Below are 144,179 nucleotides of genomic sequence, written 5' to 3'. Positions count from 1 at the left end.
GAACTCAGAGAGGTTACTACTTCTAAAAGTTACCCTTTAATTCTTAATCATAAAAATTTTCAGAACTAAGAAGGGCTTAAGGGTTTCCCTTTAATGATTTCACCACCATCTCATCAAAAAGTAAAAAATTAACCAAGAATTTTCTTTATATTTTATTAAAATAAATCCCAGGCAGAATTCAACTATGATTTTTTTTCTGTTAAAAAGCAATGAAATCTGGACTTGTGTTCCCAGTAAGCAAACCTGTAGAGCTGTGAAACTGTGAAAATCAAAGTTTGAATTACAATTGTCACATCTTCATGATTCAACAAAGCTTTCAATCTGTTCCTCAGACACTAATTATAGGGTAATTAGTTAATCCTTGAATGGGTCCTATTGCAGGACACCAGATTCTGGCCTGCAAAATGAGTATCATTTCATTACTGCAACACACATGGAGATAGGCACAGCATTAAGTTACATTTCTAAATGCTTTATTAGATGCTGTTTAGCTGTCATTTCCTAAATTATATACTAAGTGTTGAATTCTTTTCTGAAAACATTGCATTTTGGGACATTTCCTAGACATATGGTGTTAGCTTTCCTGACAGGAAACCAGAAACCACTGTCGAGAATTTCTTGGCTGCTGTGCAGTGTCAGAGTTCCAGTAACACAAAGATCAATCAGCCTATTCAGCACATTATAGAAGACAAACAGAAATTCACTCTTTAGCAAGGGTCAATATTTGTTGTTGCCTAAGTTTATAAAATAATATAATGTCATAGGGTCTGAACAGAAGGGAATAACCTTTAAAAATAAAAAGAGGGAAGGAGCAAAATTAATAATCTTCATTACAGAATGCTCCCCAGTGAGAAAGAACAAAACCTATGATAAAGACTACACATTTTAGGAAGAGAAAATGAAAAAAAAAAGGTATTGTGGAGCAAAATGAAGGTGGATTCTGAAATAGAATCCTGTTAACATACTGCTGTATTTTCCATCAGAGTTAAAAAGAGCATTTACCCACAAAGATAAATATGATACCCAGCTTTCAATCTGTGGAAAGAGACTGTGTTCTTAGACTGAAATATTGCATAAGTACACAACCAGCAAAAATATAGAAAATAAAGCCCTCTTTTTACTGGAGAGCTGAAAATAGAATAAAGGAGGTAGAAGTACCTCATTTCTCCAGGATGCTAAAGCTAAAGCTAGAAATTATTTAGTAGTGAATAATCAATGTGAAACCAGCAGTCTGTCTCCATTACCTTACGCCATGTAGGTCAACAGGAGAGACAAAGAGAGAGAGAAGTATTGAATTTAAAGATTATTTTCATTCAGCTTGCATAAATGCAAATCATATATATGTTATTTGCCTCTTCCATGAACAGGGAAATGAAGTTTCACATTTCTCAGTTTAGAACCTTGAAATATTTGAAATATCTAACTTAGAATGAATAAGTAGTTTTCAAAAAATATTTTGGAGTTTTTTCTCTCTCTGTCTTTCTGCACACTGCAAAGCCCAGACAACTATTGAAACATTAGGAATTTAATTGTATCGTCAGGGTTTGAGATTTTTACATCTGAAATTTTTACTTTTCTAATAAATAGCCAGAGAATATTAGACCGTTCTGAAAGATGAAGGTAAGGATGAAAGGAAACTAAAATTGGCCAAAATAACTTTTATGTGTAATAGTTGGCAATGGCTGCACAATGACTGAAGTTCATTGTAAAGCAAATCCTATCAATAGAATGAGGATTTTCTTTCACAGCATCTTCTTCTGATCCCACATCTCCATTGTTTACTTTCAGATGGCATTTGCCACCTATTCCCATACTGCAGAATCGTCTCTAAAAGCATGTTTTATTTGCCATGTGTATTTGGTTCCATTTCAATTTAATCTCCCAGAGATCCTGTGAAAGAACATTGAGCTCGTTGTCATAGGTCACTCTTCACAGCCTGAACACACTCTTTAATAAACTACAAGGTGACTAAAGCATAAAAAACACACTTAGAGCACTCTATGGCAGTTATTTGCAGCAAGCCTCAGTTGTTAATGACTCAACACAAAATGTAATTTTGATTCCACGTATTAATGAACTATTGTAACCTAGGTAACTCATTTTAATTACTTTTGCTAGAACAGAAATTTCAGCCTTTAACTAGAAAAGTGGTGTTATGAGTAATAAACCAACGTAAAAATTAACTATTAATTCCAATAACAGATAACTGACCTAAAGGTTTGGACCATCTACTTTAGTTGTATGTCAAATATCCTCTTGTAATCTGTCCTTATTATAATCCATAGAAAAAAAAAAATACCCCAAAGGAAAATTATTAAGAGATAATGGATACATCATTGGTTAAAATTTCATTTTCTTATATTATTAAACAAGATATAGGCCAGATTTTTTTCTTTAAAAATCTCAAATACACGGTTCATATGGTTAGAGTCCTTTGAAATATTGTAATTTATTATGACAGTAGGAAAAGATGTCATTTGAATTCAATTACAAAAGAATGATGCATGTTTACCTTGTAGGCTGACTGAAAAATTATACCTCATATATACTTATTAGAATTATGTTGCTAATCCTAACTCCATGTATCCTTATGCAACTTTTAGAACACTTACCTTATTTGCCACTGGGTTGTCATTGCATTAAAACGTGCTTCTATATCCACCTACATGTATATTTGTTTTTAGCAAAAATCAAGAAAGTAACTGGAGATACTGTGTACACTGAGAAGTAAGCAAGTGATAAAATTCCTAGGTTAGCCCCAAATCTACAAGTCTGGTTTTTTGTACTTCACAATGTTAAGAAAGTAAAAGACCAATTTCTCAGGCTTATCATATTTATTACATTATTATTAAAAGGAAATTGAATTCTCATTGCAATAGTCATTTTCATATGCAATACAGGAAATAGAATTTCTCTTGAAGAAACTTTTGTGTAATGTGAAGGACCTTATTGATGCCTTTCAGTGTCAAAAGGAAGTTAAATAAGTCCCAAATATTGTAACCTTCTTTTTCCTTTCAGAAAAGAATGATACAATACCGTACTGAGTTTTCTCTTGTCTATCTTAATTTTGAAAAATAAAACCTTTTCCGCACCTTTCAGAGGTAGGAAAATCTCCCAAAAATTGTTCAGCAAAATCTTGTCATGAAGAAAATACCGTTGTAAACAGCTGAAAAAACAAAGCTATGTTATTTTTATTTTACAAATATAAAAGGCAGAACAGATCAGAAATATATGAAGAATTCAAAAAGAAGCTCACACATAAGTTCTTTCTTCCTTTTTGTTGCTTTGAAAAAATGCTACCAACTGACAAAGGATATTGTTCTCAGTGCCTGTACAATTCCCTTTCCAAATAATTGGGGCTTGCTCCTATTTCCTAAAAAAACAGATTGGAGGAAATTCCCTAAATACAAATAGTTTGGTTATCCAGTATTTTATTTTTGGATTTGATTGTTCCAAAACAAAGATGTTCCATGTTGTGTGTAAGCTCTTTAAATATAAAAGCAATAGTACTAAAAATGAATTCCCTACTTTTCAGGTAATTGTACTTTCCTGAAAGGTGAGACTTTTTTTTAAATTTTCTGCATGCTTGAGTTTGATAAGGATTGAATTTATCTCAGCTTCAAAGAGGAGACAGTAAACTTTTAATTTAAAAGTAAGTAAGGTGTATGCCCAAATGTGGAAAGTGTGGCAAAAAGCCCTGGACCCTTTCCTTGGCAGGTGAATTCCTGTGAAAAACCTCACATGACATTGTGGCACTGGGACTACAGATGGAGAAAAGCACTGATTCAAGTAGGTGCAACTTTTTTTCAGACTTTTGTTGTTAAATGAAGCTCTTGAAAGATAGTGAGGGTGCAGTGTTTAACCTGAGCCCCAGCACTACTGAAGTGTGTAACACAACAGGTAAAAGAGAAGAGATTTCAAAATGGCACATAAACTTTGACAGCCAAGGTAATGAACAGCAAAAACACTGGTTATTATATGAAAGTGGAATGTGTAATTAATGTTCCAGTGGCAATTCCAGTAATTGAGAAAATCCCTTTGAGATTTTAAGACGTGGTGCCAAATGTACTAATACCTTTCTTGTCTAGGAAGTTAGCTGGGATGTTGCCTGCATGTTGTCCAAAACTTGGCTACTGGGCACTGCAAAGCTTCTGATTTAGGCTACCTGGGTTCCCTGGATTCAAAATTTAGAGTGTTGGTTTTTTTGAAGGTGTAAAATTTGTGAGGAGCCAACAGTCGTCCAAAACAAGCCATAAACTCCTTTAGGTACAAGGTCCCCAGTACTGTCCCAGGCAACGGGGTGGGTGAGTCTGTGAATAGTTCAGAAGATCACTGAAGTCATAAACCTGTTTTTCACTCAATTTAACCAGTTATTCAGATTAACCCTGTAACAAAAATGTAACTCTAGCATTTCTAGCATGTTCCAGCTATGAAAGTGATCAGATAATTCTTCTCGAATCATCCATGGAAACTCTGAGAGCAGCAATACCACTTCACAATTACATATGTTTAATTTGGTTACATTTTCTGCAAATTCAGGAAGAACAAAAAAATTATTCTGCCTGCTTAGAAGACTTGTCATTACTTGCAAATGGACTTGTGAGCCACTCGTTCAAAACATTTTTACAAAAGTATTGCACATAGCAGAAGATTACACACTGGTTACACAACCGGGGCATTAGGAAAATTAGGGGCTTTTAACATGCTTACTTGAGGGTATTTTCAAATTAATGAAATAGATACAGAATTAAGTTTCATAAAAAGATATATTCCTACTCTTCTGTAATTTCCAAGTGTCAATCAGCAAAAGGAACAGCAGAGAAGTAATAATAACGTCCTCTGAGTGAAGTGGATACATTTAACTTCTGAAGCAAAGTCCCTTTCAGCTGATTTTGGGAAGGGAACCAGATTCTGTTACCCTGCTTGCACAATCTTATTGCTGTCTTCAGTCAGTGGCCAGTGAGCAATTAGTCCACACGTGGAATAAAGAGGAAGTATTGCACATGCTGATTTGCATAAGGAAAAACACACCCCCATGTATTAGGAAGAGGAAACTCAATTCACATCAAAGACTGATCAAATGCAGCCTTGAAATAAAACAGAAAATTAAGTTTTTTAACTGTCAAATTTTATAAGATATATTTTAAGACAGTCAGTGCAAGCCCTTAAACATAAATGTATATGCTCATCTTCTTATAGGGAACTTAAAACTTCAGTGTCTTCTGAGCTTGAACAGTCACTCAGGAGTAGTATATCTCATAGTAATCAACCCTCAATGTGTATGAGACAAAAAATGAACTTCAGCTACAGCTGCCCATCTGGAACAAGAGTTGTTCCTCAGGATTATCTCTTAGAGTAGTACAGCAGTTCACTACAGAGAAAATTTTCTATAAAAATCAATTCCAACTAAACAAAATTTTTGATTTTGCATGTTTTTCTGCATCATTCTAGGTATATATGACTTCTCTTACCATCTCAGCACTACTCCAGCAATTAAATCAAATTAGCACAGGGCACTTATTTTACTACAAGCGAGGCAGACAGAAAAGCACCACTTTCTAGAAAAGTGGTGTGTTTTTGCAAAAGCTGCTTTTCTTCATTCAGCTACTTCACCTTGTTCTCAGCCTCATCTTTTTCAAGGTTTTATATTTCTTTTGAGGAGGAAAGGGGTAGCCAGGTCTATTTTTAGAAGCACTGATTCACAGTCTTTTGTGTTTCCCTATTCCCATCAGGCTGAGTGCTGGTTATTAGTGGAGTACAATGTCTGGCATACACCACAACGTTCAGACTTTCAGCATCACCTGAAATTTCCCTAGAAATTTTCTAGAACAAAAAGACACATGTTTTTATTTAGAATATTGTAGTTTCTTTTTAAAGAAATTTGATCTTATTTTAAATAAGCATTTAGTATGTTCTTTTCCTCCAGGTTACAGATATTACAATTTGTGTGTGAAAAGACTCTCCTGATCACTTGCATGGAGGAGGAGATCATATGAGTTAGATTTCTCAATAACCTCAATCAGTGTGAAAACAGCAGAAGAGGAAAGAAAGAGGCACTGAAGCAGAACTTATTTCTTGGTCTGCAGTATTCATTAATAATTTGATTCATTTTTGTTCTCAGCCAGTCGAGTAGAATACATTTTATTTGGCTTATGGCACAAAACTCTCTCTCTCTGAATTTCACTTACACTTAATTTATAACTGCTAGGCCAGGTTCTTTCACATTCATCTTGTGCTGGGAAGCTCCATTAATTTCTATGGAATTACTTCCAATTCCAAAGAAAAGAAGAATACATCCTCCCTTCGTTTCCTCTCCATTAAAGCAGGGAGTGAGCTGGAGATGTACTCCTGCTCATGCTCTGCAGGGAAACATCTTCCAATTCCATTTGACATAGCAGGGTAGACACGAGATACCAGCAGAAGTGCAAGGCATTGCTTGCTTTACTAAAAGTGCATTTCTCTTTGCCATGGAAAGTGGCAATATTACATTTAGAACAGTTGACTCCACTTAGCAAAACAAGGGTATTTAGCCTGACCTCCATTACATCCATAGTACACAAGGGAATCAATATTTCCCAGATGAAGTTTGCTCATTTAGTATATCACCTGTCAAAGGCAGTACAGAGCTAATTCCATTATCAGATTTCAGGAAAGCTGCCAGCTCCAGTGATTCTTTTTAAGTAGCTGGCCCACAGATCTTGATTATATCTAAATGATACAACCTTGCACAAGGATTGCTCTTAGTCATTATATGGAAATAAAACACATTCAATTCCCAGTCACTTTAGATCCCACTATTTTTCAAGAAAACCACTCTGACTTAAAAATCACATATGGAGAGATGAATACACTTCATGGAGAGTGACAGGTTCTACATCTGTATTTCAATTAAGAAATGCTACAAAATGCCTAGACAGATTAAAGGAGAAAAAAAAAAGAGGAGATAAATTATACTTCTTATTTATTTATTGTACCTACAGGTATAAACACAGTGAGAAACCCTGAATTACAGTCACAGAAAATCTGTCTAAAACCATGTTTGTGCATGGATCAAGAATGGAAAACAAGAAGGATCTCTGGAATCAGCTCAACGTGGTTCTGATTACAGTATACCTGTAGTAACTGACAGATCTGCATATGCTGGCTGAAATTCATGAAGACAGATGTTTTCTAAGAACATTCAGTTACAGTATTTTTACTTGACATGGGAACTAGAAAATCACATATTACTTGCTTCAAACTGAGATGCTGAACATAAAGTACAGCCTAGCATGTGATGCTTATTACCTTCTTTCACTTTTTGTGCAAGTTTTCAAACATCTCCCACCTGAGTTAAGTTTAAAATCATTATTTAAGACAGCTGCAGCTAGGCAACTTGCCTGCCTGTAAAGCAGAATGGCTTTGCAATACTGTGTTGATGTGGAGCTGATCTTGTTCTCCTGTAAAATATGAAGAATAAGCAAATCTTTTTAACATATATAAGCCCAAGATATTAGCAATCTTTTACTTTAGTGCAATGTTCTTGAAATAAACATTTTCCATGGTCAGAAAGTAAAAATTATTCAGGTCATTAATTTCCTTTCAGCTTATTAAAAAAAAAAAAACCTAGCCATATAAGAAGACCAAAATATACAATAAAACAGTGCTTGACATGAATTGTCAGAAGAATTTCCAATAAAATCCTACACTTACTCCAGAGTTTGGTTGAAGGAAGTAAATACTCACAATGAAGTATCTGCAGGCAATTGGGACAAACCGACAAACCCACTCACTTGCTTTGCTTTTTGCGGCAGTCAAAACCCCCTAATTTTAGTTTTCTACACCCACACACAGTCTAGCTGATTTCAGCAATGCACTGCAGAGAGCAGAGACCCACACAGTATGCCAGCACTAGACTATCAACTCAGGATTTATTAACATGAACCTCCTGGATTATATTCTACTCTCTTCAGACCTCAGTAACTCAGTAATTTGTATCTGTCTGAGGAAAACAAACAAATATAAAATTAAAACAGATAAATATAGAATCTCTTCTATTATAAGTCACATTTTCATGTTTTCTAGTAACTACTCTCAGAATCCTTTTTAATAAGGATTCTTATTAAAAGTAATTCTCTATAAGTACCTGAAGGGAGTCTTTATAAGTACCTGTAGTGAGGTGGGGGTCAGCCTCTTGTCCCAAGTAGCAAGCAATAGACTGAGAGGGAATGGCCTCAGGTTGCACCATGAAAAGTTTAGAACTAGGTATTTCTTCACTGAAAGGGTGGTCAAGCATCAGAACAGGCTTCCCAGGGAAATGTTTGAGTCACCATTCCTATAGGTATTTAAAAGATGTGTGGATGTGGCACTTGGAGACGTGGTTTAGTGATGGACTTGGCAGTGCTGGGTTAGTGGTTGGACTCAATCACCTTAGAGGTCTTTTCCAACCTAAATAATCCTATAATTCTATTATTAACTCCAGCATTCTTTCTAAAGAAGGGATCATGGCTGAAATAAAGAGTCAGTTCTCTCTGGCTGCTGAAGACTTGTCAGGTTTCACAAGCTTAAAGAAAGCTTTGGTGCTGTCTGTATTCCTAATTACCCCCTGCCCATGCCTGCACCTCACCCTGTCTTGCTGCAACACCACACAGGGTTGCAGGCCCCTCTCGTGCTGCTCTCACCTAGCAAGGTGCAGCAGATGGGTGATGTCCCTGAGCAGTCCTGCTGTCAGGGGAAACAGGTCAGTGCTCTGAGTTAAGGGGGCAATGCACGCAGCTGTTGTATTGCAGGAAAGGTTTGCACTCAAAGGGGCCCTGGCACATTCCCAAGTGTGGTCTGCATTGCAGGTGTTTCCCCATCTCATTTTGATGCCATCATCACATTACTGAAATTGGGTAAAAGTCAAGTTTCTTCATGTGCTCTTGCTTGTACTGCAGAAAAAGATTTGAGGAACCAGAAAACTTCAGGGAATTTCTCTAGACACAGTAATAACACAGCACACTTTTTTGTCAATGCAGTTTCCAGGCATGGTGATTAGCCAGAGGTTAATTCCTCAAAAGACAATATACTAATTGCACACATATCCAAGTGTAATTTTTATTTAAAACATTTCTTACTGTAAAATGGAGTGTGATACACCATTGGGTTGGTTATCAGCACAATGCTGAGCCCTGCAGGGAGCTGAAGGGTCAGCCTGTCATGCAGTTAGATGGGTAGATGAGCAAAATGTTGGGGTGTTCTTTTGCCTCTGTGTTTTCATCGTGTTACTCTACTAATTTATTTGTGTTTGTTATCCAAATGAAACCTGTACAGGAGCCAACCAGTGCATACAAATACCCAGCTGAAAATGCATTTTAGAATTTGTGTAGACATATTGGCTGTTGCAGAACTGTTTGGTAAGCAATGTGTAGTAAATATTAAGAAAGGCTTTCCAAAAACTCTTGATTTCATCAGTATCCATATCATGAAGTTTTAGTATCCCCTGGGAAACATTCAATTAAATTCAGCTTTAGGTTTGCAGAATAGAAACTTATCTAGCATGTTTTCACTGAAATTTTAAGGGGTTTTCTGCCCATGCCTTTAACACAGGACACTATTTTTTCTCTGAATGCCTGTCAGATCAGACCCTTACTATCTGACACTGACATTTTCTGACCTTTTCTGTGACTGGTTCCCTTGCAAGAAATGTTCACACAAAGTGAATCAAACCAAACACTAAAATAAACACAATAACAACATACTTTCCAGGCTTCCAGTTCAAATCTCATTTTCTCTGTTCCTGCCTATTCCTTTGTAAATTCTTTGTCTCTCATACATTGCAGTGTTCAGTGCTGTCAATTAGGAAATTAATAGGGGTGAAAAAAAAATTTTGTGTCCACTGACTGTGCAGAATGCTCTCTGTCTGAAGCACATATTGTCTCCCCAGCCTTGCTGAATATAAGTGTATCCTGTTATTCAATATATTTATTCTTGGTAGGCCAAGAGTAGATGGGAATTTGATGTATAGAAGTAATAGAGGTTGGATCTGCCAAAGGAACTTAATATCATACTGTTCCAGCAGCCCTACCAGGATGTAAGCATGATGAGAATTTAGAATCTCAATTCACCCACTGCCTAACCCTAAAACAAAGTCCATAAATAACTAATTTTGCAGTATGAATGTCAATAGATGTGTAATCAAGATTTCCTGAGGATGCCCTAAATCATCCAACCCTTTCCAGTGCCAAGTTGCTAGGATCTTGACACAAAATGGGGGCCAGAAACAGAATGTTTCTCCAAGGTTTTTTTTATAGTTGTGTTCAACAAATTTCTTCCAGATAAATCTAACCAAAAAGTGTTGGAAACAGTGAGGATAGTCTTGATTTCTGAGCCACATCAGATGCAAAACTGCAGGAATTCCAGTACCAAAAAAACCTGCAGCAACTGATAATACCTCCACATCTTAAAAAAATAATAAGAGGTTGACATTTATCATAGGACAAGAGCAATGATGCATTATCAAAAGACTTCAAAGATCCAGAGCAGAACACACATTTCACCCACTAAGAAAAATCCCTGGTAAAATCTAAGTGTTATAGAGTTACCAATTTCAGGGCAAAGTACTAAACTTTAGTTGAGTTATTTTAGCAACATCACGTGCAGCAGTATAGTTAAGTGCTTCCAAGTTTGAAGTTAGAACAACATTACCTGAAATTATGATAAACTATCTGGGGAACATAAAACCAGTCCTCATGGACTTCTATTAACTTCAGCATATTTTCCTATGCATTATAAATTTATCCCCAAGACATTTTCATCATGAATGAGAATACAAGTACTCTATGAATCAGAAAACAACACCTCTTGCATATTCTTTCCCTTGTACTGTCATGAGCACCAAAATGCGTAACAGTGATCTTTAGATTATCATGACTGACATTTGTACCTCACTTATTCCAGTTCTTTACAGACTGAGACATATATATGTGTAATAATTCTATGTCAATTGCATTCTCACAGATTGTTTTGAAACACTGCAATTAGAGAGTTAACTTTCCTTTTGAAATGAAGCTTAATGTCAGAGGAAAGCTCTGGCTCTGGCAGGTGTCCTGTCCTATAAAGGAAGTATTTTCCATATTTAGGAACACTGGTCTGATGTGTATTCAGAGCAAGAAAATAATCTATTGAATGTACTCACGGCTTTCAGTGAAAAGAACACAGTTCAATGTTTTTAATGCTTAATGAAATTATATACTTAATGAAAATAATAAAAATTAACAATGAGGTTTAAAACTACTTTTAGTCTCCACTTTTAGCCACAGAAATTACTTTTTATCTCACTACCATTCCATTTGTCTAGAAAATTTCCATTTCTTAAGAGGTTGTAGTTGTAGTATTAGACATGGAATAAAAATGTTTGCATCTTCTTGGGATTGATCAAATATGTCAATATTAAATGAGCATAAGGTACGTTTTGAACTCTTTCCCTGTTGTGCTGTGCTCTGTGAGTCAGTAGCAGAACTATGTTGAATGAAAGAAGGCTGCTGATTATCATTCCAAAGGGATATTTTAGGCTTCTGCCAAACCTTTTTCACAGTGCAGGTGAATTTACATTTTTGATCAGGAACCTATTTTAAAGGGATTTTTACAAATTTTTCATTGGATTTGTTCCAGACCAAAAAAAAAAAAAAAAAAAAAAAAAAAAAAAAAATTATTTCCTGAAGAATAAATTCAGATTGAAGAGTGGGATGCAATCATAATTTTGAATTCCTAGAATCTTAGAAACATGAAGTCTTTTTATTGCTTTTCCCCCTTACATTAATGCACTGTTTGCCTTTAACCCTAATTTAACTTGGTATTCTTTCAAGTTTTACTGTCTCTGGATAGATTTACTCTTCATTATATTTATGGCTTTCATTAGGGGGCAGCAAATATAGAATCAGAATATTAAATCAATTCTTTGTTTCTATTTTTATAATTCAGCATTAAATCCTGAACTAGTCACTAGATGTCATTCTAACACACCAAATATTTTCTGTGAAATTAGGCAGTGTTCTACTACACATGTTACCTGTCTCTTGAATTTCCATTTAAAGGTGAATGCTTACTATATTGCAATCCCTATTCATTGTAGCTTCAACTCATCAATTGTTTCAATGTTCTGACCACAAAAAAAATCTGCTGGATTGTTATGTTAGAGCTAAATGATTAATATCATCAGCAATTATTACATTACATTGATTTGTCTTCTGAGACTTATTAAATAATCAGCCACTGCTGAGTGCAAAAGATTTCAAGGATTTCATTAATTCTAATATTTTTGAATGTTGTCTAAAATTCATATTCAAAATCTATTGTTCATTATCATTTCATGATATCAGCTGACCCAGGAGAGAGCAACATTATGCAGCTTTGGTGACCATTTTGCTGTTTGAGTGAGTAGTCAAGGAAACAGCCCTCTTACGCAACATTTTTCGGTGAAAATAATAATCAATCTCTTTTCAAAATATGCCTGTCAGAGGAATTAAGCATCCTTACGTTATGCTACCATTCTGTAGTAGAGGAAGACTTGCCACTGCCCGGGGCATAATAGCAAGGCATTCTGGAGCTTTAACTCACTGTATTCTACTGTGTCCTTTTGTCCTTTGATCCCTCTGATTGTTGGTATTTCTATGTGAGTGACTAAAACATGAACCTTACTGAAAGAGCTCAGTGTGTACCCAGATCCAAGACTGAAGAGAAGGAAGACAGGGACAAGGTCAGCCTGCTGTTCTAATCTTTTGCCTTTATTTCCTAATGCTCCTGCTCTTCCTTTCACTCCTCATTCACTTGAAGCCCCAGTGGTATAAGATGGCTATTTTCCAGCTAGACCAATTCTGAATGTTGATTCAATGTTGAAACATTACTGTAAGCTCCTGTATCCTGTCTGGATACTCTGGTTTACAGATCAGGAGCTTATGCATTTGCTAAAGAAATTTCCACCTTCAGCTGTTCAGTGCCCTTTATGTTAGATTACCCCTTGCTCCCCCAGCCAGTTAAAGAAAATGTGTGAAGTCCCAACCAATGCTGGCCAAAGTCAGTTGCTTTAAATCAAGTGATCAATGAAAAATTTCTATAAACCCAGGTGGTTTTGATTAAGGTAACCTAGGCTGGGTTCTTAGAAGATTTTCAATAGAGAGGTGGGGAGTAGCACAGGAACACAAAGAACAGCTGAGGGTAATAAAGGCCCCATCTAATATGGATCAAGAAGGGAACATCCACTGACAGAAAATGTAGAGTTAAAAATAAATGCTTTTAGAGAAAACTGTAATATAAAAATATTTGTTTAATTTAATTTAATTTAGAGAAATCTAGCTTGTTATATGCACAAAAAATGAACCAAATTAAACACAGTGAGAAATACACACTTTGAGAGCTTGTTTCTTTCTTCATATTTTTTTCCTGGTCAGTCTTATGACAGATTAAATCTTCCTTCTGATGATTCATGGACCACAATAGGAGAAAAGAGTAGCAAAAATATTAAGCTATAGGTAGAACCTCATGAAAAATTGTTCCTATGAAATTAATTTGTAAGGTATTATATTGCATATTGGTCTACAAATGAACATAATTTTTACCTATGGAAGACCAAAGCAATTAATTTTAAAATATATAATGAATAAGATATAATAAAGGCAAAGAAGATTATGCTTCATTAAGTTTTATTTAGTTTATTATTATATTTTATGAAGTTTATATGGTACTTCGGAATCAGTGCAATTTTTTAACTGGCAATTTAGGTAGATCTGTATATATATATATATATATATGTATATATGCAGATACATTTCATAGCACATTGCATACCTACAGTGTGACATCTGATGATTTACAGCTACCTAGAAGGTCCATTAAATTAATTTGCTGCAGAAAAATGTTTACACTGAAAGTTACTTATTTTCTTTAGTGTAAAACCTCTCAGCAAACTAAAAGCTTTGAATTTCTATCTAGCTCTTAATTTGTGCAACTAGTCCTTTCCCAGGAGAATTATATTGTTGAGAGTGTATTGTTGACACAAGATAAAGGAGAGGGAAGGCGCAAATACTTTTGCAATAAGGAAAAGTGAACTCCTAGTCTAATAATATTTTATGTGGCAACTAAACACTTGTAGTTTATTCATTATTTTTATACTAGAAATATACTTTGAGAGCACCTAACTGGTAGATATCACTGGTAGAATTGTCTCAAACCAGAGAGGTGCAATGCAATTCATGCATGCAGCTAATTCTTCATTTGAATCACTTCTGTTAAAGGTATTGTTGGAGACAGAGTTCTCCCAGACTACCTGCACAGTGTTGAAAACTGATTCTAGGATTGAAAAATGGAGTATGATGTTTCCTTTTATCTTCACTTCTGTGAATTTTCTCCAATGGATGTGGGGTAAATGCTGCAGTTTCTAATACAGCATGACAGTAATGTGTAATTCTGCTGACCCTCTGGAAGATGCATCCTTATTTTTTCCTTCTTGATGTGGCACTCAGTCCTTCTGGAAGAGGGTGTCTCCATACCCTCTGGAACAGGTCATACCTTCTTTGAGCAGGTCAAAGGGGGAGCTGGGGTTGACCTTAAAACCACATTATGATTTTTGTTGCATATGCAGAAAATAGACTGGCCAGGAATAGACCATGCCCAGTTCTGCATGAAATTGTCTTAGCTGATTCACTGAAATATTTAAGGGTCGTAACTGGAAGAGTTATAAAAAAGATATTTTGTTACATGAAAGTATTTCTCATGCTGTTTGTAAAGAGGACAGAAGAACAGAAAGTCTGAATGGAAGAACTGCAAAGAAATAAAATGAGTCCTTCAGATATGGTGAAATGTTTTTGTTTCCCTTTCAGTGAGGAAACACAAAGCCTTTGTCCTGACTTGAATGGTTCTTCCTAATACAGTTTGGAGTCATCCAGCCTGTCTTAAATTACTCTTTAAAGTTATAGCTTCTCCTTTGTATACCTTCCATAATCTCACTGAAAAAGAGACCTGGGATTAAATTATCCTCCTAGCAGCAGTTATCAGAAGCTAAACAGGAATAAAAGAGATGGATTGCCTATTTTTGCAATGAAAGATTGCAGAATTATTACATAGTTTTCCTTTTTTATTTTTTGCCCTTTGTCAATTTAATGTTGGCAGAAAAATCGTTACGCCCTGGACACTTCCATCTCAGCAATTTATAGAATGTATGTCAGAAATACTGCATGGTGAATTTACAAAACCCATCACTACAGAGAAAATAATTATTTCAAGAAATAATCATGACAGATTGTCAGAGAAAATGCTTCATTCTTTTGTGTAATTCAGCATAATTCAGGACTTGACCTAATAAATAATAATGTAGAAGCCTAAAAAATATATTTTTCTTTCCACCTACATATTGTTAAAGCTGACATATACATGAGATCCTTCAACATGTTCAGATTTCTCTGATTTGAGGCATTTTACATCCCTGTTACAGAGATGTTTGTGATTTACCTGTATCCACACAGTTGTGTTGGTAAGATGCAATATTTGTAGAAAAATAAAGATTTTTCACCCATTTAGCTCTTCTATCTCTTGAAGAACTAAAAGCAGTTACACCTTGCACTGTGCAATGTGCAAAGACAGTGACATTATTTTATGGGCCAGCTGAAAGAAGTCTGGGTTTTAGTCCAACACCACCCAATCTGAACGCTGTAGAGAGAGCGTTTCTCTCCTCTCCTGGCAAACATAGCCATGTCACCAGAGTCCTCATACTGAGAACAAAAATTCAGGCCTTTATCATAGCCAAAAGGCTTCCCATTTGTCAATGTTAGCCAGATAAATTGAATCTTTTGTTTTTGTGACGTGTGATTTAAAGTCTTGGGTCAGGGCCTGAGGAAGACTGTAGAATAAAAATCAGTTTTCACTGGTTTATCTTACATAAAGTGTATGTGAATGCATTTGTGTGAAAGCTTTAGCTTTTCCTCCTGTGCATGTGAGATCCAGTCAAGTCTCTTGAGCTACATGTATAATTGCCAAAATTATTGTTACTTATACTTAATGAGCAGCTGAAAAGATGCCTGGTTCTAATAATTCACCTCAGAGTACCCTGTGTTGTTTTTAAATTACCTTGAGCCCTGTTGTCAATGATCATTATCCAATTGTTGCAGCCCCAGGGACTGGGGTTCACTTGAGTATCAGGAATCTGAACAAGACTAAAAGTATGTCTTCATTTTATTAACTCACAGTTTTAAATATACCCTGGTTGAACATGAGAAGATTGAAAAAACAATGCTAAGAGGAAATTGCAAGATGGCCCAAGATAGCAAGGACAGGGAGGATGTTTAGCTCATACTTTGGCTTTAGCACAAAGATTTCTTCATAAAGTTTCTATCTTCCATTAAATTATTACCTAGACAGCCATTCACCTTTTTTTCTTTTATAAGAAACTGAACACTGCAGTTCAATCCATTCCTTTGTGTCCTCCTGGAAGTCTCTATTAACTTCCTTCTTCCACTCCACTCTGTTTCCTCCCTCAATTCCTGCCTCATGAAGTATGAAGAGCCTTGAGTATCCCCTGTCCCTCCATACAATTAACTCCATCCCCCAGGCTCCATCAGGTGGATATGCCCCACTACACATACATCAGACAGTGTAGCTTTCTGCAATTCTGTATTTTATTTGAGCTAGTTCTGGAGGGCAATCTATAGGTTCACCTATTTTCATTCAAGTGATTATTTGCAGCAACACAGTTAAAGAAGGCATAGAGTAACTACTCAGTGATTTTTTTTCTTTTCACAGAACAGGAGGGAAAGGTAATGTGGACTATTCCTAATGGAGATTACTGCTCAAAACTATGCAGGCATAAAGGTAGTCAGGCAGGATTGGTCAAAAGTGAGAGCAATTTTTCCACAAATAGTAGCTTTTGGTTTAAGACAAAGACCCAGTGTACTGAAAGTGCCTTCACATCACAACAGAAAAGTGGCTAGATGGTGAGGTTCACTCCAGGAGTGTGCTGGCACTGTCCTTCTGCCCTAGCACAAGCTATATGACAAATGGAGGAAGAACCATAGGGAAAAAATGCAGCCCTTGTTAGCTGGGCAAAGAAGGAAAACTTATTTAATCATTGGGAAAGTGCCTCTGAAGGCAAGTATCATCCATTTTGCTTTTTGTGTGTGTAAAAATGATCCCTATCATAACAAATAAGAAAGAACCTTCATAGTCCAGCTGCATTCCTTTGCAAAGCATTAGCCTTCTATTTTCCTAAAAACTTGCATGAGTAACTAGCCTGAGCACTGGCAGAAGGAAAAGGAGTGAAGCAATTTACCCAGTGGTAATCTTTAGCCATTTAAAGCCTTGAGCTGCTTTAATTCTGCACTAAATTGTCTCTGGCAACAGTCAGTCCTGTTTGTGTTCAAAGCTTAGCTTTCCACTGCTTCAGCTGGAGGAAAGCATTTGCTCTCTGTCACTGGGTTGTGTTGCTTCAGCTTGGTGGTGTCCACAGAGCACCAAATTTTTCAACTCTGCAAATCCAAAGTTCTTTAAACTCATCTCTTGTGTTTTGCACTGAAATTGGCTCTGGGTGCCTACACAGCCTGTTACAGCTGAAAGGCTCCTCACTGCTTTCAGCAAGGAGGTTTTCTCCAGCTAAGAGCAATACCTGAAAAAAGTGAAGACAGGCTCAGTGTGTCCAAAAAATGTATCTGGTGCATAAAGAAAACATCCCTAAAGGAAGTCTCAGCTCTCTCCCCACATCTCATGGTTCTTTGCACATTCAGGCAGAAACTCTGGCCAAAGAACAGAGCCTGCAGCACCTGAGTGCAAAGAAGGGCTTTAGGCACTGAGCCGTCTGTCTTCTGTTCTACTGAGAGTGGCAAAAAAAAGTGAAAATATACATTTATTCTGCAAAAACTGATTTAAATTTTTAAAAATCCAGAAAGCTGAAAACTGAAGTCTTCGGTTCATGGGTGTGTGACTCAAAATTAATTGCTAAATCTGCTATACAATAAGATCAGTTAATTAGGGCTCTCTGGTTCCTTGCATACTAGAGGACACGATCATCTGAGTTTGCTGTTTGTATATTGCAGTGTACTGAAAATAGAAAATAAAAGTTACACATGACAAAGTATTGATTAATTGTCTCCAAAAAGCAAAAAGACAAAACAGCATTAACCAATTATACAAATCTTTAAAAGACAAACCCGTGGAAGCAACATTTCCTTCTGTTACAGCTTCGTTTGGAACACCAGGCTGTGCTCCTGAATTAATTTTACAGCTGAGACACAGCTAATCCACAAATAAGCCTGTTACAGTTGGTGGGCATAACAAAAGAAATGCTTGCCAATAGGCACACATGACATCTGGAGCTTGAAGGCAAATTTAAGGGGAAAAGTATTTTTGGTAATACATTAAAACTTCAGAAGTATGACCTCAGAGAAAAATGTATCCACAAATATCCTTAACTACTATAGATTGTCATGAAGAGCACATGATCACAGGGCATCCTCAAATATGAGAAAAACTATTTTTAATACTCCCACTAATATAAAATCATGTATAAAAAGCGGAAATTCATACTTTTCTTATCCTTTAAATTAATTTCTTCTACAGAGAGGACTAAAATGTTAGAATAAATTTAATTTTTATATGCTATTACTGAAACCTATTTTCAAGATATTAAATATTGAAGCACAGAAGAATTTCTATTTGAACAGGATTTGGAGTAGTACGGGTGAGATCCTAGCCCTTTTGAAGCCATTAGCCTATCTCTTATGATTTCTAAGGAGACCAGAATATTATTCTGAAAATTCATATAAAATTCAAAGCTGATAAGTGTAAAAGAAATTTGCTCTAGAAGCCCTACCAATATTTTGTTTTCAAGGAATTTGTAAACTTCATGAGTTTCACTCATGAAAAAGTAGTCTCATTCACATCATCTCCCTATCCCATAGAACAGATGCTAGCCAAGAGAGTAATCTCACTTCCCATGTGTTGGCACTTAGCACACACAGGCAATGTCAGATTTATTAAACATCCATAGGCCAACACAAAGCCCAATCCTTAGGCGCAGAGATGAGGAAGAAATGAGAGGTTGGTGGGAAGGCAAACTATGTCTGTCACCCATCTAATTAAAATTACATTCAGGCAAACACTTGAGCAAGTGCTAATTTAGGTAATGACTTTAATAGAATGGTTCTCATGCTTAAATATTGTATAAATAATGACGTGCTTTAAGATGTAAATCTGTCACTTGCAGAAAAACATACAAGGGGCCTTTAAAAAGCCAGTTGATTGCATTTTCTCAAGAAAAAAAGATTTCTGTATTGATCAAACTATAGAGGATTATAGATTGGCACAAAATATACATTCTTATTATATACAACTAAATTCAATGGTTAATTATAGTCCCATTAAGACCATGTTTGAGGAAAAATATAAAAGGATACCAGTAAAATGAAATTTAATGGCAAGAAGGAAATTCCGAGTTTATATGGGAATGCATTGTTAATAAGGGCTTTAATGTGAACAAATTGATGCTTTAATGGTAATTAATTCCAGTGTGCATTGTTAAAACTTAGCTGCATGTAAAGGACAACTATAACTTAAAATGTACTGGCCTTTGCCAAGCAGTCTGGAAAATGCAGTGCATAGTCAAAGTCATGAGAAAACCGTGCAAAGTATTTTGTTATCATATCAAGATTGAACTGCATGATTGCTATTAAAACCAGTATAAGTGGCAGGGCTTGATATCCTATTTGTATTGCTTTGCCATTGCTATCCCTACAACTCACAAAAATTTTTAGCAAGCTCAAGTTTTCAAAATCCAGCCCTGAATATTTACAGAGAAGTTTGTATTATATTTGCAGATGCTCTGCCAATAGCATTTTTGCAAGAAAATATTTTAATGATGCTAACACATTTGGTCTTGGCTTAAGATATCAGCAAGTTCAATTTCAACATATTTGAGTGCTTGTTACTTCCATGGGTTTCCAATAGAGGTGATTCATCTTCTGTTTTTAGCTTCTTGAATAGCACTGGAGTGCTGTAACAGCCAGTCAATCTCTGACATATCCAATGAAAGGGTTTCTTTATCAAGATCTTGTTAAAAGAGGAGCTATAAAAATTAGGTGTGCCAGCTCTGGAAATTCCTGATGAGAAACCTGCTGTGAGTGCTTTGCAAAAAAAAAAAACTCCCATTTTTTTTATTCTGATTTCAGGTTTGAGTGTGAATGGTATAGGGCGCCAGTATTTTCTCAGGAGAGCATTAATTGTTTTCTGGGCTACATTAATTAGCTGACAATAACCATGCAGCAAGAGGGTTATAATTTTGGACAATTATAACCCAATTGGGTCTCTTCAAAGTCTTCTATCTTTTGACATTTACTTATCTCTTCCTAATGCAGAAAGTACACACAGGTAAGATGCCCTGAATTAATGGTGAGACTGGAGCAGCAACTGCATTCTGTGGCCAAGCTGAGGGGAATCCATGCTGGTAACCTATGGTGAAGCAAGAACAGGGCTGTTTCAGAAGAGATAATTTCTCAAAGTTGATGGAAATGTTTCTCCCACACTTACAATGGTCACACATTCAAGCAATAATGTGCACCACTGTGCATTTTACCCAAAGGCTGGCACCCTGTATGGTATTTAACTCCCAAAGCAGGAGAAGCTTTACGAAAAAAGAAATCTTTTAAGCAAAGAAACCCTCTCACCCTTTGTGTGCAGCTCTTCTTTTCATCCTCAAGCAGTTTCTGGGTTTAAAGTAGTTCTTTCCTCTGTTCTATCATGGATGAGAAGAGCAAGACCATGACTCCCTTTGTGAACTCTCTGTCTGCTCAGTATCAAGATGAAGAGCTCATCTGCATAATAGAAGCAGGCTTCTCAAGCTCTAGTTAGAGACAAGTTCCCAGCATGGAAGCAGCCAAAATCATGCTCCTGGGGAGAATTTTAAGATAGTCTTTGTCAGTTGATTCACAGATGCAGCCTTCAGCTATGAGAACACACAGAACAGTGCAGTGCAGTCCAGAGTGGACCTGTGCAGACCCTCACTGCAAGGTACTTTTGCTGTTGTTAGATCTCCCAGCAATCACATAACATGACCCAGCAGACCATGAAGGGTTAATATAGATACTCCATTTTAAAAGCTAGGATAGAAGGCATTCAAGTGTCTCTAATGGCCCACATATACCATAAACCAGGGTGAGCTCAGTCTGTATGGCAGCAATCATCCAGAGCAAAGAAGACAAAGAACTGTTTAGGATTCATATCTGGAGACTCACATATTTGATTTTAAAAGCACATTAACAGCATCCCAGATGTGTGTTCAATATTAGGGTGTAACAAAAGCTGGCTAATTTATAAAGACAAAATGAAAAATGAAAAAGTTGCAACATAGTCAAAATTGTGTCCATCTCTTTAAAGCTGATAATCACATTTACTCCGTATATGACTAGCCTTCTATTGAAAGACTTCACATCTATCTTTCCAAGTTGAAAAAGTCAGCACTGTTATAAAAAAATATAGATTAAATTTGATGCATTGTATCAGCAGTTTTGCTTGAGATTTTTTTATTTTTACAGAAATACTTCTTTTCAAGTAGGAGGTGCTATTGATAAACATCTCATTGAGTTCCATCTATAATATTTTTTTGAAAAAAACCTTTATGATGTTATCTGAAATCCACTTCAAGATATTTGAATCCAGGCATGCATAATAGTTACAAATTTTAAAATTTTACAGAGACATCTAGTCAATTCAATTATTTGGACAATGGGAAAACCTGGATATGAGAAGAAAAATACTGATCTCTAGGTGGTTTGGTTTTTTATTTTCATGCACTAAAATATAACAATCTTCTCTGCTCAGTGCAGCAGGATCCTCTATGTTATTGGTAAGTAAAAATTAAATTTCTGGTTAACTTACCAAACAGTTGGTGGAAACTCGAAGTAACAAATATATATATATATAAATATATATAAACATATATATATATAAACATATATATAAACATATATATATATATAAAAACATATATATATATATATATATATAATCATCTCTCTGTTCATAATCTACAAAGGACAACTCTTATACAGCACATGTAATATCTAAATGCCTCATCATAAAAAAAAAATTACTCATCCAGCTTCATTGAAACAGTGATTCTCATTCCTCCAGTTTCTTTTGCTGCACAAAATAAAAGGATTTTGCTATTCTCATTTGTTGATGATCTCTTTTTCAGAGATCAGGAGTCCTGCCTCATTTTGCTATTGTAGCAGTCTTAAATTGTGATGCTTTCAGAACTATTACAATTAATTTTTCTAACACATTAAAAACCCCACAAATTTCACTATCAGCACATAGCTAATTAAAAAAAAAAAATCTCATTTATAGAGCATTAGCCAGGTAACTGACATAAGACATTGACATGCACCTTACAATGTCTTAGCATTTAACAGCTAAATTAAACAGATTGAAGAACTCTATTAAACAGATGGCTTGTGTCACCAAAAACTCCTGGTCATCTGAGACATCAAAGTGTAGCAGAATGCCTCAAATTACTCAGGAGAGTGAAAGAAAATGGGGAGAATAGGTAAAACCTTGTGAGAAAAGCACTGCATGCAGTATTACACACTGTAATACCTTATTAGATTAATAGACCCTCTTGTGGTTATCAGCTAATTCCATTAAAAGACATTTTAAGATATAAAAAGGCATTAATATTATAATATGATATAATTAAAAATAATATTAAATAATACATAATAATAATAAAATAGTAGATGCCTCTTCTTTTTTTGTGGCTGGCCTCTTCTCCAAGCAACTCTCAGTTTGCACAAACAGCTTCAGTATCAAGGGTATCTCTGTCTTTTCTTACTTTCTAAGTGAACTGTTTGAGCTTCTGCTAATCAAAAGTGGAAAACATTGCTAGAGGTCATCGAGTTTCTCCCCTGAGGAAGTCAAGTGCTTCTGTTTCTCTTAAAGTTTTCTCAAAAAGAGAGTCTTCTACCCAGGCAAGCTGTTTCCTTAATGTATGAAGTGCCAACCCACGCCAGAGTTCAGCTTCAGAAGGCAGAAGTCTGTAGGAACTCAGAAAACTTTCTCCTTCATGGAAAGGTATTTAGGCTTCCAACATTGTTCACTACAGGAACTGCTTTCAGATTTTCAGAGCACAGAGCAGACATGAACTCCTCTGCTTACCCCTATTATAAGTAAAACACATCACAATAACCAGGCCCTCTATTTATAGCAATAAAGTTCAGTAGCATGCAAAGACTGAGGGGAAACAGAATGAAGGCTTTGTTCATCTGTTGCAGCAAGAGTGGATTTTGACATTTTTCTTAGAAGAAATGTATGGACCAAATTTCAGATAAAGACAGTAAGTACATAAATAGTGCTTTTCTGAGTCAAAACTAAGTAGCACATTCTGTTCAGTGAAGTAACTGTAGTACTATGAATGTCCCCAAAACTATAGATTTAAAGACAGAACTCTGTTGGCTATTAATTATGTTAATCCTTCAGTTTTCTTTATTGAAGTTCATTTTCTGAATCTTATGCCTTTTCATATTATTTGGGAGTTCACTCTAGGATGAAAAAAGTCAATCCATTAAAGTAATTTGCATATCAGAATAGTTGATTGAGCACAAGACTCAAACACTGAATCTTAAACTAGAGAAAATAAAATATACCAGCAGGTACTGAGCTAAATCCAAGTTTAGCTTTGGCCACCACTGAGAAATATTTATCATAAACAAATGTATTATTATTTGCCTGCAAGAACTTTTATTTCCTACTACTTGGAGCGTGGCAAGTATTCTTGAGCAAGACATTATTTTCATTTCAGAGCCTTATATTTTATTTTGTTTAGGATTATTACAGAGTTTATAATTTAATTCCATTTCTCATCACCAGCTAAAAGTAAACTGTGTAGAAGCTCTAGGAAAAAGAAAATATGTAGGATTCACATTTCACTTTCTCTTCAACCACAGTATCAATGCCTGTGTAGACACCCTCAAGGGGGATCATTCTAAGGTTTCCTTGTTTTAAATTAACTTGTGGTTGTGCATCACATTAGTTTAATTAATTAAAGTGCCAGTAAGTCAAACAGCTGTAACGGGTAATTATGCAATTATACATAATTACTTCACTGAGATGAGTTATAATGTGAGCATTCTTATGAAGATTGAAAGTCAGGAGGAAAACAGTGTGTACAAGCATTGTTCTCATAATAGCCAGCCATAAGTTGTCTCCACATCCACTGTCCATAATGTGGCACTTAGGTCAGGAGTTGCATCTGAGTTGCATTGAAGAACTTACCCTTTGGCAAGGAAGTAGATCCATATTGATTCTTGATCCATTAATGAACTGAAGCCCTACAAGGAGGCAGATACAAGAAAATGAGTATTTGTTTCATGATCCCATGTCCTAAAAAGTTCAGTGGACTTTCTAAAGAGTCATGGTAGTAATTTCAGTCTGTTACAGTAGGCATTCAGCTCCAGAGAATCAAGATCTGCACTTCTTGGATAAGAGGATATGTACAAGGATCTTTTCCCCATTCACTTTTTCCTACTGTGACATGAAAGTTGAAAAAAAATGGAATTATTTCTCTGGCACTTTTTCTAGAAGAGGGTCATTCTTGAGCTAGACAAAGTCAAAATGAAAAAAAACAAAAATAATCTCCATTTTGGTGCCTCTTTTGTTGAAAGAATGACAAGTGTAAAGAATTTATACTACCTTCTGTCAATGAAAATTCGATTAAGACTATTAGTCAAATACTGCTGAATTCAAGTATTTCTCATGTGTATACGTGTTTTGGGACTGGCATAATTGTTCTGCTCATCCCAGAAACCACTGTGGACTAATGAGAAACAGCAAAACTCTCAGCATGTTAAGAAAACGCACTGCATAAAACTCTGCCGTTAAACAGCTGATTGCAAGTCCTAAAAATATTTAGTGTTTTTGTCATTTTAATAAGGAGCTTAAGGCTGTTCCTCATAAATAAGTCCATTTCTATTCAGGAAAACCAAAACCTCTCCCTACATGGGGGACACAGAAGGTGGTTTGCAACTAAGTCAATTCTCCGAAACATGAGTTTATCACAGAAGCTCATTTTATTGGGTAACAGATTTAAAACTAACCAAAGGAAATTATTTTTTCCTCCAGGATTCCCTACTACAACATATTGCTCCTGCTGATGCAGTGTCCCAGAGGGACTGGGCAAATTCATGGAAGAAGAGTCCATCAAGAGTTGTGAAAGTTTTATATAAATCTATTATATTATCCTCTGTCATATGAAGTGCCTTAGAGAAATGGAAACAGAGTGGAAAAGCAGAAGTATGTATGGATAGATAGATAGATAGATAGATAGATAGATAGATAGATAGATGGATAGACAGAGGTATATAGATATGCCTTGCCATGTTTTTTTCAAAGTATCTTCTCCTGAACACTGTCAATAACATAGTACTTAGGTCAGGAGTTGCATCTGAGTTGCATTGAGGAACTCTTACCCTTTGGCAAGGGAGTGACTCCCTGCAGTCCCGGTGCTTTTTGCCTCTATTAAGTGCTCTAGTTTTTCTCTTTTTCTCCACTTAGTTCTAGATCACAGTGCAGTCTGAAAAGGGGAGGGGGAAAGAGGGGATGTACCATCAGACAAAACTTGAGGTGATGGCTGAAGTGAAGTTAGAAGTATCTTCCTGCTCTGACTTGATGTCAATGAGCATCTCAAGCGTGAAGAGGGAATTTGAGATCTCCACAAGTTTACGAAATACAAGTGGAAGAATGATAGTCTTCTTCCTGTGTGTGGATACTTCCTCTGCTCCCAAGCCAGAGCAGGAGGCCAGGATGTGTACATTGGTACACTGGAAGAGTGGGCTGAGCTCTACAATAAACTGTCTGTGCTACAACACTAGCTTGAGGTTGAGGAACCAGAGGACTGGTCAGCTCAAGTTACAGGTGGTAACCAAAGACAAAATATTTTGCAGTTCAGTAGAAATTCTGTGGCATGACAGGAGGGTCATGAACATTTTTCCTCACAAATTTGTTTTCCTGAGGATTACAATAGTATTTTGCATTCGTACTGTAACAACTGACAAGAAATTACCATCACAAAACAATCTCTAAATTAAATCTTGCTGTGCTGGAAAATGTATTTTTACATAGAAATCAGTTTGCCAGAGGAGAAAGAAGAAGAGTTGTGTAGGATATGCCCCCTTCCCACTGAACTCTTGAGACTGGAAGGAACCTCTGAGGTCCTAGAGCCCAATCTTCTTTCAAACAGGACCAATTTCTAAGTTGTGAGCAGGTTGTGAGCTCACACCTCATCTAGTCCAGCATTTAATGTTTACAAGGGCAGAGATTCCAGGGACCTTCCGCTCAACCTCCTTCAGTGCTGAGTCACTTTCAGAGTAATTTTATTCCTTACATCCACCAAGAATTACTCTTTTCCCTTGCTGCAATGCAAAAAAAACCCTTCTTTTTTCTAGGATGAACAACCCTGTGGCAATAGCATAGCACAGCACATCTGGAGATTATAAACCTTGCCTGGAGTTAGCAGCTCAGGCTCAGCACCAGGGTGTCACAAGCAGTGGCATTACAGCTTAGAGCTGCTCGTGGTGCAGTCTGCAGGCAGAGCAGGTTTACACCAGCCTGCAGCCTCTCAGGTCGGCAAAGCTGTAAGGATGCTACTGAGTTTCTCCCAAGTATTTAATCTGGTGGCAGCCACTAGAACAGAGCACAGTAATAACCAGCTTTATCTGCTGAGCAGCATTAGCAGGGAGTCAGAGTCTAAGCTGCTGGAACTGAGCCCAGACACTCAACTCCAGTAATGCAGCCTCAGTTTAAAAGGATCTGCCATGAATCTTCATGGCACCAGAGAGAACAAAGAATCCATTATTATTACAGATCTGTATTCCTGTAGCAGTTGGATCCCCCCATCTTATGTGAAGACCAAGCAAGCACAGAACAAAAGGTTCATCCTTTGTCAAACACCTTGCAAATACTGTATATTCTAAAAGCTATTGCTGTAACTGAGAACAAAACATAAGAATTCAAATTCCTTGAAGAGAGAGGTCAACACATCATAAAATATTGAAACAGATGTGCCAAGAGTACCTTGACAACATCACAAAATAAGTTATGATTATCAAAGAGATTAGTTATGTATTTTTATTGTTAACAAAAAAGGTTATCACTGCTGCAGGACCAAGCTGAAAGGATCCCTCTGATTTGTAATTGTTTCTAACACAACAACTAGGCAGAATATGGCATTAATCACCTTTTATGTAATGATAGACATTAGATTCTATCGAACCTTAAATTTAGCAAATAATAGCAAATTGTGTCTCTTGATTTTTCTATTGTGTCTTTAATCATATCTCTTCTGGAGGATTTTCGTGGTGTTAGAGGTGCTAGGTATAATTCTGATCACCCATTTTATGTCAAAGTACTTCACTCAGTGGAAATACTTCCATGCTGTGCTCTGGCATTCTTGATAGAATTCTGGGAACTTGAGACTTGCTAGTTTTCTAAAACTTTTGTGGTATTAAGGTAGAATTAAATTCTGAGGAATGAAGATAGGAAGATGTACTAGACTGTTGGCTTTTGTAGCTAACATTTTCCATGAAACTGTGAAAGAGAGCACACACTGATGGGGAAAAAACTCACTATTCTGAACTGAATTTCCTGTAGTAAAATGAAGTAAGGCAGCACAGTTTCTTCACCTGCCCTCTTTCTGAATCAATCACTATGCATATATTTGGTGAATGTGCCAGGCAGTTTGCTACCTAAGATAGCCCAGCTCCTCTCAAAGGAAAATCTTACAAGATTGTCTGTTGGTCAAGTATAGGCCAGGAGGAGCTCTGTGTAACCACTGGGGCATTCTGACAGGACTAACCTGACCTGCCTGAATTGTGCTTGTGCACATATTAACACTTTGGTTGGCAGCAAAGCACTATTAGGTCATTCTGTCAGCTTTAGCTGAAACAAAGACTGCAGTTTTGTCTCTGCAAGTTTAAAGATAGCATCTCAGCCTATCATCTCTTCCAGCTTCCACTTGACTGATGGTGGGATAGACTCTGTATTTCAGGATAAGTGACAGTATAGGGAGTCATTACATGCATGGGTACTTGCTCTAGGCGTTTGGTTGGAAGCTTAGTCACAGTGTGTTAATTCTGGCAGGCATGATTGTTAGCACCATTACATTTTAAGAACTGGCTTCCTAGTATAATACAGGGACAAAACCATGAAGCAGCTGTGTCACACATAGTGGTTGCACACAGATCTCAAATACTTCATCCACTCTTTAACTGCAGAGCACCAAAATCAGCAGCACATGAAAAGTACTTCACATGAAGGTGTGGACCAAACAACACCTCCATCCTGTGAACTTTCTCTCACTCATCCTTTCCCTTCTCCTTCTTGGTGATCTGAATCAATGAATTAATTTCACTTTGAAAATGCTAGAATTAAAATCTGACTTGCCATTTCAAATGCAAATGCATAGAGCTAATAGTCCAAGAATACAAGTCCAAGAGACAGAAAAGCATTTCCATCATGCTTTCAGATATCTGAACACCCATATGCATTTTATTTCTCAGAAATATATCTATGCATACATGCAAAAAAAAAAAAAATCTTCTTTCCCAGCTCTAGGATTTCTATAATTCTTATTTATTGTATTATTACTACACTGTGGCACCTGGGCTGGGCTCAGGATTTCATTGCTCAGATTTCTTTGAGAAAACATCACTTTGCAAAATTGGCATGCAGGTTTCTATCATCCTTCCATTCTCAGTACAACAGTGCATGCAGTAGTCAGCTGGAGTTCACTTCTTACTGCTCACACCTTAAGCTTCAGGCAGATGAACCACACTGGCAGAGATGCAATTTTCTCATGTTCATTGCCCCAAAATAGTAAAAAGCCATTCTTAAATGCTGTGCTCCTCTTCCTGACAATGTTGTCTGCAAAAGTAGCATCATTTGAATGTAAAACGAGAAGGAAAGAAACACTGGGAGATTAATACAATTAGAGTTGCCTAAATATTCCCCAGGCAAAGTAACCAGATTGGGTCAAATTTTTAGTAATAACTAAGAGATGCAGCCGAATATTTAAGACAAAAGGACATTATATATTCATTCTGCTGAGACAGAGTGTTCACCATAATCACTGACTTCTTTCCTCCTGGAACAGATTTCAGTGCATCTTCCCCACACTTTTAATTGAATTTCCTCCAGATGGAGGAGTAACATCTCATAGCAGCACACTGAAACCTGACAGCACTCATTGCATCAGAACCTGTACTACAGGTTCTGCTAGTACTACAAGGAAAGTACCTTAGTGCCCACTTTTTGATGCACTGAATATCCAAAAGACTGACTGAGACATGGATTCCTGTGTGGTGAAAGGACACCCCCACCCTGTTTCAGATATCAACACCTCACATGCCAGCAACCCTTCCTCTCCTTGCTCATTTCCTGCAGCCCCCAAGACCCTAGAGAGATTGGTGTTATAATAGTTGTTGTCCCTGCCTCTAGAAACAAACCTCAGACTTAAAACTTTATTAATTTGTTGATCTGCTCAAAATGTGTTCCTGTGTTTATATGCTACAGGACAGTGGGGAAATCAGTCCTAAATAATCCATTTTGCAAATATGGACAGTTTATATTATATTACTATGGAATCATATTCCAGAGTCTCTGTGTGGAGACTGGTGTCTCCCAAGCAATTCCCCTGCGGGCTCTGTCCTAAAAATGATGTTGAATATTTTTGAGTAATTTCAAGTTCTAAAGAGAATTTTAAAACTACATTTTTTGACTTCACTGTAAATGACAGTCAACACTGACAAGTGATGAAGGGATAGCAGAGTTTTGCTATAACTCTAAGAACTCCATGCCCATCTATATGATACACAGCATGACAAAGGCTATGGCAGTAAAATGAGAGTACGTCCCTAGCTCCCAGGCACACTCCATCACAACACTGGCCTGTGCATGTATAACTTCCTGCAGGTTTGTCCTTGTATCTAGGTAGATTTTCAGATTATTAATTAATTAATTACATTTGAGATATTCTCAGGCTTGAGTTTGTAGTCCAACTATTATGCTACCTATATCTACTAAAGAATGTTTAAATTGAGGAAATTTTTGTAGACTCTATATGGCAAAGTATTGAGAAGTGAAAGAGTGGTAAAAATACTGCTGATGTACTTTAACCTGATTTACAAATAGACACTTGTTGACATTAAAGAAAGGGGTCTGTTATTCCAAATCAGGAATATATTTACTCTGGGGCAACAAATAGCAGCCCAGTCATCAAAGAATCAGACAAGACAGTCTGGGAAGTTGCTACCTTAAATCTAATAAGAAAAGGGAAGCATGCTTGTGAGGAAATGTGCACAGTTTAGTCACATAATAGAATAATCACACATTAAACCTGGATTGTGCTATTCATTAAAGCAAAAGTGAGTTTGTGCAAGTCTGACAGATACACCAAATGTATACTCAAGGTTTTATTTTATAGCTGAACTAACACAGAGAATAGGTTTTGAGGGGTGGTTTAGTAAGGTTTTTTGTTTTGGTTTTTTTTTTTAATCTCTTGGGGAGTCTGATAAAAAAAAAAAAAGACAAAGGAAAAACAGGAGGAAAATCAGCTTTCCATCCTTTTTAATCTATTAACGCAACCATAAAAATGGAGTTTGGAAAATTTTACTGTGCCAAACTAGCCTTGCTCTGACCCTTCAGCCTCATAAAACATCTGAGGTGAAAAGCAGGGGGAAGAGAGTTTGTTACACTTTTCATGTCTTTTTCAGCTTGCTATAACAAAAGTAAAATCCTTTCTAGCCAAGCTTCCAGCTCTTGCTGGAATCTTCCAGCTCACTTGCAAGCACTCTGATTAGTTAGGAAAGATTTAGGTGAAGAGCTGCCTTTTATCCTCAAATGTGTTTCTGCTAAGTCACTCAACCTCATTGTAGGAGAGTTTCAGGAAGCTTAGTAAAATTTATTTTCTCATTAAATAAACAGCCTTAAATCAACCTGGAAAACTCCTTTCCTCTTCGGTACTCAGATGTTTTGACTTTGTTAATCCATGGGCAACACATATAAAAGAAATCTGCCTTGTCCCATAGAATTTACCCTCTCCTATTTCCTTACACCAGGCACCGTGGTAGACCATGCTGTTCTGCGCACATTAAAAGTTCTGGTATGGAAGCAGGACCCAGCCACCCATCTTTTAAAAATTCTCTAAAATTTATATGGGACATGGTAAAGGAAAAGAATGCACCCATATTTAGTTTGATAATTCTCTTGCCCATGAAAGGCTTTCTTTTACACCTGATTTTTAGAATTTTAGAAGTACCTGTGTACTGTGTCTGCTTACTATGCTTCCAGTAGAGTCTTACTCCTAGAATTTATCACTCCTAGAGCAGTCCAACGTAGTTTTAGGATGAACTGAATATTCACTTCAGCTTCTGTACATCAGAAGTCTCAGACAAAGGTATAGTGCAACAAATCAAATGGAAATGAAAATATTTTCTATGTTCTTTGGCAGTTGCCACTGTTTTGAAGAATTCCAACTAGATATTCTACAGGTGTATATTTCTTAAATCAAAGTACCTTACTACTATCAACTTTGATTAACTTCTAGGTTAAAAGTCAGGCAGGTTACCAGCAAAAAAGTGTTTTCCAGACATCGTACTTCACCTTCTTTCCTGCCAATGTATTTGGCAGGGTAATGAACTGCTAAAGCTGGAAGCTTTCTGATCTTTTATTTCCAAGTAAACCAACCAATGAACTGCCTTGTACCTAAAGCCATCATAATTTTCTAGTTTACAGCTCCAGGAAATATGAGCAATCTTATTTCACTGAGAATTACAGCTATTGGGAATGCATTCTGGAAAACCGACATGAAGGGTGATGAACATCCCACTTGCCCCACATCTCATTTTCATCTCCAGTATGACTTTCTGTTCCCGAATAAGCCATCTGCAGGCCTTTGCACTGGGTCTGTATGATCAGGTTTTGGAAATGAGGGAGTGGATTCTGTGAGACACAGCTAGAAGTTTTTCTCTTTTCCAATGTTATCAGTGCCAATTGGTTCCAAAACCAACCCACTGCTGGAAAAGACTGATCCGACCAGCAGTGGTGGTAGCAGGTAGATGGTGTCTCCTAGGAGACAGGAGAGTTAGGAAGGAGACGAAAAAACTGCACAATTTCAGCTGGAGAAAAGAGTGAGAATATACAAGAGCAGCAGCTCTGCAGACACCAAGGTCAGTGCAGAAGAAGGAGGAGAAGCTGCTCCAGACACCAGAGATTCATTCCCCTGCAGCCTGTGGTGCAGACCATGGTGAGGCAGCTGTGTCCCTGCAGCCCATGGAGGATAACATGTCTGCAGATATCCACCTGCAGCCCATGGAAGAGACCCACGCCAGAGCAGATGGATGCCCTGAGGAGACTGTCACCCCATGGGATACCCATTCTGGAGCAGGCTCTTGGCAGCACCTGTGGACCCAGGGAGAGAAGAGCCCAGGCTGGAGCAGGATTGCTGGCAGGACTTGTGACCCCACGAGGGATCCACTCATGGAGCAGTCTGTTCCTGAAATACTGCATCCTGTGAAAGGGATCCACACTGCAGCAGTTCCTGAAGGACTGCAGTGGGAAGGACTCACACTGTAGAAGTTCAGAGAACTGTGCCCCGTGGGAGGAATCCCAAGCTGGAATAGAGTGAGGAGTCCTCCCCCCGAGGAGGGAGGAGTGGCAGAGACAGCGTGTGATGAACAGACTGTAGCCCCCATTCCCTGTTCCCCCTGTGCCACTGGAGGAGATGTGAAAAAATCAAGAGTGATGTTAAGCCTGGGAAGAAGGGAGGGATGGTGGGAAGGTGTTTTAGGATTTGGTTTTATTTGTCATTATCATACTGTGATTTGATTGATAATAAATTAAGACAATTTCCCCAAGATGAGTCTTTGTCCTGTGGCAGTAACTGCTGAGTTATCTCTCCCTGTCCTTATCTCCTCCCATGAGCCTTTCATTATATTTTTTCTCCCCTGTCCTGTGAGGAGGGGCTTTGGTGGGCACCTGGCACCCAACCAGGGCTACCTTGCCACATCCTCTTACATTTTAATGTTAAGGATCAAGCTATGAGCTGTTTCCAACTATCCAACAAAATGCTAATGAGGTAGAAAAGCTGTTTTCATTATGTCAAAAATATATCTAAAAGCAATTGGATTTTAAAAAACACAACAGAAAAACCCATAAGAAAAATATCTTCATTTGAAGAGCAGTCCATTAAAACCATGCTATAAGGGATCATTAACCATAAGGAAAAAGCATAATTAGCCAAAAGCAATTAGATAAAACTCAATTCAGACTGATTGTTATGCAAATGTCCTGGACTGGAAATTATATTCATGGCCACTGACCCTTGGATGCATTAAGTTTTAGAGGATATGAAAGAATCTGTGTTTCTTTCTTGGGCAGGATGGGAGGAAGTTCAAGTTTTACCATAGAAATTAATCAGTGACCTCTGGATTCAATTGGGGTATTTTAAAACTGTAATGCACATATTTCATGAAGATAATAAGACAATTTAACTGGAAAAGAACATCTCCTGCTGATGGCATGATATGAATTTTCTTTTTTTTCAGAGTTCAGTATAATCACAAACTCACTGCAGGGCCAATCGCTTTCCCAAAACCTTGTCGCCTGTAATGCTTATACAACCTGAATATGCTCAAGAGGTCAAAATATTCTGACAGGTATTTCCATATTTGAAATACCTTCCCAGACTGACTGAAAAATCACCATTTCTCTTTGAAAGCTGTATTCTTTCACACAGCAATTGTAAGTTTTGGTGGTCACATGTTTTATATATGTTGCTTGCTTTTAAGAACGCCTCTTTTGAGAATATCCTGGGAGGCACTGCCAAAAATTCTGCTAACTTAGGTCATGGTTCATCAGTCACATTTTTCTAATTTACCAAGCCAGACAGCTTGTCAGAAAATTAGACTATTATGGTCTGTTCTTAATAAATCCATTTTATAATCCTGCAAATAAAAATGAATAGCTTGAGCAGAATCTTTGCAGTTATCAAAGTTCAAGAAAAAAAAAAGAAAAAGAAAATAGAACATTATAGACCATCTGCCTTTTAAGAATGCATAATGTTGATTCTTTTCCAGTCTTCCAAGACCTTCTCTGTCCTCCATTAAATCTCCGTAAGTGGAGATAAGTGCTGGTGTTTTACAGACTACATTGGCTGTTTCTTTAAATTTGCCAAGGTATTGTAGCACATCTCCATTAGCTAAACTCACTTGAGTCTGCTCTTTAGCCTCTTGTGCACTTCTCTCCCTTCTGTAACTTCTTCATTAAAATTATCGTATTGTCTTAAATTCTTGTGAAGATTGAAGAAATAATTGAATCCTTTAACAATCTTTGCTTTCCCTCTTACCTGTTCTTTTTTTTTTTAATAAGGCCCAAGGCACCCAGCAGTGGCAGAGGGAGCCCACCAGCTTTCTCAAAGACAGATGTATGCAAAAAATGACTTTTCAGAGCAGCTGTGTTTCAGCTGCCCACTTGGAAAAAAGAGCCCACCTGGTGTAAATACACTCCCATGCTGCAGAAATAACTGGAGAGATTCAGCCCTGCTTCATGCAAGCAATACTGTGTATGGAGCTCCATAGCTCCTCTCTGGCACCAGGGTCATGGGTTGTGTTTGCTGAACACAGAAGAAAATATCTCCTGAATTCATTTATGCAAGATTCCTTTGTAAAACTGCAAAAAAATATCACAGGAAAAAATTTCTAAGTTCTGAAAAAACTTAAAATTTTAAAAATTAAGTTTTCTTCTTTTGGCAATGATATGTAAAAAAATTAAAAATCATAAAAAATATGTGATTTTTTTTTTTACAAAATTGTCTTTTTAAAAAATACTTAAGGATTTGATTATTGATTTCTTTTGCCCTTTCTACACTTTTAGCATTTCTTCTCTCCTCCTTTAGGAGGACAGGGAAAGAGAAATGGTCAAGCAACAAACAGAAGGGTTAAATCTAGCTTTTGCAGCAGTTCATGAGGGCAGAGGGATTCTGTCCTCAGCTAGGGTAAAGTCTGCTGTCCTTGCCAAGACAAAATTCCTCCTGATCTCCTTGCAGATCTCATGTATTCCTTCTTTTTAGATATCAGCCCACTTAACAGAATGGAGGTTTTAAATCCTCTATCCATGCTGAAAAAAAGACATTGTCTTCACATCTCTAACAAACTCTGAATTGTGAGATGTATTTCCAAAAGGATTCCCTGGGGGAAAGCATGTTTTATCTTCCTTTTAAGACTAGGTAAATTGTGAGTACACAACTATCACATGGTTTTCCTTTTTTCAGTCTTGAAGTTTTTAGTGTTGGTGCAGTTTAGCTGCACTCAGCTGCTCTACATTTTGCATCACCTTTCTAAACAGCTGTCACCACCCTCATGCATAGTAGCCTACACAGCTTTTCAAAATGAGGTGGTAATTTTGTTCACTATGGAAACCTTTGAAAGATACACAATGTTACAACAAAAGTTAACTGCAGTTTCATAACATATGCCATAATGAGTCTATCCTATGTCAGGCAGTACAGGCTGTACAGTAAGAACTTGTTTCCTTTATTTCAGTTCTGGTTTTAACTTTTTCATCTGAATCCAATGAATACTGATACCAGAAAGCTGGCACCAATTAATGCATTTGGACCAATCTGCCAGTGCAACCTGTGCTGCAAGAGCATGATAGAGAGAATCATGAAATCAGTTAGGTTAGAAAAGAATTTTAAGATCACTGAGCCCAACCATTCACTAAGCACTGCCAAATCCACCACTATACCATGTCCCCAAATGCCACATCTGCATGTCTTTTAAGTGTCTCCAGGGACGGTGACTCCACTACTTCTTTGGGTAGCCTGTTCTAGTGCTTGATCACCCCTTCAGTGAAAAAATTTTCCTAATATCCAATCTAATACTCTCCTGCACAAGTTGAGGCCATTTTGTCTCACCCTGTAGCTTGTTATCTGAGAGAACAAATCAGCATCCACCTCACAACAGCTTCCTATTGTAGAGAGCAATAAGCCTCCTTTTCTCCAGGCTAAACAGCCCCAGCTCCATGAGCTGCTCCTAATAAAGCTTGTGCTCCAGACCCTTCACCAGCTTTGCTGACCTTCTCTGGACATGATCTGAGTAGGGAGCTGATAATTGAGACAAGCAAAATAAAATCAGCTCAATTTCAGCTGAAGTGGGCAGGGACAAGAGTGAAAAATAGGAAGGACATAATAGTCTACCTTCTGAGAAATCATTCTGCCTTAAGGTTTGTGTTTTAAGTTGGTTTCATTGGGCTGGTCAAATTTGGTTTAGCTGGGAGTGCTGTTTATTTGATTTGCTGGGCAGGCAGTGCTTAGGTCCTTCAGCTCTCTGGTCCTGCCTCTCTACTGGAATTGAAGCCAGGACACACTGGAGGAACCTTGTCCCCAAGTATTGAGATTGTTTAGGGATGGCCTGACACAGAAAGATGTTTAAAAGACAAATATTATTTTCAATGGGGGAATCCGTGGATTGGTTATTGAATTAAAAGCAAAGTTTTTTCAAGCTGTGGACTTAGATAGTATTTTAAATCAGAGTAATAATTTCTGCTGTACACCTCTGTACATCAGAGAGTAGGCTGACTGTGACCACAGTCCATGGAGAAGCTGTCTGTGTTCATGCATGTAGAACTGGAAAAATTGCTTGTAGAAAAAAATATTGTTTTCCTGGAGCAGCAGGTAATCAGCATTCTGCAACAGCCTTGTCTCAGCATGAAGCCTGATAGGAAGCAGAGAAACAAAATAATTGAAAAGGAAAATGTTTCGGCACTCAGGATGATTTCTGCCAGTCTCTCTGAACTAAATCTCAACAACTGACTGGCAGTGTCTGCCAGTGTCTCTCTGTCAATGGAATAGGTTGGCCCTGACCCTCTTCAGAAATTGAGACACATTAAACAAAAGACAACAAGACTCATCCTCATTTCATCTCATAGCTATTAATTTTACGGTGTGACTCCTCTAAATAACAGATGCATAGCCAGAGCTGTGCCCAGATTCCAAGTGATGGGAGATCAATTTCCACCACCTTGACTCCTCCAATTACAAGCCTCCTGAAATCTCTGCTGTGGTTCTTCATCTGAAACAAAAATGCAGATGATTCTCAATAGCGTCTGTTGAGCTGAGAGGAATGAGAGGATTAATTAGTTGCAGTTCATAAAACAATGAGATGAAAATCCATGAGTAACTGCAAAGTGTAATTGGCAATAATGATGCAATCACCTCAGTGCAAGAAGGATGGGATTGGGCCAGATATTTTACACCTGTAACAAAATGCATCACTTGCACTGGGACTGTGGACAGGGAGAAGTCCAGATCACCAGCTGGCTCTTCCACTTTGCTGGCTGGGGCAGCTGCCTTGCTTCTCTTTGAGGCTGCCATTGGGGCAGAACAACTCCGCAGGAGGGCATCTCCTCTACATCTCCAGGTTTTTTCCTCAAATGTCTGTGGCCTCTATTCAAGAGTGGAATTTAAGCCAGTCTGTGGCCCTTTAGAATCTCATTAAAAAGAAATGCATGTTAGAATCAATTGTTGCTTTGCACAGAAGGCTTATTTCACCAGCTTTGCTGACCTCCTCTGGACAGGATCTAAGTAGGGAGCTGACTTGCAATTAGTCTTTGGGATTGACCAAAGCCTTTAATTCTTCCCATGAAAAGACATTTGGCCCACATATTTTCAAGGAGCTCTCAATCAACTTCTTGAACTACATCAATGCAGTTTCTAGAGCAAGGAGGGGTTTCGTCTTGCATAATGTGAACTATTCAAAAATTCTGTAATTCAAGACCCAGTAACCAACTAGAAATCTATGAACATGCCAGGAAAAAAATCTCCCTCTGTCTCAGGTAGGTTGTTTCCAATGATGAGTTCATTTTACCCCAGAAACTATGGTTGAGAACAGCTGATCTGTACATTTGTCTTTTTATTTCATTACATTACCTCACAAAAGCTATGTATCAACTGCGTACACCAAGGAGAACTGTGCATAAGTGAATGTGACCTTCACACTGTGAGATAGGTCTACTACCCCATTTCCTTACATCAGTGTGTGATTGGTTCAATTATCACAGAATCATTGAATCAGAGAATGATTGGGGTTGGAATGGACCCTGAAGATCATCTATATTAAACCTCCCACCATGGCATCCACTAGATCAGGTTACCCAGAGCCCCATCCAACCTGGTCTTGAGCACATCCAGGGACAGGGCATCCACAGATTCTCTGGGCAAACTCTTTTGTGTCTTACTACGTTCTGAGCAAACTATTTCTTCTTAACATCTAATCTAAATCTCTCCTCATTTTGTTTATAAGCATTTTCCTATCACTATCTGTCCACATAAAATATAGAGCAAAATCCATGCTACACTCGGCAGGTGTCAGCTGTAGCCTTTGATTTTCTGCTGTGGAGGTGATGCCACCCGAGGCAGCAATTCCCTGTGCATCACTACACAATGAGACCTGGGGAGGACAACAGGCACGCTGGATTACATCCAAATGTTCTCATAATTTTGCCCTAGACCTAGCAGCTCATTGAAGCAAAGAAGAGACTTATTGCCTAATTTTAGGCTCAACCTATAAAACACAGGTATTAAGACTTCAGAAACAGTGATCTGAGACTTTACAGAGCACAAGGGAATCTAGCATAAGATTGGGTGGCTAGTTAAGGGACAATGTGATGATGTGATTTAGAAAAATATGTGTAGGACTCACATAAAGGCATTAAAAATTTAGTTGTTATGGAAACTATTAGAAAAAACACTAACTCATTACAGTTCATAGCAGGTAGAAAAAAAAAGGTTTAGAGTCCAAAATCCCTTAGTGTTAGTAAGAAGATGATTTAAATTAACTGTTAATTCTGTTATGTCTTTATCATAGAAATAGAGAGAAGAACAGCTTCAACTCTGTGAGTTACCTATTAATAATTAGACATAAAATCATGAAAATTTATAACATTCCTTCTTAACAAAGGGGCCACAAACCTTCCCACTGTTGCTCTGCAGTACGAATAAAAAAAATAAAAAAGCAATACCTTCTTCACATATCTTGCAAGCCAGCCAGATTTTCATTTTAATTATTTGTATTTCCACCCACAGATCTCACTGATCAGAAGAATCCCTGTGGTCCTATTTGTCATATAGGGATAAAAGAAAAATGCTGTCACAGTACACACTGCATCCCCTATGCACCCAGTAACTGTTTGGATGGGGAAGTTTGACTTAACTTATAGAGTTTGCCAAGTATAAATCATTACATAAAATCTTAAAATTCATATAAGTGTAGGCATATAGTCTTATAACAATTTCCTAAGGTAAAGACAAGGAGTCACCTTCACCCTGCCTCTTAGGCTAGGAAGTATTCAATCATAGCTTGTGGACAGTATGATTTGGTTGAAAGGAATTTCCAATCCTTTGCATGTAGGCAAATCTTCTATACAAAAATCTTCTTTAAAATATCTCATGGGGAAGCAACACAATTACAAGTGAAAAAAATTCTTTGTGTCTGTAAAACAAGCACAAGATATAGTCCACATACCAAATATAATGGTAGATGACACCATGCAGAAATTTACAAGCAAAAATCTCTCTTGGGGAATTATGATTGAGCTGGAATTTGGGGAAAACCTTGTGGCTTATAAGGAAAGCTTCACAATAAAAACCACAAGTTACAGAGGATATTTTTACATTATGGGTAAATAGAAAAAGAAAATACATGTTCTACACTTGCAGCATTAAGTCATCTTTGTAGTTAGATCTTCAGCTGGTGTATATCAGTTCACTCACGCAGACCAGAACAAACCCTGGTTGTTGGCACAGGCTGATTCAGCTGCTTCAAAACAGACATTTATTGGAGTATGTATTGAAAGAGACAGGGTGAATTCAGCTTGTTGCCACATTTGAGTAAATGATGCTTTACAGGACAGAACCACTGGTGAGAACATCCATGGTGCAGTGACACTCAGCCAGTCACCCAGGCACAAAGAGGCAGCAGTGCCCTGCTGTGAAGCCTACCAGGAAAAAAGTCTTGCTGCTTGTTTCTATGAAAAAAGTGGAAACCATATGCACATTAAAGTCTTTCATGGCTTCCCTCTTAGGATTACAGTAAGTTTCTTTAGAATGCATAATGCTTGGAAAATACATCAACTTCTAGTGGAAGACAGATTTTATCAAATGATACATTTTGAAAACAAATTGGAAAACATGAAACACTTGATCATTACATTGTTTATTTAAAAAATTACTACAACAGGAATATCATTGTCTAACTTCTATTTCTAACTTTTAAATATCTGACTTGTGGAGTTTCACATGTTTTGAAAGAAAAATTACTCATTTCCCCATTAAAAAAAACATATATTCCATTGTATACAAGTATTCTCAAACTATCCATATAAATTCTGTAATTGTACATGCAACATCCTCTGAGTATTGGGACACCCTATCCTTAAGAGGAAAAAGAACACTCCAGATCCATAGATACCGATCATTGAAAAGGAACAACAAAAGTCAGAGGGTCTGCAAAACCTGAAAAATTTTATTTGAGAGAATTAATTAATTAATTAATTAATTACCAGTCATAGTTCCAACATCATCCTGGATTTTTTCACAGCATGTTCTTACCAACAAACTTTGGTTGGCTTCATGACCATCCAGCTATATGTGTTTGAGACATATACATTAGCACATTATCTTCTGGGCTTCTACAAGTATCTGAACTTATTAAAAAAAAAAAAAAAAAAGAAGCCATTTTTTACACATCTTTACTCATGCACATTTTTATATTTGCTTGTCCAGTCCAGTCCTTTTCAATCTGTCCACCCAGTTTATAAAAATTACAGCTAGAAATACACCACTTGAATGCTTGATACATTCAACAATTCAAATTCTGAAACTACCCATGTTTTTCCATGACCCATCAGATAAAGTATTCTTTGCATCCAATCTGTTTCCAAATAACAAATCTCCTGTCCTAAGGAGAATTACCAACACCTATAAACAGATTTCCAGATTCTCACTTCTGCTGTACAGGAATCAGCACACAATGCACCAACCATTCTCCACATTTTTATCTCACATCTTTCCCTTAATACACTCAATAAAGTAATTTGCATTAAACTACTCATCGTAAATCATTACTCATTATAATGTAATTAAGAGAAATTACATGAAGAAAGTGAAAACATGCATTACAAAAGGCTTATTTGACTATACATTTAATAACTGGTGCAAAGCATTATTTCAAAGTTATGTTCCAGACAGGTTTTAGCAAGTCATTTTGGCTGAAGGGATTTTTAAAGCCTTCTTGGTAGTCCTACTATGAAATGGTCAGTATGTCCTAATTTTTCTCAGAACAGACCCCACAGATTGGGTCCAGTGTGTTCTGGCCATTATAAACAGGTGTAAATCATGCTTACTGCAAAGGTAGCATCAGTGAGTGTCACCCTAAGCCTCATGAATGTTGGTATACCCAGGAATTATCTTGGCAGGATGGACTGTTTGCATTATGAGTGAAATCCAAAACTGTTGGATGCAGTTCTCAAGACAGGGCCCCAAGAGAGTGGAGTAGAGGGGGGAAATCACCTCTCTTCACTTGCTGGCCACAGTGCTTGAGATGCAGCCCAAGATGCCTCCTGGCCCACAAGCAAATCATAGGACCTTTCAAAATAATGACTTCAGGCCAAACTGTAGCCTACCACTCCAGATTTAATCAGAAGCCAGAGATCTGACTGGGCAAAATATTGTTCTTAGTAAAGAAAACAGATTTGACATCTCAGAGACTGAGCAGGGGAATTAAGGCTGTTTAGATTCTGTTAGTATAGCATAAAAGCATCAGCATGTACAAAGTTTAATCTTTCATCACCCTTTTTTTTTTTAGTGCTAGCCCAGACCATAAGAGAGACTGCAGGTCTGGAGACAGTACAGGGCACTGTCACAGTAGAGGTGGGAACAGATGAAAAGGCTGCCTGTCACTGGCAGTTCACTTGCTAGAAAAACAGTGATGTAACCACTCATTTTCCTGCCTAAATTATGAAGACATAAAGCTTTGTCCTGCATGTGCTACTTAGCCAGGAACAGCTGAAAAACTGCTCAGAAACCTCCCAGAACCTCCCAGCATTCCAGCCATATTAGAAAAGGGGCTAGAACAGAAATTACCATCATTTCCAGCTACAGATCCTCAGATTTATCCTCTTTTATTGGCTGCCATTAGCTTCCTAGACATTTGCATTCCCAGTTTTCTGCATCTGTACCCCTAAAGCAATTAAGAGTACAAGCTCCTTTGCATTCTAGTGACATTTATTTCCTTCACAAAATCCTTTCCATTTACTTTAAAATGCAAGGAACCAGGTATGTATCTTATAGCTGTGATGCTAGGCTGCCCCAAGAATTCAAAAGTGGTATATATCATCAGTATTTCAAATCGCAAATGGAGATTAGGTACATATAGGTACAAATTATGAATATTGAAATATTAGAAGTCACTTTCTTACCTTGTCACAGCCCAGCAAGGAGCTATAACTGCAAGCTTCTATTAGATGGCATGTTTAGTTACCAGTTCAATAATTACATAGCAGGCTTGCTTTTTAATTATTAAATCTATAAACACTGATTTATCTATGCACCTGTTATGTAGCATTTAATTTCAGCAAGTTTTAATGGAAACCATTTAGATGCTTGAGATAACTTCATCCTTGGTACCTACATCTCAGCACATATGTCACTATTTTAGCACCTGCCTACAATTTCAGATTTGACAGCTACATGTATGTCAATTAGCTGCAAATTCCACTAAATTAGTACAAGCTGCAGATCTTCAATCAGCCTGAAGAACATTAGGTCTCCAAATGCAGCAGCTTCAACAGAACACCCAACTTCTATGTTTAAAAATTTCATTCGCAGAATTATATTGTCCGGAAATATGCACAAAATTTGAGAATATATTGTAAAAGTTGTATAATATATTTTCGCTACACTCCACCATTACTATAGAGAACTCTCTTTGGACTTGGATAACTGTTTGGTGTATCACTGTATTAAAAAAGATACATGAATCATCTAAATCATAATGCTTTAAAAACCTTCACTTTCAGCTGATTGTTATATACCTTTATGGAGACTCTGACATTATTGCTTAAGTTTGGCATGATTATCAGGAATATCAGAAGAATGAGCAATGTACAGAAGACAAGGAAAGGAGTGGTTTTGGTCAAGTTCAAGAAAGATACTTTTAAATTAGGTCATGGAGCTGTAAAACCCTGTGCTCCTACTGATCTTTTAGGAAGTGCAGAATGATTTGAGCCTCTGGGAACAGATGAGGTAAACCTGCATGCTGTCAGAAACAGTCCATCCCACACAACTGAGGCCAGCACCAGGAATAGGCAGGGAAGGAATAGGAACTTAGATGTATTCAGCATCTTTCACGTCTTGGCTCAGAGTATCTTAACATACAACAGAGAACCTTGTCAGCATGAAGATGCTTGTGGTAATAAAAAACTCAGTAAAGGATAATTCACTGTAATAATAAAGAATGTTTTGCAATTGAAAGTTAAAAGTAAATTTTGTATTTCTTAAGAAATAAATTACTGAGACCTGTTGAATAGGAAGCCTTGAGCATAAATGAGTTAGAAGCATCATGCCTTTCTGAGGTTGTGTAATCTGAATCAAGAGGGTTGCATGATGTCCTTCCTGTGAATATGGTCCATCATTTGTCTCTTCTGTAGAACCTTTTGCTTATCTTGGCAGCCAAATTAATTCTTGTCCGTAAAACAGAAAAAATATTTGCAGGGGGTGCTTAACTATTCTCAATTTACATGTGTGATATGCTTACTGCAGCAGAGCCTTAAAAGATTCTGAGTTCCTGGAGGCTACAAAGAAGGGGAAATGTGCTCTCAGAAAGTAATTAGATAAGGGTATGACAAAGCAAATAAAACTATATTTTTGTCTTTCCTTTCTATTCTAAAGGAATTGCTATGGGTGAGATTTTTCTGCTGAGAATAGAAAATTTTTCCTACAAATTGTTTCAGACAGGCTGAGTGCATCTGCTTTCAAATTCTGTAAGACTTAGTCCAAATGAATGCTTATAAGCAGCAAGTTAATTCTACTGATTTTTTTATGCCTCAAGGGACTATTACAGCCTCTACTTTGTTTTCTTCTGCAAAATAACAAGCCAGTGAATCAATGAGTTGCTAAAATAGAGAAGATAAATAAATTAGAAAATCACAAGCTAAGCTTTGAGAGTTTACGTAATGGATTTTACTCTTCCTTTTATTCAAGAAAGCACAATATAGTAAAAAAAAGTGAAAATAGTAAAATACCATTACAATACTATGGTTCAGGAAAAAAAAACAACCAACTTGATTCATGTTGGTGTGTACTCCAAAGCAATTCAGTGAGCCACTTTCCAATCATTTCTTCCCCCTTAAAACCTTAGGATAGACCTTTGGCAGCACTTTTTTTACACAACCTGGTATTATTTTGTTCATTTATTCTTGTTCATGTATTCTTATGCTTAGAGCTCTCCATATCAGCTCCGTTTAGTGGTGCTGACTTGTACAAGGTAAAGACAATTCCTCTTCAACTCTCTTGCTAAAATATGGCAAACTATTTTAATACTATCTAATTGTTACTACCCCAAATATTTTGGTAGCTGTCTATTGCTTTTTAAGTGAGTCCTATGATAATGCATATCTTACATAAATGGGCATGCCTTCTAATGTGGTCAGGAATCAATCAATACAGGCTGCCTGTAGATCTAAGTAGAAACAATGCTCTAGTGCAGCACGAGCCTTCCATTGAAAATGTTTATGTCAGCTGTGTATCTTCAGGATAATCCATCCTCCCTGCATCACTGGCTACCTTGGCTCTCTTGTAGATGGGATCATTATATACATCCCAATGGATTAAATACTTCAACCCCACTTGTCCTTCCCTAGGGCCACCTCCATGGGTGAGGAAGGTTTAAGTTCCCCCAGGAGAGGAATTCCAGTAGTAATTTTAGGGCCAAATTTCCTCATGGGATCATACACCTTTGGAGTGTGTCCAAAGCGCTTTTTCTGGTCTTTCTACTTTCAGAAATCAAGGAGCACCCAGTGCAATTATGAAAGCCAAGAACAAAGCCTTCCTACTGATCCAGATCACAGATGATAGTAGGAGAACATAAACATAACACTATCCCATAGCCTCCGCCAGAAAAGTGCAAACTTTGCTGAGAATCACCTCACCATAAGCACCATACCAAAGCCTGGGGACATAAATATGCAAGGGGGAGAAGCCAACAGGCTAAGCACCAGGCAAAGCAAGAATGATATCCAAATTTGATTATGACTACACTGATGGTCTGGGCTTGGTAGTTTGACATTGCTCAAGTTTTCATCACTAAGAGAGATATTTGCCACGATTTCCCATATTGAAGAGTTTCACTGTGTATAGAAATCATTAAACTAGCCAGCTAAACATTCCACAGAACTGTAGTTTTCTGGCCTGTAAGGCTAAGGCATATTGCAATTGTGTCTTGTAAAATATTCCAAAGCAATTATAGCAAAGTCTGAAAAGAAACAGGTAAGAACAACTGATAGTATTATTCCTGCACTGGGATGAAAGGGATTAAAATGGTATTCATCAGGCTATAACAGAAGTCTGATGAACTTGGGATGACTAGAGGCTGTCTCACACTCTTGGTCTGTCCTCCTTTACCTCTGCAATCCTTTTCCACATTAAAAAAAAAAAAAAAAAAAAAAAAAAAAAAACCCAAAAAAAAACACCTTAAAGTGTACTTCTTCACAAGATGCCTTCAGCTTTGTAGGACTGGAACACCTGGAAAGCCTTGGGTTTTTATACATGCAGCAGTAATCACTATAAATGAGCCTGTCAAATGAGAACACAGAAAAATGAAGGCAGCTTCCCCAACCCAAAAGGTCTGAAGCACAATGGAAGAGGTTTTTTCATCTGAACAATGCTCAAATAGGGATCTGAAAGCACTTCTTTCAAGAGTCACTGTTATAAATATTTCTGCTACTCAAAAATAAAAGTCAATCATAAATTTGATCACCTGTGTTGAAATAAGGGAGTTTCAATTTCATATTTTGCCCAGATAAAATTTATGTGTTCTTCCTTAACAGACCTTGACAGTAACACACATTCACCATTCACATTCAGCCCTTTCATACCCTTGCCAAAAAACTTACTGACTCCACCTCTAATCAATAAATAATTTGAAGTCAATAGTGCAACTTTGTCATTAAGACTATTTGTGTCTTTATGCAGATTCTTGCCCTTCATGTGCAGTTAGAAACAGCACACTGACCACTAATCCCCAAAGAGCTGTGAAATGCCTGCAGTAAGTCACAGCACTGCTTAGCTTTATAAATAAAGCATCTGTTTAAAGCAAACAAAATAAAAAAGAGGCATTAAACAGGTGTAATTATTTTTTTTACATCAAGAGTAGATTTACAGATTGAGTTACTGAGTTTTAGCATCTTGTATCCTAAGTTGAGGGTCTTCTGTGAAGAGTAACCTTTATCCAATTTGATTTGCATTATATTTCCTTCTATCCTCATAGATTTTCCCACCTGTAATTAGCCACAGTTTTCAAGACTGCCCGTGCAAGTGCATGTATAATACTTCCAGTTTCGGAGCAGTGTGACACCTACCATTAATGTTTGTGGTAAAATTTCAAGTAATTTTAAAATATGTATATAATGAGGATTAAAAAGTCACAATCGCTATGTCCATGCACAATAAAAAAACAATTTAAGACAAATTAAACTCCATGGTGTGCAGGTCAGGGATTTTTCTCTGGAAATCATTGCATTCCAATTTAACAAAATCAGTTTCTCCAATAGACAATATTAGGAGAATATTGTGATTTATTCAACCTTTTCCTTTTCAGACAAATGATTCATCAGTGTTTTAAATTGGGTACTTCAGAGATACACAAAGAAATACAAGTTGAATGCCAGGAGTTTTGTCCAAGGTCATACTCAAAGTCTGAATTAGAAGAAAAACTGAACACAATCCCCCACTGAAGCCTTCATGATTTAAATTGAATGTACTGTAGACAATTCAGAAATTATACTTGGACAAAAGTTTGATAAGATAACTTGAAATGTCTAGGGAGAACTAAGTTCTGTTTCTGAAACAGCTTAATCCCAAGGAACTTCTGGATGAGAGGTAATTTTCTACATCTCTGCTCACATTCATAATATTTATCTGTATTATCTATTTTGCTCAGAGCATGTTTTCTCCAGAAGCTGTCAAACCCATGCATCAGTGAAGAGGTCACATGAGAATAATCATATCCTCTGTATGTATTATAATTTATTTTTACGGAACTATATTATAATAAAAGGAATATCAGTTATCCAACCTTGCAAACTCACAAGCACCAATAGCACTACACAGCTTACATTACATTTTTAAAGGTCTTACATTTGTCATTCTAAAACAGTACAGAAATAAACACTGCAGACAGACCTTTTAACATGGGAAATAGATTAATCATAATATTACCTGTGCTTTATTGTTGTTTTTAATAAAAATATTCATTTGTTAATAAACAAATAGATTAAAGTGGGCTTAAATTGAATGCTATGGTATAGTTATGTTAATATATTTTAGGAAAGTGATAGCCACTTAATGCACAGAGCAAGACAGATTAAAGAAAACTGCAGGTACTTGTTAAACCTTTATGCTTACAGAGGTATTTTCTTGGATCTTCAAAGCTTAGGCAGCCTCTACGCAAGAGCTTCCATAGTTGTATTTCTGGGCTTAGTCAGAATTGTAAAAGTACCATTTTTAAGTGCCCAGGTAATTTTCTGACTTTAACTAAGAATATAAAGCTTGGACGTTACTTAATGGCCTTCTAAACTACAATAGATTGAACTCAAATTTCAGGAAGGGTGTTATTAAATTTAGGAGAGTCTGTATTTCAAGTATCCTATGTGTGAGCTTTGAACATAACTATAATAAAGTTAAGGCAAGAGGGACATTGCTCAGCTTTTCCTAGAAAAATCAGTTGTGAATTGAGTTAAAGTAATGAAAAAGAACTTCTGGTAGCTGTGTTGATGTTGGTCTAAAATACACAGTGGCACAACTCCAAAAACTGTCAGTGCTACCATTTGCTTTCCTGTTAGGGGGCCAAACCATGACACCCCCCTGAGACCTCACTGTCTCAAGGAGAGTGCAGGAGCAAAATGAGGATGCAGACATGTGAAAAAATGTCAATATAGCTGCTCGAGTGGATATGTAAAATCTCCCACATACAGGGTTTGACACATCACACAGTTCAGTTTAAGGGCAACAGCCTCAGGTGCAGCTTTCTTCTACCAAAGTCAGAAAAAAAGCAAAAAATGTCTACAAAAGAGCAATCCTTTTATTTGTTTTGTTTTTTCTCCTCTCACAGGTGTATTGTCTTAACCTGTATTAGAGAGATCTTCTGATGCTCTTCTTGGCAAATGGAAGTTACCACAAAAATGTGATGATGAAAGCTCAGCAAAATCTTCCAGGTATATTCTCAGGCCCTTGTTTGAGATCATACATCTCCATTGTTGGTCATTTCTCACTTTCTCTTTACTTCCATTGAGTTTTTGTTTGCAAAGGGAAATCTCTTGTTTCCTGATTGATCACTGTGAACTGCAGCTGGCTCTTGCTCCACTGGCAGCGGCTCACAATGAAATGGCAGCACAGCTTTACATGTTTGACTTGAGGGAAACGAGGATATGTGAAAAAAAAATGCACCTGGAGAATTTAAGACATCTCAGCAAACAGCAAAAACTCACATTTCCCACAGCACTTAAATCCACTGCATTTGAGCTCACTGTTGGGTACCAACACTAAACAACAACCTTGTAGCTGCATTTCTTTCTTTCAGTGTAATAAGAGGGAGTATCTAAATTCAACTTGCCATCTCCCCTAGAGCTTCCTATAAGCTGCTTATTCTTGCTGTAGCCCAGCACTTGGTTCTACATAAAGTCTTCTCAGTTTCTGTAATCCAGGACATTCCAATGAAACCATTGAGCTTCAATGAGATTTCACCAGGAGCTCATTCAGGGAGAATTTTAAGCCTCGTGCATAAGACTAATAATATTTATGACATTTTAATTTTACCATTATTTGTTCCATTCATTAAGCAAATACAGCAGCAATTACATCAAAAGCCTCAGCTCCAGCACTTTCCTGGTGGCCAGTGCTGCAGCATGTGACTTCCTTCAAGAGACAGTAACAAAGATGGTGACAGGACATTGATATGCTTTTTTCCACTCTAAATGAAAATCACTTCAAGGTTGTTGTAGCTTATTTAATTCTTTCTGTTATGGAAACTAGACTACTACTAGTCTATTCAGCTCCCTCTGTCATATTTCCAGCACCAGATCTTGTGTAAAAATGGTAAGGATAACTGTGTCAGCCTTCTGTGCGATATCAAAATAAGAAAATAAAACCAGATATAGGAATCTTAAAGATCAAGTAAATAAAACCCCATCTTTTTGATAAAAAATAAACTCAGAAAATGTCTATTAAACAACATTTTGAGAATCACCTAAGCAGTCATTTCCAATTGTTTTTATTTGCAGTGTTTGGAAATCTGCATTCTCCTGAGCACTGAGTAAATATTTCTTCTTATTCTTTTACAGTAAATTTTAATCTAAAATTTCACTTTCTTAGGAGGAGTAAAGCCATTTTAATCTTGAATTCCCAAGCTCTTAAATCTCCAGAAACCTGCCACCTAAGCAGTTTCCATGAATGTCACCTTTTGCAGGTATTGTAATAGTTTAAGAGCTAAGCACAGTGATTAATTTTGCACATTAGAAGCCAACAATCTCAGTGGATTACATAAAAAAGGTTTAAAAACAAACAAAGAAAAATGAATGTAAAAATTCTTATCACACAAGAATTATATATCTGCTTTTGAAAAAGTATAAAAGGTGGAAAGGTTCTAAAAAATGTGCTTAATTAAATTAAAAATTTTGCTTTCAGACATTCCAAAAGGGTACCCTGCTTGCTCTGACAGCAGTGCTGACAGCAAGGGAAGTGAAGTACTGGAAGAGGAATTGGGTATCTTGAGAAAACCTCATCACAGCTCTGCTCTTAACTTCTATCTCCTCAAAAAGGAATTCTTCAGCTTTATTGTCCATATTTCTACAGCACATGTCACATTACCTTCATTTTCAATAGCAATTCTCTCAGGAATTCTGAAAATTCTTCAGAATGCAAGAACAGAGACTAATGTGGGCCCAAAAGTGCAGAGTTGAGCATGGCATGGCAACATGACAGGTAGTCCTCAGAAAAGCCAAAGTTCCCCTGTTTTGGCTGGTTGTCACTGCTGGTCTTGTTCACGGGATCCATACTGTAGTCTTGGTCAGGAGGAGATGGGAAAGGAAACTTCCAGCAAATGAGAAAGCATTTCCATCACTCAGTTCTGGTTTCTTTTGTTAACTGAATATACTTACCAAGGTTTCCAATTTATCCAGTGTAATTGTTAGAGTATTTTTACTTTTGTTCTACTTGTTCCAAGGACTGAAACAGTAATGAGACTTCATATTTTATATAAATCTCTAAATGTTCTCAAGTACTCTATTTCCAATCTAATTTGTAAGGTGGAAAAGGACACTCAAATTTTATACTTTCCATTTAGTGGTTTGCTACAATGCCTTTGGGAAGCAGCTATTGTCCTTATTTTGATTTTGAAAAAGAAAGTCCTATTTAAGAGCCCTTTTTTGGTTTTGGGAATCCTTGCCAAAACAAAAGCAGATAATGAGTGACTTGAAATACAATTTACTTCCACACTGTAGATTTAATGGAACCCTACATCAAAGTAAGAGTAGGGCTTGTGACTTGTAGGAAAAGCTGAGAGAAGGCAGCCTTCCCCCTCAACAAGAATTTAAGTAATGAAGTTCAGTGTCAGGATTAGGTGCTGCCATGGATCCTCCTTGAGGCCAGGAAGTTCAGTGAGAGAAAATCAGTTCTGAGAAAAGGACTAAACACCAGAGGTAACAATAAGAGATGGAAATATGATGCCTTGTTATCCCTGCAGGAACCTATTACTTCAATTTCCTTTTTTATTGTAAGTAGAATAAATACACCAGGAATTTCTCATTTTCTGTCTGTGCTGCAGGCTCTTCTGAAGTTATTCTGCTGCTGTCACAGCACCCTCTAAGGATCACACATGGCACTTTGAGAGACCTGTTGGTCTATTACTAATGAAACATTCTCAACTAAGATTTCTACACAAATACAGCTGGTATTGGAAATAATAGCCAAATGAAAAAAAGATACCTAGCCTGAAAATGTCCTGCAAGCCACCAGTTAATAACACAAGCACTGCTTTCTTTATTAAAATTTTGTACCTCTTGTACTTCACAGCTTACAACGCCCACCTCACTCGGATGTGCACACGACCATGTACATCCTCACAGGAGGTGAACAAAACATTTCTTAGAGATTAAGGTCTGAAATAGATGGGGGAATCTCTTCTCTGAAATCATGCTGCCAGTCCCTCTCTTGTGACAAAGAAGTTGCATCACTTCAAATTTACATCCTAGACTGCCAAAGTGATGTGATCAAGTACACCAGACCAGCTAGAAAAGGAGCAAGGAGAAGAGGGGGATGACTGAAGGGAAAAACACACCAACAAAGAGCAAACATTATCCTGGAATGATGAGCTCCAGAACAAGCCGTGCTCTGGACCAAAAAGACCCTTTCTGTAAGCAAGTGCTTTGACACCACAAAGATCAAGCACTCATGCTGCCTGCTGCTTTACAGACAGACACTGCTCCTTGCTCTCTGCTCCCTGATACAGATGAGCTTTAGACAGACACATCAAAGGATTTTAGTCCTTTCAGATTAGAATTACCTCAGAATGGATCCAAACTATTTCTTCAGAAGTGCTGCTTATTTCCATAACTATCCCAGTTGCCAGTGATAAACTGACAACGGATAATGAATGGGAAATACATCCTACTATTGTTTCAACTTCCTCCTTGAAAAATTAGAGTGGAGTAGGGCAGCACCTTGTAGGTGCTGTTTTTCTAAGTTGGTAGGAGTAAGATTTACATATCTATAAACACTTTGGAAGCATCTTACCTTAGAAATCGTGACAGAATTTTTCTAGCTGCTAGGAGAAGCTGCGTGTTTCTCAGACTGGGATCCTGAGTCTGGGTCAGAGGAAGAGTTTAAAGGCAGTGTTTATGTACAACCTTCAGGAAATATTACAGTTCCAAACTAACCCACTGGTCAAGCTTGAAGGGAAGGGGAAAGTTTTTCTAGGAATATGAATCATGAAAAATATGTTTCTTCAATACACAAACAGAAAATAGATATCAAGATTTGCATAGCTACATGGTGAGCCTAGGCATGATTTTTTGACTCATGCCAAAGGGATTCTAAAATTACTTTAATACCACAATTGTGTTCAAAACGTTTGCAGAGTTGTTGGATTTTGCCACACAACAAAGGACAAAAGCTAGAGTCTTTTCCAGGAATTTTTTATGGCTCCAAATTCTTGCTGGTGTTTAGAATGACTCCTTGGGGAGAGAAACCAAACAGAAAAGGGTAATAAACAACCATTAACCAGAAAAAGAGAATTCCCAGCAATGTGCAGAGGGAGGTCTTCAAGTGAAATGGATTCCTCATTCCAGAAGGATACGAGACCATAACTCTGACTCTGTTTTTATTAAAGAGAACTAAAATTGCCTTCTCCTTAGGGACAGGGCATGATCTTCCAGCTCAACTATAATGCCAAACAAGGAGCTGTATCACTCCTCTTCAGAAGCAAGAGAAAACACATTGTAACTTAGAATTGCCTGGTCTGTGGCTTCCCCCAGGCTCAGCAGATGAGAATAAGCAGATTTCTTCAATCCTGAACAGTTTAAATGGAAAAGAATGAGAAGGAAAAAACCTTCAGCCCTCCCACATGATTCAGGAGACTGGGTAGCATAATGTTTATTCCCCTCCACAACACTATAATTTCTTTGGACCAAGAAATGAGAAAGTAAAAGACCCACAGCATCAGCATCAAGCATCTGTTTTGCCAGGGAATCCTCTTGTTCAGAAGCAATCTTCAAATCTAAAAAGCATCTTCCAGGCTTCTTTTTATGTAGGCAAAAAATCTTGGTTCCACTGCCATGGGACACTGACATCATCAAGTCCAGAGACTCTACCTCCTATGTGGCCAAGGGAAAACAGCACAAAGTGGTTTTTCATCCTATGACAGTCAGGATCACAACCTGTAGCTGCTTAGAAAATCCTAGTTTATAAAGAGTCTATATCTGACAGAAGGCTGGATTTTCGAAGACAAGTAGTGTATTTCAGTCATGAATTATCTTGGCTATCAGTGAGAATTTGCTATTGGGGTTTGAAAGATGCCAGTAAACATATGTGCCATGCATGAATCCTGTTCCTGACAGCCCTAATACTTATTTACAGCATTCCTGTATTTAAATCTGATAGGAAAAAGGTAAAAACCTCACTCTTTGACATTATATAACATAGAAAATGTTGCAGTAAAGCAGACGGGACTCAGTGTCTTCATACAGGAAAACTAATTCTTTATTCACAAAGCTCATATTTATAGGAAAAATCAGAAAGCACTGTGTTAGACTTATTTGGCTAACAATACACTGACACTCAATTTATTGGTAGGTTAATGGCTAGGGCGTACATCTGTTAAATTTCTTCCTTTTTTGTTAGTTTACATATTTTGTTCTCTGATTTTTATGGGATAGATTTCTTGTTTATTATTGGTGCAAACAGTTCTCTTTCCTAAATAATTTGTTGTGCAAATTGCTTTTATTCTTATGACTTTTCACATGGGAAGTAAAAAGCTGACCTCTAGCTTAGTATACCAGAGCCTAAACTATATTTTATAAGGTCTTTTTGCATAATATCTGTAGTTGCATGCAATAAAAAAATGCCAGCATCACTCAGCTATGAGCAATCATCAGAAACACAAATTGTTTCAGTTGTCATTTCCAAGAGATGGCACACCTACAATATCATGAGGTGTGTTGATGATCCCCCCCATTCATTCCAACATTCCTCTGTAAACAGCAACACTTTTCATTTTGGGAAAATATATACTAAAGGCTGGACAAATGTTTCCCCAACATCATAACAGTCCCTGCATTCAGCCCAGAAGACTTACAAGTCCATAATACTCTCTTTTAAGCTTCAATTTATTCTGACACAGAAACACCTGTTTGTATAATAGTTAGTCAGAACATTATCTTTTAATGGAAAAATTATTTTTTTTCTGTTTAAAATAAGTGTTTCTTGTTTAATTAAAAAAGAACCTCCTTTGGTCAGCTCAGAGAGCAATTCTTCTTATGCAAGCCACAAGTATCTCTCAGTTGGAGAAGCAGCATCTCAAGCAAAAAGACAAAAGCTCTCAGCATGAAATTCATTCTGTCCAGTGCCTGTTCCTCCAGTCTCTTACACCCCTTCTTAGGATCTCATACATTCAAAGCTCCTTGGCAGATGAGAATAAGTAGATTTCTTCAATCCTGAACAGTTTAAATGGAAAAGAATGAGAAGGAAAAAACCTTCAGCCCTCCCACATGATTCAGAAGACTGGGCAGCATAATGTTTATTCCCCTTCCTGCAGGGGAAGATGTGCTCCAGTGCTGTGCTGCAACTGAGACAAACATATCCCCAGATGAATAACTTGGTAGTTGAGATACAAGAAAGAGAAAAAACCCAAAGTTTTCTTTCCACAGCTCAGTCCTTTCAAAAAGTGTTGAATTTTGCAGATTCTCAGGTCCCATTTGCTGTTCTTCTGTGTCTGATTAGAGGCAGATCATGTGCTCCTCTGCCCAGTTGCCAGGGCAAATGGGCTGTCTCTATTTATCAGTGTCCAGAGGAGAGGTGATCCAACACATCCCATGTTTCTTTCAAAGAGCTGATGCAAGGAGACAGAGCTCATCAGCCCAAATTAGCTTTCAGCTTGCATGCAGCAAGCCATCAGCCTGCAACTGATTCCTCCTCTGAGGCTCTGTCCTTCAGGAAGAATTGGAAAACAGGGGAACTTGCCCTCCACGGAGGAGGACCAGGTTAAGGAACACTTACACAAACTGAACAATCACAAGCCTATGGCCTCTGATCTGACACAACTGTGAGTGCCAAGTGAGTTGGCAGATGTTACTAAGAGGTCACACTCTATTTCTGAAATGTCATGGTGATCAGGGTAGGTTCCCAAGTACTGAAAGAAACTCACACTGATTTCCCACTTCCTTTCTTCATTTATTTTCAAAGTGTTCAAAAGTAAAGCTAAAATAAAGCTATTCTTTCATAACAGAGAATACAGCTTTACCATGAGTTTTTTACCTATATAGACATATTCACATACAAATATATCTCCCAGGGAGGATATCTTCATCTGATAGCCATTTTAAAGCATCCATTCTACTTTTCCCTCACTTATGTGTAAGAAAGATCCAGAAGGGCTTTGAGCCCTCCTTGAGGGCTAACAGCACTCCATGAAGTGTTGACACTGTTCAGAAACAAAGGTAAAGATCTTTCACTTTACAGAAAACAGATAAATAGAAAAGTATGATACGAGACCAATGTGTGCCCAGGCAACTAAGATCTTTCTGCACACTCAGCTAAAACCCACAAGCAATGCAGTGAACACTTATTTTAGTTGGAAGGTCACCACCTGCCCCATTCCACACACAAAACCTTAAAGTTTGGCTTTGCCTGGTTTTTGTAGAAATAGTCCTAGTTTCTGCTTGTTCAATGTGGATCTCGCCCACAGGATGACAAAATATAGCCAGTTCTAGTTTGCTTTTCCTGATAGATACTTCTGTGGAGCATTTTTAAGAGTGCCTCATGAGGGACAATGTATGGTCTTCTTATGGCAGTGTTGGTGTTCTACAAGCTCAGAAATATGTTACTCTTAGAAAGTTTGTCCTAATTCTTCCTGATCCAGGATGGCTACCCTAAGTAAATTATCCCCTTCCACTTTGCAACAGCCTTGAATAATAGATAAAATGCTGTTATATTCCACTCCCACTTCTTCCTCCTCTGAGCTAAACTCCTTTTCCAGTATTTTGCATGTTTTCCTTTTAGGCAGTATTTTCTTTAGGCTCCCAACACATTGTTTTTCTGCACTCAAGACTTCACCCTTCAGTTTACAGCCTCAAAGTAGTTGCCATGACCTGCACGGCCCATAGGCACATATCTGTGGCTCCTTCACCAGGCACAAATTTGGAAGTTCTCCTTGCTTTCTTATTCTGTTTATAAAGACTGGAATCTCTGCAGTCACTGGTGGCTTTGGAAATGGGTAGTTTTATAGATGTTCTATTCTTGCATCAGAAGTTTCTTCCTGTGTTTAACAGAGATCAATCACTAGAAACACAGTGGGTTATAAATGTTAGTACCTCGTGCCCTGATCACACTGCCGTCCCTCCCAGCAATTATTCTGCTGATAGACAAACACTCCACAGAGCTCAGGGAATAGACAGAACAGATGCCTATGACTGCACCACAAAAGCCCTTTTTCTCTGAACACCAAGGGTTTGGGTTTTGGGCTGGGTTTGGTTTGTTTTCAATCCCTGTCTAAAAGGGCAATTAACTCACTGGCACAGCTCAGTGGGCCACAACCTCAAACCAGCAGATCATAAAGCATGGATCTCTTTAGGAGCTTCAATTTTAGGCATTTTGCCCACAGGCAGTAATGGTAGACATAAAATAGTGGAGTGCAGCTATGAGCAAATTCCTCCTTCTTGCAGGAATTCTTTTCTAGACCTTTGATATTCACTGTGCCTTTTCTCATCCTGCTACATAGTTTTGAGGATGCAGAGGCTACAGCCACAGATAATACCAATATATTGTGGAACTCCCCATCTGTAGCTGAGAAACAAAGTCCATCTCACACAAACTCCATCAGCCCTTCAAATGACTGCTCTATGCCAAATACTTGAGACATTCCATTCTCTACCTCAAGCCCTTTACTTAAGTATTCAAGGATTACTTTTTCCAGCTTCTCTAAAGGACAGGTACAATACTTTCACTTAACTGAATTATTTCAGCATTTGTCATTGTCCTTGCCTGTTTCTCTTAGCTTTTCTCTTACTCCACCTTCTTACACCCCAAATTTATTTTGCTTTTTTTTTCCAATTGGCCCCCTTTTGTACTTTAAAGACAAGTTTGAAGATTACACATCTTTTTAGCCTTTCTCCTCATATTCCTTTGTAAACTTTTTTTTTCTGCATTATCTTGATATTATAGAACTTCCATCATGTCACAGGCAAAAAATTATAGAGAACTCTTCTTCCATGACCTCCACCAGGACAGCTGTGACAGAGCCCCCAGATCATCTTCATGGCATCAGGCTTAGTCATTCACTGCCTGAAGAATCCTTTCTGTATGGAGTCTAATTCCTTGTGACTTAAAGGAACATTTCTTGTGTCTCATATGACATTTCTGTAAGCCTTGAGGTCTTGCAGGATGCTTGGAAAGGTGCTTCAAGGTTTTTCTCATAAATGAAAGTTTCTGGAGTTCTGAGGCTTTTGAAACTTCAGTGATTCTAGATATGGTGCCATAAACATGCAGGTGCAGAAACATTACAGGGTGCTAAAGAAGCTTGGCATAGACCAACATGAAACCATGTAATACATTTGCAGCAAAATTAATGCCACCTGGATTATATCTCCTCCCAGGAATTCCCACATTATGCTCCCAGGCACATGGTGTGATTCTTGGTGCTGTCCTGTGCAGGGCTAGGAGTTGCACTTTGATGATCCTTGTGAGTCCCTTCCATCTCAGAATATTCTGTGATTCTGTGAGATCCATTCCCTGAAGAATTACTTCCTCAGTCCCGGGGGAAGAGGAGAATGGTGAGACAAAGAAGGGAATAACTTAACTCTGAGTTTTGTCTCCTTAACTCACGTCTTTAGCCACTTCTACTAACCTTGTTAGGTGGCTTCTGTTCATTCTGGTTTCTCTCCCAGAGTAAATAATTTGCAACTCCCTAATCTAAAGGAAAAATACTGTTTATAGAACATCCTTGCATCATCCTGAACCTGTCTGAGGCCATGCACACCCTACATGTGGTACTGAAAGTCTTTGAAACCCTCTGATGGTGGTTAGACACCTTCAAACACTCCCTATGATCTGGTTTGGAGCTCAAGTGTGCAAGTGTTTGGACACAGCTGCTCCCATTTCCTGCCCTCACACAACAGATCTTGCCTCCCTGTGTAGGAAAAGGTTAGTACACATTGCTCTAAAAAGTGGCATTATCCTTTCACCATGTAACTATTAGTGAAAAACTGAAGATGAACTGCAAAAAATTTTCAAATCCAGTTTTCTATTATAACATGGGAATAAAACCACACTTCCTGGTGTTTAAATATCTCTTCGTGTGAATTTGTCTGAACTGAATTTATATTTACCATTCACAAAAAGCCAGCAAGAAATTGGCTGAGATGTGTTTAATACCTAAGAAATATGCTTTGTTTCGGGTCAAAATACAACCAGTTTATGAGGTGCTAAAAAAAAAATGAGTAACAAATCCATCTCCTGTACCTTCACTAACCACATCTCAACTTCTCAAACAAATATTTGAAGACCCAAATAAATAATACAAGATAGCCATAAAAATAGAACACACATATCTACACCCACACCTGGCAAGAAATGCAGATCTGTTTGTCACACTTTCAGCACAAGATGAACCCAAAATGTTTCTGAAAATAGAAACTGCCCCCAAAATAGCAGCACGTGATGCTAAGGCAGAGGGTGGAGGGTGGCATGTCAGCAACACCATCAACCATACAGCAACATTTTTGGGTGTACTCTAAGCCAAGACACACAGGCACTGAGTTGAAATTATTGCTCCTAAATAGTAACATTTTTAAATTTTCCAAAAAGTTAAAAAAAAAAAAAACTCCAATAAAAAATCACCTCTACTTAAAACCACTGAATTTAAAGAAAAAAAAATCCTTAATGTTCATATTTTATTCCCATCAAAATATTATAATGAAACAGAGGGGAATGCAAATCAAAGCCTTCTTGCCATATTTTTATTCTCCCTCCATTGAAATGTGCTTTTATTTTGATTTATTCCAGTTCTGCAAATCAAGAAGTCACAAAGACTCTTGATGTTGGAAGCAAAATTATGGCACAGTATACAATTCCAAATATAAGCAAATCTCCCAGAAAATTTAAATCTTATTTTCAAAGGTAATGCCTAGCTGGAAACAGTTCTGACTTTAACAACAAGCCTCCAAAATATCACCAGTCTCTGAATTAATAGAATAGGAGACAAAGTAACAATATGTACTGAAATATTCTCTTCCATCCCAAACAGTAACACTTTTAAAGAAAGTGGGTTTCTTAGGAAACAGTATAACCTTATTGTAATTTTTGTCCTGAAAAATTAGTAGTCGAAGAATTTGAATTTATTTACACTGATTATTAAGGTAAAGCAATACTTTGATGGAATGCAAGGACAGAATACCAGGAATCCTGAAAGTCACTACCTCCCCTGGTTCTTAAACTGCTCCTTTGCATTTTGAAGCTCTGCTCAAAAACTTCCTGCCTCAGATTTCTGTCTGGGCCACAATATACATACTTCTCCTTCTGTAATTTTTAGGTTTGTTTTGCCAGTTTCATTTTACTTTTGCACAAACAGCAATTTTAGAGAGGTCTGTGATTATCCATCAAAGCCTTCTGACCCCCAGCCTAATATTCTTTAAAGCAGTATAAAGGATGATACAGATTTAATCTCAAAAAAAAATAAAAAACAAACCTTTAGAAAACCTCTATATTATAGGACACAATTCTCATATATGAAAAATGAAAGGCTCTATCAGCATATTCCTTGGGTTTTCCAGAAATATCCACCAGCGCATATCTGCTCCTAGTGGTATTTCCTGATATTTCTACAGGAATCTGAGGGAAAAGGAGGCTAAGGCTTTTATGCTTATCTCCTTTTCATATCCAAGATGAGGAATGATGGTTCTATCTTTCCTTCTTCCATTCTGTTAATAAACTGAGAACAGTCAATTTCAAATAGCAAATTTATACAACTTTTCAGATACCATTTCCACCTTCTTCCTTCTCTTGACCACAGGTGCAGCAACTGCTCAGAGCTCTCATTTACCCTATCACTTTGTCTTAGGTCCAGTATCAGGACAGAATAAATTTAATTGGGATTAAGTATTTATTTGGATTTTCCCCCCTCTAACACTTTTTATTTCCCTAGTGACTGTCCCACTTGCAGATGGGATAGAGTTAATTTTTTCTTAGTAGAATGAGAATATGGCTTTAGGGATTTTTGTCCTTGCTCCTTAAGAAATATAGCAATCTTCAATTAATTTCATAGACACTATTAATCAATGTTTTCCAAAGTCAAACAACTGCAGTACCGTGTCAAACAGCTGGTTTTGTACTATTAATGTATAAAAGCAGAATTTTGAAATAGAGACACTGATTTTTTTTCTCCTCAGTCAGAAGCCAGTGCTGTCAGTCCTGTCATTTCTTATTTCTGTGTCTTTGGAAACGCTGCATTGATCAATGCATCCATGATACAGGTGTTGTATAAGGGACACCAGACCTGACTGTACAATGATAAGCAGCCACACATGACTGAACACCCCTGACAGGAATAATTATCTGTTTAACAAACTTAACCATCTACAGAATTCTAAGATAGTTGATGCAGGGCAATCATAATGAACAGGACCACCTGTACTCATAGCGGACAATTCTACTTGGTAAACTGCCCTGATTAAGGATGTGGATAACACAGCCCTCGTTTTGTTTACCACCAAAGTGTTGGAATTTAACTACTTGCTTTTAGTTACTAAGTTCCTTCTAAACCATTTTTGCAAGCAGGAGTTTCTGGACTGCTGTTTCATCTGCCCTGAGGGTCCTAATGCAGGTGTGTTGGTCTCACAGCTCATTCTGACATTGTTCATGTGATCAGCCAAAGAGCAGGTGTTTGATCTTTTTTTTTCTATACTTTCTCCAGATCTGCTTGGTGCTGCAGGGATTCCATAGGGCTGGAACTTTCTTGTCATGTTCTCCTCACTCTCACTGAGATACAGAGCACTGACAGCACAGGCGGAGCAACAACTCACAAAAAGGATGTTAGTTTCAAACCAACACAGCTAAATGCACAAGTTTTCATTGTAAAGACTCCATTTAGGGGTAAAACAAACAAACAAACAAAAACAAAAAAACAAACACAAAGCTGCTGCTTCACAACTGCTTGTCATTTCTCCCAATATTTAATGAAGCCAAAGTGAGGAAGAGGATGTTAGCACAGTGAAGAAGGTTTCCACTACATATCTGCCTTTCCACTGTCATCCCCATGCACACATTTTTGTTAGTCATAAGTAACAGAGACATACCACTGTGCAAAGATCTCCACTGAAAGGGATTTAAACATCCTGGTTTTAATTGGCATTTCTCCATGCTAAGGAAATGAATGTGTTTTCATGGAAACCTTCATCAATGTCAAATTTCACACACTCAGAAATTATATTGTAAATTGCTGAAAATACCTACCAAGACTTCTGAGAAATTCTAGCCCATAGCCAGTTATATAAAAGACTGAACAAAAGTAAACTTTTCTCAGGGGTATGTTCAACACCCACACATAGTTGTCAAACTCTGGCTTTCAGAGTAAAAAAAAAGTCTTATCTCATAAGAAAAAGTATGCTGACAAGCAACAATAAATTATTCCCTATCTCCTTGCAATCTTTTACAGATCCATTATTGAAAAAGTTCTAGATATTACTCTAAAAATAGATATATTTCCAAGTGGCATTTCAATCAGTTAACAAAATATTCTGCTCTAATGCATCTATAACAGAAGAAATAAATTTAATAGTGTTTTTAGTACATCTGAGGATAGAATTAATCCAGAATGTTTAGCATTCATGTGACCTACAGATGAGAAGAGTGGATTTGAAAAGCAGCCAGAAAGAGAACATGAACCTCTAAGGCAGTGACATGCCTCCTCTGTGATCTGGAGAATAAAAGCTGTAATCCTTGAGGACAGATGTTAAAATGAAAACCAGTATCACTGTGATTCCTGAGTCTTGTCCTCTTAACCTGGTTGATGTGTTCAATCAGTTCTGTCACAGCAGGAAAACTTTGTAGGATAGTCTCCTCTTGTAGGCCCCCCACTGCTCTTCCCAAGCAGAGCCAGAAGTGCTTTGAACTGCCACTGCCTTTTCCTCTCTCTGGCAGCTCTCTCCAGTTGCCTATGGCATGGCAATCAGGACAGCTTTTTATAGAGGTTGTTTTGGTTATTTTGTGGGGGGTTTGTTTGTTAGTCCATTTTTTAAACTTGTCTCATGGCTGCAGAACAGCCAGGCTTCTTGGTACAAGCAAATCATATTTTCAAGTGAGAACTACCAGTGCATATTACAAAACTCTGATCTTTTCAAAGCATCTCCTGGGTTCAAGAGCTTAAGGTTAACTGCCACTAAAACTAAATGCACTAATACAACCCTGGTGTCAGCAGTTGTAAGAAGCAGAGCCCATGTCCTGAGTACACTTTTGTCTCTCCCTTTGGCATGTCCTGAACAACAGCATCTACACTGACAAGTGAGGAAAGCTGGGTCTATCACTGATGCTTTCTTCACAAGCATAGCAAGAAATGTGTTGCCTGTGAATTTCAGGAAGTATTTCTGTTCTTGGTCAGAAGAAGTTCTTACTTCCTCTACAGACTCCTCAATATACAGAAATACCTTCCTCATCCTAGGGCTTCAAACTACCTGGGGATCACGGGGTAGTTGTTTAATGATCATCACTAAGTTATTTCCCTCAGTAAGAGGTACAGTCTTGTTTTCTTGTTTCTTTTTTTTTTTTTTTTTAAGTAAAATTTTCATCATTCTGGAGGAAACAGCATAAGGAACTATGCCACAATAATCAGGAGGAGAATAATACATTTATGCTAACTTACAAAGAGGAAAACCCACCGGAATAACATTTGCAAGCATCAGCTGAATTGATTTATGCACTACTATAGTCTATAGGCAACAATTTTTAAACTGTGTTCATTTTTCCACTTCTTTAGCTACCACTAAGCAATTAGCTGAACTCATTAACTGACATTTTACAAATTAATTTACTCGTGTAAACTAGAAATGTGTAGTAAATACATCTTGAGTTAAATGGGATCAGGAAACACTCAGTGTTCAATCTGTATTCACAGTTTTAAAACAGAAGTGTTGAAAAATTACCTTCTGTTCCAGCCTAGCTTTTACTCTAAAAGTCATTTTTTCCATGAAATTGTTCAAGGTACTGAAGAAAAGGCAATGTGCATAAGAAGAAAGACTGATGTTCCATCGGTGGATTTCCATTACTGCAGACATCTTTATATTTTAGGATATTCAGAAATAATTCCCTATCTCACTGGAGCAAGAGTGTAGTAAGTGAAAAACATCAGGAGTCTCTACTGTACTCATTGCAGTTCAGCAACCTGACTTCTGATACACCTGGGGTGGGTGACACCTTTGGTGTAGACAGCTCTGTGCCACAGTAGATTCTGAATTAAAGGCAATCTTTAATATTAAAGATCTGTCCCCATTAATCTGACTGTGGCTGTCATTGCACCACATGGTTGCATTCTCCAGCCAGTCTCAGAGCCAGGGTGGTGGCTTTTCAGTAAGGCAGCTGTATTTACATTTGCAGCTGAAGAATAATGAAAATGTTTATTCTGTGGTTTAGTCAGAGGAGGGAAATTTTAGCTTTAGATCAGTAAGAAAGCTTTGGTATAGTACCAAGATTCTTTACTTTGAGTGGTTATTGTGACCTTGGGTTTAAATAATGAAAACCAACTTTTTTTTTTTTTTTCATTCTCATTATTCCATTATACACTATCCTCTTTTCCAAGGCAAGTTCTAGTCACTCTTTGACAAAATTTTTCTCACAACTTATCTTTATAGCTTGACAAACATGCTATACATGTATGTCTCTGTTTTAGACAGGGAAAGAAATTTGGTAACAGCTCAAAATACAGCTTATGCAGTGGGATACACACTGGCCCTGGGTATTAAGTATTATTTCTGCTGGAATTCACTAGGTCAGTGAATCCAAACATGAAATTCTTCTATTTTTATCATGGAACTTTATGTATTTCTTTTGAAGCAGCATACAGTTTGAGTGACTACCAAAAAAAACCAGTTACTTTGAACCTCTCTATTCTGCTACTGGACTAGGCAAAATCCTACCACAAAAATTAAAGTGCAGCTGAGTTTATGCTTCCAGAAACAGTAGAATTTCCTAATACTAAGAACTTTATCAAAAACATCATGAAATTGTACTTAACAGGGTAGGCACTTTCCCTGTCCAGGGGGAAGAAATACAACTCCAGGAGTCCAAAGTTATTTAGTAAACAAAAGATTTTTTTGGAGGAAAGCTGATGTTTCAAGGCACAGGTCACAAAAGTGTTTGTACCTGAGCAAAAAAATTTTACGATCAAAACTGGAAATGAATTGGTGCTAATTTCCTTTGTTAGTTTCAAGTCTTAGATGCTGAGAGTCAGTAAAAATTACCAGTGATCTATGACATGAGGGTAATGAGGATACTATTTGGCTTTCTGTAGAAGGACTCAGTGGGAGAGAAACAGATCTTCAAATCTTCTATTGGGAAGTTTCTAAACACAGAACTGACCTCTCGTTAGATTATTTTTTTCCCTCCTGCTATTTTTATTTGAATCTTTGAATCATATCAAAAGGTAGTTATGAGTTTCTGAATCGGTCCTCAGTAAAGTATCAAACTCTTGGTAGAGAGAATAAGTTCATTTTCCCTCCCTATAATGCTCATATCTTTAAAGCCATTGTAGAGGACACATCTCAGTTATTGCAATTTGTCCCTGACCTTCCCAGTGCATGTCTATGGTGCTTTTCCCAAAAACTATGAACATTTTTGGGCATCAGAGTCAGTGCTTCTGATTTTGCTTTTGATTTTTTACATACTCTCTATCTCATTTATCACTGTAAACAAACAGGATGAAAAAGTTATTTTGAGTGGAATTTTTTGAAATCTCTGGGAAATCGAATAAGAGAAATTTCCTTTTATTTAGAAAAAAAAATGTTATAAAAATGCAATGGAGAAACTAGTTCAGTACCCCTTTTCCACTTAGAAAGTTAATGTTTCATTATTTTGAAATAAAAAAGTACAATTTTCATTTTTCTTCCCCCTCATTTTTCATTCTAAATTTTTCACTGACTCTACATGTCTAGTCCTATTTGTTTTACTGTACAGACAGTCTTTCCAAGACAAGCAAATTATTTCAGAAACCAAGCAGATTTTAAATGTTACAAAATTGTATTTAAATGAAGGGGACTTCAGTGGACTTTGTATTAATTGGTATCTAGTCAGGCTGTGTGGCTAAGACCAATTATCTTCAAACTCCAAACCTCAAATTGTAACCAACTCCTGAAGAGAGCACAGGTTTTCACATATGCTGAGTATCAGGAGAATATTATCTGTCTTAAACCATGGTAGGAATGGACTTTTTATGTAATTTATCACATTTCTAGTCAGACAGCAATAATAAATTAGAATTACATCAACCACAAGAGTAAGTAAATGGCCCTTCTGCTTACAAGTTAAGCAATTAATATTGCTTTTGCTACAAACTTCTAGATATTTATTGCTAGTTAAGTCATTATTCTATTACTCAATATTTAGACAGGTTTTCAAAAATGTCATTTCCGATAGAAACAAAAGTGAGTTTCTGTCGTAAGTAATTTAAATATAAAAGTTATGATCATTTTTCCTGAAGCACAGAAAAGTTTAGGTTACAAGATAAGGCAACAAATTCAGAAAACTCCACAGCTTTATCAGCATAACCACCCCTTCAAAAAATATTTTAGAATAGAATACTGTCCTAGTTTCAGCCAAGACAAATACACAGTATTAAAAATATAAGAGGAATAGTCCATTTAGAACTCCTCATTTAGAATACTCCATTTAGAATTCCTCCATTTTGAGGAAGCAGATGGGGATTGATGCTTGAGACAAGTAAAAGCACAAGACCATGCTATGTTATCATAGTCATCTCCTACATGATTCACAGACTCTGACTCTGCAAAACCTTATCACTCCATATTTGCACAAAATAGTTATCTGTCAATGCAGTATTTCACCAATTTTGGCAAAGCAGCTTACAACCACCTGAATTCCCCTAGCAAAGGATGGAGCAGCACATGCCATAAAGTATGGAAGGGATGGCAGAATTCACCTCATCTCAGGAACAGGCTTGTTGGTTACTCAGTTCAAATGAAAAGCCAAGTTTTATGTATATTAGTATATGGAATTATTTCTGTATTTTAAGTAATACAAGATAAAATTGTTCCCATATTCCCCAGATTGAAACAGGCATTTTATTTTTCACCAAAACCTCCAGCTTGGCAAGTTTCATGATTTTATGTTACAAAGGTAGCAAGAAATAAACATTCAGTAGATTCCTAGTATAAAAAAGAACCCTTCGATCTCATTGGCTTTGAGAGTTTTTTCTAGCTGTCTCAAAGATGTGATATTATGATCTACTGTGAGCCACAACATTGCTGTAACAAAAGCACAAACATGCCTTTGCAGATTATTTATTTACTCAATAGCAAGACAAGTAGCATTTCAATAGAACTGTTTTCCATCATCACTGGGAGTCCACAATGCGGACACAGTTTCCCATGTGAGAATCCACTAAGGATGCACACTTAGCTCTACTTCCATGCTAGTTCCTCTCCTGAGCAATCATACTGATTTTCACAGCTCTCAAAGACACACTTAAAAATTCTAATGACACACCCAGAGTGACACAGAGCATATCTCCAGCTAACCATTGCTACTGCAATTCCAAGAAAGGAAAAGATCCACCGTCATATTTGAAATCCAGAAAAGCAGGTTACCAAGGACCCTCCTCCCCCAAACACCCACAGCTCCTGCTGAGTCTCAGACTGATGAATCAGACTGCTCAGACGTGCAGGTGAGCGTCAGAGCTTACGCATTTGGGCCTGCAGTGCTGAGAAGCTCCAGGAGCTGCTTTGCCCTGCATCATCTCATCTCACTATTTGTCAGAGATTCTCAAATTCTCACCTACTTTTTACTTGCCAGCCACTGCTCAATGGCTAGATCTCAATATGAGTTGCCATTCGTACCATCTCCAGCCTCCATCAGACAAGTCCAGTTCCCTCTACAGGGTCTCACTTTCACCCAGTTTCTAAACATGATGCTCTTGATAATTTTGAACAGGTTGTCTTAAAATACACACCAACTGTGACTTAGAACATTGTGGCCTACAATGCACAGCTGAATGGCATCAATGACTTTTCTTTCCCTAAATGGGTGTGAGACAGAAAAAGCAATGATGACACAGATTACGGCTAAAATTGTGAGAACCTTTCAGATTATTCTTTCAAGCTGTACATCAGCAGAAAAGGACTTGAGGCCTGAAGCAACACATTCATTGATAGGTAATATTTCAGTATTCTATTGATTTAGCAACATGATCCACAGTCCTATTAAGTTAGACTATGAAAGTTTATGTGCCGTGAATGGGTTCCCAGACTTTCAGGAAGTAGATAGTCCTAGAGACAGTCATACAGTAGTACCAAACACAAGTAAAATTGGAAGCCTTACCTAAAAAGAATAAAATGCATCAGAAGGTGGATGCTGGTCTCATACGCCAGCACTGTCCTGTGATAACAGCAGCACCTGTGGATTGCTACAGCTGCATGCAAATGGAAGCAAAAAGGCCACCAGTCCATACAGTGAATATGGTGTATGCTTTATTCTATTTACAGTACATTTGTTATAAATATAATACATTTCTTGAAAATCTTGAGTAGATTTTTTTTTTAACAGATCAGTTGTTAGTTACATAATAAAGTAAGTGACAATTTAAATGACAATCTCATGGTTGTGAAATAGTGCATTCTGTTTTGAGATGAATGAGAAAATACTCAAACTGGTTCCAATTTTTTTTAAACATCCTAGGGGGACTTTTATGTAAACCTTGAAAAGTCACCAGTTTCCATAAATATGAAACCAAAATCTTAAATTAAAGAACTGAGAATCAGAAATGGATTTAAGAGACCTTATTGAACTTCACAGAAAGGTTGGGATTTACCATGACTAATGGCTTCAGACAGGAAAAAGCCAATGAGGTTTTCTTCCTGAATCATATCCTAATACAGCCACAAATATTAAACACACCATGCTGGAAGTTGTAACAGCAGTCAAGCTGCATTTTTGACAGGGCATTGGACATACAAGTATGTTCAGATCTGCAGTTACAGTATTTTATGTTATGAGTATCTTAATTACCAGAGAAGAAATACATTATAAAAGGATAAAGGTATTTTCAGTCCAACGTGCATTGCATTGAGAAGTCATCTGAATACTTTGCTATTTTCTTTTCTACAAGATCTTTAGTAACAAGTTAGATGTCTGAGGTGCTATTTCAAAAAAACTGCAGCAAAATGTCAACCAGCAATGTAAGAAAAGAATCCCATTTATTTTGTCTTTTAGTGCTTTTTTTTTCCAGGAAGTGGTCAGATATTATTGATAATAATCAGTGCAGGCATGGAGTTCTGCTGACTTGTTTCAAACAAAGTAACTTGGTCCACAAGCTTGGCAAATACTCTGGGGGTTCCAAGGTTATAGACACCTGTATGAACGAAGCAAGCTTTGAGCTGCAAGCTATAGACCTCCTGGCCTTTAAGTTGAAGCTTGTACTGTGTTTGCCCAAGCCATGTAAAAGATCCATGTATTTCTAGTGCTTCAGAGCTGAAAAAAAAAAGGATAAAAATGTTAACTCTCTGCACTTGAAGCATGTATTACCAATTTACAGGACTCCCTCCAACTTCAAGTATTCCCAAGATTTCAGAATGAACTGTGTCCCCCTCACCAGGCCCTTACAAAGACTGATACTTTCTAAAAACTGTTCAGAAGTCAGGAGTAGGGAACTTATATTACTATGCTGGCTCTCCTTGGATGAGTGCCCACTGACATTTGTCTTTGCTGCTGAGTCTTTTTGACTGCTTGTCCACCACAATCACTGCCTTCCCCAAATACATACTGCTGTCTTTGTTCTGCAAACCCTCCTTATCTTTAAGAGTAAGTTTTCTAGCAAGACAAAGCTAGACTTTGCAAGGATTAACAGTTGCCATCATAGCTACAGACAGTACTTCACTTAACATTTTATTGAGATACTGTAATACAACTTCAAGGGAAAAAAAGTTTGTGTCTGTCTTGTCTTCTACTACATCCCTATCCACTCACACCTCTTCGCCCAAATACATGCAGACTCAGAGTACCTAGGGTATCCTTTGGTAACTTTAGGGATACTTATGTCCATCCAACAGCTCAATTTAACTCTGGGTCTTGCCAAGTATTTTTTAATGTTCTTTGTGTCACTTAAAAATCCTTAAGTGGCTCTCCCCTTGGCTCAGATGAATCATTACAAACCTTTAATGCATTTCTTTGGTTCCTAATGCACTGTACACAGGACATTAATTACACATAGATGCATAATGAAGAACTCAGTGTATTCTCCACTTTCTACATAACTTTCTCTAACACAATGTAGTAACAAGATTCAAATTGTCACAGTTTAAGCAAATCCTATTTCAGGCCTTCTTGGGCCTGTTCCTTGAGCTAGAGTTAAATGAGACTGCATGTCACACAGGAATAATCAAAATGCACATACACTGCTTTAGAGACATTGCACTAATACATTAGAAGAGAGTGTGTGGGGGCTTTCTTTTTAAGCAGTTTCAAGGTACATGAGGAGTGCACTATCTTTCCAAAGACATGTCTCACAATTAACGCAACGTGACCATCTTGTGAAAAAAAACAGATCAGTGAATGGCTTCCTAACTGTACTTGAAAAGTAAACCACACTTAAATTTTCTGTCTCCCATTTTTGAACCTGTGTATTAGGCTCTGGGCATTTAATATCTTATTTGTCAACAGACTGCTGATGAGAAGCCACTGCTCCCCCATGAGGCTAAGCCCCCACAATGTCTTCACAATCTTTCTCCCCTCCCTGGTGGCAAACAGACCAGGCAGTATTATATATAAGAGGGCAGAAGGGGAGCTGCCACCTGCATTACTCATGAGTTGAAGTTGCCTTGTTTAAACAGAAGTGGCAGAATTACAGTGGTAGTATAGATATCATGGTACTGAATTCTCTATACCACAAAAATTCTTGAGTAAAACTTTTAGAAGCAATTCATGAATACTTCCTCAAGGCTAATATTTTCCCACATACTACTACAGTACTAAGAAAAAAGTCAGTCAAGAATCAGCTGCTAAACCTAGAGGAAGACTTTAAAATATCCAGGGTTCTCCAAAACACTATACTAAGCCAAATTGCAAGAGGAAGTTGCTGCCTACAAATTACTCTGATTTTCAAAAATGAAAACCTAACAAGTAATGTTTAACAAAGGTTGGTGAAGCTCCTATTTCACTAGTGGAAAAGCATTTCCCTTTCTCTAGAAAAGATCTGCCAAGTTTTAACTATTTAAGAGTCACAATAAAAGACCCTGTCTTAGTAGAGAGTGAAGACTCACAATTAACTGCAAGAGCCCTTTATCAATTTCCGTTCTTTCAAAGAAGCCACTCTTGAAAAAATCCTATTCTAGATATTCAATATAGTTAAAATATGACAAGACTACCCAAGCTAGGAAGAGTTCTTAAAAAATATTGGTTTATTAACATTTGCACACTACCTTGTTGGTTTATGCCGCAAATCAATCATCACATCTACAACAGCCTGGGAACAATTGGAAAGTAGGAGAGTGACAGGTACCAGACAGAGGCTGCAAAGAGAAACAGTTCCACATTAAAGAAAAAAAAAATCTTATTTTGGATAGTCTTGATTATATTCGTAAATAGTTAAAATTACTTTCAGTAATACGGAATCTATATGTAGTTGTCCATTGTGCCAGAGTCAAGACAGTATAGGTAGAAATATAATCACTTACACTGACTAGAGCTACTTTTAATAAAAGTTGTCAATTAAGGCAAACAACATTGGCTCATTTGGGCCAAATGAAGTTACTACCTCCCTTCATCCAGCTGAAAAGGAGAGAAGCAGCACAAATACCATCTCAGTTTACAGGAAACCTGGTTGTGTGACATGAGACATTCCAGAATGAGACAACATGGTCCAGTATACTATTTTCTGAATTTCTGGTTGGCATACTTTGACTGGATACTTTTCTTCTGCACTGCCTCCCATAGAGGAATTGCTGACATTGGGCCTTAAGTTATAACCTGAACAGTGCCCAGCCAGAACAGATAGTACATGTATATCTGGATTTAATGTAGGCCTTTATACTAAATAAAACGAATACCATTAATTGACATTCTGCTTGTTCACAAATTACTCTTTCTATAAATAATGCTGCAGCAAGAAAGACCCCAAGAAATTGACAGGCAGGAACACAAACTACTGCAGCTAAAACAGCTTGTATTCAGCAAGTGATCTGTGTCACTGGAAATCCTTGCCACTGCCTAGCAGTTTAAATATCCTAAACTTGAACTGTAAGAAAAAAAAAAATTAGAGACTGTAACCAATAAGAGGTAACTGTCTTACAGGGATAATGCATGCTTTATCACTGTCATTAAAATACAGCACCTTCTAGAACATTTACATGCTAGATTTTAGAAACAAATCCCTTTCTTTTGACAATTTATATTAACTGTTATTAAAAACTAACACAGTAGAGCTTTCAGATAAAAGACTCAAGCCTAAAAATACTTTAATAGATACTTGAAACCTTCATGTTTCAAGTACAACCCATTTAATGTTCAGAACTTAAGCCAGGGAGTTTGTTCATATCATTAAAATTTTGAAAGGCTCATGGATTTTACAGGCTCCAAGCAATTCACTCTAACAGCAGGCTTTTTGACAGAGGTTAATACTGATATCCTTCCAGGAGACAAGCCCCAGTGATCTGAACCGTTACCACCTTTCCTTCTGACGTAAGTCAGAACCATGTGCAGCTAATCTTGGCAAGTGAGATGTTGTAGACATAACAGCTCCTTTGAGCTAAAAGTACATCTTTCTCTCTGTCTGGCTTCTCAAAGAAATCACACTGTTAACTCTGACAACAAAAATAAACACAAAGGGAGCAGACTATTTTTTTTCAGTAAGTTTGATAACATTACTTGTTAAAATTAGAACTGTGAGCTATGGAACTACAGTCCATTCTTTTTTACATGAAACTTTCATTTTACCTATAAACTTCTGAAGCAGTGAGTTTAAAAATTTAACAAGATTTCACACTTATGTACCAGACTTGAATATCATAATGCACACAGCATATCTCAAATGGATTTATGTCCAATTAACAATATTTTTAAAATTTCTAAACATAATGTTTCACTAACCTTTTTTGATGAAAAGAATGACTAAAAGACTCTGGATAATGAAGACTTGTCTTAATAAGATTAGAAAGCTGCTCTGGTGTTGGTCTTGCAGGTACCGGTGTGTTTTCTGGTCGAAAAAACTTTAATAGAACTGTTTCTGGTAGTTCCTGAAACAAATTAAGAATAACACTGAAAATAGTAACATAAGGTACAAGAAATCCAGGCACAGAAGTTTCAATTCTCCATTATGAACTATAGCTCATAAGGGAAACAAGTTTGCAGCATCATGAAGCTCACATTTTTTTCCAACGTGGTTTGTATTTAAGCATGCTGGACGAGGAACTGATATGACTTATCTATTACCCTCTTTTGAAATAGATTTCATGGTTGCTTACAAAAACACTTATCTGTGCAAGTTTCACAAAAGCACACTATTGTTGCAGTAGTTTGCTAGTGTTTGGGTTTGGCTTCTAGGGAAAAGGAACAGCATTTACACTGTTACCTGTTCAGCAGCTGTACCTAACAACAAAAAAATTCATCACCTGCCCTAGGAAGTTCAGGAAAACCAATGCATAAGTTTCCCAGACACATTCAAAGTAAATCAAATAGAAATATACAGGAACATGTGAACACTGACAGAAGGATTGAATAACAGTTTCTTTGAAATTTCACAACAAGGAGTTGCAGATTATAAAGTTACCTTTTATCTCCAGCTGAAAGCCCAAGACAAGCTTAACAGGCTACCTGGGATTTCCCCTAACCCTTTGGGTGGAATGAGTCTCTGAAGCAGAAATTAAGTGATAAAGAAAGCTGCAACCAGCCTGCATTTGGTGCAGCATTTTTAACATAATCTAATCTGGTTTGCGAGCAGGATTTATTCAGGAAGGGACTGCCCTTATGAACCTATTCTGCAGAAAATCCATCTTTAAAGGAAAAAAAGAATTTGCAGCAGTAAATGTCACTGCTTACTAAAAACACATGAAACAAGATTTTTAAAAAGCCACCAGTAAGATGGCACAATATAATAAAGTTAATACTTTTCATTAAAATGTGATAGATTGTACCTTTTAAGTTGAAAAGAAGCAGTACAGGCAATGAAACCTGATTTAAAAACCAAACACACTGGGCATTCGGAAATGTGTATGAACACCTCAGTCACTGTGCTGATAATACCAGGAAGACACCAAATGTTTTCACAGGCTTGCAAATCCTCCCTTTGAAAGGAAGAGTATTTTTTTAAAAAAGTAATTTGAGAAGAAAAAAAGATTTTCTATAGTAACAAAAAAATATATTTTAAGTGTTGAATGAATTTGGTGTTTCCATCCTATTCTATCTAACAATGCAAATTGACAGCATGAAACACAGCAGAGATTATAGATTTTCATTTAAATTATTCTCTCCCCTCAGATAATAGTCCAACCAATTTTCAAGGCTGCCTTCCACCACACAGCAATATCCTACACAGTGCAGTTTGCCCTAGTGTCAGTTACCTGTTCCAAGTCCTCCCAATCAGAATTCCCGAGTATTTTTTTAAAACCCTACAAAAGACAAATACGAATATTTACCTCTACAAGTAGACAAGAACATCATGAAATGCAGCAGAAACATTTACTGGTGAAAGTGTAGAGTGTTTCAAATCTTTAGTTCTAATATTGCACCTCTGATGAAGGACTGGAAAGCAGCAAAATTAATCATTTTCCTGCAGAGCTAAACCTTAATTCCAGCTACCTTCTGGGTGTTAGAGTCAGAAAAGATGTCTGTCTCTCCAAGTTTAGCTGCTGAGACTCTAGGCTTTTTGTGATTGTGAACCTAGAACAAAGGCTAAGATATGACATTTAGCCCATTTTTCTTTTACCTAATGAACGGTTCAGGAAAGAATTAAGGACTTCCAAACAATAACCAAAAGTTGTGCAAGCAGCTCAGAAAGCTACCTAGAGACTGCTAATAAATGCTAAGTTTTAAGGATGCATTAAACTCCTGCCCTACTCTGGAGCTTGTGAAATTGGATCAAGACTTAAAAAGAACCAAACCAAAAGCCCATGCCTACTTGGCACCCATACCTTCCTTTCAAGAATATACCCAAGCAGTAACAGCCTTATACTCAAACAAAGCAAAAGAAAAATCAAGAATTGAACAGGTGGTATTTTGTTGTTGAACTCCTTGATTATCAGCCCAAGTGAAGTATTGCCTTTTAAAAGGGGGGAAAAAATTCTGACACCTAAAATCTGCTTGTTGACCCAGTGTGGTTCTTTGCAAAGCCTCCAGAAGTGTCACAAGCTCCAGTAACCAGCAAAAGCTGCATATAAGAAAGCCACATCTGTGGGAACTCAAAATGTCTCTCTGTCATTTTTAGAGGTTCCAGGCCTTGGTCAGAAGCATTCTAGACCCTGGCAGACAGCTGAAAAACAACTGTGATTTTGAGTTTGAGCCATGGAATGAATTACCAACTTTGGAGGTGGAACGAGCAGTCACAAAAGGTTAGATAGTATAGTAAAAGTAGTTACAAAGTAGAGGGGAAATTTTTTTAGTATTGCACAGGGGGGCTTTAACACATGTACAGGGGGGTTTTCACTTTGTACATGGGGGTCAGAAGTTCTAAGATGGAGGAAAGTGGGCTGATCCTGTTCTTCCTCCTTCTTTTTCCTTACCTCCATGTTCTTGGTGATGTTGGCACTCTTAGATTGGTTTAGAGTAGAAAAACACTTGGCAACGTAGGTAGTAGGTATTGGGGAGTAATTGTAAACATGTTATACGTAATATATCTTATAAAAGATAGCAGCAGTCCGGGGCTGGGAGAGAGACGAAGAAGACAGCAGATAGAGAGGATGTCAGTGTGTGTGTGTGCCTCTGCCCAGGCCACTGATCAAATAGCCACAGTCCAAGAACATAATCTGTTAGATAACTAGCAATAAACTGCCTTGAGACCGAACAGCTAAGCCTGTGGAGTTTTTCTTTGGAAGCACGGGTTGGAGGAGGAATTTCACCACCACATGAGATCCCAGAGCAAGGCCGGGGTTCTCACACACACATCAATGGTTAGGATTGTCTCGTTGACAAAACAGTTATGGTGTAATTTGATTGTCTCATCTATACAAACTGGTAGAGAGGCTTGACTGGAAGAGGAGTGTGTGGTTTTGTTATTGTTTTACACTTTATAGCTGTATTTTAAAGCTTTTTCAGCTTTGCCTAAAAATACACAACAAGCATTAGCACCAAAATGACAGTGCTCCTTCAGTTACGTTCCAAGAGCTACAAACTGCACAACTGGTGCTCAGAAAGTTGCTTTCTATTTTTAGAAAGCTTCTTGTTCCCCAAAGCCATTTACAAAGGCCAGCTTCAAACAAATACACTCAAATCTAGACAAAAGATTTCTAATTCAAGCAGAATAATCTCACTATCTTCACTTATTTCTGTTACAAGAAAGTCATTAGAGTCTGGTATTTTGTTACTTTGAAATAGCTATAAATCATCTCTATATACACTTCTGAAATGGTGCTTTAGTCACTCACATCAGTTTCGGCTCTCTTCTGCAAATATACTTAGCTAAAAGTTGAAAAAGCAACATTTTAACAATTCAAAGTGTCTTTTAATATATGTAACAGACAGATCTACCCATAATACAGCCCACAATATCTTAGAATGCAGTTTCAAATTGAAAAGTTCTTCCCTTCCCTCGGATGAACACAAGTGATGGTATCTTCACATACAGTGACTTTAAAAGATTTTTATGCCCAATATTATACAACCTAAAGTTTTAAATTTCATAAACAATATTCTTAGAGACTGGGTCAATGTGTCCTTAAGCACACCAGAAAAAGGTAAACACTGCAATTTGATTTCCACGTTGTACAGAAGATCAGCATATTTGCCCCATAAAACACAAGTCACACATAGCCAAAAGGACTGACATGCTCAGTCAAATAGGAGGGACCAGTATGCACAGCACAGAAGAAAACCTAAACACGAAATTCTTGAATCAAGCTAAGCATAAGTAAAAGCAGACTACATTAAAGTAGTAGAATAAGAGTGAGACATCTAAATTATGTGCTTTACTCCCTTTCCCATTTTAGATCTGAGAATTTCCATTTTAAAACCTCGGTTTTAAGTTGCTTCCTTCAATATGTGATTCATCTATATTCATTCTAGCTCTCAACTTACAGAAATGACAACTCCAGGAACAGAATTTTACTGGTATCAAGAATAATACATTAGAAAACAGATATCTTCTGCTCTGCAGTCCATAATGGGTAAAACAGCATATCAAATGTTGCAACTATTTGTAATATTTCATTCATGACAATCATATAAGCCAGATCTCCCAAACTGGTACTGTATCTGCTCCATTAATTGATACAACAGAATGAAAAATGTGTATTTCAGCTCTTTATGTTGATTTACCCTTAAGAACTTTGCTTTTCCTCTACTGAGGTGGTTTAAGGAAAGTCTTAAATCCTTCCAGCAATCTCTGTTTTATTCAAGCATCTCCTCCCACATATTCTGTAAAGAAAGTCCTGAACTAGCAAAAGAAGTCACTTTCAGGAGTTACTTAAACCCTATCCTCCCCTACATTTCAAGAATTCCTGCTTCCAGTCAAACTGTTGCTGACTCACTAAGCTGCATTTATTTTAAGAAGCTATCTTACGTAAAATTATCCTTTCTGCTTGCATCCATTCTATACACATTTTATGGATTTTACTTTGGGCTAGTACTGATCTAATTCACAGGACTTAATATGCAGTCCTGAAGCACAGCAAAGGATGGATGCTATTCCCAACATGCCAACATTCAAATGACAAACCTCTAGGCTCCATCTTGCCTTCCATCGGTGTGAATGAAGTCTTTAAAAAACAGAGATGTGCCAAATGTCATATTACGTCCACTATTACTTCCATTCCACTATAAAACACTGCACTTTTCTTTTGGAATCTTTTGGATTGAATTCACCAGATTAGAAAAACAGGGAGGAGAGCAGCAAGAAATAACATTAATCAACAGCCCAGACTATGATTGGATGTTTAATGCATTTGAAGTCCTGTAATGCATTTTTGTCCTTTCATTAATTTAAAGCAGAAAGGTCAAGAAGAAGAGAGAGAGTAGCTGTATTTCAGGTGCAATCTTAAATTAGCCTTTAGTTAAAACTACCTGATTCCAAAAGCATGCTTCAGAATAGAAACAGAACCTACAGCAGTCAAAAAAACCAGCCATGATTTACAAACACTCAGCTGAATTTTTAAGTTAGGTTTTTATTACTTGGCCTGAAATGGATCTATTCAAAGCAATTCACTTTAATTACACCTCATGTGATTTTTTTCCTTCATATATTGCTGCCTGTGACTATTAACACATCACTCTGTGGCACCTTCTTGTTGTTGTCAAGGCAGGACAGGAATGAAGAAGACTTTGATTTAGAAGGCTGTGAGAGTAAAACTCTGTTTATTCAAAATGCACCGCTCTTTTATACAGAGCTCCGCAAGGACCAAATATATTGGTTCTGAAGTGAAAACAATCCACTACCATTGGTTCAGAGTGCTTGACGCACAGTGATAGAACTATAAACAATGTGAAAAACAAGAGAGATAAAGAATTATTTACATTCTTTCCCACACTTTCCCAAGCCTCTGTGTGGCTAGAAACTCTCAGTTTCTTCCTTTGACTGAATCTGAGTCCCACACCTTCTGATTCAAGGCAACCAATTATATTTAGCATTTTTTCCCCTGCCTTTAGCCAAAGGACATTTTTTCAAAAATACAAATGAGAGGAAGGATAAGAAGATAAATGTTTTCCATATAATCTGGAGAGATTTCTATATGAAACTAATAAACACTTTAACAAAGTCAATATTCTGTAAGTGTTCCTTCAGCACACTACATGTTATGACTCCAAATCTCCAGACCATGAAAGTCTAAGTAGTTCAGTCACGTGTCCTGGTAGGCCTACTGTGTCCAGTAGCCTACGCTCAAAAGTAATGCTATTTTGTTATACAAAAAAATCTCTATGTAAACAACAACAACAAAAAAATCTGTATTCAGTAACAGAAAACCAGCTTTAAAGTCATAGTTATTGTAGACTATTTTGAACAAACATGGGAAGAAATGGGAGCATGTGAATTTGAGCATCAAAATATTTGTATATAATTTTACTGTTACTTACATTTTTAATATGATGGTACATATAGAAATTTTACCCAGAAAAACATTTTAGCCTTTCCCTAAGCCCCACTGCAACCAGAGGTTCTATCTTGATTTTATCAAATACTACAGCAAGTTATGCTACTGTGATACAGGCAACCCTGTAAGCCTGCACTCTGCTGGCTGTTCCACACCCTTGTAGAGCATTAAGTGTCCCACAAGGAACCAAGCAGAAGTAACCACCCATGACTGTGGCTCAGTCAGCAGTCTAACACCTTACAGACGTATGAGGATGAACTGATGTCAGTTCACCCAACTACCAATCTACCAGCAACTGCTGGAACAACTTAAACATAACACTGTTAAAGAATATCAACTTCCTATTCTACACTACAGTGCTTTACTAAAGTTTTGTTTCCTTGAATAGTAGTAGAAGCTTCTGTGAATCCAACTTACATATTTATAAGCTGGCAAAGAGTTAATCTGATATACACCACAATTGACAATGTAGCAGAAGCCAACCAGTACAGAGAATTTAACCAAAACATAAAATTAGTGATGTCAATTTGTTCAACAGAGTTATCTGACTAATTTTGGTAAGATTTGAGCCATTTCTCAGAGGACTAAAAGAAATTGGGGGGGGGGGGGGGTAGAGGGTAGAGAGGAATTTTGTTCATGTTTTCTCAATGTCCACTGTGAGATTGTTCTTGGGCTGGGGATAGCTGTTTGTGGCTGCCAAAATTCCTTTGCTGGCATGAAGCAAAAGAAGTCAAGAAGAAAGTCACTGCAGATAAGCAACAAAGAAAACTCAGCAATAAATGCAGACAGTGGACTCTTGCATCCTAGGTCACACTCTGTTCAGAGTCTGGAATTACTTTTTTTTTCCCCCAAATCAGAGCAGCCCTCTATCATTTATGAACTGGTAACCCACATGTGTTAGTAAAAAGCATGCACCTCCATCTCCCTCTGCTGTCGAGTCCTCAGAAAACAACCAACTTCAGTACTGTCAGCACAAGGCAAGTCAGAAACAGTCCAGAGGAGTTTCCAACCCTGTTCATGACTTAAGAGAATAAATACAGACTTACAAGACAAAATTATACACTGAAAATACTAAATTAGACATAAAGTCTGAGTTTGGGATTTTCTATCACTGCTCCCCCCTAGCTTTTCACCACTCATGTCATTTTAAAAGAGCAAGATAATTCAGAGACAATATACAATTCTTAAGAGATTAAGTACATTATTTTCTCTATCTAGTCTAATTTAATTCTATCTTGGCAAGTCTTTTAATTCTGAAATGTGGACTGAATAGAGTAAACTGCTGCTAAGTCTCAAATCAATTAATCGGTTACACCTCACCTCCTACCTCAGAGCAGTCTATCTGCTCTCCTCACACTATTATGATCCAATTTTTTAAAAAAGTATTATGTAAGGATATGCAATTTCTCAATTCTTAGCAGTCCTGAGATCACAGGTTCTTAAAATTCATGCTAACTCTAGGCTTTGACTATCATGAGGACACAGAATTCACATGTTTATTTAAAAAACAGCAATCAATTACTCTTATAGCAGATTTCAACTGCATGACAATGCAGATGCTTTTTTGCTTCCAACCAAAGTACAAAATGCTTCAAAGGAAGTGTGCTCCTCAGACTCAAGGAAGTGAATACAATAATCAATGTATAATCTATATGAAGATAGTTGTAATAAAACCAGATGAGAAATGGATTTTAGACAGAGAATGCTAATATAATAGCATATATTCCTAAAAAAACCATTGAGAGTACATACAGATCTCCTTGTTGCTGGTGCCAGGATCAATTCCTTTAATTTGAAATTTATTGTGATACAGACAAATAGAGTTCCAGTCAACAAGAAATGTGAAATTCTACCCATACTCTATTCAGTAATTTGTTTTATTTTAGGATACAGATGTGATTCATTTGAGAATCAGAACTTGATGAGATCAGAAGCTCAAAGTATTTTGCCCCCTAACCTTAGAGGTCTACAGTGTGATCTACTGTTCTACATATACATTAAGACAGGGAAAGTAATACGTGACCAGGCAGTTGTCATTAGATTAATACAGCCTTTTGTACTGCTCAGCATAGCTAGAGTAAATGTGTGCCAATTCAAATTTATTTCATAGCACAAATACCTAAGTGGAAAAAATTAACTTAGCAATGTACAAATACTTAAAGGTTAATGAACCAAAGCCAAACGCACAGCTTCAGAGTAATTCACTACTTGCATTATGCTATAGTATTTATAGGAAGACATATTGTATTTCTTGACAAAATTAGTATATAGTACTCTTTGCTGCAACTTTAAGAGCTCACTAAAAGCTATGTATTATGTTTGCAATAGTAGTCAAAACGTTAAGCATGGCACCAAAACAAGAGGGAACAGCAATATGCTGTTCAGGAGAAGTCTAAACAAGCACAAGATTTATTTCCTCATATTCTGAACATTAGTCTTCTTCATCCACATAAACTGAATTTAGTACAGATGTTTTTACAGAACCTTATCTGTAACTTCCGAAGTTGTTATCAATTCATGTACCAGAAGACAGCAACCAGCTTCTTACAGATGGCGTTTTCTTTCATCAAGCAAATCAACTATAAACTTTACCATTTTATAATTAACTTTGTTTATCATTACTTTTCATACTGTTAACAAGTTTCTAGTTCTACCTGAAACACCAAAGAGAGTTTGCTTCAACAACAGCTCACCAACATGCTTATCTGCATGTTGCTTTTCTCATGTTTCAACTGGGCCTGGCTAGCTCAATACAGAAGACTAAGCAAACCTGGATTCAGTCAGCCTGAATTATGTAGTAATAACACATATCTGATGTTAAGATTCTACAGAAGCTTCTTCTTACATACTAGAGAATTCATTAAGTCTATTTAGAGAAAGAAGCAATTGTAAAGGAAAACTTCACAGTAGATTACCTGCTTCTGAGGAAAGGAAAAGGCCTCCTTCCCAACTGTGTTAAGGGCAACATGATGCTGACCCTCCAAAATAAGCTGCTTGCTGTCTTCCACAACATATGCCTACAGAATATAACACAAAGACATTTGCAGACCAGAAACTATCATAAGATTCATAACACAGAATTACTGACTTCTCCCTAATTTAGGTGGAAATGCTGTACTGATCAAAACTTAGAGGATAGTATGGCATACTAATGCCAATTTCCACTGCTTCAAATGAGACTCTTTTCTTCAAAGCAGACTGGGTCACTCTTACAGTTCTGTAAAATCAAGCATTAACAAATCTCTTAGTTTAAGATTTCATAATTTTCTCTTTTAAAAGAGAAATTAGAAGAACTGGGTGCATCCAGAGTAATGTAAAACAATTTAGGGACAATTATTACAGTAACAGATATTAAGACTATCTTTGCTGCTTACATCATCATAGGTTGTTGGATTGCTTCCAGGAAAAAAATTCACCCATAAATTTCATATGTATATGCCTGAAAGTTCAGGATGCCACATTACATTCTTTTCTAGTTATAATGTTTTATGTCCAAATTACCACAAAGGCCCCAACCATACATACCTTCCACAGTACTACAATGTTCAAATCAACTTCACTGCATCTTTGTACCAATCTGACTGTTTCATCAAACGATTGTTTCACTGCCCTTTGAGATGTGTGAGTATGAGATTGCACATGTGTTCTTTTAAATTCAGAGGATAAGCTTTGGAAAAAAAAGTCTGCACAAGGACTGGCTGAACTTATTATCTACAAGAGAAAAAAGGAAGAAAGTGTTCAGAACAGGATGTGAGCTGACTCAAGTTGCTCTAACAGAGCTTATTACTGTAGCATTTTTTCCCAGTGGGCTTCCCTTTGCAAAGCTGCAGGACGCCAAACACCTTGCTTTCCATGCTTGACCTGTTAGAGATCAGCCTATCTAAAGGGCTGCTAAAGGTAATATAGGGAAAACAGAGCTATAACTTGCTAGTTTAGAACTACAAACACCAAACTTGGAAACAGGAGCTTTGATTATTACCACAAAGCAGGCTACTGTGATCTATCAAGTCTTTTAAAGAGAACTGAAGCATCCAACTAAGTCACACAAAAGTCATTTTTGCTTACTAGTATTTTCCTCAGCTTAGCTAGAATTATTTATCTAAGTCAGGAACATACACTTTTCTAGCAATAGCAAAGATAACAGACTGCACAACACATCCCACAGATACATGGAACAAACAAAAGAACAGTGTTGTCACATGTACCAAGCTATTCCAACAACAAAAGCTTGGTAAAGAAACTGGTTTTTAAAAGCAACAGCAATGATACTGTGTCCTGTTGGAGACAACAGGATAAGCAAGCAACTTTAGCTTCACAACCCCTCCTTTTCAAAACCGCTAGCTCTTCCAGAATATGCTGTTGCAAAATTGCTAACTACAGCACTAGCAGAATGCTGATACCCAGGGAGAAATCCACTTTTGAAGCCACTGCTCAGAAGGGAAGATTCCCTCCCCTTCTCCCCACTGTAATAAAATGTTCTCAAGGAAAGCTAAAGTTCCTCACTAAAACTAAAGTAACTCAGATTCCAACTCTAAAAATGCACATCTAACTCAGATTTTTAGTCCTAACTAAAAATTCAATTTATATGCCTATGAAATGAAATGACAGTGAATAGGTTTTCTTTGGCTTTAAAACCTGAATAAATACAGGAAAAATGTATGCTCAGCATAAAATAAGCAATCTGTCCTTCAACTGACTAAATTCATTATGCAGATTTCTCATCTAATGCAAGTGGCCTACTTTGCTCAGATTTTGGAAAAGCATTTGTAGTGCCAAGGTCATTTACTGAAAGGATTATTCAATATCTGTATGATTAAAAAAGATTAGAAGAGCATGGTAGTCTAGAATTTTAAACTTGTAGAAAAATCAGACTCCTTGAATCCACTGCAACCTCCTGTGGTTTTGAAATTCTGGGACCAACATCCATTAGTTTTCCAGTTTTTCAAATAAGCTGTAATTAGAATTTTTAACCCGTCTTAGTAAAAGTATAATTAAAAACAAGAATCTGATATCTGCAGGACTCTACTAGAAAGCTAAAGGGCTAGGATATATTTAAAATAACTACTCCAAAGTTATTTTGGAGTTCAGCTGTGGAGCTGGGATTCTAATATTCCTGATTCACACTAGCCTAGGTTACCTTCCCACTTCTTTGACCTTACACAAGACAAAATATGCAGTTGTACCCATCCACCTACCTGTTCATTTCCAAAGACAATATCTGCAAATGTGTAATTTTCTAAGGAATAAAGAGAGAAAGCACTGTTTTAGCATCATGAGAAGTCACAAGTTCAGCATACAGTACCCGAAAGAGTACTTTTTTCAAAAAGTTACCACATTGAGGAAAAAACCTACCTTCTGAGTTTTTGCATCTCACTGCTTTAAAACACAATTTTGCTCTCTCTCTGCTAGCCAGTTTAGTGTCTGAAAGAAAAAGGTGGCAAGATTTTTTTTTTCACCCTCAGTATAATCAGAGTCCTTTTGACAAAAGTTACAAGTCTTGAACATTCACAGACAGGAAACACACTGATGACATTGAACAAGCACAGCTAATCAGGCATAGCAATGGCACACAACACAACTATATTTCCTGGGAGGAAGTTATCGGCCACACCACATATGGATTTCTCTACATCACATAAATAATTTACCTGCAAATTAAGCTTGTTTTTAAAATTCATTACGTCTGAATGAGTTATCTGTAAATATACATTTCTTGAAATATAAGAATAAAGCCTTTAGTATTTTTGGAATGGACAAAGTTATTGGAAACTAATTATTCTGAAAGCCAAATTCAGCTCCTTGTCAGATTCTTTAAACTGTTTTTATCAGTCAGTAGCTAGACTTGCCATCATTTTGGTGATAAAGATACACACCTTTGTCTCCAGAGATGTTAACAGATTTTTGAAGTTTCCAGTGCTTGCTATTGCTTGAAACTTGCGCTATATGAAATTCCTTAACACCCGTCTCACTCTGCGGAACAGACAAAAGTTATGTCAAATAAAATAAATCACAACTGTGATGTGCTACATTGCACAGTGTGTTCACTGCAAGGTGGCACTGTTAGAATCTAAATGTAACTCATTATTCACACCACTCGTAACACACGGTACTTAGAGACAAGGAGAGATTTAAGACCCACTGTAAAGTAATGCAACAGTCCCAGATCACAGCAACTTCCAATTCCAGTAAACAAAGCCACACAAAGAGGAAACAAGGATCTCCCAGAAAAAGACCCATAAGCTAGTATTTCAGATTAAGAATAACATAAACAAAAATTAGGCTTTTTAACTCCAATGCAAAACACTGTCCACAAGGCTACTTGGTTTCTAGGATTACTTAAAATATTTAAAGTAGCATTGCTTTATCATAAATCCTAGAAACTCAGGATCTATTTTGGGTTTACATATATACAAAATAAAATGTAGCTTTTGGACTTGGCTTCCTTTCTTGTAAAGAGTGAGGTGGTAGTGGAAAAATAAACCTCATATTGTTATACTTGGAAATCCTTCATAAAAACATTGCTCCCTCCTTTAAGGAGTGGACAATATTCAGTAAATGAAGAAAAAGCCAGAGTGTACACACCTTTAAAAGAAAACAACAAATCAACTCAGTGGTTCCACTACCAACTAAGCATCTATGAATACAAACATTCAATTCAGTTACCTTGCTTTGTGATTGAAAAAATGGGAGCAGCTTTACCAAAAAATGAGTAAATTTAAATTAGCATGGTTTGAAAAACTGAGTATTTTCATCTGTTTTAGTAAGTCAACAGAAATATCTGTATTTGGATTATAATAGTAAAAATGTCTTTATAGTTTGGTGATAAATGTAAACAGAGAAACTTACTTCACATTGGAGCTCAAATTCTGACTTGGTTATTACCATTTATTCTACCAGTGTTTTCACTGAAAGGGGACACAGTTCTGAATTAGATAACCTTGGAAGCTGAGATTAAGAATACTCATCAATTTGGAATAAATCTTCCTTAAAAGACTATGAACTATAGTCTTGCAGTAAGATTAGTATAGGAGACTTCCAGAGAGTTAGGATATAACTTCACATTAATACTCTTTCCAACAGTAACTGAATGATCAAATACGCAAGGTTTATTTTTTTGTTTGCAAATTTACTGTAGAAAAGCTTGAGTCTTGGTTCATATCTGCTGAGCTTCAGGACAGTACCATTATTATTAATATAAATAAGAACTTACAGTATTGATATTTTCTACATCCACAAAGAGCAACATGGTGTCCCCTCTGCCTTCTTCATCCCCAAGTGCATTACTTCTGCAGACAGTAGCCCGAACGTGCAGAGACCGACTGGTACAAATAACTGCAGTGTGCCTTAATACTCTGTGACTAGGAAACAGAGGAGACAAAAGAAAAAAAAAAAAAAAATACAACATTTTGAACAACCAGAACTGACCAGAACTTGACATGAAGACATTTAGCATTTATGTTTCTTAATATTAATACCATTAGACAATTTGTTCATTCCAACCACCAACGATACACTTTTCACTGAAGAGAACCCTGTCAAACCTACTTTATTTTTAACCACCTTTCTGCATGGGTAGGTGCTCTTTAAACATACAGTCTCAGCCAGTGTGAAGCACTGGAGAAAAAGGTTCAGATGTTACCATGAGGAAAAACACTTCAGAAATGTTTCAGATGTAAGACAACTGGCAAAGTGAAAGCGAACAGACATGTACTGGCACACAGATATCATTAAGCTATATAACACCACCAAATGCTCTGGAAAACAGTTTCTGAATAAGTAAGTCAGAGAAAGGCCACTACTTAGTCACATCTCCTGCCATAAATATTTACTAAAAAGCAGTTAGAATACCACTGCATTCAATAAATTTCCCTGAAAAGAGAAGTTAAAAAAAAAAAAGAGAATCAAATCACAGCTACCCTGCCTATTTCTAGGCATGCTCAACCTCCAGGACAGCAGTCCCTTTGTGAAAGTTATACTCCTTTTCTAAGGATGAATTAATCTTTAAAATTCTGTTCGCAGACACCATCAAAACATATGAGCTTTTCCTATGTAGAAGCTTTTAGTTACCATAACTTCCACTTGGAAACATTTTAAAGGCATGCAAAAGTTTTATACACATTACCTACTAAATATGTTGAAATATCATGTGACTTGGTTTTGGGAGGGAAAAATCAGCAGCTTCCTAAACTCTACTTCACAATGTCATAACTACAGAAGAAACTTTTAAGTTTTGCAGTTAATATTCAGATATGCAGATATCTGTATAGCTTTCAAGTGGAACAAATTACATGAACACTTAAAAGCTATCCTCAGTCTACAAAGAGTACTGTTAAATCAGAGCAGTTCCCTTAAGTTCCCCTCAAAACCTTAGTACAGTAAGGAACAAGTAAGTACATAACTCAAACATCCCCCTTCCATCTCTAATGTACCCCTATTTCTGAATACTATGAGTTGTAAGGGGACAAATTCCTTATTCCTACATACTAGCTTAGAGCCAAATGAAATGCTAACTTTGATATTTCAGAAGCTACAAAAAAATCTAAACCAAGGATGCATTTGCATGACTTCAGTTTTGAGAATATGCTACTGACCCACTCTCTCAACTATTTTCAACTTACTCTGCTTTGGTTTACACCACAACCAGTCTCACAGAACATGAACTTTGTTTCACTCTCAGAACTAGCCTAGAAAACAAGCTTCAACCACAAGCAGACATTCAGTCCACCTTACTAGAGCTTATCTGAAGCAACCATGGTACAGACATCAAGTGTACAGGTTTAGGCTAGGATAGTTAATTTTTTTCACAGTAGCTGGTAAGTTGCCATGTTTTGGATTTGTGACAGAAATAATGTGGACACAGGAAAGTTTTTGTTATTGCTGAGAAGGGCTTGCACAGGATCAAGGCCTTTGCTGCTCCTCACCCCACCAGCAAGCAGGCCGGGGTTGCACAAAAGGGTGGGAGGGGACACACTGGGACGGCTGACCCCCAACTGACCAACAGGATATTCCAGACCATATGGCGTTATGCTCAGCAATAAAAATAGGGAGAAGGAGAAAGCAGGGCCTGATGACATGTCTTCCCAAGTAATCATTAAACATGATGGAGCCCCCCTTTTCTGAAAACCTGCCTGCCCACAGGAAGTGGTGGATTAACTTCCTGGGGCTGTTTTAGCTTGTTGTGTCAAATTTGACTGTGGACTCTCTCAAGATGGTCCAAAAAGAAACTATACAACAGCATGCAAGTCAAACTTCGTATTTAACCCCTCCAAAAAGAATATCATTCATCACAATACAATTACTAACCAAATTTTAACAATAAAATCTTTCATTCAAGGTAGACAAGATTTTGTTTTATAAAATGTAGAAACAAATTAGGTTATGATTTTTTACCCTATACTTCAGAACATTAGTTCCAGAGGAACTAAATACAAAGAAAGGTTGTTTTAATTCCATTAACACTCCTTCTATTAATTATTTAAATAATTTAGTATTTACTACTTCAATAAAAGCAGCATAGGCTATACAATTTCCTATGGAAATTAGATGATATAATGGAAAAAATAATGCTTAAAATAGCAGATAACATTTAAATAGCCATTTTCACAACATCATGGTGATAAGAGAAATTCAGTAATATTTAGTTTTACCATTACAATCACAGAATCACAGCACCTAATGTGTTTAATAAGTATGACAGAAAAGGTCGATTAGAAGAACTTACCACATTTTTGAGTGCTTTTTAATACCTTCATAGTAAAACAGGAAATTAATTTCATGAACACCTTCTTCATCTGGTCCCCGTAACCACATTGGCAGCTGCACTGAAGCCCCAGGAAGAAGAACAGCATCAGGAAGCGGAACCTGTATTACTTCAGGTGAACCTCCCGTGCCAACCCCAAAGTCTGCAGAAGAAGCTGAAGACAGCAGTGCTGTTCGCACAGAGGTAGGATCTGTCACAACAGTCTTGTAAGCACTACAGTTCTCAGATGCTGAAGGACTTAGTGGTGTTAAAACAGCAGTATTTCCACCAAAAGTGAAAAATTCTGGATGCTTGGACACGACCTTTAGTGCAGTAAGAGGACACTTGCTTACGTTCACAAATTCTACATATGCTTTTCTGATTTCTCCACAGAGAAGCCCTGTAGGAAAATTTATAAAGAACACCTATATGGGAGAGAAAAGGAGAAAATTAAAACCTGAACACTGAACCAAGTTGGGACTGCCAGCAAAACAACCATTAACCCAAACTATACTGCTGCCTAGAGTTTCTTATACGGAAGTGAAGAGGGAGGTGGAGATCTCTTCATCCTGAAATCCAGTGATCAGTCATGTGGAAATGGCTCAAAGCTGCACCAGGGGATGTTTAGACTGGACAATAAGATGCATTCCTATATGGAGAGGGTGGTCAAACAGTGGAATGGCTTTCTAGAGAGGTGATTGATGCCCCAAGCCTGACACTGTTCAAGAGGCATTTAGACAAATCCATTAACATACTGTAACTTGTCAGGAAGTTGGACTGGATGATCACTGCAGTCCCTTCTAGTTGAGCCATTCCACTCTATAGGCCCCTGTCATTAACCAGATACCCAGACCATTTTAATAACCCTATAAAGGAAAAGCACTGTATTTTAATTAACCAGCTGGAATAACTTTTCTAGATGAATGGCAAGCAAACAGGAAAAAAAAGTTTCTTTGCCTGTTCCCCCTTTACATTAAAATCTGGCTACCAAAGCTGCCAACTAAAATTCTAAAGGGAATATAGCAATTTCAGAAGGATACTAATTTTGAGATTTCAAGTTTTAATTTAAAAAAACCCATACAAGTTTGTCACTGACAGATCAGAAATTACCTGGAAAGATTTAGGCATTGTTAGAATTACATTTATAAAGTGCATTCAGCTATTTTCTCAAAACTGCCAGCAGGAAGTAGCTACATACCTCTAACAAAGGCATTTCTTCTGTAATAATGGGATCTAAACGTCGATCAGGTCCATATTTAATCGATGTTTTTTCTTCCTTTGTGTTATTAAGTCGAGGCCCTTGGATTTCCAAATCTTGTCTTCCTCGTACAGATAACCCATTGGAAACAAACTTTCCTGAAAAAAATTTTAGAACTTTTGTTTAGTTAGGTTTTTCTAAGTAATTCCTTACTTTGTCTCTAAGAAATTATCCAAAGCTCCCAATCCAATCTCAAAAGTTAAGTTTTGTTATTGGGCCTATGGGGTGTTCATTGATTAAGCAGCACCACCAACAAAGAACTATTCAAATCTTACAGTCAATGGCTACTTCAAGTTCCAACAGCCAGTTATCCATTGCTGTGGACTTACTCTGCCCTTCAATAGTTTGACTACAACTGGAAGGAAAGAGACAGAAATAGTGCATGAAGTTGATGACATTTACTTCCTTTCCCAATTTCTGCCAAGCTGGAAAAGTCACTTAGAGGATTACTTCCTTTAAAGACAGCCACCACTCTCCAAATGGTTTTTATTCAAAAGGTTTCCAGCCTCCAAACAAGCTTTTATTTCTTTCAGACACTTTCACAAGTTTTCATTTAACAACTAAATTCTCCATGTGAGAGACAGTTTCAGATGAATGATTCAACAGAACAGATCAAGTAGCATGCAATTGTCAATTCATATATTAATGTAAAAGAAAGAGAATTCAAGATGCTAAAAAAAAAACTACCAGCCAAATTTAAATTTAGGAATTTATAAAAAGGTCTTTAGTGCAGCATTTAGACAAAAGTTGAACATTAACAATGCAAAAACATGTGGAAGAAAAATTAACAGCAAGAGAGTCCATGGAAGTTGTTAGAGATTCAACATGACATAGATGGAATGTTTACATTTTGATTTTTTTACTGGTTTCAAAAATTCATCAGATTTAAAAGGAGCAATAAAGTATGGATCTGGCATCCTTCCTTGTGGGATTTCTACAAGAGCCAATTTGTTCTTTTCCCATTTAGTTGTTTCTCTTACTTCTTATTTCTACATCCTGACTTGATGGATACCATGATACCTTGCAACATGGTAGTCAAACACTAGACACTAGAATTTAGTTCTACTCTGCAGAAGCCATGTCTCCTCCCTTCCAGAAACACACAATTTAAGGTAATAATACACTTACCTGTCTGTAATCCAATAGAAGGATCTATCCCATCTAATGACACAGCACCTTGAACACTGCCAAGATTATAAACGACTCCCAGAATATGTAGCTCCCCTGTTTGATGGGGAAAGAGCTTTAGTCTTGCCTGTGGAGATACGTTAAATTTTTGTTGTTGTTGCTACTAGAAAGAAGTATTATTACAGTTAAATGTCCAATTGCTAAACACACTCATGGCTACATTTACTTTACAGCTGTGTCAGCTATAACTACAACAGTAAATTATCTATAATTTACTAGATTGAAAATTTCATATACACAGAATTTACCAAGCCAATTCACAGCTGAGAAATGCTCATTACTTTAAAAAAAATTCCTTAAAGTTAACTTTTACATGATTAACAGGGGCAGCATCACAGAATGATTGAAGATGGAATGGACTTCTGGAGGTAATCATGCCCAACTTGCCTGCTCAAGCAGGCCCATCTAAAGCCAGCTGCCAAGACACCATCCAAAGGGCTGTGAACATCTCCAAAGATGGATACTCCACAATCTCTCTGGGCAGCTCAAGCACCATCACATTTACAAAATAATTGTTATAAATGAAGTTATAAATGTTTCCTGATGTTCAGGAGTAGCCTCTTGTGCCCACTGTCTCTGCTGCTGTCACATTTATACAAAGTGGTAAGATATATGAGGTACTGGAATTTCTGATTCAGTCATGTGTTCTGTCAGTTTATGTGGTTGTGCTGCCATAAGTTTAGTGTTAAGTTCAGATCACAACAAGCCTGCAATGCACACTAAGTTCAACCTTGAAAAAAACTTTAAAACAAAGTATAGTACTTACCACTTTTGTCTCCTCGCTATTAATTAAAAATTCTGCTATTGCTTCAGTTCCTACCATATCTTCGTCACACGTACCCTGAAAAGAAGAAACAGTTGTTTAGATATCATTACTACTAGGCAGAGAAAGTGCCATAAATAATATTTCCAATACCGTTCTTAAACTGCTCAAGGGAAAAAATCATACAAATTTCCACACAGTTCAGAAAAGCAGTGCTGCATGCTCAGCTTCTCAGCATTTACGAATTAAAAAAGCAGCTTGAGAGCTCAGTAAACATTTAAGAGAAATTAAAGATTTAGCACTATAAATTGGAACTATTCCCAGTCTGTTTCACAGATATTCACGGAAGTATTTATCACACCATTAAAGTAGCAGTTCAGATCAGAACAGAAGGGAAAGTGTATGGTAAGCCTTGAGACTTAAACTATGTGGAATCATGTTTATAACCCTGGTAAATACTTAAGAGATCACCTTTAGAGATCACTGTTTTCAATGTTTTGGCCATAAAAACAAATTATTTAGGAATTTACTGTACTATTACGTATTAGAACCTTTAAAATCTGGATGTGATAAAGTTCATCAGAGCATTTGGCAGCATGAGTTGAAGTACTAAGTCAAACAGTAGCACAACAGCTCATCTAAAGTATTCAAAACAATAATTTTTAATACAATAAATGTTCATTTCGCGTCTAATCAAAATACTATGTTGTTTCTATGTTATACAAGCACCATTCTTCAGAACACACATTTCCCTATGTACAGTGGCTCAAATAAGGAAAGGGTATATTTGATAATCTACATACTGACACTCATATTTGCAGGTCAAGGCTAGTGTGACTCAAAATAGACGTAGTACACATACAATGAAATCTTGGAAGTATTTTGTTTTGCATTCAGCTTTACAATACACATTAGAATTTCTTGTTAACTTGGCTGTTTTGTGCCCTACAGATCTAGCAAAATCTAGATAATATAAAAATTATTTCAGTAGCTACTATTTTTCTTACCTTTTTTTTAGTTTACATTTAAACCTTCATGTTTAATGTTTATGTTTAAATGTTTTCATAGTACAGAATTTTGAATACTCAATATATACTCCATACCTGCAGTTGTTTGGGTTGGAAAAGCATGAAGTTTTTCTTACCTGCTCTTTTGTTTCTCCATCACACTTTACACTGAAGTTTTTAGGTTGAAATTTCCACAGCAATGAAAGGTCAGTCAAAAGAAGCGGAACTTTCAGAGGGTTTCGGAAGGACACTTCTACAGTTATTGGTTCTATCAAAAACGTGCAAGAAAAAAATGACAACAGGCTTTCCCCATCCCAGTCTGAAAGATATCTCAAAGTATTCATATACAAACAATTTGCACAAAAATGTTGGTTCAAATCTCTAATTAAAGACAGGAAATATTAATACAAATTTATCTAACTCAGTTTATTTCTGTAGTGCAAAAATCTTAACTTTACCTTCTATCACAGCAAGTGGAAATTTGGAGTTATCTGAGTAGCGATTTAAACAGAACTGTGTTGGTTGAAAGTTTGAAGGTATGGTTCCTTTATTTATCACAGACACAACTTGCTCCTCGAGCTCCTTCCACTGCTGTGATGATTCTGAGTCATACTCCTGATCCAAGCTTACATGCGTAGCTGCCTGCTTTTCACCTGGGAAGAAAAAGGCTGTCTTAAAGGCGAGAACAGCAATGTGCAACAGCTGCACCAGAGAGGTGCACTAGCAATTTGGCAAATAACTATTCTTAAAATATTTTAAATTCTAGGTCACTGTAATTCTTAGGCTACAATTGATTTTAAAAAGTGAATTGCAGGACATTTTGAAATACACACATGGAAGACAACAATGAGAATAATTTGAACATAGCTCAATTTGGATACTGCAACATTCCAAGATTTTAGCATGCCACCTAGTATACTCAGGCTACAGATAATTTTTACTTTATAACAGACTACAACTCCACAGTACAGCCATGGATCATATAAGAATTTCCACTCAGCTTTCTTTACCCTCAGAAATCAGTATTTCAAATATTTCATCTAGAGGAAGTTAACTGTAAAGCTAATTTGTAGCATCACCACTAGCGTCCAGTATTTGCTACAACAAATAATAATCCCTTTCATGAAGTTCATTACTGACTTGCATTGAAGCTTTCCAGGTGTGAAAAACAGTGACAGTCCACACAACCACATACACAGATTTCATATTTACACAGAAAGTCTGAAAACATCCAGCCAATAGTTATTAAGCTCAAGCTGTTCTTTTGAAATATTTTTAAATTACCCAGTCACTTTAGTTTTACATAATGACAGACTTCTTTTATATAGCACCAATTCCTGCATGTATTTTGGTTCCTAAAAAAATGTGCTTGAAACTGTTTACTTAAAATTTTCTAACCTTCTGCTGGTCGTCGATCATGGCCAAAGAAAACACGAGTTGCTGAGCTGTTAATATATGGTAAAGGAAGCTGTGGCAAGGGACCATCAGGTGACGCCTGGGTTGCATTCTGGAGTAAAGGAGCAAGAAAAGAGTGTCATGTATGTTATCAGTGGTTGAATGATAAGCCAAGTTAAAAACACTCAATGTTTGAAAAGGGAATACTTTTAAGATGGAATAAATAATTTCAATTAACTGTTTGACAGAGATTTTTTTTTCTTTAATAGGAGTTTGAAGTTTGTGAAATCCTTATGGGAAAAGGAGAATTATTTTAATCCTGAAATCTAATCACTACGATGGTTGCATTGCTGTTACAAGATTTATTTAATGCAAAGCTCGACTCTCTAACTCAGAATTTGATAAATTACATTTACTATCCCACCACCATTAAACAAGACTCTCACCAAGCTGAGCTGTGGATTCAAACACCAGCCTTTGAGTAAGGTCTGCCATAACTTAAACACCACAGAAATTCTGTTCATAAGCTTTAAAAGACAGTATCTACATGGCTGCATATTGTGTGGCAATATCAGCACTAAACACCCCCAGAATCACCTATGAACTTAAACACAACTCAATGAGTCACTTGATCCATCAAATTCTATCCTTATTAGAGAATGAAATTCACTGTATGAATGATGACACAGCTACCTAGTCTTCATTAAATATGTATTGTCAAAAACCCTCAAAATCATAAATTGATCAAAACAGAACACATCCGTTTCCTCTAAAAAAATTAAACTTATCACAACTACAATTCAGCTATGACCCTCAAAAAGAAGACTTTATTGTAATAAAAACACATACATTACTGTGATGATAACCCATACTTATACCCATCTGTGAAAGTACTACATGTGTAATGCAGCATGTGCAGGTTTTTTGAAGCCTGAAGTAAAAAATTGAACACATCAACTACATTAAAAAAAAAACAACCCTGGACCAATGCAGATAAAATAGAAAATCATTTAATGATTTAATGGAAAACTGGTGGTAATAAAATTACTTATTACTCTAGAAACATAGACAAGGAAGTAATTTACCTTATAGACATAAAGATATTCTCTTAAAAAAGCTCCTTGCTGAGCTGGAGGTTGTTTACTGTCATTGATCAAAATATGCCTGAAGGCAGAAACAGCATTGTCCAGCTGACGAAGCGTAAAGGACTGACGACCAATGGTGAAATTAATGTGGTCTTCTGCCAGAGACCAGCCCTTCCCTTTGTAAACCTGCATGGCTTGACAGTAGCAACGTAAGGCATGTTTTTTCTGCAAGAAAAAAAGTAATTTGTCAAATTATCCTGTTATTCACTCACTGCAATTATAACATTACAAAGACTGAACAGTAAGTCAGAAAAGTACTTTTTACCACATCCCTGCCAGTACATAAACTAAAAACTGTAGTATTTCAGAAGTGTGCCTCATAGAATCTGGTCAATACTAATCTAAGCAGAGAAGTGCTTGTTCCTACAGAACAGAGCCTAGCCTCCAGAATAAATTCACATTTTCAAAGACTATAGTAACAGGCAGTAAGTTAGAAAAGCAAATAAGAAAAGATTACTTTTAAAACTGTATTTGAAGTTCCTTTACAACTGACTGCTTAAGTCTGCAGAGCTCTACTGCCAAGCCTCAGGACATAATCTAGATTTAATAAATTTAATTCCACCCAAACTGAACTTTCAGTGTGATACTTTCAGCCAACTGTTGTTCAGTATACGTATCTGGGACAAAAATTGATGCCAAGAAAACCAACAAAAACCAGCCTTACATACAAGAAAAATTACCAATCATATTAGCCACTGGGAGATAGATAGCCTGATCCCAGTCAGCTACCTAGTTCCTTTCCTGCACATGTATCAAGATCCAGGCATTCAATCCCAAGTCTAGGTATTGAACAGCTGTATAGACATTCACTGTACAGTTAAGTCTCAGATTTCAAAAAATGGCAACAGTATTCCCTTACTTACAGCACTAATGGGCCAATACATTCACACTGGTATGGTGATGACAGCAGAGTACAAGCAGTAAATCCTTAACATCAGCATGTACTAGTGACAATTTAAAATATGGTATTATGGTCTGCCTGGCTGATTTCCCTTCAGCTGCATTTTATATTTTTGCACCTCAAAGGAAAAATAAAATAAAATAGCTACATTTCCTGTAACACTGAAAAAGTACTTCTTGAAAACCAGAATCCCTACAAATATTAGACACAAACAGCAAAGACAGCTGTTACACAAAGTCAAAAATTTACAAAATGCATTCACTTTCCCGGACAAAGGAACAGGATATAAAAGAATGAATACATGAAAAACTGCTCAACAGCTTCCTGTCAGTACTGTTCTGTCATAACAACAGACAGGAAAACCACTGCATGAAGAAAACCAACATGGAGGTGAAGTACTCCTACTATTCCTCATATCACAGAAGCCAACAATGCAAAAATACTTTTTTTAGTCCTTCCCAGGATAGTGAGACTGAATAGGGTCAGGGCTAGGGTTGGGTAGGGTGAGAGAAAATCCCCAGCAAAGACTACAGGGCTTTTGTTCCAAATAGAATTTGATACCTTGGTTCTCCTGTATTATTGTCTTGCAATACCAACCTCAGCAGGACAAGCACAAGCTGTCTTTACAGAATATATCCCACAACTAATGCAGAAACAAAGCACAAAAGTTCTATCCAAAAGAGTTCATCTATCACCATTAGAGCTGCCTGCAAAAGAATGTGAATGGGAGTAAAAACAACCTCATCTGTACTGCTTTAACTGCCACTTAAGTCTAACAGCCAAAGAGATGTCTTGGTTTGTTGTGTAATAACTGTTCATGCACCTGCACCTCCAATAAAGAACATGTATTTAAGTCACCAGAAAAAACAAATATCTAAATTTTGCTATTATTCTAATAAGCTGAGTTTAACAAATAATTATGTCCTGCACTTCACTCTTACCTCAAGAGTAAAAATATTCCTTTGCCAAAAAAAAGAAAAATTACTCTGTATAAAATGAGACCCGGACATGAAAATACACATCACTTAAGTTTCAAGTCAGTGATCTTCAGCATTACTTCAAAAACAGAAGTAAAAGGCTAGGGTGATCAATCCAGAAATCATTTTCAGAAGATTACAGAACAGAATACTGCAGACTAACACAGAAGTGTTGTGGGAACTCAAAATGCCTCTCAGACATTTTTAGAGGCTCCAGGCCGTGGTCAGACGCAGTCTGGACCCCAGCAGGCAGCTGGATTTAGCTGTGATTTCGAGTTTGAACCATGGAACGAATTACCAACTTTGAAGGTAGAACAAGCAGTCACAAAGTGCTAGATAGTATAGTAAATGTAGTCACAAAGTAGAGGGAAATATTTTTTGGTAGTGTACAGGGGGGTTTTAGTGCATGTACAGGGGGGTTTTTACTTTGTACATGGGGGTCAGAAGTTCTAAGATGGAGGAAAGTGGGCTGAACCCATCCTTCTTCTTTCTTCTTCCTTACCTCTATGTTCTTGATGATGTTGGCACTCATTGATTGGTTTAGAATAGAAAAACACTTGGTAACGTAGGTAATAGGTATTGGGGAATAATTGTAAACATGTTATACGTAATATATCTTATAAAAGATAGCAGCAGCCCTGGGCGGGGAGGGAGAAGAAGAAGACACCAGACAGTCAGGGTGTCAGGAGTGTGTGCCTCTCTGCCTGGGCCGCTGACCAAGGGGCCGCAGCCCGAGAACTTAATCTGTTAGATAACTAGCAATAAATCATCTTGAGGCCGAACAAGAAGAGACTGTGGAGTTTCCCTTTGGGAACGCGGGCTGGAGGAGAAGCTCTACCACCACACAAGAACCCCAGCCAAACCCGGGGTTCCCACAAAGTGTCAGAAGCCAAGCATCTTTTTCCAGACTAATGACATACTTAACATATTTTTCAAAGCATCTAATACCAAACATACTTTCCATGTGCAAAGATAATACTTACCTGCCCTGCTTTACTAAATCTGTGGCCAGCCAATATCATATGAAATGCAAACTTTCGAACCATGGGACTTTTCATGTTTATAAAACAATGGGCTGCCTGCTCCAACAGGAGTGCACTACGAAGATCTGAATCCTGTTTAAAACGAAAAAAAGAATTAGCCTGAGTTGAATAAAACCATAAAGGTAACAGTGGTCTTGTTTTAATACTAAGAGGGAAAGTAAGTTGTAAGAGTTCTGTGAAGTTGAAGATCCTTTATATGCAAATATTATATACATATGTGAGCACAAAAAATAAGACTAGAAGTATTTTTCAATAGCATTCAATAGGATCGATCATAGTCTTATTTCTTCTAGTGAAGCATATATGAACCTGTTTCAGTTTGAGTAACAAAAGAGGTATTTTCTGCTTTTTCAATTACTCAGACTACAGTTTCAAACACCATTATCTCTGAAGCACTCTCCCACCTTTTCCCCTGCCTCCCCCTGCAGATATTAAGGCTAGAACCAAAAAACAAGACCACTACCAGGATGACTGAAAAATACAGAGAGCAATGAAACTTGGTATATTTTTATCACTTGAACCTTTCAAACATATTGATTTCTTTATGTACAATTTCTTACTATTATATCCTTCTCGTCTTCTGCGAAGATACAGCTATATTACTTTAACCAATCAGAACAGCATCTACTTGATCTTACCACAGCTGAACTCCATGCTATCAGTGGTGCTCAAGTATGTATCTTGACTACAAATATACTCTGAGACACCAATATAGTATCCTGTGAAGATTTTCCTTGCAACTACCAAAATGTTCCACAGGCATAGTAGGTACAATTTTAAGCTGTAAAATGACCGTGCAGAACTAATAGTATTTAAATTCCTTGCTTTAAATATCTTAGGCTGCTCTTGTAAACATTGGTAGCAAGCTTAAGTTGAAAGGGTAAGAATGAAGCTACAGAGACCTTGAGAAAGAAAATTACAGAACTAAACAGATTTATTCCGTGCTTAAGCGGTCCAAGGAAGGTCTCAGAAGCATCACATTTGGTGCAGCTGCCCATGAAGCCAGAACTACCAGATAGACTTCCCTCCAAGCTTTAAAGGAGATGCTACATTCTTACTGGAATTACATGTTTCTTCACTCCTTTTCAAGCAATATAATTCCTGGGTTAGAAGCTGATTCCATGCTTCATTTTCACCAATTAATGTCACAGAAGTGTATGGTTTCACTTAGAGAGTAAAATTCTAATGATTCATACCAGCTGAGCTACAGTAATGCCTTAGTAGCTTAAACTATAGAGAACTTCTGATTAATAATATATGTATTATATATGGGATAGCATCCATTATGGCTCTGGCAAGCCATGCTAATACTTTTAACACGTGAGTTTGTAAGCTACACCATCCAAGAGCTAAGTAGATGTCAAAGAAAATTAGTTACAAAGCCAAATATAACATATTTAGTATGGTTAAGGAAGTCAAGCAAGTCATTTGACTAGAAAAAGAATAACTGTACTAGTTCCTTCACTTACAGTGTACACAGTTTTCTTCACTTCATGCTCTATACCTGTTCATTTGCTACCTTTGGCTAGAAAAATATTGTAGGACAAGAATCAGAAGGTAACCTAGAAGTGTTTGGGTAAGAAAACAAATAGTGAGAGGGCAGAAACAGAAAAAGCTACTAAGTTTTACCTCACTGGTCAAACGAATCAGAAGAGCAGCTGCCTCTGAATATTTGCTTTGATTTTTTAAGATTTCAGCACTAAGCAGTACACAGCGTTCAGCCAGAACCATGTTCCTAAAGTAAAAACATGCATGTATTAATAAATATTTATCAAAGTAAACCTCAGAGAGCTCAAATCTTACTAATTTTCTACACACAGCATCAGACTGAGGTTCTGTTGCTTATTCTTCTTAAAGCAAAATATCTGAAAGTTCACTCCCCACAAAATAACCACATACAGATTGACATATTAAGTGTCCAATCCAACTATAACAGAAGCTTTATGAAAGTCAAATGGAGAGCATTTTTTAGAACACTATTGTATTTGTAAGAGTACCAAATAAAATTATATGATAAACAAGAAGTCCAACAAATAGAATCAAGTTGTGCTGGCAAGTTGTACCTGTGTACCACCAAGCTGCTCTGTCATACCCCCTGCTCAGCAACACAGGGGAAGATCAGATTGAAAACCTCATGCGCCAAGAAAGGGACAGGGAGATTACTCACCATTTAGTCATGGGCAAAACAGACTTGTTTTAGGGAAGATTGAATTAATTTATTGAAAATTAATAACTGAATAGCACAGTGATAAATAAAAGCAGAAATAAAACACCATCTCCTAACAAATCCTACTTCCCAGGCTCAAGTTCACCCCAAATTCTTCTACCTCCTCCTCTCCACAAGCAGGGCAAGGGAACAGGGAAAAAGGGCTGTGGTTACTTCATAACATTTCTCCTCTGCTGTTTCTTCCTGCACATCCTCCTTCCCTGTTCCAGTGTGGGGTCCCTCCCACAGATGCAGTTCTTCAAGAATTGCTCCAGCATATGTCCGTTTTTGCAGTACACAGTCCTTCAGGAACTGTTTCAGTGTGGTTTCCCCACAGGTCACAGCTCCTGACAGCAACCTGCTGTGGCATAGACTCTGTGGTACAGACTACAGCCACCTTCATGGTACATCCACCTGAATGCTCTGGCATTGGAACAGGCTACAGGGTAGATCCCTGCTTGCCCATGCACCTCCATGGGCTGCAAGGGAAAAATCTGTTTCAGCATGGTCTTCACCACAGGCTACAGGGAAGTCCCACCTTCTCCTGACCTTGGTATCAGCAGGGCTATTTCTCTCATTTTCTCACTCTTTTCTCACAGCTGCTGCACAGTTATTTTTACCCTTTTTAAAATGTGTTATCAGAGAAGTAACAGCAGGTTCATTCTGGAGATGCATGAAAACTGATTCAGCCACAGGCAGCTCCTGCTGTCCTCTCACAGAAACCTTCCTTGCAGCCACCCCACTACCTAAAAGTCTGCCATGTGAATTCAATACACAACTTCAATAAGCACTCTCTTATGAAGAGCCCAGATCTCCTTTCATGCTACCCTAGATATGTTAATCTTACTCCTTAAAATTTTACCATCATTCTGTGATGATCTGGCACTATTACTGTGCTAGGCAAGAAAGTTAAGCCACCAGATCTTTCAACTTTCACTGTATAAATATCAGTAAAAAGTGAACAACATACTTGCAGATATCTCGATAAGTCTGAATTGCTGTCTCCATATAATGAGCAGGATATGGCCTAGGAGCTCCAGGCTGAAGAAAAGCTGATACTGCTGCCATTTCCTACAAGAGAAATTCAGTGGAGTCAATGTAGGTTTTCCAACAAATCATAAACCTCAAAAAGCTGAGGAACATGTTTCAATAGCTATTAGATTCAAGATCTTCATCTAATCAGTTACTGGCATATAAAAGTATCCAATACACTGTAACTGATAAAAGGTTTAATACAACAGCCTATATATGGCTCTGCTTCTAATTAGCCAGTTACACACAGAAGTGTTTGCAGTTGACAGTACCCCCAATACTGTGTAGAAGCATAAAATCACTGCAGTTTTACAAATCAAAAAGAACTTCCTATTATCAGGAAGATTGTTCCTGCAAAGTAGCACTACCATGTATTTTAAGACGAGGTCTGTTTTTTGAGTTTTGCTTAAATTAAATTACATTATCAACTTCCAAGGAAACTCTAGTTAATATGCAGTCTGCAATTTTACTTCTTTTCTCATGGACTGAAAATATTTAAGCAAAGATTTTCTGCAGAAAGTAAACACTAAGACAAATTTGTATTTAAGACTGCTTCCATTCATTTGCAAATTAAGATTTCTCAATATTATTATTCTTATTCAGATTATCCAAATGCAGAGCAACTTTCTGAACTGTAAAAACAGACATTTAAGTAAAAGTTTTAATCAAGATGCAAAGATGTGCAATAATGCTTCCACGGTTCTATGAAGCATAGTTTAGAATTTTAGCAAGTTAACACCAGACTAAAGTTTACAATATGTGCCCTCTAAGAATTGATAAAATTACTAATTTCCCCTGGCACTCCCATTTATCTTGATGCAAATTACTTTAGTTACAAATACCTTCATTCTTATGAGGAAATTATAATTAGTATGTATGTGTTTAGAGTGAAATTCAGTAGTGACATATTCAAAGTATAGCCTTCAAATTTTAAGTCACCTGGAAACAGGTACAATACCATATTTATAATGACAGAGTCTTGAATTTCTGGCAAATAAGTATTTTGCCTAAGTCTAAAAGAGATACTATAAAGTTATTTTACATCTTGCTTTGAGTTATCAGTTTAAAGATAAATTTTTCTGGAGGTTGCATTCTAGGCTTTCTCTTTTCCATATTTTATGAATTAACTCTCCAGTTTTTACCTTTATTCCTTTCATATAACAGCAGAAAACAGATTTTACAACACCCTAGAGTTTCCTAAAGATAGGCAGCAGATTTGGGGAGACCCTTACAAATGTGAAGGTAGAGGAGAGAGACTGTATTTTGTTACCTTCAGACAAATATTAGAGATTATTAGAAAAAGTTCACAGAATGCTCATGTTATGTGCAGTACCAACCAGTGCTCCAGCTGCATAAAGCATTGCCTGATCATTTAAGAAGTCCTTCTTTGCTGTATGGTAGCAGCTATATGCAAGTTCATAGTGTTGCACCAAAAAGCACAAGTCTGCCATCTTCCGGATTTGAAGTTCTGGCGCTTCTGGTGGATACCTACAAAAACAAATATTTAAATCCAAAGTCATCCTCTCTCAGCCTTGCCCCAAAACAGCCAAGAAAAGTGAATCTGCTTCCTTGCCACCACACGTAACTTGGTTTCACATCCTACTTTCTGACTAGCAAGATTAATTGTTCCGTGACATTCAAAGCACACACCCCTCTTAGCCAAAAAATACTGAATGGAGTTTGTAATTACCACTGAAACTGCTCAGTCGGTTTAAACATTAGAGCTAAGCAGAGCCATATGAGAAGGGAAAAAAAAAAGACTTTGACTGTTCACTTGGCTGTAAGTTATTTCTCAACATTTCTCTTGAAAGAAGTCAGTCCACTAAAAACTAGGCTTTATGCCAAAACACTGTGCAAGTTCCTGTCCTCTGCAAGCATCAATCCAATTTTTAGTTAATGCAATATATATTACTTACTTCAGTGATAATCAAATACATTTTCACAAATACTTGTTTGTCAAATGCTGTAGGAAGTGCATTATGCTTACAAGTTCAAAACAGAAAGCTGGAATTAGCAACATTTTGATTACAAGTCCAAAGACAAGCAACACAGACATTTGAAGCTGTACGTGCATGTCAAGGACATTAACCTTGACTAGACAATGACCAAAATTATTTAGACTTCTGTGGTAAAAGACAGTTGGAGAGTGTTCTTCATTATTATACATACTAATTCACAGAGGGAATTATGAAATTGTACAGAATTAGTATTTCGGTAACACTTAAAACCTTGTTTTAGTGTATGCTAAGACACAGGTGCACTAAGTATGAAATTCCCTTTAGTTTAGTTCTTGAACACATTGTAAAAGCAATACAATATATAATACTCAATACTCTGCTGGAAAAAAATGCATAGTTACATAAGCAAAAACACCTATACATGGCTGTAATAATAGGTGAAAAAGCTTGCACAAATTTTTTAAAAATCCCTTTATGACAAACCATAGCTTCTTTTTATGACTCTTAAAATCATGTGCTCATATTAATTTAGAAAGATTCACTGTAAATAGAGCAGGCAGATGACCCTGCAAAGAGTCTATTTTATCCCCATCTTCTTTAAGTTCTACTCCTCCTTTATTGTACGTGTTCAGGCACAGTAATTTTCATGGTTTTTCTAACTGAAATCATTCACAATATTGCTGGTTTAGTTCACTTTGGAGAACACCATCAAACAAACACATGCTTTCCCTCCCACCCCTAAAAAGGCTACATTTGCAGTTTAGAACTAAAATTAAGGACTTAGATTACTTACAGCAAACCAGAAGTATTCTTGAGCTCATTTATACTTTTCTCTGGAACCTTGCTGCCACTAAACCATTTTTTAGTAGCAAAAAACAGTGATCGGCTCAAGCCTTTCCTGGATATTAACTGGAGGAAGACACTGAATTAGAGCACTACTTTGCAAGAGATGTAAGTTAAACTAATATAAAAAGCTAAGCTTTGTTATGGCTTCGTGAACTGATTTCCTTCCATAAAACAGAAAGAAATAAAAGGAGTAAAATAACTAAGAACACACTTTCTTAGAATTCATCTCTGACACTGAGACAGAAGTTCATATATTTATATGCATATATTCATAATTCATATGTTTATTTTATCTCAGACAGTTTGGGTTCACTATTTCTGTAAACTACAAAAACATTCATCTTAAGACCTTGAACATTTGATACATCTGTTTAAAAATTAAATTCTAAATAATTTAGAATATCTAATTTTGGGTAGTAGTCCAACCTAACATCTATATTATTTGTAAAATAAAGTACTTCACTGTGATGCAAAAACTTTAATGCATGACCTTGACTGAATATGGGCATGATATTAATCCCACTTCCAAAAAATCCTAGTTTGAGAGAAGTATATTCAGCTGCAAAAACTGCTAAAATCAACAGAATTACACAATTCAGGGTGTCCCTGCATTCCTTCCCTGTAAGTAGCAACTGAAGGATACAGGGTTTTTTTGCAGACGATTACTGATTAAACAAATTTCTTAAATTTAGTTGTGTATTCTGATGTTGAAACACCAAGTCTATTTTGTTCCCCATGCCAGAATCATCCAAAAGCATATAATGTTAAGATTCAACAGATTTCTCTGGAAACAGTTCACATAGGCATTCACCAAGAGGCCACTTTGCACTGGAGTTGTTGATAAAAACTAGTTCTTGTTTTTTTTAAAGACAAATTAAGCAATAATGAGAAAATTTCAGTTATTTCTCTTAAATCTACTAACAATTTTCAGCAAGACTGTTGAATTGTTAGATACAGAAGGAAGTAATACTGTCAAAACAGATTTCTGGATATCTGTATTTATACCCCAAACATTTTTCCTTATTATAGCACAAAGTGTTTTAAGGGTAAACTGACCTGATCATTCAGCTGTCGAATTGTTTTTTCTATGTGTGGTAGAAGTCCCCGAAATGTGAATTCCTGTATGAACTGCCTAATTCGATCGTGATCTGTGAGAGTTAAGCAAGCACCATGAGGTGTCCCAGAATTTGACTTCTTTGAGTCTTGAACTGATGTAGAAGCCTTCATGTAATCAGTGCTATCCAAACTGCCACTGGGATGATCCAGTTGAAGGGGGTGAGTCTTAAAGTTATTTGACAAGCCGTCTGTTGAAAGATTGAAATAAAAGCTCCAGTAAGTATAAAGCTACTTAAGTGTTTTGGGTTTTAGAGGTAATTTTTACTAACCTACTTCAAAGCTTTCCTTACTCAGAACTCTGGAAAGCAAAGCAATTCTGGAAAGCAAACCAACTGTTCTGCACTGCAGATCAATGCTGAGCAGACATCAGCAGAGCACTGAGTATGACATCATTCCTGCAATTCTCAGAAAGTTCAGGGAATCTCAAGAATTACAACATGACTAAATACGTACAGTTTTGGTTCCCAACTACAGTGCAAAAAAATCTTCCAGTATGCTGACTAATATTAACAACTCTGAAGGAAAACTTAGGAAACATCAAAATAAACCATTCATCAAAGTTGGGATTGCAGCAATTACCACAATTGCTCCATTGGGAGCTCCATTCTCTTTTTTTCTGCTTATGTTTTAAAGTTAAAAAAAAAAGCCTAAAAACAAAACAAACCTAATTTTCCATGCCCTTCCAAGCAATTATGATGTATAACAATTTCCTCAAAGTCCTTTTTGTTCAATAAAAAGGGCTACTGACTACTATTTCATTTAGCTATCTGAAATAGACTGAGACAGTGCTTCACTTTAAGACTTAAGCAGTTCTCTTATTTATAAAGAAAATCAGCTTGCCCTATTTGGCAACCAAGCAAAGCTGAGCTGTGAAAGCAAATCCTCAATGGATTTTACTCATGAAATGTAATCCTAAATTTGTAAAGTTCCACTGGCAGCTCCCAGACTACATCTGGGCTGCAAGGTCTTACAAAGATGGCAACTATAGGGTCTCCTACCCATGCTAGGTCTCCACATGTCTTTCAGGTGAGAGAAGAAGGATCTGGGCCGAGGCAGGCCAGGCAATGCAGGGTACCTCACTTTTCCCCTGTTTGGCGATGCTTCTCATCTGAATCCTACATAGCTATCTTAATTGTTTTTAAGGGTAAAAATAATTTGCACTCCATTTCATTTACTATCCTCGCCCATCCACAAGCCAAGTTCCAAGGCAAGTGCTTCTGAACAACTTACAAACTAAATACTTCCTTGACATTTACAGATTTAATACCAAAACAAAGGACAAAAAAACCTCCAAAATCTTAGTTTCCAAGTTATAGCAAAGCACACAAACCAAAACTTTCATTATTATGAAAATTGACCATTTAATCCTATATTTTTTTTCACAAATTACCGAAGTTTGCAGACAATATGCTTAGACTTACAAAATATGAGCTAAATACATCATTAACCAGCTCATTAAGGAGATATCACCAATCCAGTAGGTCAGTACCACAGCATTTTTCTTTGAGGACAATTAGAGCATTTAAAAAACCATTACTCCAAGTTGCCTAACAGACCATCTAATTAAATACTGTTCAAGACAAAAGGCAGTTGTGTAAATGTTTTAAGATCAAGGTTTTCATAAAGTTACAAAAATACCTTTAATTTCACTGTCTATGCCATCTGATATCAAGTGATCAGTACTCTTGTTTGAAACTGTATAATCTTCATAGGAATCCTGGCAGAAAAGAGCAGGAAAGAAGTCAGAACTTTAAGACTACTCAACCACATACAAAGTCATTAAACAGCAGTTGTCAACTTCAATAAGTTAACTGAATTACTATAGCAGCATGTTTGTTCATATTAATTTCTCTAAGTAGTTTGAGGCTTTAAGTAACTATTTTATTTTAAAGACAAAAGTTATATTCACCAAATGAAGCAAGTACCTTCTAACTTGCTCAGTTGGCTTCCCTGTCAACCAAAGTAACTCCAGTCCTTGCACACCAATGCCTACAGCGGCAAAAATATATTCCCTAAAGCAGTTCCTGAATAAGCTCACACAAAGATTTATATTACACAATCAACATGGTACAGAAAAAGAGAAAAATATCTGATTACTTGGTGGACTATAACTCACTGGTCCTCTTAGCTTACAGAATAGGGAATGTTTTGACTTTTCAGTAGCAGCTGATGCTGAGAATGGCTACCTAGAACAGGCAGCTACATCTGGTAAATAAATATGATTCCAGAAACCTTTTAATCATAAGGAGTTATAATCACAAGTCAGTCAAAAGCAAACTCAAAAGAGTATTTTTGGTTCTAAAGCAAAAAATACAGATCTTTATGGCAAACTCAAAACACACTATCCCTTGCAATCTTAGCAGATGACAGACCAGACTAGACCACAAGAAGTTATCACAAAAACCACACATACTCCCAAAAAACAACACACCCAGACTATTTAACGGAGCACAGAGGACCCAGGTCAAATATTTAAGACTGAGAAAGACAAAAATGACGGTAGAAAGTCACTTATGAACAGGACACTTCTGAGGTTACTTCCTCTTACAGCTCTTATTATTTCTTACTTATTGTCTATTATTTCTGTGCTCCTGTCAGTCTATTTCACACAGTATAGTATTTTAGTGCTCCTTACTGTCAAGTTAAGTAGCACAGAGGACAGTTCCTACTGAGGACTCATGCCCTCAGAAAAAGCCACATTTGTGTCAGAAGTGTCTGGACTGCCTACTCATTCTGTAGGAGCACATACGTAACACTAAGGTGAAACTTAATGCAACTAAAAAGGACTTTCATAAGCACGGTAAAATCTGGTTTTAGAATACTGTAATACCTGGTTCTGGATAGTGTTTTTCTGAAGGTACTGACTCCAAGGATCTGGTATTTGTTCGTCTGCTCCTCTGTTCGACACCCGAGAATTTATTTTCAGCAAATAGCAACCCTGAGTTCCATATCTCTGTTTCATCTCTTCATAAATGGAGTCAGCTCTGAAACAGTAAAACAACATTTATCCTGCCTTGATATCAAACTAACTTTAGAGCATGTACTGCAACAAACTATTTTAGACTATTACCCATAGTGCTTAAAAGGAAAATTTTTTAAACAATCCGTTATGCAAGAGTAAAACTGAAAATCTTTGAGAATTAGTTCAGAAAGCTACCAAAGAAAGCACCTACCCCAAAAGCTGGGACTGATTAACTTCATTTTACATGAACACAAGAAGATGATCTAAAAATAATACTTTCAAACATCTGCCTTGATAATAGAATACTGGCTAATGGATCCTGTTGCATGTCTAATCTCAACAGAATTTATCAACAAAAACACTTGGTCAAAGAGCTCAGTGTAAGCTCATTGAAGTCAGATGACCCACCTTTGCTCTTCTCCTGTGCTTACATCATGCAGTAACACATAATATTTAAGTGTGTTTGGTATAAACCACTTGGGATACGAGTATTCGCTACTGTGCTGAATCCGATGTTGTTCTTGGGACAGCTTCAGGAACTGCTCCACAGGGTCAGGTTCACTAGAAGAAACTACCAGCATACCTGAATTCATTAAGGACATATACCCAAAGAATACAAGGACAACCACTGACAATAAAACAGGAAGTGTATAAAATAGAATACATGAGTACAATACTTAGGCATGTAAAATATGCTACCGTGAAAGTACATGCAATTAGAATTTGGCCTTATTCTCAACAAAAAACAATCAGTTAACTAACATCTGTCAAATGAGATGCAACAGGAGTTTGATCCAATTCTGACGGCAAATCTAAGTTTAAGCTGCTACACGATAGCTAATTTAAGATTTTAGATAGAAACCAGATGTTCATAGCATACATATAACTGAAATTTATCCCCACTGTATTTTAGCTTTCAACTTCCAAGGAGAGTTGGGGCTTTAAGTTATCACCTGAACAACAGTGATGACCAGCATGCATAAACACAGCAACACCACCCGGGAAAAAAGCAGAAGCACTCAGATTTTTCCTTCAATGCAACTACACAATCATTAATAAGCCCACTCTGCAACATCTACTCAACAAATCAAAAGACATTACTTCAGAGAAGCCAAAAAAGTAAAGTTATACTTTAAATGTTACTGAAATTCAGAAGCCAGAAGCAATAATTTTCAAAGTTAATTCTGCACAGGTGTGGCCATTATAATACCTTTCCACTATACTGAAATTATAATGTTCAGGACAGAATTAGGAACAGAGTGTCATAAAACCTGCAGAATCATAATTACTGTAAAGCTTAACATCAGCTACATCATGAAACAGTGATTATTTTCAATTTCCCTGCAGACAAGCAAATTGGACCTAAGCTTTGGTTAAAAAAAAAAAAAAAAAAAAAGTGAAAACATTCAGGCATCATTCCAGTTTTTCCAGACTTTTTTATCCAGCATAGCTCAAAGTTCACCAAATTTCCAAAACATCATGTCCCCAACCTCCACCACTCCATCTACTTACAAAAAGCTATTAAAAAGCAGCAGATGTATCCCAAACACACATTCCTCTGATGAAGTTAAGGGACAGACAAGAGATACCTAAAGAGCTACAGTACAGGTATTACCTTTGAGCTCACTTTGAGACAAAAAAAAGTGTGTGGAGAAGGGGAAAAAACCCCAATACAAACACTACAAAAAAAAAAACTCAGGCTAAATAGTCACAAAGAAAACCCTGACACTCATATGAAATCAGTCTGTGTAGTCAGACACAGTGGAAAAATATATACACTTCAAATCAAAATTGTGAAAGAGGTACTGCAATTACCTCTTTTGCTGCAAAATCTCCTACATTACATTTTGTAACAGCCTTCCCTGGAGGGGTCTGTAACATTCAAAGGATACAAGCAACATAGTGGTTTAAGAATTCATGATCAGATGCAGGCATGGACTGAAGAAAGCATTCTCTGTAAGACTCAAACCAAGGAGTAGTAGCTGAAATACACAATAAAACAGGACAAATTAGACTATTCAGTGAAACTTGTTTACCCATTCATGAAAAGGAAGTATGAAAGACCACACCTGAAAGTGAAGCCTGCAAACTCTGACAAGGTTGCATGGCAGGGGAAAGAAGGGAGAATAGTCCAAGGAGAAAGTATTTTAGATGCAACACAAGTAGGAGAAACAGTAACACTTGAATCAAATCCTGTGAAACTGAATAGCAACATAAGCACCACATACCTCACTATTGCAGGCTCACGCGATTGAGTCCTTGTTTAAACACATTGCTCCTTACCACCCCTTTAAACACCATACACTTGGCAAAGAAAGAAATAAATTATCCTAACAGTCATTGAATTTCAGGTTTAGGGATGTAAGAATTGATCAAGAAACAAAACTTATTTTTTAGTATGTAGAGGAGCTAAGGACTACCAAAACCCTATGCTGCCTGTTTTCTAAAAGTGTTGACTTGGCTTGACAGTAGTCCCCTCCCCATGCCTCGCTAAAACAAACAGTTCAGCTGGCAAAGATCCAAGAAGACAAAACCTCAGATCCAAATTGTGCCCTTAATGCCTAACAATTTTAACCTGCAATGTTCAATGCCTTTTTACAATAGGGATTTCATTTTTCTAAGAGTAACAAATCAAGGGAAAGCAAGGATATCTGGGACACCAAAAAAATGTGAACCTAATATTGTCCATTTCTTTCCACTCCAGCTATAGGTCAACAATTATTTATTATTTCTTCTTTTAAGCCTGTTCTATTATATCTTTATTCTCCAACTCCTTTCCCTTAAGTGGGAAACAGACTCCAGAGCAAAATCAATCCAATTTCAATAACCTGATTTCACATTGAAGTAACTGGAATCCAGAGTCATCTCACTTGCAAACCAGAAAACAGTAACTAGTAGAGGAAAAAAATTGTTAAGAAATTCTGAAGGTATTTTCTTTATATGGGCCTAAAAAGCCCACATCACTAGACTTTAGTAAATAAAAATAAAATAAGTAAATAAAAATTTCTAATGCTTTGTAAAGCTTTCATGCACCCCCTCATAAAAATCAAGCCAAACCACCACTTTGATTTCTTAAGCTAACTTTAGAAAACACATTCATTTTTATGTTGGAATTATCTTGTATGGCATTCATTTAATGCATTTTGTTTAATCTTACATTGTCAAGCCATCTTAGACTGGCTTCAGACACACAGAAGTCAGATATAGCCACGCTTGAATTCAGTCTAACATTCAGCACATATCACTTTAAAAAAAAAAAGCCTAATAGAAGACAAACTTCCAGCTTTTGATTACAGCCTTTCCAGAAACTGCTCTCTGAGTACTCATCTAGGATATAAAAAGCTCTTGGCTTTACTGTGTCCTACATGCAAACATGCCAACTATTTAAATTAAGGAAAACACAGCTTGTTGTTATTAAAAGCAAGCCATAAGAAAGTGACTCATAAGAATTTTTCACAAGTATAACAAGCAGTGCAGTAAATCTGGTTCAAAGTAAACACTGTTAAACAACCTAAGGCAAAAAATTTTCATTCTGTTTTACAGCCAAATCACAGCAAAATAAAAAAACTCAGGTGTTTAAAATCTGAGTTACATACATGGAAGTAATACGTTGTTTTGTGGATTGGTTCCCCTGCCCTCTTTTTTCATTAGGCCTACTTAAAAACCTTGGAAGCGGCCTTAAAGGCAACTGGCTTCCCTCTACACAGCAACATTAACAGGATTCATCTGAGCATTTTACAGGGCTGTAATCACTTACTGTAGGTACTAGATAAACACACATCATACTCAAAACAAAAGCAGTAGTTGAAAAAAATTTCACAACTGTAACATCTCATAACACATTACAGCAGTTCACTGTCATTCAGGTACCAAGATCTATACACTTTGCATTTTTCCAGTATGCTGGAACAGAACTGAAGTTTTGGCAAACTTGTTAACATGTTCAGAACTTATTAAGAAAAAAAAAGTAATATTTCTACATAACAGCTTAAGAATGGAAAGTCTGCTTCATGAAGTTTTGTACCCTTTAGGCATTTAGCAGGATCTGAACAGATACTACTGAAAGGATAGCTATTCTTAACCAAAGGCATAAACTATATTAAATATATAAAAATGAAAAACATCAAAACCTGGCTTTTATAGACCACAATGCAGAGCCTTGAGCAGTCAATAACCAATGTGGTTTGGTAACAATAAGTCTCATAAACTACATCAAAATGTATTAGAAAGCTTCTTCTTTTCTTAAGGATCATACTCCAGAAAGAATGTCAATATAGCAGAGACATATGTGCTCTAAGTACAGCCAGCAGTTGAGTTCCAACTTAAAAAGTGTTACCATCCCCTGAGAAAGAAGCTCCCCAGAGAAGCAGAAAGTACATTTGAAATACAGTACAGTGACAGTATATAGTTCTATAGGATCAAACAGTCCAGTGTTTGTAACAGCATCAGGTAATTTACCACCACCACCGTTATTGATTGTATGGAAAGACCAAATGATTTTGATTAACAAGAGTAGAAATGTGATTAAAAGAAAAATTAAAACAACCACCACCAACGATTTTTCAGTTAGGGGAAAAAAATGGAGGAGCACACATCTACATCTGGAAAAGTGCGGAACAGTTGTCGCAGATGGTAAGGAAAGGTGGATGGGGCACATGGAAAAGGAGTAAAGGGCAATTTGGCAAATCAGCACCAACCACAAAAAAATACCTGAATAAAACGTGGATGTGTTCAGTTCCATCAGTGTCTCTTTCCAATTACTGTACCAAGGAACACTAGCTTTAACTGAGCGATCTGATAGAAAAAACATGATATTATTATACTAAAAAGGGTCAGATGCAAACATACTCTTGGCTTTCATACTCTGGTAGCATGAAGTAGAAAATATCTACACCATGCAGGCCCATGAGGGGCACTGAAGAGATCTGACTCCAGCTAACCTTAATCATAAATATTTCAGGCTTCTCAATATTTGACAGTGTGCTTTAATGGAAATCAATATTAATTTCTAGTTCAGCCCCTATTCTAGGCTTGAACACAAATGGAAATTCTATCAAGAAGCAAAGATTTAAGTTAGATACTCTAAGGCACTAACTTGTGAGATTTCCAAGCCTATAGTACTAGTTAAAAGTACCTGAATACATCAGCTGCTGAAAGTGGTTGCCCCAACATTCTCTTTCATCTCAAATATATTCCACCAATGCCTCATGCCAGCATTTATATCATGCAGCCCTGAACAAACATAGTCAGGGAATTGGTCTAGTAGAAAAAATTCTTTCCTTCTCTCAAATAATTTAGTTCTTTAGTGGGACCATTTTTCTTCACCTTCTACATGCACCAGTATATGGGAGAAGCAGGCATGGCTGAACATAAGCAAATTTTCAGCAACCAAATTAGTCTCCCAGCACTAGATTATGGAACTATAAGAATATTAAACAAAACTAACAAAGAAGAATTACAAACAAATCAATACAACATAGCAGTTCCAAAACTTTTATCAAAGAAGGAGCAGGATTACAACCCCAGTGCCAGAAACATGATAACTCAGCTTCTTAAACAGTGTTTATCTTTCTTCAAAAGAGGCTGCACTTGATCACTATTAAAATTAAGTAAATATATTTTAATATCATTATCTTAGAAAACTAATTCACTCCCAAAAAAAGAACAAATTAAGAACTAATGAGAGCATTTACAATGATTATGTTCTGCTGTCAGGAATGAATGCATCCCTTGGTTTGAATAAAATGCTCTAAGATAGTTGAAAAAAAAATAACCTAAATATCTTAGTAAATACTCATAACCATCTAAGCATAACAAAACCCTACTTGGTATGTCTTCATATTCTCTTACACCATAATAGGATACAAACTCCTCCATCAACAGCACAGTGTTTTGTGAAACAGGTTTCCACTAAAAGACAAAGCTGTTGAATTTGTCCTTCTGTGTGATCTCAAACAGCTTATACACCTCTCCTCCTGTCATAAAAGCATATAGCCAGTCTGAATGGAAATAAGAACCTAATCACTGAGAGACCAAAGATAGTCAAACATGATTATTTGTACATCCGAGGCTCCAGCAGCAATTATAGAAAACAAAGCATTGCTTAATATAGCCACTATTTTTCTTCTCTTCTTTCAATACCTCACTTCTAATATATGGTCACTAGAAACCTTATGGAAAAGTCTCCTCACCAAAACCATTCTGCTTTCTCAGGGTCTTTGCATCTCTAGAATTAAAGCAAACTTTCTATCAAAATAAAAAAAAATTCATAGCAAATGGCAATTTACCAATGTGATCTAAAAACATAGGCACAGAAATTGAAAAAATATGTGGCATTTTCAACAAATGTCAAAAACAAGAGGTTTCCAGGCTCAGGTCTTTTGCTTTAAAACCAACATGGGACATCAAGTTGAAGATGTATCTTGCAAATTAGGTATCCAATACATAAGAATTATGCCATTTTTCCATTATCAACATAAAAAAAAAAATTACTACAGCAACATCAGTCCATTGCTATAGCAGAGCCAAACTCTTCATTGCAGGCTGAACTTTAAATACAATAAATTACACATGTTTAATAGGGCAGTGCATACATGCTTTGAACTAAGTAAATGCTCAGAGGCTTTAATGGATTAGGGTCTTAATCAGGAGGAGTTCAATCTTCTCAGATCCTAAGATCTGGTCTCATTTAGCATTATTCACAATGCCTCACCCCTTGGAGATCTGAGAAAAAACAACTTTGGAATACTCCAGTCATTTTGACAGTGAAATATGAAACACAAGTTCCACAAAAGAAAAAAAAATTAAAAATACAAGGAATCAAAGGAGTCACACACCCTTCCTCACAGTCCTTTTTCCTTAAACATTTTATGAATTTATAATAAAAAATAGAAGCTAGGATAACTAACTTCAAGATAAAGATGCACATTAATTTCAACACTGTAAGTCCTGACATTTATTCAGCCAAGTGCAACAACTCACTGTATCAGTTTTGTAACAAGAAAATTACTCAACCAAAGCATCGATAATGGCTACATTGAAATAATGATTTAACAGAAGTTGAGAACTACCACACCAGGAAAATTAAAATTATTAATTCAGTTTAACCACTCTTTCAGCATTCTATAAAGCCAAAACTATTTGTTAAATCCAAAGTTTCCGTAAAAACGATGTCTCAAAATGGATAAACTCTGAATAATTTTAGTACGTGCCACAAAGCTGAAACGAAGGCTAGAAACTTCTCAGCCAATTCCAGTTTACATTATGAAAAATACAATACCATTACATACCACTGATGTTGAGATCATAATCTCCAGCTGTGATCACATTAGCTACCAGTCCTTCAGCAGGCTGACTGACAGACACAACATCATGCAAAAGTTTCCGAATGGCACCGGGCTGAGGTGGGTGAGTAATGATGTTGTTGACAGCGATCTTCAAATTTTTAATGATGTGAAGCTGATTATTAGGATCTCTCATGTGAACTAAAAAAGAAAAAGAAGAGGATTTGTTGAGGAGTATAACAGACAGTTAAAAGAGTTGTCATAAATTAAGTCTTTCCAACAAAACTTTTCTTTAAAGATTGCTCCACTAAACTTCTCCATCACCAACTTCAGGTCACAGTCCATAATGCTTGACTACCAAAAATGGAGGGGAGGAAGGTAGTAAAAAATTACTTGATGTTCAATATTAGGCTCATCTAGGCAGACTGATTAACGGACAGTATAGGATCTTAGCTGGTAAGAATACCCACTGCACCTAACATAGTATGTGCACATCCTACAATGATGCACTCCCTTCCTTGTGGAGCATATCAACTTTCTTGAAAAAGCCATAAGAACCAGGTATGGATTTCACACAACACATCATGTTTCAAGGAATCAGCGTTTTCCAAGAAATCCCACACACACAAATAAATAGCACTTAAGAAACTTGACCGGGATAACATAGTATTCATTCATGCAAAATTAACATATCCTAAAAGACAAGCTGAGAGAGTTGGGGTTGCTCATCCTGCAGAAGGGGGAAGACCTTAGAGCAGTCTTCCAGTACCTATAAGGGGGCTTTCAAGAGAGCTGGAGAGGTACAAGGGCATGCAGTGACAGGACAAGGGGGAATGGCTTAAAACTGAAAGAGGGCAGATTTAGATCAAATATTGGAAAGAAATTCTCTACTGTGAGGATGGCGAGGCATTGGAACAGGTTGCCCAAAAAAGCTGTGATGCTCCAACACTGGAACAGTTAAGGCCTGGCTGGACAGGGATGTGAGCAACCTGGTCTAATGGAAAGCAACCCTAACCACAGCAGGGTAAACTTAGAACACTATGTTCTTGAAGGTCCCTTTAGACCTAAACCATTCTATGATTTTTAACACTATAGCTCTCTTCGTAGAAGCTTTGTGAAAATTCCTCCCTAAAGCCATCTGTTTTTAAAAAACTGATCACAACATTTTCAACACTTGTAACCATTCTGGAGCCTACTGTGATTTTTCATATAATTTCACCCTACTTCAAACCACAACCACCATCAAGCAAGCCAGACTGTGAGTGCAGGCAGGACACACTGACTACGGCTGCCTAAGCCACCTGGTGCTACCACATGCCACACAGCACAGCCCGACTCCTCTGCATGTTATTTTCACGAATTCCTGTATAATATATAAAAGGTAGCACAAAGGAAAATATTTGCTGTTTTCTTCATCTTTCAACTAACTACAGGATTCACACCATAAAGGTCTGAAATTGAGTATTCAATCTTCTCCAGCCTGGAAAGCACTCCACACCCTTTTCCACAAGTCTCTTCAGAAGTAACAAGTGCACAGTTAAAGTCAGATCACATTAGATGTGTTACAATCCATCTTAAATGTTAAAACAGATTTCTAATATTGTTCAGATCTTGATTGGTGTAGTTCTGCCTTCCTCAAACACCTATTCACTCCCTTACCCAGCACTCAAGCTCATGGGAAAACACAGTAAAGCAGGTTAAAAACCTCGTCCTGCCAAAAACAACCAAAAATGTGTGGGTTTTTCCAGCTGTAAGTTTCAGATTGAATTTGTATATCATAAGGCTTTATCAACACCAGAAAAGGCAGTTGTGCTGGCTAAACTTTACTTATTTGAGTTCATCATTTCTATCAGAAAGCTGAAGCAGTTGTTTTGGATGGGGCTTTTTTCACCTTATCCCATTGGTAAATTATCAACCATATTTTTAATTATCAAATGTAAAGGAAGTGGCAGGAACAACTAGGAAACTAGTTTGCTTTCACCAGCACAACTGGAACACTGCAATTCATCCTTGGTCTCTGTCCGAAATGTAACAGCCATTTCTATACAGAACACAGATGACACCTCTGACACTTGTTAAGGACTAAAATAACAGACATACTTGGAACTCCAAAAATTGCTTGTTTTAATCCAAAAAAAGAGACATGTCTAGTGTTATACATTTCCTTCAAATGCTTATAAGATCATTTCAAAAAGTACTTTCCAAAAAGTGGCAGCAGTATAATGTATTAGAACAGTATCTTTCTCATCAAAAGTTAAAGACAATCAGATCCTAACATCACACTAAGCTTGGATAAGCACAGTGTTCCCATTATACTTCCTTACATCTTGAACATATTTAAGGCTTAAAATCAAATAAAATTATCAGAAGTTCTCTTTTTTTTTTTTTTTTTGTTAAGGTCAAACACTGATTTAAGAGCAACCAGTGCTATCTTAAAGTGATACTTGCTAATTGACATGTGCACTGTAATCTTCCCTCCCACAGAGACAGCATTAGTTCATAGAGTATTTTTAAAGAATCTTAAAAACAGGATCCTATTTTAAAGGAAACCTACCTATATACACAATATATGCCTATTAATATATACAATGCATACACTTGTTAAATCAGGCATTAGTTGTAACTAACAACAAAACGGTTAAGAAAGCCACTCTGAGAAAAAATTTGAAGGTATAAAATCCTCAGTATACTTCTGGTTTCCTTTATTAAAGGAAGTTGAAAGTTTGGGAAGGGTTTTGGTTTTGCTCTCCTCTGATGAGTACATTAAATACTGATATGTGCAAAGGATGATCCCACTGCACCTAGGGGTTGTACTTGCAGTTAGAGAGAATCTGGCCTCCTTGGATTGAGCAACCTCAACAGTGTGTGATTTTACACTACCTGAAGGATTACACTGTGTTCTGGTCCTCCACAGTAGAGAGCTCAGCTCCCCACTGATAAATTCCTGTTTCAGAATTGTTTTGCACATGTATCAGTAGATTGATTTCCTACTTGCACTGCTTCTCTAAGCAAGGCTGATGAACACACAGCCTTCAGCTGGTTCATAAACTACCTAATTCCTAATTTCAGACAAAAATTAAACAGGACAGGACAAAAATCAGTTCTGTATTGCAACAGGACTCTAAAATTGCAGTAGCAAATCCATGACTTAGCTTTTCAAATTAAAGAATCCAAGCAGCAATACATGTACTTTAAATTTCTGCATAAGTAAGGGACAGCTTATTTCTAAAGGGATGAACTACTAATCAATCCAATTTTATGTTACAACTTCAATGAAATAGCCACTAAGTGAAGAGAGACAGATTAATTTAAAATGGGCAGCATTTCACATCCCCTTAAGAAAAATTGTGTTTAGAAAGGAAAACATCAATACAGAATTACAGAATTACAGAACTGTTATAGTTGGAAGGGATCACTGGAGATCATCTACTCCAGCCTTCCCGCCAAGCCAGGATCACCTCGAGCAGGTAACAGGAACTGTCTGGGTGTGTTTGGAATGCCACCGGAGAGAGAAACTCTACAATCTCCCTAGGCAGCTGTTCCAGTGCTCTGCCACCCACAATGGAAAGAAGTTTTGCCTCATGTTGAAGCAGAATTTCTTGTATTTTAGCTTATGGCCGCTGCTCCTCACAAAATCCCAGAATGGTTACCACACTATCATAACCATACATAATATGAGAAAAATATTATAACCGTAAGCAGTAAAACACAGAGCATGTCATGTACACACATTGTGCTTATACCTCATACCTCAATCAGATCATTTAATCATGCATTTCTTCCTCTCTGTCCTTACCCTCATACATGCTGCTTCTAAGACAAAAACTTACAGTCAGCATGCAATAACATTTTTTTCCAGGAAGTAGGAAGAGGAATTCACTCTTGGAGTAAGGAGCTGGAGCCAGGCTTGTGGCCTGCTGGATCAGAATACACACAAACTAGTGCAGCAACAAAACTCACTGTGCCAAGTTTCATTCAGTGAACACTGAGGATAATTCAGGTTTGCAAGTTCCTTAACTGTCACAATAACTGGACCAACATAGCTGCAACTAAGTAAATTAATTAACCTTCCAAGTGGATGCTACATTTTTAATATTCTGCCTGGTTTTGTTTGCTAGGTGCATTTTGAGAACCTTTCACCAAAAGAAAGAGGTAATTAACCTCAGAGCTCTAAAGATGTGAGCATCTGCATTTATTATTCTTATGTCTGCTTCATTCTCACATAGTTCATAAGCATTGTTAAACAAAATGAAAAACATTTATGAACAAGTTACAGTTGATAAGTCACTAAGATTCACCTGAAAATTAAGGCAGATTTTTACCACAAAGTAGCTTTTAAGCTGTTGCCATTTTTTAAGAGAGAAACGCAAAAATCTAACAGGAATGACAGTACAAGCTTCATTTTCTTGCACTCTTTCCTCAGGACATGACATGCAGAGGCTGCAGTTTGAGCTACATGTCTGTCAGGTCCAAATCTGACAAATGTCATTGCATCATTATTCTGACAAACAGTTCTCTGCAAACTGCTGTCCTGCACACAACTGTAATGGGCAGCAGCTTGAAATACATAGCTTCCCTAAATTACAAGCAAACAAATTCCTGATCGTAAGGTAAAAAGCATCACAGCTAAAATATCTGTTGTTTCACTTAAGTGGTCAATCTTAAAAAAAGTTTTCCTGCTGTTGCACGTGGTCATTTTGCCACATAAGCAGTTCAATTCCCACTTCTTTGCACAGGTCTTGCTCACAGAAACGTCAACAAAAGAAAACAAACAAACAAAAAAAAACAGCAAAAAAAAAAGAAAAAAAAAAAGAAAAAAAAACATATAGGATCAAGCTACAGGCAAGAGAAAGGAAAGCCCTGCAACTGAAATTACGAATAATGTTTCTGAAAGACTAGTCGTACTTTCAACACCTGGCTACCCCAAGTGTGAAATCCAGTAGAGTCTACAGCAAGAGTCAGGTACGAGTACTAGGGAGGAAACAGCAAAGTGGTTTTAATGGAAGACAAAAATCCGTCTGGAAGAGCTGAATTTATAGACACCTTCCTCTTCAGCCGTGGGATGTCTCCAGGAGACGCCAAACTTCCCCGGTTCCGCCGACCGAATGAAACTAAGCTGACTTACCAGCTGTCACCTGCGACACCCCCGGCAAACGCGAGTCTCCGCCAAGCCTGTCACGGCTCCCGGGGACACCCACCCGGGCGGCCGCCGTCACGGCGCCGGGAAAGGGGGTCGGGCCCGTCCCGCCGGGCAGTCCCGGCGGGCACAGCCCCGGCGGGACCCCCGGAGGCCGCGGGCGGAAGGGAGCGGCGGCGCCACCTCCCCCGCCCCGTGTAAACAACGCGCTCCGCTCCCGGCACCGACCTTCCGAGGTGAGGCGGCAGAAGGGCCTGACCAGCTCGGCGAAGCTGAGGTTGTTCCTGCGGGTGAGCCGCTCCGCCTCCTCGCTGCACAGCGCGGCCACCAAGGGCACGAACGAGTCCTGGATGAACTCCTGCACCGACTGCACGCACTGGGCCATGGCCGCCGCTCGGGGCCGCCCGAGACGGCCCCGCCACCTTTCTCCGCGATTCTCCGAATTATTCCCTCCCTCCTTGCTTCCTTCGTTCCCTGGCCGCTGCCTGTCCGCGGCTCCCGCCCGGGCCCCGCTCAGCGCCCGCCCAGCGCCGCCATGTTGCGCCTCAGCCGAGCCCCTCGGGGAGCGCCCGCTCCCGGCGGCCCCCGCGCCCGCTCATGTGATTGGCCAAAGGGGCGGCGCCGGGCCGGGAGGGGGAGGCGACGGTGGCCGGCCGGAGGGGGGGAGGGTTGGGCTGTGTGCTCCGCCACCCCCCCGGAGCGGGCAGTTGGTGCGGTCCGGGCGGGCGGGGCCGTGGGATGCTCCTGGGGATTCCTGGCGCCGGGAAGCGGGTTTGGCCGTCGGCGGGAAAAATGGAGCTGTCGGATTTATAAAAAAAAAAAAAAGAAAAAAAAGGCCAAAAATAGCAACAAAAAGCGCCCAAATTACCCCAAAACAAGAAAAGTAGGGGGAAAACAACAAAAAAAGCGCCAAAATAACGACGAAACAAATCAAAACAAGAAAATTGAAAAAAAAAGCTCCAAAAAACAACAACAAAAAAGGGCCAAAACTACACCAAAACAAAGCAAAGGAGGGAAAACAAATCAAAAACAAGAACAAAAATCCAAACAAAACAAAAAAAAAGCCTCAAAGCAACAACAGTAAAAACACCAAAATAACCCCAAAACAACAAAAAAACAAAAACCCCACACATGAATAAAAGTACACACACAAAACCTTAACAAAACCTTATGGTTAGCCATAAACTAAAACACAAGTTCCGCTCCAACGCGAGGAAGAACTTTGCACCGAGGGTGGCAGAGCACTGGAACAGGTGCCCCGGGAGGATATGGATTTTCCCTCTCTGGAGACTTTCACCCACCTGGACACATTCCTGTGTCAACTGCACTGGCAACCCTGCATTGGCAGGGGGGCTGGAGCAGATGATCTCCAGAGGCCCCTTCCAACCGTAACAATTCTGAGGTTCTGTTAAAATAAATGTGAGAAACGCCAATCACTTGGTTTTTAAAATTTTAAAAGTTTAATAATAATAATAATAATATGGTTATAAAAGTAGTAATACAATTAGAGTAATAAAAATTTAGAGTTAGGACAATTACAAGACAACAAAAAGCAAAGAATTTATGGACATCAGGATGCTCTCAGGTACTTAAGCCAGGACAAGCATACCTTGCGAACAAAGGAATAACCTTAAAAGCAATAGCCTGTTGCATATTCATATATCTCATACATGATGCATAAATTCCTTGCAAATTAAGAATTTCTCTGGGCTTTGTCAACCCTTTCCCCTTAATCCTGGTGGTTCCATGAAGATGGAGAGAAGGTAGAAGAATGTTTGTCTTCTCAGATAAGGAGGCAGTAACTCTTTGTCCTGTCGCTGTTACCTCTATGCATTTTCTTGATTATCTTATCCCTTGCTTGAGCTAGTAAAAAAATCCTACATCGCAGAGTTTCAATTTTAACATTATGTTTTAATGTAAAACTATACTTAACATACTACTTAAGAGAATTAATACAGCATAACTTTCTAACATTACACATACAATATTAATTCTAATATTTGTGAAAAGCCAATCATAAAATATGTATTTTTTACAGTAAAGAGTTTCTGGGGTGTTCTCTGGCAGATCTGTAGTGCTCAGTTGTATGCAAACTGGGCAAAATAGCTTCATTTTTAAAGCTTTGCCCATTAAAGCATGATATTAAACAAAATTCTTTTGCACCGTGGTGGGCAGTTGTCCTGAGGGATTCTCTAGCACCAGAAAACTGGTTTGTGGAGGGACAAGAGCTGGCATTTGGCCCCAAAACCTCCCCCAAAGAAAAGCAGTTCTGTCAGTTTTATTAAGGAAGAAAAAAAAAAAAAAAAAAAAAAAAGGAAAGAAAGAAACAAAACCTCACAACAACAACAGTAACCACAACAAAACAGCAATAATAAAAGCAGAACAAATACCCCAAAAAACCCAAGTAAAACCACCAAACAAACATATAATACCTGCTAGAGTGGTTTACTTATGCACAGGAGGCTCCACTTGAACATGAGGAAGAACTTCTTTACTATGTTGGTGAATCTGCTGTGATTTTCTAGAGAGGTTTGCAGTCTCCCTCACTGGAGATACTGAAGAGCTGTGTGGATGCAATCCTGTGCCATGTGCTCTAGGATGACCCTGCTTGAGCAGGGATGTTGAACCAGATGGCCACTGTTGTCCCTTCCAACCTGACTTACTCTGTTAAAAACTAAGGAGTTGCTTGGGTGTTCTCTGGCAGACTTGTCACTGCTCAGGTGTATGCATGAAATTCAAATGGGATGAAATAGCTCCTTTTCTCTTTTTATGAGATTTGCATGTTAAAGCAGGATTATCACCCAAAGTCCTTTTGCATTTGTCACCTGAGTAAGGAAGTCATGAGGAAGACAACAGTGATTATCCATGATGAAATAAGTGATTTTGAACATGTTATTTACAAAAAAGGAGTGCTGTAGTATGGCTGACTTTTAACACCCTGTCAGAGACAGTCCTTAGGACAGGGCTTGTAAACATCATAAAAAAGCCGATGTTCTGTGAATGAAAAAATAGTTTTTAATATAGACAGTAAGAAAAAAATCTAATAGGCCATACAAGTTGCTGTTGTTCAGGATTGGGTCCCAGGAATGTTATCTAAAAGCTACTAAATATTGCAGAAAGAATATTTTTTTTGCTTTGATAGATTATTAGACAAGGGGAAGGCAAACATCCACAATATTTATGGCTTATCCACATTTTGAAATTCCCCAGAGCTATTCCAAAATCATGTTTTCACAGATACTTTAAACTAGGACCTCCACAAGGACGCTTTGGGAAAATGGTTCTTGTCTGCCATTCCTCTTGATCCATTACTTGTGAACACTACATGAGTTATATCCAGTAGAGGGAAGCGAATCCTGATCTTGTACACACATGACTTGAGGTTAAAAATTATTTTAAAATTCTGACCATCATCAAATCCTTCCGGCAGAGATTCAGTTTTCAATTTCAATTTCTGGCAGAAATTCAAATTTCATGTGGATATTATCAATCTTCAGTAGCCACTATAAAGCAACAAATCATTCATTTTAATTGTAATTGTGTTGGAGGTTTTTTTATTATAGCAGCTCTAAGCTTATATTTGAGTGCTCAGAATTGATTCTTTGTGAATGTAAACAGGTTGTACACATTTTCCTTTTACCCAGCATTAAAAATTTTGTGCTTAAAATGTCTCTCTGTTTGGATGATCAGTCACGCTACTTTAATGCTGCTCTGTCATCCCATGGACTGCTCTCATTAGACAGGGTAACAGAATCACAGAATCAATTAGGTTGGAAAAGACCCCTGAGATCACCGAGTCCAGTCTTTGAAGGAACACCACCTTGTCAACTAAACCACAGCACCAAGTGCCATGTCCAGTCATTTCTTGAACACCTCCAGGGATGTTGACTGAGAACCTTTTGATGCAGCCTCGGACTTGCCTGGAGAATTGAGGAGGGATGAACAGCCCCATCTTCAATGAACACAGCATCTAGGGGTGTTGTATCCTAGATCTGTTACTAAAAAATGGGGCAGTCAATTAGGATTCAAATACAAATTTATTTTATTTTATTATTTACAAAGCAGAAAATTCATTAGAAGGAAATAATATACGGTTTCTAAGGCCTTATAGCACCCTCAGTCTGGCAATGTGTGCATAACATTTTGCTTTCAGATTCTGACAATGTACAAATAGATAGGGCAGACAGTGGACAGGAATACAAAGGGATAATGCAATGTCACAAATCCATGTTTTAACCATCTGGATTACTTAACTGAAAATACTGGTTATTACAGAGAAAGCAGTGGATCAAAGGAAACGGTATCTGAACAGAAGTCGGAGAGTATAGGATAGAAAGGGACAGGAGAAGCCTAATCAGGGAATAGAAAAAGAGAACAAATAGTAAAGTAAGAAAGTGTCATTAATAGATTGGAGCATGTACACTGCTTCAGTTGTAAGAATAACCAGAACACAACTGTAAAATTTGGAGCTGAAACTGCTTAACCTCTACCTTTTGCTGTTTCTTTGCAGCTGCCAGTTGTGCTTTTGTACTTCTTTGAGCTGGAAGCTTCCTGAACGTGTAAGTTTTGCAATTCTTTTATGCAAATAACCAAGCTAGATCTTTCTGCTGAACTCAGATACTGCTGAGGAAGTTCATTTGAAAGGGTTTTTCCATCTGTTAATAAAATATTTGTATTACTGTGTAGGTTTAAAACAGAGGAAAAAGAATATAGAATTGCAAGAGCTGCAATTTCAGGTTGAATCCAATACTTTCATTTGCAGTCATTATAATATAGCTGTAGTTGTTTCCCTGTGGTAGTTACAGGTTAAACTATGTCCTTGAAAGTTTACAACATGGATTCCCAGCTCCTTGCAAACTTTAGATGCACATTTGAGTTTATGCTCAGTTCAAATTTCTGACTTAAAGAATTAATGTTTTTCACAGCAATCTTCTGCAGCATAATTTGAAATGAAAATTTTAAGATTTAGCTAAAATCACACAAGAAGCTAGCTATTAGTGGGGTGGAGTTGGTTGGTTGCAGGTTTTTTTAATAAACCACAACAATACAAATAATTTCAAGTTCAGTACCAACGCAGATTTACCACTAGTTAGCTGTTGTGTGCTAACTCCTCAAGGTTAATCTGGGACCCTGATTTTTCAACTTTTGGATTTGCTTATGACCTGCACAAACCTGAATAATGTGGTCATCTGCGTCAGCAGACACTGGTATGGAAGACTAATTGCTGCCAGAGCAAAGCTGTTCCTGCAGTCTGCCATGCATCAATAGCCCTCTAAGTTTCACTGCCTTGCACAAATCTGGAAAAGGTCATGAAATGCCCTTCTGCAGTTTACAAGACAAAGGAAAAACTACACATGCACAGAAGAAAGAGGAATTCCTCCTAAGCTGAATCAAAGCAGCTTGTCCTTTTTCAAAAGAGAAGGAAAAAACCCAGTTTTGAAGGAAGATTTTAGACAGCAAGGCAGTAAGAACTGTTCCAGGGGCTTCAAGTGTATGTCAAGGCCAGACTGGCTGGGACATGGTCCAGGTGATCTTCCGGACAGAGTCTACTGGCTGAAGCAGAAGGTCAGATCTGAAGCTGCAAGGATTAATAGGAAAAGTTTGCCCAGCCATGCTTCAAGGTGGTAGCAGGGATCAGTCTCCTGCTCTCCTAAATCAATGGTACACTCTCCCTGACTACTCAGGATCCCAATTTCCTTGATGGGCATGGCATGGGAATACATGATCATGCAGTTCTTCTTACAGACATCATAATACAGCGCTTTCAGTGAACCCTTCTGGTATTTAGAGAGAGCTAGGAGTAGCTCCTGGTGATCCTGCTCTGGCTGGGAATTCCGAAGTAATAATTCTCTATAACCTCTCTTCTGTTCCCCAGAACCAGCCATGTACCACCCTGACTCAGCCCAGGATTAGCAGCAATCTTCTATTCTTTGCCAGTAACAAAAGAGAGAGACAAGTAGAAAAAAAAAAGAAGAAATTAAGTAAAACAAGTAGATCAAAACTCAACAACACGGTCCTTAGATCCATCCACCACAAAACTTTGGACACATATAAATATTGCCACTCTCCTTGTAAGAAAAAGTGAAGTTCTCACGCTCACTCTCTCACACATAGAGAGTGAGGAAATCTCATACTTCCTTTTTCCTAATTATCTCAGAGATTTCTACCTAGAGTCTGTCATCTTTGCTGCTCATTTCTTTTAAACTGTAGTCGAATAATCTTCCTGATTCTGGGGGTCCCTTTGTCAGGGAAATTCATGGGGTTGTTGCTTGCCACTTGCTGAAACTGAGTCACTAAAATAACAAAGGACTAACAAACTGGTTCTTCATTTGTAAGGCAACATTTGTACTAATTTTTCCAAAGCAGTTCCATTTTTTCAGTCCTAGTCACATGCAAAAGCCCTACATGTAATATATCCCTATAACAAGGTGCCTACTGCAGTATTTCTTATTTATCAGTATGTGTGTATTGTGTGCAGCTTTGATTTGTAGGTGATCCAAAGCAAGCAGGTACGTTTTAGTGGATGGGAGGCAAGCACTAGTTGTGGTATGCATACACAGAAATGGAGACAAATAACTGGAAGTATGAATTAAAACTGATTAAATAGATCTGGTTCCTCAGATTCCACTCTGCTTTCACTGAGCTTAGCTATCAAAGTGATGTTAAATTTAAGCAATATAGAGATAAAGGCAAAAAAACATTACTGGAGCAATAATTAGAGAAATGACAGTTGGGAATGTGGAAATGTAGGTGGATATGTGATTTCATTAATAAACTACATCTGTTTACGTGAGGTGAATCCTTTTTTTTTTCCCTAAGTCAAATGCAATGTGCTTGATGAAGAGGAATTTACCAAGACATCTTAATAATACATTTTTCTCATATTTTCTCCTTAAAAGAGAGTTGTGGCACATTATTGTTGTATCCAACTAGATTTTCTCTTTTATGTTCAACATATTTAACTAATTACTCCTGGAGACAGAAGACGAAAATGAACCAAACAGTAGATTCTCACCTATAAATGAGTATTTTCCTGGTTCACAAAGAGTATTTTTTCTAAGGTTTTTGTATTCATAAGTACAGTGCTATGTAGTGCAAAGTCATAAAATAATAATAAAATGCTGTGGGATGATAATATCAGTTTTCTATTGTTCACCAGATATTACTCCAGGGGATACAATGAATTTGATATTTCCTGTCTTTCCTATCATTAGAATCACCTCTCTATCCTTCCACAAACATACTTCTTTTACTACATTTAAGATATCAACAAATAAAAAAGTCTAAACAAACTTTCCAGTGGCATTTAAAGAAATTTCATTTTTGAATCAGCAGTTAATATTTTCACTGCAAAATGTATTTCAATGCATTGGAAACAATAGGTAGGCATAGAAGGGTCATTTTGGACTTGACAGTGTTTACCAATTGCGATAGTCAAGTAGATGTGATTCATCTATCCCATCACAGGGGGAATTAATTGACAGAACTTTTTAAAACTGTCTTTACTGTATGCTTAAAGATGTAAGAAGTAGTGCTTCCAAACAAATAATTTGTTATTTGGGTTCTAGTTAAGAGAATTTGCTGTATTCCTGGAAAGTGCCTTGTTTAGACTCTCTGTCACTGTAAATTATTATTTTTGACAAAAAAAAAAAAAAGTAATTGAAGAGGAAGAGAAAAACAAATTAGAAATGCTACTCAAGAGATTTATTATTTTTTTACTAATGGCATTATCAAAAATTATCTTGGGAAATGTTAAAGTTACATATTCCTTTTATTCTCTGTGTCTGGAAAGTTTAGGGAAATATGAAACTTTCTAAATAACCTCTAAAATCTATAAGGTTTTCTTATTGTAATAAATCTTTCAATCATAGTGCTTGTTGAATAAGACCAGCATTAAATATAAATAGTATTTATCTTAGGAGTCATCATGTGTATCTTAGTCTATGATACTATTCAACATCTTAATTGCTGTATTATAATTTGAAGCACAATGAATTCTGATCTGAATTATATCAGAAGCCACTGGGTTTAGTGTGCAAGACATGATTGCTCCTATATTTTTATTAGGATATAGGCCTCAGCTTGAGAAGAGATAGGGGTCAAATTGGATAAAAAATCAGAGCACTCCACTCCAGCATAAACTTCAGGACAGCATAATGCAAACACATGAGAGAACCATTCTCCCTGCTGAGAACTAGAATTGAATGCATAATTATTTTTTGCTCTTTGGGAAGGAAGGGAAATGGAGGAAGGAAAGGAGTGTGATAGATTCAGCATGACAATACTGGTTCCCAAATTAGAAAGCCCTGACCAGAGGATATATCACTTTTTCTTCCATGTCTTGTGTCCTGTACCAGACATGGCAAGGTAAAATCCAAACTTTCCAACCAATTCTAAACAGCCTGCTTAAATTTTTGCATTTACTAATTCTGTTTAATTCAGAAAGGTAATTCACATTACTGACTTTTTCTACCCCCAAAATGGCAGCTGGTAGGAGATTTCAAAATTTCAACTCTTGTTCCAGTTTAAGGGGAAAAAAAATTAATGAGGACTTTTCTTCATGAACAGGAGTTAACTGTTAGTTCTACACCTACTGTACTTCCATCAGTCATCTTATGCTCCTGAGCTGAGCCTGGCAAAGAGGTGTAATGTCACTAATCTGAGTGTGATTGTTGTGGCTATGCCCTTATAAGGCAATTTGAAGTTTTTGTGATAGCTTGCTTCCCCTTTCCCTCCTCTTCATGATTCCCCAGGGCCTCTTTTCTCTCACTTGGTTCACTTTCGAAAAGCCCAGCCTGGTGGATGAATCAAACTGCCTGGATTCTCAGCTAGGCACCAGCTCAGGCCTGCTGGTCCCATCTCAGGAAAAGTTTCTTCATAGGAAATTGCAGGGAAGATACACAGAAAAATTGAACATTCAGACAAGCATGCATTCTCACATAGAGGAAAACAATTTGCTCATTGCAAATATTTTCTAATTCAAATTGATGAGGAAAGAAGTGACTGCTTTCACTCACTGGTCAGGCAGTAAATACCAAATGGCAAAACAAGAGACAAATCTAGAAAGCTAAGCCAGCAGACATGGGTTACTAACTTGCAAAGGAACATGGGTGGGAGAAAGAACCACATGGATGAAGAAAGCTGGACTTGGAAGGACAGTACTGCAAGGAAAAAGCATTGGACTCAAATCTCAGTTAGATGAGGATGACAGAACAATACTCTGGGGGTCAGTGAAAGACAGGCAGGAGGGAAGGTCCTCATGACTGAAGTGGGCTGGTTAATGAATCTGGAAGCCACAGCTACAGACAGGATCACAGCTTGAGGCAAATGTGAGGAATGAAGAAATCAAAATACCCAAGGAATTTTCAAAAGTTTTCCTAAATGTTGATTCCAAAAAGCAAATTTTGGGCACTGTATTGCCACTTTGCCATGAAAGAAGTGATTTCCTAAATTAACAAAAGGATATAAAACCTTCTCTTAAAATCCTAGCCATTAAAGATATCAGTACTTACATGGCTTATCATTTCAGCTATCTTTTCTTATTCACAAGGGTTTTCCCTGGGGGAACTATAGTTTCTCAAGGTACAAGCAGAAACTAGAAATTACACCATGATTTTACAAAACCAGCTTAAGGTCAATACATGCTTTCACCAGGCACCATGTGTCTACTTCAACTGACCTTACCCAATTACTTAGTTGTATGACTCACTTTAACAAAGGTTAAGACATTAAGGTTTTAGAAAATTACACCAAATAATATAATCTTCACTGATTACTTTCTCATATAATAGTGTCATTAAAATCAGGTAAATAGATGAAGGGTCATGATGTAAATAAGCTCACTGAAATTAAAATTCACATTTCAAGGCAACAGCACTGCTGCCTGACATATGTGCATGGTGTATTGACTCCTTTCTGGGAGTAGGAAATCCTTGTCTCTTTCTGACTTGCATAAATGACAGGAAATTCATATGAGGAAATCCTCTACAATCTTAGCATTTTCAACTAGGACAAGGGAACAAAGAGGAAAGGCAAATTGGTGTGCCCTTTTCAGGTCAAACAACAAACAGCCCTTGTTGTGCTTCAACATGTATCCTCAACTGCAAAACCACAACTTCTGTGTGGGTGGGAAAATGCCCTGTGGTTTAACAGCAGTGCTCATTATAGCCATGCTCAGGTTACACCAGAAGGTATCCCAGATCCTCTGCTTGGAAACATTGCCCTGTTTCTTATGCCCTTGTCATTGTTGCAGATTATCTGTGGGCACAGGTTATCTGATGTATACTATGCCTTGGATAAGAAAAAAAATTAGTCAAGTTGCACTAGCAGAGTTTCTTTCACTTGCTCTGCATTTAAGAGCAGTGAATCCAATGCAATAAATATAATATTTTTCAGTTTATACTGTTGTTTTTCCCATCAGAAGTCATTTGGCTTCTTTGATAGCAGAGCTGCCAGGGAAGTGTAAGCTGCTTCTCCACCCTGCTGCTAGGTTGTGTCCAGCCACTACTTAATCTTCCAGAAATATAGCACTTTTTTTTTTTTTGCTTTTTTCCCCTGGATATATGTTATTGCACTTGACATTTTACGATCTGCTTTCTTTGAACAGGTCCAATTTATCCTGGAATGCAGATTGTGCTGTGCAATCTACATTGCCATCATGATTTATCTCTTCATCTCTGCTTCCAGCATCTGCAAATACAGTCACTTGGTAGTTGTGTATTTGTTTCCACAATGTCCATAAAAACATTATCTATGGTAAGGTCAAGTATGCATGTTTCTGATGCTACTTTGTAAGATCTGCCATACAGCATTTATTGTTTCCCAATATATAATGTTATTTTATGTTTGAAGCCCATGAAAGACTTAAGTTAAATACCCTATAGAAGTGTATTGCATCAGCACAGTTACGAACTTCAATTATAACTGAAGTTCATAAGAGTACAACCTGAATTGAGGTTGCCAAGTCTTATTTCTAAAACCAAATTAGTGAGCAACAATATATTTCTATTGATGGTGCTTCATATTTTACATTTTATAACTGATGTGGTCAAACATGTTGTTTGAGTCCAGCATTGGAGGACTTCCATTGCATGCTCAGAATTATTAACAATGATTAACAGCAAGACAGAAAACCCTTCAGCCAGTTCATCTGGAGTAATTGTATGCAAGTTTTCTCTTCCTCCCTTTTAGAATATTTTTTTAATAACTTTTATTAATGCAGTTTAAAACTTACATTTGCATTTTGGCCTAGCAAATTTCCACTACCGTGGTCAGATGTAAATACATCATTTTGCTGTACCAAATACTGTAGCTAACATTAGCACTCTCCTATTAATCTAGCACCAAATCTTACCTGCAGTTTTATCTTCTCTTGTTTCTACTTTAGATATCTTTCTGTTCTCCCTCATTTTACTAGGCTTGAATTTTCTTTGGATTTGTGTGGTAATTTTTATTGACATATTTTTGTTTGCTATCTACTTCTAACAATTGTATCTCCTTCCTTTTCCAGAAAAAGTTGTAAATAGAATTTTTCATTTTAATATTTAAAATACTGCTTAACACCATGTAATGAAGTCTTCTGATACATATCTGTTAATTTTCTCTACATTCTCAGTTTTACTTATTTCTTAACTATTTTTTTTCCCAGGAAACTTAAAATCAGGCATATGTAGATTTTATTTGTATGTGTGTATCCACATTAAATGCAAGCACTTCTGTAAATGCCTACTCATCTGTACACACATGCACATGTAACAGAGCTTGGCTGAGCCTGTTCTCCGTGTGATGACCTCATTTGATGTAATTGGTTGTGAGCATTGTGTCTCTCTTCAGGCCACCACAACCTTCCAGCTCGGTGCTTGTTCCAGCCCTTCCCAGCACAATCAGGTTTCCCTGTGTGCCATCTATTGAGTACTAGAAAAATATCATCAGTAATGTCTGAAATCCCTAATGCAGTTTTACCACTGTCTTCATGAGACTTCCATTCTTCACATCAACAATGACAATGCTATTTCTGTTTTCACATATTATTGACAGGCACTTAAGGGCTTATTTGATGGGTGTTTTGATGTTGGTTTGTTGGTCTGCTTTTTTAAAAAAAGAAAAAAAAAAAAAGATCTTTACTTTTAGCCTTCCTGATTTAATGCTTTCCATATATTATTAATTCTTACATTAAGTCAGATTTGATATGCATGTGTGATTTACCAGAAGAAAAACCCTACAGATGTAGTCCCTGATTGATTTTTTTAAATAATCTTAGCACTTAATTATCTTAGAGTGGCTAATGACCTTTTATCACATTAGATTATTAATGCAGTCATATGCAAAGAAATTGAATTTGGGTGTAATTCAGATCTAAATCTTTACCAAGTGACACCAAATTGTAATGCGCTAATAGACAAAATTAGAGTCAGCCAGTGGCATGGTATTACTATTTTCCTCCTGATTTATTCGATACTAAAAGAAACCAGTAGCTGTCAGGGGAAATTCATTGACTAGATTCTGACTGACAAGATTTCATGTGTGCTGGAACATACTTTGTTGCCGTTTCTATAACAATGCATGCTCCTATCGTGGTTTTTGTGGGTTTTACCTAAGATGACATACAATTCTTAGATCTGCTTTTATTATTCATCAGGGGGATAGCATAGGAGTAAATAGCAAGGACAGGAAATATTTCTGTCCTGCTGTCATTACATGTTTGATTTAGCAAGTTAATAACATGACTGTAAAGGCTGTTTATATGAGATAATAATCACTGCAGAGTTTGGGCCCAGAAAATGCTGATAACTTCTCCAAAACCAAATCTGTGATGGAAATTTCCAAGAAAATCACTTTGACAGATTACTAGTTTTTCTGCAGGCCAGATGCAAACTGAAAGATAACTGAACATGTTGATGCTTTCATCTTGGAGGTGCCAAACCTACTGCATTTCCCATTTTATTTCTTACTCAAAAGTGGGTAATACTTGAGTTTGTCTTCTGTAAAAATATCAAGCTGAGGAAAATACATAGGATACTGGAAAACGTATTCATGAATTGCCAGATATTATTTTTTTTATTATTCTATATTCAGATTTTCTCAATAATAAAGAAAAAACATATTCTGTCATTATAAAAAAGACACTGCCCAAAAGATATTGCAACCTTTTCCGACTGTATTTAATAGGGCAGGTGCAACTTTTAACCAAATGAGAAGAACCTAGACAGATCCCAAAACACACGCCTAAGTGTTGGGCACTGTATTGCTACTTTGCCATGAAATAGTGACAATGTATCACATATTTTCCAGTAGAACACTGTCTTTGTTCTTTGAGTGTTCACATGCCTGAAGAACACCTATGTGGCTACACACCTAGAAGGAATCTGCCTTTTTTTTTCTTCATCACAGGCAAAACCAACCCAGTTGCTTTGGTAGATTGCTCCGACAGCTGCTTTAAGGTCACTGTGTGAGGTCTGTACGTGTTCAACTACTTCCGTGATTTTTGCTTGGCTTCAGCACTCATTTTCACCGTGGGCAGAGAAGCTTCATGCACAGGGATGAATGACATGAGAGACTATGACAAGAAAAATCACAGCTTTGTTTCCACAGCTCAGCATTCCTTGAGCCCCTTAACTTCCTACTAAAATTCATCTACATTTGTGTCTGTTAGCTAACACAAGGACACGTCTCATATCTTCTGTTGCCCTATCTTGTCATTTGGCATAGACATCCCCATCACAGCTATCCTCAGAGTACTGGGTAAAGAAATAACAGGCTGAAAACAGATAAAAAATTATAATCCTTCATAATGTTTAAAAATACAGCAAAATAAATTTCTGTGAAATATCTGTGGTCATTGTTTGTAACATTTAACCATTAAGTCTTTCTTTGACAGAAGTAGCTCACAGTCCGTCATGCTGGCACAAGAAGTGTGGGCCACAGCTGCTCACAACTGAGAAAACATCTCTCCAGTGCTAATGGAAATGTGTTTTTAAAAGTAATAGATGACTGAATCATCAGCTTTGAGATAAGCTACCTCTGCCTGCCGCTATTTTAAACGCCTTGTCAGTTACATCTGCGCTCAACAGTTGCTCCCTTTCCCAGCCTGGCACTTGGCACAGGCCTCCTTCTGCTGCTCATGGCAGGCAGAAGTGTCACTTAAGCGAGAGTTCACGAGTAATTCCGGGGGGAGACAAATGAGAAAAAAGGATGAAAGGCTTCCTTGCATGCTTCTGAGCTCCCGTGTTTCCAGGATCGCTCGCTGGCCTCAGACGCTAAGTCAGCTTTGCAGTGTTCCTTCCCAGCACTAATCCGGCTAAGCAGTTGAGCCTTTTCCTCTATTCATTAGACGGGGCTTGTTTGCACTGTTTATGCCAGGTCACAGATTATGGAAAATTAGGTGCTCCTGAGCTGAGACACACAAATATATGCATGCATGTCTAAAAGTGCAACTGTTTAAAGCAGCCTGGGTATGTTCCTAGATGAACTAATGTAACGCTTCTGTTATATTTGGGAAGTGTTAGGCAGCCTCTGGCTAGAGACTCATGGCAATTGTTTGGAGGCTAGGCAGGAAGGGAAAAATTGTAGGGCTTTAGCAGTGTTCAGAATCAATATCCTGAGATACTTAGGTGTTATTTAATCTGTCTGCACTGTGTTAAGTTTTGCTTGCTTATTTTATGTGTTTAGGTGCAGTCTGAGCAAAGTGATAAATTGGGTTAAGGATGGAGGGGTTTTTGTGGCTGAAACAGATTTTTTTTTAATTTTTGCAAACGTTTTTTATAGTCAAGTGAAGAAATCACTGGCTAACCGCATAAGACCATTTGCATATAATGCATGAGTGCAGTTCTTCTTCACCAATCCCTCTATCCTTTACATCAACTTTTTTTACTGCTACTGACAGTTTTAGAGGGATGGTGAACAAACTGGCAAAGGGTGATCTGATTTTATATTCTGATACATTAAAAGGGGAAAGCTCTCAGCATTTGTGAACCTTGTACAGGGTTATTTATAGAAGATTCATCTGTTCCTCAGGGAAACAAAGAAACCTTTTCAACCCTGTCTAAAGTACAGGAATGATCTAAGTTAAAACCTGCCTGCGGGCAAACAGTGTGTAACAATTCAGAGCTTATCCTTGGACAGGGAGCATGTCGGGTCTCTGCTGTACCTATTTGTACCTTGTGCAATCATTTATGCTTCTGTGAAATAACTGCAAAATACCACCTTCTGTCTGGCTTAGGCTTTGATTGTATTTTATATGGCTCCGTGGAGCTATAGATGATGGTGGCTTCCAAAGAAGAGATTACATCTAAAATTCTCCTATAGATCGATCGCAAGCTGTTAAGTATGTTAGAAATGCTGCTGCTGAGTTCTCTGGCAAGCTTAGCAGGTTATTTTACAGTGGTTTGAGGTTTTGCCTCAGTATCCAACCCCACTCCCTGCCGGAGCTGCCTTCTACATTGCAGAGCTAGTGGGAGCAAGGTGGACTCCTGCCTTAGCAGGTGCAGGTGCAAAGATTAGCATTTTAGCAACGGGGAAAACAAGTAGATTCGCTCTAAAATGGCGTGAGTAGAGGTATCTGAGGAAAAGTCGGTGATTCACTGAAGGTTGCAGTTTGGTACAACAGCTTCCTCTAGCTCCTCCAAAGCCAGAGGGGCTGTCAATGGGTCAGTGAGTGTGCATCCTTTCTTTTGTCCTTCCAAGCAGCCCCAGGCTGTTATTTTGAGCTTCAGATCCCTATCTCGACATAATAGAAAGCAGTAAGCAAGTGTAAAGGAAGGCCTTTTCCTCTCCCATTAGCACCATGAATTTTCAATAGTGCTCAGACACTTAAAGGGCAGAAATGTTTTTTCTACATCTCTTCAAGAAAATTCACCAAAGTTTATCCATCATATCAGACAAATTTGACAAAAGCTGAAAAAACTTTTCAAAAGCAGCTGCAGTGACCACTAATTCAATCTGCTGTTACTCCTAAAACCAGAGATGTGGCTAAAATACTCCCAGAGGTGGGTATGCCTTTACCCAAGCCAGACCCCGAGATAGCTAAATCAAGGAACCACTTGCCACACAACAGCCCAAAACTTCCCTTCAACTGCTGCCTAAAACCCCGAGTGTAACTCTCCATCTCCTGACTTCATCATGTGCTGGAGGAACTGCCTTGTCTCAACAACCTGGATAGTTTATAGCATCATAGAATATCCTGAGTTTAAATGGATCCACAGGATCATGGAGTCGAGCTCCTGGCCCTGCATTGGACATCACCAAAATGGTTGTCTCATATAGGAGCACTATGAAGTATTCTGTTTCTGCATTCAGGAAGACTTTAAGTAAGCTGTTAGTGTTCATATTTGTGACATTGTCCAGCAGCAACACCACAAAAGTGAAATAATCTTTGCTGTGATGTCAGGTTTTAAAATAACGGACCCTAGGCTTTGCCTGGCCCATGGAGAATGAGTTCCTCACTTCTGCTCTCAGTAAATCCTCACACTCGTATAATTTGGTGCTACCAGGAGACTTAGCTTGTCTGTTTCCAGTGTTCTGCTTGATGCAAGCAGGGCTGCAGGACCAATTAGCACAATCTTAACATATTCTAAGAAGAATAAATATCCTGCATGTTACACCAGGGATGTCATGTGGTGCAAAATGCTTGTTCTTTTTTATACACCCTGCCTTATTGAAAGCCTATTTTAAAGCATTTGGTTTTGTTTCTTTCTGTGTATAGATTCTGTCATTTCTGTATTTCTGCAGGTTTAAATAATATGGCATGGATGTGTCCTTACTGCTGAATTTATCTTCATTCTTCAGGAATTCCAGCCACTGATATGGCCAAGACAGAAAGTACACAGTGAAACTGAACAGAATGCAAAATATGGGTTTGCAGCCTTGAACACTAACTGCTAAGTAATTCCAGAGATGTATCCATGCATGAGAACTAACACTATTAAGATCCCTTTTTAATGACAGGCATAAACAGAAATTCCATCAGCATAATGATGGAAGAATAAGTTTTTGGAATTCATCAAGCTGATATCTAAAAGAGCTCTAACACATTCTGCCAGTGCCATTGTAAATCTTGATCTCAGACCTAAACCTACAGGAGCTGAATCTTCTTGACCCACTACATTGGCTTTGAATGGATAAAGGACATAAAAAATACTTCATGATTGTGCTTCATCAGAAGTATAGCACTTCACTGTTATATGGAGGTTCTGAGTTCATGGAAATCAGAGAACCAGTAGCAGCAGCAATATCAAACTCCAATTATCCTTAATGAATCTGCAAGAAAGTTTGGCTGAAGACTACACTGAGGTCAGAATCAGGCCTCACATTGGAATATTTTTTGCTTTTAGTGCAGTTGGTCTAGCTTTTCATCACAAAAAACAAGCCAGATGTGAACTGGGAGGGTCCCCCTCCCCAGACTAAATTTTTTTCCCTTTTGCCTTCCAGATTTAATTCAAAAATATGAAGAGCCAATATAATGGACAAATAAATTCACCATAAACTAATAATTATTTCACCCAAATGGACTTTACTTTTATAAGCTGAATATTATTATAACATATTAGTGCAATACTGACCCAGTAATAAAATGCTTCATGAACTGAGACAGTAGTCAAAAGAGATTCTTCCCTAGATATAGCCACAATGTTGCAATAAGGTTTGAATTAGAATATATTGAGTAATGATTTAGCATGAATGAGTCATGGTATAAACCATAACAAGCTGCTGTTTCTCACTGCTGCTTAGATATGTCTGAGTAAAATAAGACCTCATTTAAGATCTTAGGAAAAAGATGCAGAAAAATACAGACCTATATAGAAGCTTGGACTTGCTGTAATAAGGTAGACCTCAGTGTTGAAGACTTTTTAAAAGCACTTTTAGATTTGTTATCCCAACATAGTGAATTCAATTTGGTAGAAGAATTCTTTGTTGATTTTGCTCTGTTTTGTTTTATTTTAGATGGACTTGTTTCTGTTACATGTAATTCAATATGAATCCTTTACTAACATTTTAAAATTATTATACTGGAATAGTACTTAAGATGGGTGCTATTTTTTGTGTAAGACTACAAAACAACACATTTTACTGGCACTTAGTAGTTTGATAGACTTTAGCTCCACATGACCTTCTTTCTAGAAACAGACATATTTTGAAAAGTCAGCAGTTTTTGCTGTTTTTCTTGGGGGATAAATATGTTTACTTTCAAATAATACTCCTTGAAAATGTTGAATAAGACTGATCATAATCTGAATGTAATTGACCATCTCCTAAGAATTTGTTCCTCAGAAATAGTTTTGAATTATGAAGACTGGCAGCTCTTCTTATTAATATATATTATATAGAAAGAATATATATATTTAAAAAATATATACTGAACAACATACATGTGTTGTATGTCAGAAGTTCAAATTCTTTGTTCCTTTTATTCTCTTTCAGAGCAGGACATGTTAGAGAATTCGATTAAGTGTTTAGCCATTCTAAAATTACTCAGGTCTTGAAATTCAATGGCCTTTAGTTTTGTTCATTAATGATAAGAAGGAATTTTTATATCATTATTGAAATTATTTTATTTATGAATTTAAGTCTGTATAATCTTTGCTGTGTAAATTCCTAAATGACATGCTATTCAGGTTGTTGAAGACAGACTCATCTCCCTTTCGGTTACTGTTCTGATGCTCAGGAAAACCTGAACATTTACCCACATACACTTGAAAATTGCACTGACCTGAAATATTTGTCTCTGCCATGCAAAAGGACCATGCTCTGTACTGAAAAATGAGTAGGAGTCCTCTGATAAGAGGTGGCAATACTCAATGAGCACTCCCGAGAATTGATAGTTTGGTCACGCCTGCTCCAAGAATATCACAGCAATTAAATTATGCTTTTAGAAAATGCCTGGAGTGGTAGTGATCAGTATTTTCATCTGTTCTTCTCTAAGGTCATGGATAACCATAACATAAGTTGAGTGCTTTTCTGGATCGATATCCTGACATGCTGGCACAGCTCTGTGCAGCATCCATTAGCAAGGCTGACCTCTTGCCAGCATAGCATACATCAGGTGCCTGTTACATACCCGTGCTGCAGTCTGGCATGGCAAAAGAAGGATCCTTGTAATGTCTGCCCAAGGAAATCTCAATACTTCTTTTATAGTTTGTAGTAACAAAAATGTATCAGTTACTCAGCATCCACTAAAAATACACTACTTCTTATTTCCAGATACTCTTTTCCTTATTGCCCATGCAAAGTCAATGAGGGTAAGCTAATGGGCCGTGTCTCATGCACCACAGATCAGAAGGGACAGTGGTAGTAATGTACATAAGCATATTATTTTACTGAATTTGCAGATTAAACTGATTAATTCTAGCAACCATTGCTGATAGGAAATAATAGAGAAAGTGTATTAATTGTTTAATTGATTTGACAGCAGAGGACAAATGTACCTATATTTTCCCTCCCCCCATCTCTCTTAGACAAGCAGGTACGCATATAATATTTAATATTTTAGCACTCCTGTCATTATAAGTGCTCGTTGGACCACTGAAAATGTATAGTAAATCTTATTATGGTTACAACAAACAGTTACTTACAGCCAGGTCAAAAAGCATTGTTCAGTGACTTGCCTGATTTTAAATACAGCATGTGCTATTTCTACTGCCCTAACTCAGATTTGTGTAGCATTTCTTGCGTATTCTTGTCTGGGTATTGAAGTTATAATTTGAAAACTGCTTATGTGGTCTTATATAGGAGTCTGTCATGGTGGGAGGGTTAACTTTTTTTTCTAAGTTTTGATAATTTCACATAAATGACTTCATTCTGAAGGTCCATGGAGGGAGGCTGTGAGGTCTTACTGACTCCATTTGTAGGTTTGAGGTCAACAGGGTGTAGACTTGGATCTTGATAAATATAATTTACTTCTCTGGTCATTATTTGCCATGGCATTTTAGACTCTGACTCTCACAGACAGAGAAGAGGTGTTTTAGAGAGGTTACAGACTCAAGCACCTGTAGACAGATCAACCAGCACTCCCATTTCTCACAGTGGGTGGGATGGGGGAATACATTCTGTTCCCTTTAACACTGCAGCTTAGTTTTCACCACTTTAACCATGATCATATGAGAGAGGACCCCAAGTAAATGAAAGGAAACATTCACACAGAGTCTGTACAGTCTGCACCTTTATATGAGTTAATGCTTTAATGTGTACAGGATACAGGCACACTGGCTTTTACAGCAGCCTATTTGTCTGCACCTCCATTCCAGGAGCAGGCCAATCTTGTGTGTCTTGAGGATAATAACGCAATACTGGAGGAAGATGACAAACAGCAGCATTTCAGATGCAACAGGACCAAACAAATTGGAACAAATCCCCCCTCAAAACAGCATTGGAGGTACTACCTATTGCCAAGGGCTGCACTTAAGTTTCCATTTACAGCAGAAGATGACACTTAAAATAAGCAAAGCTGGTTAAATGAAAGTTGTTTTGAAAGGATAGCAGAAAGTGAATATTCTATTTAAAGTAAGAAAAAATTGAACAATGTTCAAGAGAATGGAATCTTTTAACTAACCTCTATTTTTACTGTGTACATTTAAAAAAGGATGACAATTTTTTACATTACAGTAAAACATAGTATCTTTCAAAGATGCACTTGATCTGTAAAAAATTGAAATTGATGTTCATTATTGAAGCATATACAGTGATTAGAGCAGCTTTACTCACATGGTAACATACTAACAAGGAAACTGCCCTCTACACTTAATGTTTTGGAATCAGAAAGTGGCTCCTTTTTAGGAAAAGAAAGGTTCAGTGTCTCACATGCCTGGGAAAGTTACTTTCCTTTTCTTTGAGAACTGCCCTTGCAAAAGAAAACTCCTCAGTCAGAAAGATGGACAGTGTTGCTCCAAAGGTGTTGCAGTGTTGCTTGATATGGCGGGAAGATCCGTCTAACCAAAAAAACATCTAGTCTGTCAGAGCAAAGTAGCCTAAAACATAGGGAAAAAGTTATTTGATTTATGGCTTCCTGAACATCTGAAAAACTTTTTACATGTATGAAATAAGCTGTGTTGTCCTTAGTTTTGTCTGTGGCTTCCAGTGTTTGCAGATACACCTGGCAAGAGCAAAAATGACATCCTTCCCCTTGCTCATGGCACCTTTTGACCTCTCTGCAGTTACACAGCTTTGTCTCTTTCCCCTTCTGCTCACATCCATCTTTGACTGTTCCCACAGAACAAATCTCTGCATTTTTCATATTGGCACGTAGATGCGCTGTTCTTGCACCAGCATTGTCAAGAAAGGAACAGAATAATAGTTGTACAGAAAGTATTTCTACAAAGTTGTACAATAGTTGTGCAAAGGTGATCTAAAATGTGTTTTTGAGTGGCAGTTTACCCCTGCAAACAGTAGTTTACAAGCAGGTTTAAAAGTTCTCACTGTTGAGATTTTATTTCACAAACACATTTTATCACAAGGAATAAAAGTTGGAAGGGCCATTGGTTTCATTTCAACTAAAAAGTCTGATTTAAAATGCTCTCCTTCAAATAAATGTGTTTCATAAACTTCAGCTGCCTGATTTCTCTTTACATGTTGTTTATGTGAATGGCAAAAACTACGTAAGATTTACAAGGCTGGTGCCTTGCTCTATATTGCTCCATGGCACACCAGTTGTCAGCTCCAAGGTCACAGCTTTATTAAAGGATCAAGATTTACAATAATGTTAACAAGAGCATGAATGCCTTCACAGACACGTTCCTGTAGTTTACTTCCCTGAAGTCACCTGCACAATTTCTCCCCGTGCCAAAGCCACTAATCAATAAATACTGCAGTCTCCTGAAGAAAGTTCAAATGGATCTATCATGTTGCTTTAGTAATAAATCTTAGCTTTTGTTTAGTACCTACCTTCAAAAGACATAACCTTCTTTACCTGCAGTAATGAAACTTCCTAACAGCCTTATTTGGTGATTAAAACCTGCACCCTTTTTAAAGATTGACAAACTGAGGCATAAAGGTGTGTTTTACAGAAGTCATACAAGAAGAGTAAAAGACTTGGAAGCCCATCTCTGCTGGCCTCCCATGTGCTGAGACTGAAGGCCATGCTGCCTTCAATGGTAGTTGTGTGGCATCTGAACTGAGGATTCTGTAGTTCCTCCTTTTCATCTACTGTCACACCCTGGCTAGGGTGTCCCTGAAGCTGATATACGGCTGTGGTGTCATCCTCACTGACACAAGAACATACCAGAAGCACTCTGCAAGTTACTTAGCACTTAAGGTGTAGCTCTGTGTCTTCTGGCTGTCTCTGCAGTGCTGATGAGGTTGCTGCCATCAACTGCTGCTAGTCACCCACTCAGATTGATCTGGCTTCCTGCTCCATTCCATAGATGATAATCAATCACTTTAAACAGTAGGAGGTTTTGCCAGCCTATAAACAGCCCAGATAACCCTCAGAAGCAGGGATGAGAGCAGGATAGCAATAATGTTCTGAGCTAGCACAGCCATGATTAACAGAAGACAAACTTGCCATAGCATCTCAAATCCCAGGCCTGTCTTCCCCTGGGAGATCCCTGCCCAAGGAGCTCTGCCTTTTCCACCAGATTTTCTCACAACCTGAAGCATGGGCAGCAAATATCCCAGCCCAAGCAACTTATTTCACTTTGGGCCAAAGGCTTTGGAAGTGCTTCCTTTGAGAAGGTACTTTCCTTGGTACTTAGAGCCATGCAAATTTTGTCTCCATGTGGTCTAAAAGGAAGTTATTCAGTGCAGTGATTGGCTTTTGTTGTGCTGTCTCTGCTCTCTCTTAGGAAATTACTAACATTAATAGCTATTAGTCATTGTGACAGATACTGAACAAGAACACAGAATCACAGGATGGTTCATCTTCACCTGGAGACCTTAGCTTCAGCTTCACTCCCTGCAGGGCCCTCTCCCCTCCAAACCATGAGCCCAGATGGTGTCATGGGCATTGCCTCTTGCTGCTGATCACTAGCAGCCACAAGAACCAGCTCTGATGGATGTCTAAAGCATTTAGGTTTTCAGTCAGTTTTGAAATGCTGGAGTCTGAAAGCATATGTGAACCACAGCTCTTAATGTTTTGCACTCTCTCTTTCCTGGAAGGCCAGAGAGAGAGAGCGAGAGCTCCTCACCTACAGATCTCCTCTGAACATCTAACTACAGTACAGACAGCTGCAGTCAAGGACACAGGGGAAACCAAGATGAAGAGTCCATTTTCTCTCAGTCCTGGCCCTGGAACAGGTTACCCAGAAAAGTTGTGGATGCTCCATTCCTGGAAGAGTTCAAGTCCATGTTTGGATGGAGCTCTGACCAACCTGGACTAGTGAAAGGTGTCCCTGCCCAGGGCAGAGCATATGGAACTAGATTATCTTTACGGTCCCTTCCAACCCAAACCATTCTATGATCTCCGAGCAAAAAAAGACCAGGCCCAATCTGAATGTTAAGATTATAAGTGTCACAAATTAATATGGTTGATATACTCCCTACAAATCTGTTTCTTTTAAAGCATTTTCAACATTTTAGGTTGAAAATGTTTATATGCCAAGAGTTATGTCCAGATGAGGTCAGTTCTAGATGTGCTTAATAGGTCCAAAGTCCTCTCTACCTGGAGAAGTGTGTTGGCATCAGTATACAGCTGGATAGATATTCTTTAAAGTTCTTCTCTAGAAGAAAAACACAGTCATACCACTAAATTAAGATTTTTTAATTTTTTTTTTTG

The 144,179-nt window shown here is 37.4% G+C and overlaps 1 protein-coding gene across 4 annotated transcripts; it reads right to left on the bottom strand.

Moving 5' to 3' along the window:
- Positions 1-67,745: 67,745 nt before the first annotated feature.
- Positions 67,746-121,055, bottom strand: TRAPPC8 (trafficking protein particle complex subunit 8). 4 transcript variants are annotated; one of them, XM_021525729.3, is made up of 31 exons: positions 120,710-121,055; positions 115,351-115,545; positions 112,772-112,855; positions 109,954-110,043; positions 108,470-108,644; positions 107,930-108,083; positions 106,738-106,816; positions 105,040-105,287; positions 103,931-104,046; positions 102,517-102,667; positions 101,118-101,218; positions 99,571-99,676; positions 97,882-98,013; positions 94,961-95,185; positions 93,879-93,987; positions 92,939-93,133; positions 92,618-92,748; positions 91,477-91,551; positions 90,651-90,777; positions 89,463-89,620; positions 88,247-88,689; positions 85,736-85,883; positions 84,399-84,495; positions 83,878-83,946; positions 83,721-83,761; positions 82,051-82,236; positions 81,441-81,542; positions 73,849-73,896; positions 72,380-72,525; positions 70,714-70,803; positions 67,746-68,767 (listed from the first exon to the last, which is right to left on the bottom strand). In XM_021525729.3, exons 1-31 carry the CDS (start codon positions 120,864-120,866, stop codon positions 68,533-68,535), a joined length of 4,413 nt encoding a protein of 1,470 aa, XP_021381404.1. In that variant the 5' UTR covers positions 120,867-121,055; the 3' UTR covers positions 67,746-68,532. The 4 variants fall into 4 exon arrangements, with proteins under 4 accessions (XP_021381404.1, XP_021381405.1, XP_021381406.1 ...); XM_021525730.3 differs by lacking the exon at positions 73,849-73,896; XM_021525731.3 differs by lacking the exon at positions 112,772-112,855.
- Between the last annotated feature and the right edge of the window lie 23,124 nt (positions 121,056-144,179).

The sequence above is a fragment of the Lonchura striata genome, chromosome 1 (genome assembly GCF_046129695.1).
Source record: "Lonchura striata isolate bLonStr1 chromosome 1, bLonStr1.mat, whole genome shotgun sequence".
In the NCBI taxonomy this organism is placed as follows: Eukaryota; Metazoa; Chordata; class Aves; order Passeriformes; family Estrildidae; genus Lonchura; species Lonchura striata.
Note: the sequence above shows the minus strand (reverse complement) of the source record. Positions and strands in the feature narration are given on the sequence as shown.

Coding starts and splice junctions, on each gene's coding strand:
- TRAPPC8 (XM_021525729.3), bottom strand. CDS start 120,866: ATGGCCCAGTGCGTGCAGTCGGTGCAGGAGTTCATCCAGGACTCGTTC. Junction 105,288..106,737: donor CATAGACAGTGAAATTAAAG/GTATTTTTGTAA, acceptor ATCTTTCAACAG/ACGGCTTGTCAAATAACTTT. Junction 72,526..73,848: donor ATTGGGAGGACTTGGAACAG/GTAACTGACACT, acceptor AATTTGTTTCAG/GAACTACCAGAAACAGTTCT.